Raw genomic sequence first — 144,179 nt, 5'->3', positions numbered from 1 at the left:
TCCCCGTTAAGGACTTAACAGCTCAAACAGCAGCTAGAGCCTTCCAGCAGCACTTCTGCCGTCCACACGGGTACCCGGACCAAGTGCTGACGGACCAGGGACCTGCCTTTGAAGCGGAGGTCTTCCAGGAATTCTGCAATCTGTATGGCTGCCGGAAGATAAGGACGACACCCTATCATCCGCAAACTAATGGACTTTGTGAGAAATTGAACCAGGTGGTAATGGATCTTCTGAAAACGTTGCCCCTGGAAGAACGCAGTCTGTGGCCTGAGAAGCTGCCCGACCTGGTGGACCTATACAACTACATCCCTGTAGGTTCCACCAACTGTACCCCGGCTTACCTAATGAGGGCAAGGCCTGGTAAGCTACCTTTTGACCTGGAGATGGGAGTCCTGACACCCGAGGACACTTCACCGGAAGCAGACTGGGACACAGAGAGGCAGCAGCAGTACCGGAAAGTACAGGAGAGCGTGGAGCGAAGTCTCTGTCTCGCTAGGGAAAGACAAGAGAAAACTTACAACCAGTATGCTCCCGCTGTTCCCCTGGTACCCGGAGAGCAGGTCTTGAAGAGGAAGAGACGGCTCCACAAGTTGGACGACCAGTGGGAGAAGGACCCGTACACCGTACTGCCCTCAAGCCACGACAACCCAAAGGTCTGTACCATCAGTAAAGACGGAGGGGAAACCACAGCCATTGTATCCCGGGATCACCTGAAGAAGTGTCCCGAACAGCTACGGAACCCAGAAGGAGAGCAAGAAGACCCTCGACCCGTAGAGGAAAGGGAAGATATGGTTAGTACTGTGCTCGGAGACTTCCCTCGGTCCTGGACTCAAGTCAATGGTGCAGTTGTGGTACCCGTCCTCACGTTCCTCCAACCAGCATCCCAAGTGCCTACGGAGCAACAGGTGGAGCTGGAAGAGCAGCCGGTCCAGGAGGCAGCAGACTCCACACAAGCAGAACAGGAGGATCAACCCTCTGCTCATAGTGAGCCTGCCGTACCCCTAGTGAGCCAAAGAGCCCGTAGACAGCTGCCCAGTTTACCCTTGACAGCTCCTACACCCTGTAGTTCAGGGCCAGATAGTCAGCTCCGTAGGTCCACTAGGGCCACTAGAGGCCAGTTACCCGCACGTTGGAGGATTTGAAGCGTTTAAATTGTTTTATTTGTGGTCACCTGTCTGTTACTTGTAAATAATTATGTGTTTCTAGTTATTTTTAGGAGTCCTTGGTGGATTTACCGGGAATCCTTGTACAATTGGTTGGAGCGTAACCTAGGAATGGACTAGAGACTGTTAAGGACTCGGGGCAGGACAGACCCCTACCTGGTTACGTCTCCCTGTTTTGGTGAAATGGACACCTTGCTTTTCTTCAAAACTGCACCCGGTTGCGGACACGCCGTAACCATCTTTATGTGTTTTTCTTATTGTATTATTATTGTTTATACCTTGTTATGTTTTTCTAAAAATATGTTTAGTCCCGGAGTACTAAATTTCACTAGGGGGGAATGTGGCACCCCAGTGGTCTGGTTTCCACAGTAACAGCAATGTTATGTCTGAGAGCAGGTGGGAGGTCTCTTGGTCAGGGATCCTATGCATGCCACACCTCCTGCCCAGTCCTGGGAGGGGAAGGACTTCCCCTATATAAACCTAGGGCTGAGGCAGGGTTAGTGTGTAGAGAAGAAGTAGAGACAGAGAAGAGCAGCAGATATAGGAGAAGAACATCAGGAGCTCTGTGGGAGCAGTGCTATAAGGAGTCAGGGGCTGGCAGCTGCAGAGCTCGCCCTGACTGAGAAGCTATCACCGGACCCGGAGTCCGAGGCTGTGGGGACTAATCTTTACCCAGCAGCAGGAACCGCCCGGCAGGGGATTTCAGGTCCTCTGGCCAAGAAACCCGAAGGCACAGTCACACGCGTGGGACCAGCACCGCCGTCGTGGAGCGGACGCAACTAGAAGGCCCCGAGTCACCGGCCATACGGGTGAGCACCACACGGTACACTCAGGGACGTGGGCTACTTATACCCGCCTCTAGCAAGGTAGCCAGAAGAGTACAGTCAGTTTGGGAGGCCTACAACTCCGCCTGGCCAGGGGAGATCCCATCTGCTCAAGGACTGACCAGGCCCCGATCGCTAGCCAGTACTCCGGGAGGGTCTATCTTTATCACCAGTAAAGACCCTGAACTACACCGCATCGTCTCTGAGTGATTCCTGCTACCTCCATCATCCACATCTGCTGCCCTGAGGCCATACCCCTCCCGTTGGGGGTTATACCATCCCCGCTGCACAATCCTTCCACCGGCCTCAGCGGTCTGCCCTGCAGCGGCAGCTCCATAGCTGCATTCAACGGGTGGCGTAGTTGTCCAACATCTACTGCTAATACATCGCCGCTCAGTTTGACTCCCTGGGCACGGACCGGGTCACCGCCACGCGACTACTACCCCCATCTGATCCGGATCCGGGTAAGCTCCCCCGTGCGCGCGATGCCGCGCGAAGCAGCAGGCCCAGGGGTGCGTCATACACATAGAGAACAACCAAAATCTAAATACAGTGCACAGTGCCAATATTTTAAAAATCTATTTAAATGTATACAAAAAGTATGTAAATACACACAATGATGAATAGTATAACCTAATGTAGTCTCTATGCAGTTATAAAAACTGCATGGTGCTAATTAATACCTAAATAAAGTGCTTGAATAATAAATACATTTAGGACAGTGCCCATGAATTACAAATAAAGAGTGACTAACCATGAGCCATGCTGAGGATGCATCTTTGCTGTCCCCCACCACTTATTGAAGTAAGTTTAGGGTCATTGTCCTGCTGAAAAACCCATGATCTAGGAAATAAACCCAACTTTCTGACACTGGGCACTACATTGTGACCCAAAATCCTTTGGTAATCTTCAGATTTCATGATGCCTTGCACACAGTCAAAGCAACTGGTACAAGAGGCAGCAAAACAACCCCAAAACATCTTTGAACCTCCACCATAATTGACTTTAGCTACTGTGTTCTTTTCTTTGTAGGCCTCATTCCATTTTCGGTAAACAGTTGAATAATGTGCTTTACCAAAAAAATTTACTTTTTTCACCTTGGCAGCATTCAGCTTCTTGCACCACGCTCCTAACACTGACTAACAGCCGGCCCTAATACTGAACCAGCTGTCAGTCAGTACAGGGGGCACGCTTACAGACACCGCTCTCTATACATAGAGCAGTGACTGAAATCCTGCTGGCGCTGTCCCTATGACTGAAAGCCAGATGATGCTAGGGGTAAAAAAGTAATTTCCTCTCAGCAGCAGGCCACCCAGTGTCAGAATGCCATTTAGCTGCAGATTATCCCCTATATGCAGGTTAATAGCGTTATTTTACATGACAGATTTCCTTTAAAGGTGTTTACCCCTAATTTAAAAGTGCAGTTACTCTGGACTCACTGCTGTGTCCCCCGCCAGTCACTTAGGGGATCAACATCCAGAGGAGGCATCACATGACTGCTGCAGTCAATTAGCAGCTACCGACTGGCTGCAGCCGTTAGATTCTGTTTGAGCAGGCTTCTTCAGCAGGACAAAATGAAAAGCCTACTGCCAATCTGTGGCCACATGATTCTTACTCCATATATTGATGCACTAAGACTGGTGTATGAAATAGTAGCAAGTATGGAGGAGCAGCGCTGGTTCAGGAGGTAAGTATAGGATTTTTTTTTCTTACCTCACCCTGAGCCCATTGACCAAAAACTTTTAAAGTATGTGACAGAGTCACTGGTGTGACATACGAGGGGAGGTATGTGTCACTCAGGTTGCTCTCCTGTGTGAACTGAAACCTACTAAATTTCTGCCAGCATGTTATATGCTGGGGGTTAACTCTCTTAAAGGGTGTGGTTTTATGGGAATGGCAAAGAGGGTGGGAAGCCATTCCCCCTATCTCCCCTCAGGGTGTGGAGGAGCAAGGTTTAAATGCTCAGTCATTTTTGTTTCCTGGCTGTAGTGTGTGGTCTGGAGAGGGAAGTCTCCAGGCTGTGTTGGGCTGAAGCCAGAGAACAACACCGGAGGACTGGTGTTGCTGAGACTTCACTGTGCTACCAGCAGCGGGCAGAGCCTCGCTGGCTAAAGGACTCTATTATACTTTATCTTTTGTTTTTCTCGTTAACCCCGAGAGGGACTGTTTATTTTTATGGGACGCTGTTGAAGTTTATGCCGCTCAATAAACCCGCAGAAAGTTTACCCGAACTGTGTGTCCTGTGTCTGCCTCTGGAGAGCCGAGCAAGTCGCTTTACGACAAGTAGTACAAACCAACTATTTAAAAAATGAGTTACCGTATTTTGCTAAATACTGAGTAAAATATGTAAATGTAATCATGATGCTGAAGAATATGTTTCCAGTAAAATGTATGAAGGAGAAAAATATAATATCAATACAATAAATGTAGTTTGTTTGTTCAAAACTTTCTATTTGGATGCAGAAAAAAATGTATTTTGTTTCTGGAAAATGAAAGCTAGAAATCACTTGACTCATACTACTTCTAGCGTAATAACTAAGGTACAAACTTGTTCTGACAGAATGGCAAACTGCTACATCGGAACTGTATTGTAACGGGAATGTATGAATCATACTACAGGTTGTTCTGCAATATAACAATAAGGGTCTTATGCTGCCAATTTATAACAAAGGCTTTTATAAAAAAATGTATTCTTATTTGTTGCAATTATGTCCAGAAAAGACTTGAAGCCATATAAGAAAAAGTGTTATGAATTCGGAAAGCTGATTTAGTGTGTTCCCTTCTTGCAATACTACCAATAGATATTGAATTTCAGAAATAGAAATTGTTCACTTTCCAAATAGACACAATCTATTGATTTTCATAGAAGGAAGCCTGATTCATCACCAGGTTGACAATTCTTAAAGCGTGTATCTGAGACACATGTCCATAGGTTGGTCTTGATATTGCCGCTCAGTACTATTCAATCGATTTGCGGTGGATCTGCAGTACCATACACAGCCTGTGAACAAGAGGGGCACTATGGTGTAACATAGACATGGATGAGAAAAATCTATGGACAGGGGAACTTGATATTTACTGCATTCTCTCCCACTTGTTTAATGTAATTGTTGTGGACAGGGGAAGCTCTGTGAACATTATTACCAACCATAGGTAAATGGATGTGATGGGCCCCTATTTTCATGAGCCCTATAGGAGCTTCATGGGCTTCCTCTATGGTATGTATACCTTTGATTTGAGGCTGATTAATCTGACTGCAGTGCTCTTTCATAGGATAGCACAAAAGAAATTAAGAAAAATGGCTGGCGTTTTGATCACTTTTTAATCTTATATGTGTCCATGATAATCTTCCAAAACATTCACAAAGCTAAAATAATAATACTAGTAATAAAAATTTGTATTTATATAGCTTTAACATATTTCACTTAGTACTTTTCATTTCAGAGAATACATGTAAGTACAATCATTACAGATTAACACATTAGTGAGCAATTCAAACAAGAAGAGCTATGGAACCCTGCCGATAGGGAGAAGGTGGTGAGCCCTCAACACTCACCTCATGCTGACACCTGCGGTACCTATTGCCCTAGACGTGTCCTTCCCCCTGTGTGCAGTCACGTGCCTAAGCCCTGACTGACCCTGGGTCTTACCCTTAGATAGTGAGCTAGTACTTCACCACACAAAAAGATAAAGTCTCAGAGTATTCTTAGAAAGTGTCAGGTGCAGAGGATGTAAGTATCCAAGATAGATTAATGATATCTAACAATAACAATGAGTGATGTTATAATCTCCCCATAAAGTGCTGATTGCATATGAGGAAGATATCTTATGTCAAATAGACATTGTCTCTTCACAAAAGTATTTTATTGCACAATACAAAATATATTAACCGCTGAAATGCAATACCCACGTGGCAAACACCGTCAGGAGACCCCTTGACGCGCGTTACGTCTATCTTCTTCAGAAGGGGTGAAGAAGATAGACGAAACACACATCAAGGGGTCTCCTGATGGTGTTTGCCCTTGGGTATTACCATACATGAATATAACAAAATAACAAAAAGCCTAGAATTGGAACAAGAAGGAACAAAAAGCTATCTGCTGGTTATGCAATCCATTACATCTATTCCTACACTTAGAATATGGGTGACTTGTTGTAATAAGTTGAACTGGTAAGGCAAATTCATAGCATGCTTCTCGGCTGAGCACTGCATTTTCTTGGTTTTGCAGTGTGTGTGTCTTTAATAAGTTTCCAGGAAATGTACCTAGAATGTAAATGCTTCTATGTAAAACACTATGTGTGGGGTTTTTTTCTGGTTATTTTTTCCCCTGTGAAATCAATGGAGAAAGAAACTCAGCTTCAAAACATGAAATGGAATTTCTCTTTCATATATATTTTAGTATATTTTAACAATATAACCAAGAATAAAGTCAGATGTACCACTTTAATATTTTGAACAGGTCATGTTTCAATGATCACATAAGAAAGTAATGACATCAACATCGATACTATAGTATAAAAAAAGGAAACAAAAAAAAAACATTGTCTGTGTCACGATATATAATTGACTAAAAGATAGGCTAGCATTTGACAAGCGAGGATGTGCATGTGTTATCCATATGTCTCAGATATTGAAAAATTTACCAAATCGAAAAGAAAAAAGACCTCTTACAAACATAGTACTTTAAACATATACAATATTATAAAAATACATAATATTCATATATGCCATGGTCATGGCCGAAAGTGTTGTCACCCTTGAAATTGTTCCAGTAAATGAAGCATTTCTCCCAGAAAATTATTGCAATTACACACGTTTTGTTATACACATGTTTATTTCCTTTGTGTGTATTGGAACAACACAAAAAAAAAACTGAAAAAAAGCAAATTGGAGATAATTTCACACAAAACCCCCAAAATAGGCTGGATAAAATTGCTGGCACTTTTCCAAAATTGTGGGTAAATAACTTTGTTTCAAGCATGTGATGCCAGTTCAAACTCACCTGTGGCAAGTAACAGGTGTGAGCAATATGAAAATCACACCTGAAACCAGATAAAAAGGGGAGAAATTGACTCAATCTTTGCATTCTATGTCTGTCTCAAGGTTACTGCAATGCACGCGCCCGGACTGACTTGCATGTGCGTGTATATGTAGTGATTCCACTGGACCGTACCGGAGAGAGAATGCCTGGAGGGGCGTAACTAAGTATCCACCCGATCTGACCAAGGTCGCACGACGGCATACGACGCCAGTGCACCAAGGAGGAACCGAGCAGAGGAACCAGGTGCTATTCCAGGTCAGACCCCGGACACGGCTGTTGACCCACACCAGGGAATACAGGAACAGGCAGGTTAGGCTGGCACACAGACGGGTGGATGCTGGCAAGCACGACTGGTATGCAAACAGGGAGGTGCTGACAGGTACGGCCGGTATGCAGGCAGGTGGATGCTGGTAAGCACGACTGGTATGCAGGCAGGGAGGTACTGGCCGGTACGACAGGTTGGAGCACAGAGTGGATAGGTCCCAGTACAGACTAGGACTCAGGAACAGAACCGCAGATGCGGTGGACAAACACAGCAGAGTGAGGCCGCCAGGAGCGGCGAGCAAGAGCAGAGCAAGACGAGGCCGCCTGGAGCGGTGAGCGAGAGTGGAGCAGTACGAGACTGCCGGAGCAGTGAGCAAAAGGTCGGAGCAGGACGAGACTGCCGGAGCAGTGAGCAAAGGGTCAGAGCAGACCGAGACTGCCGGAGCAGTGAGCAAAGGGTTAGAGCAGTGCGAGACTGCCGGAGCAGTGAGCAAAGGGTCAGAGCAGAGCGAGACTGCCAAAGCAGTGAGCAAAGGGTCAGAGCAGAGCGAGACTGCCGGAGCAGTGAGCAAAGGGTCAGAGCAGAGCGAGACTGCCGGAGCAGTGAGCAAAGGGTCAGAGCAGAGCGAGACTGCCGGAGCAGTGAGCAAAGGGTCAGAGCAGAGCGAGACTGCCGGAGCAGTGAGCAAAGGGTCAGAGCAGAGCGAGACTGCCGGAGCAGTGAGCAAAGGGTCAGAGCAGAGCGAGACTCCTGGAGCAGTGAGCAAAGGGTCAGAGCAGAGCGAGACTGCCGAAGCAGTGAGCAAAGGGTCCGAGCAGAGCGAGACTGCCAGAGCAGTGAGCGAAGGGTCAGAGCAGAGGGAGACTGCTGGAGCAGTGAGCAAAGGGTCAGAGCAGAGCGAGACTGCCGGAGCAGTGAGCAAAGGGTCAGAGCAGAGCGAGACTGCCGGAGCAGTGAGCAAAGGGTCAGAGCAGAGCGAGACTGCCGGAGCAGTGAGCAAAGGGTCAGAGCAGAGCGAGACTGCCGGAGCAGTGAGCAAAGGGTCAGAGCAGAGCGAGACTGCCGGAGCAGTGAGCAAGGCAGAGCAGGCAAGAACCACCAGAGCGGTGAACAAGGCAGAGCAGGCAAGAACCGCCGGAGCGGTGAACAAGGCAGAGCAGGCAAGAACCGCCGGAGCGGTGAACAAGGCAGAGCAGGCAGAAACCGCCGGAGCGGCGGGCAAGGCAGGGCAGAGAGGACAGGGCTCTGTTCACACGGAAAAGACAGGAAGGGAAAGGCAGAACCAGATACCCACAGGGTACTTGCAGTGAAGAAGCGAGTGGACCACAAACTCACAAACGGAAGTACAGTGACAACGAGCAGGAGTAGGTACGAGTTCAGACTCTGCAGAAAAAGGGGAGATATGGGCGTAGAGAGAAACGGAAAACAGGCTGGAAGATAGTTAGGGCTGGAACAGACACTGGGAAAAGACACAGACAACAGATCTAGGTATGCGGCCCCTAGAGGGCAGAAGGAACAGGCTAAGAGAGTGTTCACACGGGCCTGGAATTACAGCCTCCAGGAAAGGCAGCTGGCTAGAGTACACAGACAGGACACAGTTCAGACACGGGAACTGATACCGCAAGGCAGGAAACATAGACAGGACCTGGCACATCAGTGACAAGAAGCCAACTGACAGAACAAGATGCTCAGGCAAGGATTCCAGGGAGGAGCTGGGTTAAATACCAGGTGACAGACAGCAATAGGCTGAGGAAGCATCAGGGGTATGTCTGCAGCAGCTACAAGAAACAGGAAGTTCAGCGGGCGTCGCCCTAAGCAGACAGAGCAGAGCAAAGCAGACAATATGGAAAGAAGCCAAAGTGATAGTCTGGACTGGAAATCAAGTGCGCGCTCTTGCACAGTGGGAGATGGACCACTATGCAAGGATGCCGCCAGGTATGTTACAGTTACAAGTCCACCTCCAGAGACCTTGATGTTCCTTTGTCCACAGTGCGCAACATAATCAAGACGTTTACAACCCATGGCACTGTAGCTGGACGTGGATGGCAGAAATAAACTGATGAAAGGTTGCAGCGCAGGATATTGGATAAGCAGCCCCAACCAAGTTCCAAAGAAATTCAAGCTGTCCTGCAGGCTCAGAGTGCATCAGTGTTAACACAAACTATTTGTCGACGTTTGAATGAAAGGAAACACTATGGCAGGAGACACAGAGATATAAAAAAGCTAGACTACAGTTTGCCAAAATGTATGTAAGTAAAGCAAAATCATTCTGGGAAAGCATCTTGGGGACAGATGATACCAAGATAGAGTTTTTGGTAAAGCACATCATTCTACTGTTTACTGAAAATGGAATGAGACCTACAAGGAAAAGAACACAGTACCTACAGTCAAATATGGTGGAGGTTCAAAGATGCTTTGGGATTGTTTTTCTGCCTCTGGCACTGGGTGCCTTGACCGTTTGCAAGGCATCATGAAATGTGAAGATTACCAAAGGATTTTGGGTCACAATGTAGTGCCCAGTGTCAGAAAGCTGAGTTTGCGTCCTAGGACATGAGTCTTCCAGCAGGACAATGAACCTAAACATTCTTCAAGATGCACCCAGAAATGGATGGAGACAAAAACAAAGCGCTGGAGAGTCCTGAAGTGGCCAGCAATGAGTCTGGATCTAAATCCTAATGAACACTTGTAGAGAGATCTTAAAATTGCTGTTGGGAGAAGGCACCCTTCAAATATGAGACCTCGAGCAGTTTGCAAAAGAAGAGTGCTCCAAAATTGCAGTTGAGAGGTGTAGAAAGAAGCTTGTTGATGGTTATAGGAAGCAATTGATTGCAGTTATTTATTCCAAAAGGTGTTGAACCAAATATTCAGTTGAGGGTGCCAACAATTTTGTCCAGCCCATTTTTGGGGTTCTGTGTGAAATTATGTCTAATTTGGCTTTTTTCCCACATGTTTTTTTGTGTTGTTCCAATACTCACAAAAGGAAATAAGCATGTGTATAACAAAACATGTGTAATTGCAATAATTTTCTGGGACAAATACTTCATTTTCTGGAACAAGGGTGTGCAACGCTTTCAGCAATGACTGTAAATAAATGTAATGTACCTTGAATGGAATATGATTGCTTAGACTGTCTGTATGAATGTATAAAGAAAAAAAAAGAAAAATTTCAGCATACCATACATATGCCATAAGGGTCCACTGGTGCACGGAAATCCTTGGTAGCAAATCCAGGGATGAGAAGCAATAAGAAGTAGATTAAAAAAACTCCAGCACCTTCTCCATCAGAAGAGATGTAAAGTTAAAACGTCAAGTTTATTAGTTCCATTAAAAAAGCGCCATATGTAAGGCAGACCTTGCGGGTTTCGAACCAAACAGGGGTTCTTAATCATAGGTTACTTTGCAGTATTGGGCACACTGGTGACTCAGTTAATAGATATTCATACAATTTTTGATTAATGAGTCCCTTTTGCAAGCCTCCTCTTAGGATAAAATCCAATTTTCCTTTTACGTGATTAGTTGGATCTACTGCTAGTTTACTATAGGTTTTTACATCCGATAGCATGGAGTTAATTTCTCTGATGTATAATGCCTTATCAAGGATTACAAGAGAACCACGGTCAGACACATGGCTTTATATTAATGGATCTTATAAATGTGGAGGCACCAAGTGTAACATTTGCAAATTTATGTTTAAGACCCAGACATTGACTGACAGGCAAAATACACTACTCAAAAAAATAAAGGGAACACTTAAACAACACAATGTAACTCCAAGTGAATAACACTTCTGTGAAATCTACCTGTGTAGTTATGAAGCAACACTGATTGTTAATCAATTTCTCCTGCTGTTGTGCAAATGGAACAGACAACTGGTAGAAATTATAGACAATTAGCAAGATACCCCCTATAAAGGAGTGGTTTTGCAGGTGGTGACCACAGACCATTTCTCTGTTCTCATCCTTTTTGGCTGTTGCTTTGGTTACTTTTTCATTTTGCCATTGCTCTCACCCCTAGAGGTACAGTAGCATGAGGCAGTGTCTACAGTACAACCCACAGAAGTTGCTCAGGTAGTGCAGTTCATCCAGGATGGCACATCAGTGCGAGCGGTGGCAAGAAGGGTAGCTGTGTCTGTCAGCACAGTGTCCAGAGCATAGAGCAGATACCAGGATATGTGGAGGGACCCATAGGAGGGCAACAACGCAGCAGTAGGACCGTTACCTCATCCTTTGTGCAAGGAGGTGTTAGAATCTATTTTGTTTTACTATTGGCTATCTTGTTGTGGTTTGCTGGCTTTTAGTCTTCTCCTCTGGTGCTGTGTTTCTTGGTCAGGTGATCTCTGCACTCTTTATTACTCAGCACCTGGCTCCCATTCCCTGCTGGACATCAGTGTTGTTACGCTTGTGCTCTGGCTAAGTAGCCTTGTTTAGTTCTTTGTGCTTTGGACAATTGTTATCCTGGGACTTCTTGTTCCACCAGTTTTGTTCCCTTTAATCTTCGTTTCTGTAACTTTTCTGTTAGGAGATCTCCTGCTTTTGCTCCCAGTCCTAGATCTTTTAGGGACTCCTCTTTCCCCTTCCTACAGGTCTTCGTTTGAGTTCAGTGCAGGAGTTTCGGTGGGGCTATTCATAAGGAATAGGGCACCCACCCCAGCGTAGGGTTAAGCTGAGTCTCAGTGCAGGGACAGCTTTTCCCTCCTATTTCTTAGTTCTAGGTTGCAGAACATAACAGTATGTCCAGCCGCATTTTAAAAATAAAAAAGTTTTTTTTCTCTTCTCCTCTCCTCTTCCTGGATTTTCTTCAGTATTAGTACCATCCAGGAGCTTTCTCAATGCTTGCAAGGGTTGACTTTGGAGGTTGGCGGTCTTCAGCAGTACGTGAGTACCCTGCAGAACTCTATGGAGAACCGAAGGTAGGATTACCTGAGTGTTTCTCAGGGAAACGACAGGATTTTTTTCATTTAAAAATGCTTGTTTGTTGTATTTTCGGCTCAGACCTAGATCTTCTGGGAGTGAACTGCAGCGTGTAGGGATTATTATGTCTCTATTGCGTAAAGAACCTCAAATCTGGGCGTTTTCCTTGTCTCCTGATGATCATTGTTTGAGGTCTGTGGAGACATTTTTTGATGCCATGGGTTTGCTATACGATGATCCTGATCGGGTTACATCAGCTGAGACAGAGCTCAGACGTCTCAAACAGGGTTCTCTTGATTCTGAGAGTTACTGCACCCTGTTCAGACGATGGTCTGCAGAGGTCAGATGGAATGACTCTGCACTCAAGTTTCAGTTTCTGGCAGGCTTGAGTGAAAGGGTTAAAGATTTGTTCATTGCATTCCCTGCACCTGATACTCTGCAAGTTGCCATGCAGCTAGCTATCCGTGTGGACAGAAGGTTGAGGGCTAGACAGAATGAGGAGAAGTTTCCTGTGGGAATTGGATGTTTCGCCCCCAGCAGTTTGCCCTCAGCAATTCGCCCCCAGGTACATTTCGCTCCCGCACATTTCATCCTCAGCATTTGGCCCCCAGGATGTTTTGCCCCCGCACATATCGCCCCCAGTTCGCCCCAGTCCAGGGGCGAAACGTGTGGGGGCGAATCTTCCTGGGGGCGAAATGATAGGGGCGAAATGTGCGGGGGCGAAATGTACCTGGGGGCAAACTGATGGGGGTGAACTGCTGGGGGAAAATTGCTGGGGGCGAACTGCTGGGGGCGAAACTTCCTATAACCATTTCCTGTATTAGATTCTGTTTCTCACGATATTCTTGTTGACACTAGGGAACCTATGCAGGTCGGGGCAATGTCATCCTGTTCCAAGGAGGGGGACAGGAGGTTCTCTGAGGGACTTTTCTTGTATTGCGGTAAGGCTGATCATTTTTTAAAGCAATGTGAGGTTCGCTTAAGGAAAGAAAAAAAAATGGTCAGTAGAAATAACACTCCCGTTTTTGCGTTTTTACGTTCTGCTGGGGTGTTTTTTCCTGGTAATACCACCAGTCAGGGTCGTTTGATTGAGTTTCAGGTTATGGTGGATTGTGGTTCTGCACTTAATTTGATTGATCAACAATTTCTTGAAAAGTATAAGTTTGATTCTGAACCTTTGTAGTCTCCTTTTCCTGTGGTGGCGATTGATAATACTCCCCTGGTGCATGGGAGCATTCTACGAAAGGTCACTGGGTTTCCGCTTACTATGAATATGGAACATCAGGAGCAGATTGACTTATTTGTACTTGCTAAGTTGCCTTCCCCGGTCGTCCTGGGGTTGCCCTGGTTAAACGTGCATAATCCTTTGCTGGACTGGTCGTCTGGTTCCATAAAATCCTGGGGTCAGGGGTGTTATGGTAAGTGTTCTAATGTTCACATTGCGGCTGTTGTGAAGGGGGAGTAACCAGAACCCATTCAGGATTTCTGGAGGGTTTTTTCGGATGTGGAGTCGAAAGCTTTACCACCTCATAGAGATTACGATTGTGCTATTGACTTCGTCCCTGATGCTAAGCTCCCTAAGAGTCGGTTGTTTAATCTGACAATTCCCGAGAGGGAGGCTTTGAAGAAGTACCTTCAGACTAGTTTAGCTGCAGGTCACATAAGACCCTCTAAGTCTCCTGTGGCGGTTGGGTTCTTTTTTGTCAAAAAGAAGGATGGGGGTCTTAGGCCATGTCTGGATTTTCAGGAGATTAATAAGATCACTGTGCGCAATCCTTACCCGTTACCACTTATTCCTGATTTGTTTAACCAATTGACCAGAGCTAAATGGTTTTCTAAGATTGACCTTCAAGGGGCATATAATTTGCTGCGGGTGAAGGACGGAGATGAATGGAAGATAGCTTTTAACACCCCAGAAGCACATTTTGAGTGTCTGGTGATGCCTTTTGGGTTTACTAATGCTCCTGCATTTTTTCAAAATCTCATCAATGACATTCTGAGACCCTTGATCGGTAGGAGTGTTATTGTTTATGTGGATGACATTTTGATTTATTCATCGGATCTTGAGTCTCATTGGCAGAGAGTCCGCGAAGTTCTTCAGATACTGAGAGATAACACACTCTGTGCTAAATTGGAGAAGTGTCAGTTTGCTGTTCAGAAAATTAGTTTTTTGGGTTACTTTGTCTCTTGTGATGGTTTTGAGATGGACCCAGTGAAAGTTCAGGCTGTGCTGGAGTGGCTGAGGCCTGAGGGTTTGAAGTCCATACAGAGGTTTTTGGGGTTTGCCAATTATTACAGGAAATTCATAAAGAATTTCTCTGTCATCGCTAAAGCCATTACTTATCTCACCAAGAAGGGTGCTAATACAGTCCAATGGTCCACTGAGGCTGTTGAAGCTTTTGAATATCTCAACGAGAGGTTCAGCTCTGCTCCTGTTCTTATCCCGACGGATGAGACCAAGCCATTTTTGGTTGAGGTGGATGCTTCATCTATAGGGGTAGGGGCAGTTCTGTCCCAGGAGAGTGAGGCTGCGGTGCATCCCTGTGCTTTCCTTTCCAAAAAATTTTCTGAGACAGAGCTCAACTATGATGTTGGGAATCATGAGTTGTTGGCCATTAAACTCGTGTTCGAGCATTGGCGACATTTTTTGGAGGGGGCTCGACATCCTATACAGGTTTTCACTGATCATAAGAATTTGATATATCTGGACGCAGCTAAACGTTTTAACCTGTCAGGCTAGGTGGGCACTGTTTTTTGACCGGTTCAATTTTTCCGTAACCTTTGTCCCGGGAACAAAGAATGTTAAGGCTGACGCTTTGTCTCGTAGTTTCTCTCCAGCGGTGATTGCTGAGAGGGAGGAGTGTATTTTGCAGAGAGGGGTGGTGTTGGCCGCATTGGATTCTGAGTTGGAGAATAGCATTCTAGGAGCTCAGAGTGCGGCACCAACTAACACTCCGTGTGGTAAATTGTTTGTACCTAGAGCTTTGAGGAGAGCGTTGTTTGTTGAATGTCATGAGTCTCGGATGGCGGGTCACGCAGGGATTTCGGAAACTAGGAAGTCTATCAGTCGGAGTTTCTGGTGGCCAGGGTGGCAAAGGGAAGTCATCAAGTGGGTGCATCAGTGTTCTGTGTGCGCTAGGTCAAAGGCCTCTCACGCTCCGGTTGCAGGGTTGCTATGCCCCTTGGAAGTTCCTAGTTCGCCATGGACGCACCTTGCCATGGATTTTATCACCGATCTGCCTTTATAGGAGGTTTTTTCTGTCATCTGGGTTGTTGTGGACCGGTTTAGTAAAATGTGTCATCTGGTTCCGTTCAACAAGTTACCTTGCGCCAAGACTCTTGCTAAGGCTTTTGTGAAGGAGATTGTCAGGCTCCATGGTGTTCACATTGTTTCCGATAGAGGGCCACAGTTTGTGGCTCGCTTTCGGCGTGCTTTTTGTGACAGATTGAAAATTCATTTGTCATTCTCGTCGGGGTATCATTCAGAGTCCAATGGACAGACTGAAAGGAAGAACCAGGATGTCGAGAAGTTTTTGAGATGTTTTGTGGCAGATAATCAGGAAATGTGGTCAGAATTTCTACCACTTGCGGAGTTTGCCTTTAATAATCATACTTCTTCCTCGGCTGGTTGTTCTCCTTTTTTTTGTTGTACTGGCAGGTATCCATCTTTTGGTCCATTTTCCAAAGTTGGGGCTGCTGTACCAGAGGAGGACAATTTTTCTGGTGATTTGGAGAGGGTTTGGACCAGTGTATGCCTGAACCTTAAAGAGGCTAACGGGAGATCAAAAAGGTATTTGACAAAAAAAGAAAGGAGTCCTTGTTTGCTGTGGGGGATATGGTTTGGTTGTACTCTAGGAATATTCGTTTGAAAATTCCTTCTGAAAAACTGGGGCCTAAATTTGTGGGTCCTTTCAAAGTGGTTCAGATTGTCAACTCGGCAGCGGTGAGGTTGGGCATTCCCTCGTCCTGGAGGATTAATTCTGTGTTTCATGTGTCGTTACTTAAGAAGGCTGACACGCCTGATAAGCAAGCAAAGCCTACTGTTCCTCCTGTTGATGAGGACGGTGAATTTGAGATTTCTCGCATTTTGGATTCCATTTGGCATACAGGAAGATTACAGTATCTTGTGTCCTGGAGAGGATTCGGCCCCGAGGATAATTCCTGGGTGAAGGCCGAGGACATCTCGGCCTTAAGGCTAATTAAGGCTTTTCACAGGAGATTTCCTGGTAAGGCTCGGCCTAGAGGATCCGGAGGATCCTCGTAAAAGGGGAGGTACTTGTTGTGGTTTGCTGGCTTTTAGTCTTTTCCTCTGGTGCTTTGTTTCTTGGTCATGTGATCTCTGCACTCTTTATTACTCAGCACCTGGCTCCCATTCCCTGCTGGACATCAGTGTTGTTACGCTTGTGCTCTGGCTAAGTAGCCTTGTAGTTCTTTGTGCTTTGGACAATTGTTATCCTGGGACTTCTTGTTATACCAGTTTTGTTCCCTTTAATCTTCATTTCTGCAACTAACTTTTCTGTTAGGAGATCTCCTGCTTTTGCTCCCAGTCCTTAGATCTTTTAGGGACCCCTCTTTCCCCTTCCTACAGGTCTTCGTTTGAGCTCAATGCAGGAGTTTCGGTGGGGCTATTCATTAGGAATAGGGCACCCACCCCAGTGTAGGGTTAAGCTGAGTCTCAGTGCAGGGACAGCTTTTCCCTCCTATTCCTTAGTTCTAAGCTGCAGAACATGACAGGAGGAACAGGAGGAACTCTGCCAGAGCCCTGCAAAATGACCTCCAGCAGGCCACAAATGTGCATGTGTCTGCACAAACAGTTAGAAACTGACTCCATGAGGGTGGTATGAGAGCCCAATGTCCACAGATGGAGGTTGTGCTCACAGCCCAACACCATGCAGTGCGCTTGGCATTTGCCACAGAACACCAGGATTGGCAAAGTCGCCACTGGCGCCCTGTGCTTTTCACAGATGAAAGCAGGTTCACACTGAGCACATGTGACAGACGTGACAGAGTCTGGAGACGCTGTGGAGAATGATCTGCTGCCTGCAACATCCTTCAGCGTGACGGGTTTGGCAGTGGGTCAGTAATGGTGTGGTGTGGCATTTCTTTTGAGGGCCGCACAGCCCGCGATGTGCTCGCCAGAGGTAGCCTGACTGCCATTAGGTACCAAGATGAGATCCTCAGACCCCTTGTAAGACCATATGCTGGTGCGGTTGGCCCTGGGTTCCTCCTAATGCAGGACAATGCCAGACCTCATGTGGCTGAAGTGTGTCAGCAGTTCCTGCAAGATGAAGGTGACGCGCCCCTGGGCCTACTTGGTGTAGCGTTGCGCACGCGGGGACTACCCGGAGCCGGGCCTGTTGGGGGTAGTAGTCTCGTGGCGGTGACCCGGTCCGTGCCCAGGGAGTCAAACTGAGTGGCAGAGTTTAGCAGTAGATGGTACGGTGTTCGACTACGCCACCCGTTCAATGCGGCTATGAGGCCGCCGCTGCAGGGCAGACCGCTGAGGCCGGTGGTACGATTGTGCAGCGTAGATGGTATAACCCCCAACGGGAGGGGTATGGCCTCAGGGCAGCCGACGTGGATGATGGGGGTAGCAGGAACCACTCAGAGACGATGCGGTGTAGTTCAGGGTCTTTACTGGTGATAAAGATAGACCCTCCCGGAGTACTGGCTAGCGATCGGGGCCTGGTCAGTCTTTGAGCAGATGGGATTTCCCCTGGCCAGGCGGAGTTGTAGGCCTCCCCAACTAATTGTACTCTTCTGGCTACCTTGCTAGAGGCGGGTAAAAGTAGTCCACGTCCCTGAGTGTACCGTGTGGTGCTCAACCGTATGGCCGGTGACTCGGGGCCTTCTAGTGGCTTCCGCTCCACGACGGCGGTGCTGGTCCCACGCGTGTGACCGTGCCTTCGGGTTTCTTGGCCAGAGGACCTGAAATCCCCTGCCGGTCGGTTTCTGCTGCTGGGTAAGGATTAATCCCCACAGCCTCGGACTCCGGGTCCGGTGGTAACTCTTCAATCAGGGCGAGCTCTACAGCTGCCAGCCCCTGATTCCTTGTAGCACTGCTCCCACTGAGCTCCTGATCTTTCTTTCCTATAGCTGCTCCTCTTCTTAACTCTCCTTCTTAACTCTCTAACCCTGCCTCAGCCCCAGTTTTATATAGGGGAAGTTCTTCCCCTCCCAGGACTGGGCAGGAGGTGTGGCATGCATAGGATTCCTGACCAAGAGACCTCCCACCTGCTCTCAGACATAATATTGCTATTATTGTGGAAACCAGACCCCTGGGGTGCCACATTCCCCCCTAGTAAAATTTAGTACTCCGGGACTAAACATACTTTTGTAAACATAACAAGTAAAAACAGAAACAGTATAATAAAGAAAAACACATTAGGATGGTCACGGCGTGTCCGCAACTGGGTGTAACTTTTGAGGAAAACAAAGGTGTCCATTTCACCAAAACAAGGAGACGTAACCAGGTAGGGGTCTGTCCTGCCCCGAGTCCTTATCAGTCTTTTAGTCCGTCCTGGGTTACGCTCCAACTATATGCAAAAAGGATTCCCGGTAAATCCACCAAAGACTCCTACAAATAACTAGAAACACAAAATTATACACAAGCAACAATAAACAGGTAAACATTAATAAAATAGCTTGAACATTTAGATCCTCCACCGTATGGGCAACTGGCCTCTAGTGACCCTAGTGGACCTACGGAGCTGGCTGACTGGTCATGAGCTACAGGGTATAGGAGCTGTCAAGGGTAAACTGGGCAGCCGTCTACGGACTCTTTGGCTCACTAGGGGTATGGCAGGCTCACTATAAGCAGAGGGTTGATTCTCCTGGTCTGCTTGTGTGGGGTCTTCTGCCTCCTGGACCGGCTGTTCTTCCAGCTCTACCTGTGTCTCCGTAGGCACTTGGGATGCTGGTTGGAGGAACGTGAGGACGGGTACCACAACAGCACCATTGACTTGAGTCCAAGACCGAGGGAAGTCTCCGAGCACAGTACTAATCATATCTTCCCTTTCCTCTACGGGTCGAGGGTCTTCTTGTTCCTCTTCAGGGTTCCGTAGCTGTTCGGGACACTTCTTCAGGTGATCCCGGGATACAATGGCTGTGGTTTCCCCTCCGTCTTTACTGATTGTACAGATCTTTGGGTTGTCGTGGCTTGAGGGCAGTACGGTGTACGGGTCCTTCTCCCACTGGTCGTCCAACTTGTGGAGCCGTCTTTTCCTCTTCAAGACCTGCTCTCCGGGCACCAGGGGAACAGCGGGAGCATACTGGTTGTAAGTTTTCTCTTGTCTTTCCCTAGCCTGACAGAGACTTTGCTCCACGCTCTCCTGTACTTTCCGGTACTGCTGCTGCCTCTCTGTGTCCCAGTCTGCTTCTGGTGAAGTGTCCTCGGGTGTCAGGACTCCCATCTCCAGATCAACAGGAAGCTTACCAGTTCTTGCCCTCATTATGTAAGCCGGGGTACAGTTGGTGGAACCTACAGGGATGTGGTTGTATAGGTCCACCAGGTCGGGCAGCTTTTCAGGCCACAGACTACGTTCTTCCAGGGGCAATGTTTTCAGAAGATCTATCACCACCTGGTTCATTTTCTCACAAAGTCCATTAGTTTGCGGGTGATAGGGTGTTGTTCTAATCTTCCGGCAGCCATACAGGGTGCAGAACTCCTGGAAGACCTCCGCTTCAAAGGCAGGTCCCTGGTCCGTCAGCACCTGCTCCGGGTATCCGTGCGGACGGCAGAAGTGCTGCTGGAAGGCTCTAGCTGCTGTTTGAGCCGTTAAGTCCTTGACGGGGACGACAACCAAGAACCGGGAGTAGTGATCCACGATGGTTAACGCGTAGACGTAGCCACTTCTGCTTGGGGTCAGTTTTACATGATCCAAGGCTACCAGTTCCAACGGCTGTCTGGTGATGATGGACTGCAGGGGAGTCTTCTGGCTGGCACGGTCCCTCCTTCTTAGGTTGCATGGGCCACAGTCTCTGCACCACCTCTTGATGGTTCCTCTCATGCCTACCCAATGGAACCACCCGCGCAGCAGGAACTCCAGCTTCTTCCATCCGAAGTGCCCAGCTCCGTCGTGGTATGCCTCCATCACCATAGCTGCATCTCTTCTTGGCACCACTACTTGCCAGATTAGTTCATGCGTCCGGGAGTTAACCATTCTGCGGCACAACTTCCCCTTGTAAAGGAACAGTCGACTCTTCTCAGCCCACAGTTGCTTGGCTTCCTCCGGAGCGTCTGGGTCAAGGCGTGCATCTGGCCGAGTCAGCATCTCCTTTACCAGTCGGACGGCAGGGTCACTGTCTTGCGTCTCCGCCCAGTTGTAATGAGGTAATGGGTTGAACGTAGCGGATTGCTTACTCCTTACTCGGTGGGAATACTGGATAGTCCCATGACGGTGGAACGCGGGGAGTTCAACTTCTTCCAGTTCCTCTGAATCTTCCCCTACGTCCGGTAGGTTCGGCATCCTGGACAGGGCGTCCGCGTTGGTATTGGAGCGTCCTGCCCGGTATTTGATTGTAAACTCATAGTTGGACAAGCGGGCCATCCATCTCTGCTCTAGGGCACCGAGTCTTGCAGTGTCCAGGTGTGTCAACGGGTTGTTATCCGTGTACACGATGAACCGGGAAGCAGCGAGGTAATGCTTAAAGCGTTCGGTGACTGCCCACACCACTGCCAGGAACTCTAGCTTAAATGAACTGTAATTCTCAGGGTTTCTTTCGGTGGGTCGCAGTTTTCGGCTGGAGTAAGCAATTACCCGTTCCTTCCCCTGCTGGATCTGGGACAGTACGGCTCCTAGCCCGATGTTACTGGCGTCGGTGTAGAGGATAAAGGGCTGGCTATAATCAGGGTACGCCAGGATTTCATCCCCCGTGAGGGCCATCTTCAGCTGGCGGAAGGACTCTTCTTCCAGCTTCTCCCATCTGAAGGGTGGCTTCTGGTTCTTGGCCTTCCTGGACTGGCCTATCAGGAGGTCCTGCATAGGAGCTGCCTTTTTGGTGAAACCGGGAATGAACCTTCGGTAGTAGCCTACCAACCCGAGGAACTGCCTCACTTCCTTTACACTGGAGGGGCTTGGCCATTCCTTAATTGCGGTGATCTTATCAGGGTCGGGAGCCACTCCGTCAGCGCTCACCACGTGTCCCAGGTACTGCACCTTTGGCTTCAGGAGGTGACACTTGGAGGGTTTCACCTTTAGGCCGTAACTTGCCAGAGCTTCGAACACTTCCGCCAGGTGTTTCAGGTGGTCCTCGTAGGTCTTGGAATAGACGATGACATCGTCCAGGTATAACAGGACCGTCTCAAAGTTTCGGTGTCCCAGACAGCATTCCATCAATCGCTGGAAGGTTCCTGGTGCGTTGCAGAGTCCGAACGGCATGCAGGTAAACTCGCTAAGTCCCATCGGGGTGGTGAATGCGGTCTTCTCCCGGTCCGCCTCTGCTACAGGAACCTGCCAGTACCCGCTAGTGAGATCCAAGGTGGAGAAGAAGCTAGCAAATTTTAAAGCAGCCAAAGACTCCTCTATTCTTGGTAAGGGGTACGCATCTTTGTGTGTGATACGGTTAATTTTCCGGTAATCTACACACATTCTCATGGTGTTGTCTTTCTTTTTGACCAAGACTAGTGGAGCTGCCCAGGGGCTACAGCTATCCCTGATTACCCCAGCCTCCTTCATGTCTCTAAGCATCCCCTTGGCGTGTTGGTAGTGTGCAGGGGGTACGGGTCGATACCTCTCTTTTATGGGAGGATGGTCTCCCGTGGGGATGTGGTGTTCTACCCCCTTGACTCGCCCGAAGTCTAACGGGTGTTTACTAAACACTCTCTCGTACTCTCGAACCACCCGGTAGACTCCCTGTTTCTGGTGGGAGGGAGTGGAGTCAGTACCCAAATGTAGTTGCTGACACCAATCCTCCATTATTTTCGTAGAGCCGTTACCTTCCTCCGGGTGAGATGGAGGCAAGGGTTCCACAGACTGTATAGAATTTTGGTTGATAGTATATAATTTGGCTAGCGTAGCATACCGGGGCAGGTATACTTCCCTTTTCCCGATATTTATTATACGAACGGGCACCCTCCCGTGGCATACATCAACTACCCCCCGTGCTGTCAAAATGGTGGGCCTACTGTCTGAGTAGACTGGTTCTACCATGGCCTGGTAATCTCTACCTCTCAGACCAATAGCTGCCCGGCACCAAATCATCATTTCACTTTTCGGGGGCATGGCAATAGGGAAAGGGTCACACATTCTTACGCTACCAATCTCACCACCGGAGAGTTCCACCTGTTGCCATCGCATCAGTGCCCGGATCTCTTTCTGGAGCACTCTCTGCTAGCCGGAGCTGGCGTTCTTGGCAACCTGCTGTAAAATGAAAATCACCTCTGCAAGACAATTTTCAATCACATTAGTTCCTAGAGTTATCTTTGGGTGACTCTCGCGCTTGTCAATGTCTACAATGATCAGTCCCTGTGCTGCCAGTTCGACTCTACCGATTTTAATGGTCATTTCTTTAAATCCGATTTGTGGCACGGGCTGACCATTACTGGCGATGATACTCAAGTCGTCGTCTGGATAGCGGGTTATATCCGAGTCATTCCAGTACTGCTTGAAGAGCACGTACGGGATGGTGGTGACCTGTGACCCGGTGTCCAGTAGGGCACTCATAGGGATGCCATCCAGTACCACAGGCAAAACTGGACGTCCTCCCACATATTTGTCGCGCCAGTTCGATGGGACTGGTGATCTTTTTCCTGGGGGTTGGCCCTCTACCCCAGGTTGTGCCAGTTTAAAGGACAGTACCTTGCCATATGTCCGGGTTGATTGCAGCGGCGGCAGATGGGTTGTCCGTCCTCGTTGTACCGGTCGCTGGGTCTTCCTCTGGCCGGTGGGGTCCTCCTTGGTCGACGCCACGGGATGTCCTCCGGTCCGGATGCCAGCTGGATCTTCCCTGGAGCAGAAACCTGTAAAGACTGCACAGTTCGGGTTAGCGCAGCAACGCTTTTAGCTAGCTCTTGGACCTGATGGTGCAGGTCTGGAGCCGGGTCAGTGTTCAAAGCCTGCGCGTCAGCTCCCACAGGCCCTGCCGACAAGGGCGCCGCCTCCTGATGGTAAGCGGTAGTAGGGCGCCTGTGGGCCACAACGCCAACCGGTGCCGGTTCTCGGAGCACCCGGATAGCTCTGTCCTTGAACTGTGCAAAGTCCAGATGAGGATCCTGTAAGGCCATTGCCCGCAACTGGGTTCGGTGGGCATTGCAATATAGTCCCTCTATAAATTGTTCGGTCAACAGCCTGTCCTCGTTTCCCACGCCGTCAGGGTCGGTCTGCTTAATGGCTCTCAGGGCCTCTTGTAGGTTTAGTGCATAGTCCCTTATATTCTCATGTGCTCGCTGTTTGCACCCGTAGAATCTAAGCTTAATCTCGGCTGAGGTGCGGGTATCAAAGGTGTCCCTCAGCCGGGTTAGTATCCCTGCGACAGTCCTCCTCCCAGGTGGCCAGGACTTTACCTCCCTTTGGGCTGCCCCGGTTAGTTGGGCCACCAGGATGCTCACTTTTTGCTCTTCTGTGAGGGGGTACACCTGGAAGAGGCTATCCAGCTTTTCTTTAAAGTCATTCAGGGTATGTGACTCCCCTGAGTACTGGGGTAGCCAGGCTGCTCCCGGGATATAGGGCATGGTGAAAGGCATGACTGCAGCAGCGGTGGCGCTGGCGGGGGTTGAGGCAGTGAAGCTCTCCTCCGTATCCGACATCTTTCTCCCCCCCTAGTGGACCGTGGCCTACCTTGCGATGATCCTCTTCCGTAGGCCGCGGCTCCGCAGTGGACCGTCAGGGTTGAGGACCTTCCGTCGCGCTCCTGTGACGTCGGCGTCTGCTGGGCTCCTTCCAGGACCTTTACGCAATGTCCGGACGTGAGGCGGGACTTCAGTTCTCGCGCGCTTTCGGAGTCCACGCCCCTCTTCTTCCCGCGCGGCGTCTTCAAGATGGCGTCCAACGGCGGGAAAACTCCACGGATGGCGGGAAGAAGGCAGAAGATAGCGCCGGATGGCGGGAAAACTTCGCGGATGGCGGGAAGAAGGTAGAAGATGGCGCCGGATGGCGGGAATCTTCACCACTGGTAAGTTTGAACAGTCTTTTTCAGGCACGCAGTACCCGGTGGTTGCGGGCACGAAATCCTGCCGACTACGCCAAAAGTTGACGCGCCCCTGGGCCTACTTGGTGTAGCGTTGCGCACGCGGGGACTACCCGGTGCCGGGCCTGTTGGGGGTAGTAGTCTCGTGGCGGTGACCCGGTCCGTGCCCAGGGAGTCAAACTGAGTGGCAGAGTTTAGCAGTAGATGGTACGGTGTTCGACTACGCCACCCGTTGAATGCAGCTATGAGGCCGCCGCTGCAGGGCAGACCGCTGAGGCCGGTGGTACGATTGTGCAGCGTAGATGGTATAACCCCCAACGGAAGGGGTATGGCCTCAGGGCAGCCGACGTGGATGATGGGGGTAGCAGGAACCACTCAGAGACGATGCGGTGTAGTTCAGGGTCTTTACTGGTGATAAAGATAGACCCTCCCGGAGTACTGGCTAGCGATCGGGGCCTGGTCAGTCTTTGAGCAGATGGGATTTCCCCTGGCCAGGCGGAGTTGTAGGCCTCCCCAACTAATTGTACTCTTCTGGCTACCTTGCTAGAGGCGGGTAAAAGTAGCCCACGTCCCTGAGTGTACCGTGTGGTGCTCACCCGTATGGCCGGTGACTCGGGGCCTTCTAGTGGCTTCCGCTCCACGACGGCGGTGCTGGTCCCACGCGTGTGACAGTGCCTTCGGGTTTCTTGGCCAGAGGACCTGAAATCCCCTGCCGGTTGGTTTCTGCTGCTGGGTAAGGATTAATCCCCAATGCCTCGGACTCCGGGTCCGGTGGTAACTCTTCAATCAGGGCGAGCTCTACAGCTGCCAGCCCCTGATTCCTTGTAGCACTGCTCCCACTGAGCTCCTGATCTTTCTTTCCTATAGCTGCTCCTCTTCTTAACTCTCCTTCTTAACTCTCTAACCCTGCCTCAGCCCCAGTTTTATATAGGGGAAGTTCTTCCCCTCCCAGGACTGGGCAGGAGGTGTGGCATGCATAGGATTCCTGACCAAGAGACCTCCCACCTGCTCTCAGACATAATATTGCTATTATTGTGGAAACCAGACCCCTGGGGTGCCACAAAGGCATTGAAGCTATGGACTGGCTCTCCCGTTCCCCAGACCTGAATTCGATTGAGCACATCTGGGACATCATGTCTCGCTCCATCCACCAACGTCACATTGCACCACAGACTGTCCAGGAGTTGGCCGATGCTTTAGTCCAGGTCTGGGAGGAGATCCCACAGGAGACCATCCGCAACCTCATCAGGAGCATGCCCAGGCGTTGTAGGAAGGTCATACAGGCACGTGGAGGCAACACACATTACTGAGCCTCATTTTGACTTGTTTTAAGGACATTATATCATAGTTGGATCAGCCTGTAGTGTGTTTTTCCACTTTAATTTTGGGGGTGACTCCAAATCCAGGCCTCCATTGGTTAATAAATTTGATTTCCATTGATGATTTTTGTGTGATTTTGTTGTCAGCACCTTCAACCTTGTACAGAACAAAGTATTGAATGAGAATATTTCATTCATTCAGATCTAGGATGTGTTATTTGAGTGTTCCCTTTATTTTTTTGAGCATTGTATATAATATCAAGCACTTTATTAATTGCTCTAGTACATATGTCATTTATCAAGCACTGTGCACATCTTACAAAAATTTTTATGTGGGTTACAGTAGCCGCATGCTTAAAATACGCATCACAGAGCATGTTGCTGGAGGACTCCGAATCCTAATGCAGTGAGTCGCTCCATGTCAGGGCTCAGCAAACATTTTGCTTATTCTCACTGCATCTTTCCTCACTTAAGGCCCCGTCACACTTAGCGACGCTGCAACGATCCCGACAACGAGACGAACTGTCAGGGATCGTTTCTGCGTCGCTGTGTGGTCGCTGGTGAGATGTCAAACAGGCAGGCTCACCAACGATCAGGGGAGCAGCGACATCGTGGAAAGAATCTTTCCACGATGTCCTGCTCCTGGTTACGAGCCTCCTGAAGCAGGAGCAGGCTGGTAACTATGGTAAACATCGGGTTACTAGGGGCACACGCGCACCTAGTAACCCGTTGTTTATCATGGTTACCACTTTGCTACAGTGAGCGGGAGGTTACCGCTCACTTTAGCAGGCTCGTAACCATGATAAACAACGGGTTACTAGGTGCGCGTGTGCCCCTAGTAACCCGATGTTTATCATGGTTACCAGCCTGATCACTGCTCCCGCTGGTCACACACAGCGATGTGTGCTGACCAGCGGGAGAGCAACGACCAAAAAATGGTCCAGGACACTTTGCAGCGATCAGCGACCTCACAGCAGGGGCCTGATCGTTGCAAAGTGTCACACATAGCGACATCGCTGGTGAGGTCGCTGTTACGTCACCAAAACCATGACACAGCAGCGATCTCGCTAGCTATCTCGCTATGTGAGACGGGGCTTTAAGGTTATTGTTATAGATAAGGTGCAAATACAAGTAGTGGAGGAGATAGAGGCAAGCTTCTCTTAAGGCCCTGTCACACATAACGAGATCGCTAGCGAGATCGTTGATACGTCACGGGTTTTGTGACGCAACAGCGACATCGCTAGCGATCTCGCTACGTTTGACCGGTAGCAACGATCAGGCCCCTGCTGCGAGATCGTTGATCGTTACAAAGCTCCCTGGACCATTCCTGGGTCGTTGCACTCCCGCTGGGCAGTGTGCATCGCTGTATTTGACACCTAGCCAACGACCTCGTCCAGCGATTCAGAACTGAGACACGTAGGCGTGTATAAATTGGACTATTCCGCGCCCCTCGTCCCCGATTGGTGGTCGCTACGGCGTTCTCATTTCCGGACGCGCATAAAGAAGGCAACAGAATAGCGATTCCGTCCTTTGTTTCTGACCTCGTGCTTTATTGCAGATCCTACCAGAGTTCTCCGGGCTGCTAATATCCGTTCATTGGACTAGTGCTGATTTTTGCGGATCATTGCAGCGTTCTCCAGCTGTGACTCCGCTTTGAACATATCAGACATCTTTAGTAAGGTAGGTATTGTTTGAGGTCTCAGATGCGTTTCCATTTTTATTCTTTTATCACATTTACTAATTATCTGTTATCTTTGCTTTTCAGGGAGGGAGGGCTTGGCTTCTATTTGTATATATATATATGTATGCTTTTGCATGGGCAGATATTTTAGGGGTCTCATGCACATGCACCCACATAGCGCATTTTCTGTCATGCTCACTAACAGAATGGAATATGGTTTTCCATGATATTTTTTATATACAGTTTCAATACTTGTGTTAATTGTTTTGTTGAAAGTGTTCTCATCTTTTCATGTTATGTTTGCAGTTTGCACATCATGGACGACGGGCAGTGTGCTATTGTGGTTGCTGCATTGCTGGTTGAGGAAGCTCGGCGTCAAGATGAGGCACGAGAGCTACAGAGGCGTTCCAAACGAAAGCGTCGCATGTGGACCAGAGAGTGGCTGCAGAAGAGGTCTGAATTGTCCCACATGCAACTTGTAAGAGAGCTTCAGGAGAAGAATCCTCATGATTTCCGCAACTATCTGAGGATGTCAGAGGAATCTTTTAAAGAGTTATTGGAACGAGTTACGCCACGTATTCAACGGAAGGATACAGCGATGCGTGCTGCCATTCCGGCAGATGAAAGATTGGCAGTCACACTGAGATTCCTGGCCACCGGACGCTCACTCCAAGACTTGCATTTTTCTGCAGCCATTTCCAGGCCCATGCTCAGTGTTCTAATCCCGGAGACATGTAATGCAATTTACCACAGTCTACGTAGTTACATACAGTTTCCCAACACGGAGGAGGAATGGAAAAAGATTGCCTCTGATTTTGAGCAGCTGTGGCAGTTACCTAACTGTGGTGGGGCTTTGGACGGGAAACATGTCCGAATCACTCAGCCACCAAATAGCGGATCCTATTTTTATAATTATAAGGGCTATTTCAGCATCATCATGATGGCCCTTGTTAATGCCAATTACGAATTTATAAATGTAGATGTTGGCATGAACGGCAGGGTTTCTGATGGTGGTGTTTTAGAGCACACACTTTTTGGAGAGCGATTGGACAACTGTGACCTACACTTGCCTCCCAACTCAGAGACTACAGGTAACCTTAATTTTGTTTTTGTCGGCGATGAAGCCTTCCCACTTCATCCCAATCTTATTAAACCGTTCCCCCAAAAAAGTCTTACCCAGGAAAGAAGAATTTTCAATTATCGTTTGTCAAGGGCACGTCGTGTTGTCGAAAATGCCTTCGGTATCATGGCCAACCGCTTCAGAGTTTTTCACACGCCAATTAACATGAAGCTTACATCAATAGACTCTGTTGTTTTGGCCTGTTGCACACTTCACAACTTTCTTCGTCGACGTGATGCAATTACGTACTGTCCGCCTGGCTTCGTGGACTCTGTGGACCTAGCCAATGGGGAAGTGGAGCTCGGTGAATGGCGTTCAAACGATCCTGCAATTGCAGGCCTTCAACCAGTGGGATATGGCAGAAACACCCAGGATGCGAAAACCAGCCGCGACAACTACTGCCAGTATTTTAACGGTCCTGGTGCTGTTACTTGGCAACATCAGAACTTATAGTGGGCAACTACTGACAATTATACACTACTTTCAGTTTTGTATTGATTTGTGTAATAAACTGTGTTTAACTTTGCAAAAGATTTGTTTATCATTGTTTCAATAGTAAGGGCCCGTATACACATACGTGTACTCCAGGGGCGGACATAGGAATCATGGGAGCTCATAGCAGAAGTTATAATTGGGACCCCCCCCACAAAAAAAAAAAAAAAAAAAAGAAAATAATTGTTGGGGACACAGAAGAGCAGATCCCACAACCTTCCAGCCTTTCTTCCTTTCTGAACTCCTAAATTACTCTTTCATAGCCCCATAAAAATGTGATGCCAACAAAAGTGTCCCCCTTAACACAGTATGATACCCCGATGGTGACTTCCTCCTTTTTAGCCTCCACATGCACAGTGTAATGACCCTAATGTATCACATGAGCCATGTATGAGGGAGGTGGAGTCGGAGTAATGGAAATTGAGGAGTCGGTTTGGCTTATCGACTCCGCAGCCCTGTATACCAGGATGGGAGAGCACACAGTATAATGCAGCCCCCCATAGGGTAAAAGGCAGCCCAGTCCTCCAGTATTATCAGTACTGACTGATTTACAAAAATATATAAATACATACTTACTACTCCAGAATGGGGGAGACTGCTATGGGGTCCGCTGGCTCACGGGCCCCCTACGGCCACGGGCCCCATAGCAGTTATGTGGCCTGCCACCAATGGTGGTACGCCACTGTTGTACTCGTATGTATACATCCATATACACATCCATATACACATACATATTCAGATACATAAAAATCTACACCCATATCCACACTTATATACAGATAACCAGATATACACACACATACTCACAGACACAGAAGTATGCATACCTACATAAAAATATAGATACATATTTCTACATAAAACCACCTAAACACCAGTATTCCTGTGTGACCGTCACAATAGAGACACTGCTGCGTTCTACAGACGTCGCATTATCAATACAGCGTCTCTAGTCCGACACGCTAATAATTCAAGTCACAATAGGGTTCTCTAATAAACCGCGGGTTTATTGGCGACGTTCATGCGTCGTGGGCGTGGTTACCGACGTTCATGCGTCGTGGGCGGGTCTAACGACGTAGTTGCGGCCTAGCTTATTAAGAGCATTATGGCATCCAGGGTCAGGGCATCTCCTTGGGGTGATGCTGAGGTGTGCTACCTTGTGGAGCACCTGGATGCACTTGATTATGAGTGCCATGTGCACTCTGAGCATCCAGTGCTCCATAAACAGGCGGTGCTGCAGAGGATCGGTCGGGGTCTGGTCCGGAGATTTGGGGTGCAGCGCTCTGCTACACAAATCCGTAAAAAGCTGGCGGACCTGAAATATAGGTCTGCCGACCGAATCGTTAGCATCCGGTCACGGACCCTGCCCCGCCGTGGTGAGTGGTTTTAAAATATGTTAACACAATATATGGCAGCACATTAGTTACAACTGCAATCACCTTAGGTATCTAATGTTATTTGTTTTCCAGCGCCTGCAGCCCCAGAGCCCCCAAGGGAGTCACCTCCAGCCCTGGAGCCCCAGCAGCATTCCTCTGCCAGCTCGCCAGCATCACTCCGTGATATAGGTGCAGCTTCATCTTTCGGTAATGCTTTGACATAAAATACGGTCCATACAACTTGGAAAGTATAGGGCTGTCATGTACTATTAAGTGTTGTGTCTTTCTCTAGCCGGTGGTGCCAGGGGATCCGGGTGGTCCTTAAGCTCATCATCATCCGAGCAACCTGAAAACCGTAAGTGTTAAATACCAAACATGTACCTGATAGGCTGTGTGCCCACGATGCGTTTTTTAAGGTGTTTCTGCAGCGTTTTTGCTGCTGTGGAAACGCATTAAAAGCGCATGGTAGAAGGTCTGCCATGTTCCCCAATGATAATCCGCATGTGCTGTGCACATGCTGCGGAAATTTCCGCTGCACATTATCATTGCGGAAAAAAACGCAGCACTACCAATTATTTTGCATAAGGTGGTTTTTTTGCGCCGCCATTGACTTGCATTATAATGCGCCAATTCCGCAATACTGCATCTGTACTTGCGTAATTAGCGCGTTCTAATGTGCGGATGGTACCCGGGAGTGGTGCATCGTGGGCACATAGCCTTAATTTGATGAATGTACAGAATTATTGGACTTTTAAGTTTAACTATTACCTCCGTAGAAATCCCAACACTACAAGATCTCCTGGCGTCACAACGGAGACTGAGTGAAGAGATCCACCAGCACGGAGTGATGCTGGCAAGATTTGTGGCAGCCCATGACCGTCACGGCAGCCAATAACTTATTTTTTGTTATGTAGTTGATATTATTTGGTTGGTTATATTTTTTATATTTTTATAAAAAAAAATTAGTTTATATCCACTATTGTCTACACTTTGTTACATCTAATCCTATCCTGTGTGATACTGCCTGACGGGTTGTGTATCTAATCCTATCCTGTGTGATACTGCCTGACGGGTTGTGTATCTAATCCTATCCTGTATGATACTGCCTAAAGGGTTGTGTATCTAATCCTATCCTGTGTGATACTGCCTAAAGAGTTGTGTATCTAATCCTATCCTGTGTGATACTGCCTGACAGGTTCGTGTATCTAATCCTATCCTGTGTGATACTGCCTAAAGGGTTGTGTATCTAATCCTATCCTGTGTGATACTGCCTGACGGGTTGTGTATCTAATCCTATCCTGTATGATACTGCCTAAAGGGTTGTGTATCTAATCCTATCCTGTGTGATACTGCCTAAAGAGTTGTGTATCTAATCCTATCCTGTGTGATACTGCCTGACGGGTTGTGTATCTAATCCTATCCTGTGTGATACTGCCTAAAGGGTTGTGTATCTAATCCTATCCTGTGTGATACTGCCTAAAGGGTTGTGTATCTAATCCTATCCTGTGTGATACTGCCTAAAGAGTTGTGTATCTAATCCTATCCTGTGTGATACTGCCTGACGGGTTGTGTATCTAATCCTATCCTGTGTGATACTGCCTAAAGAGTTGTGTATCTAATCCTATCCTGTGTGATACTGCCTGACGGGTTGTGTATCTAATCCTATCCTGTATGATACTGCCTAAAGGGTTGTGTATCTAATCCTATCCTGTGTGATACTGCCTAAAGAGTTGTGTATCTAATCCTATCCTGTGTGATACTGCCTGACGGGTTGTGTATCTAATCCTATCCTGTGTGATACTGCCTAAAGGGTTGTGTATCTAATCCTATCCTGTGTGATACTGCCTAAAGAGTTGTGTATCTAATCCTATCCTGTGTGATACTGCCTGACGTGTTGTGTATCTAATCCTATCCTGTGTGATACTGCCTGACGGGTTGTGTATCTAATCCTATCCTGTGTGATACTGCCTAAAGAGTTGTGTATCTAATCCTATCCTGTGTGATACTGCCTGACGGGTTGTGTATCTAATCCTATCCTGTGTGATACTGCCTAAAGGGTTGTGTATCTAATCCTATCCTGTGTGATACTGCCTGACGGGTTGTGTATCTAATCCTATCCTGTGTGATACTGCCTAAAACAAGCAGTCCAGGGGCAGTAAAGCCCACTCCAAAGTCGGCTTTCACACCCTCCTGCTTATTGATGTTATCAGCTGAAGTTGTGTAGGGGCAGGAAAGCCGTCTGAAGTCGGCTTTAATAGCCGCCTGCAAATTGATGTTATCAGCTGAAGTTGTGTGGGGGCATGAAAGCCGTCTGAAGTCGGCTTTAATAGCTGTCTACTAATTGATGTTATCAGCTGAAGTAGTGTAGGGGCAGGAAAGCCGTCTGAAGTCGGCTTTCATTGCCGCCTACTTATTGATATTATCAGCTGAAGTTGTGTGGGGGCAGGAAAGCCGTCTGAAGTCGGCTTTAATAGCTGTCTACTAATTGATGTTATCAGCTGAAGTAGTGTAGGGGCAGGAAAGCCGTCTGAAGTCGGCTTTCATTGCCGCCTACTTATTGATATTATTAGCTGAAGTTGTGTGGGGGCAGGAAAGCCGTCTGAAGTCGGCTTTCACAGATGCCAGCTAATTGAAGAAAAAGAGAGAAGAGGAAAGAATAGGAACATAGTATGAAAACTATAAGGAAGACCTAACATGTTGATCCAGAGGAAGGCAAAAAAAACCCATGCTCCGTTTTGGGAAAAAAAATTCCTTCCTGACTCCACATACGGCAATCAGACTAGTTCCCTGGATCAACGCCCTATCAAGAATCTAGTATATACAACCTATAATCTGAGTCAGACTCATAGTGCATGGTATGGCAGATCATTGCCATACCGTGCACCATGACTATGACCCCAAAGACTAAAAGAAGGGAAGTAGGAAGAGGAGGGGAAGAAAACCAGCTGTGAAGAAGACCAGAGGACACAGGGAAAAGACAGAAGACAGGTGATAAAGCCTGGAGCCGGAGGAGGAGAAGGGGAGGAGGTGATCACCAGCGGAGAGCAGGGATGGGAATAGACGGTAGAGAATGGAGGGGAGGGAACGGAGATTGGGAAGGGATCGGAGGGCAGGGGTGAGGGGTCCCACCCTCGGGAAGAGGTAAAGCAGAAAATAAGGCAACCAAAAAACATTTTTATTTCAATCAGGGTGAGATCAGAGGGCAGGGGTAAAGTTAAAAAAGAGGACAATAAACCTTGTTTTTATAAACAAACAAAAATATAAACAATTTTAACAATTTAAATAAGTATTAAATTAACAATATTTACAAAATGATAAAAAAAAATTGAAATGAAACATCACTACAGTTCTTCATATCGATTACCTGTATTTGTGTATCCGTGCCTGGGGGAAACAAAAGAATCAGAACACATGGGATACTGTGGGGGGGGGGCAAGGCTTTGTGGACGCCGGATCCTCTGCACTGGTGTGCTGTGAAGTGGGTCCGGCCTATGGGTCCAAGAATGTTGTTGAAAATGGCCAGGGTCAATCAGAGTATGTACAGTAGACGTTTCATTAAGTTCACCGGCTGCCGCTTTATTTAAAGTCTCAAACATGACCCTTTCTGCATGCGCCCTCTGTCGGTCATCCAGCCTCTGTAGTCTCTCGCCAGCATATGTTGCAAAGCTGTCCCGCTTGGCCTGGGTCTGCAGAAGTAGAATCTTGTTCGCCAGAGATACTAGATCTGGCGATGGCGGCAAGCTGGCCTTTCTTTTCCTTGATTTTCTCTGTCGCCGAGGCACAAGGTCTTCACTTGTAGAGGCCATAGGGTCTTCATTCACCGATGCCATAGGTTCCTCATTCCTTGACATAACACTCGCCTCCTCCATACCACGTTCCGTAGCCGAGATGTCGTCATCTTGCCAATGGTGCTGTGGGAACACAAAAATAAAGTTAAGATTTGGTTACAACATCCAGCAGGTATGTTATGACCAGCATGGGTACACGTGCACTAAAAAACAAATATGAGGGGCGGCTAAACTATGGCATGTACATTGAAAGTATAAATGCTATTTACAGGGAAGCAAAGAAGGTACTTACATCTTCAACAGGGGAGTCAGTCCGTATGTCGGGGTCTTCTTCCGGGGTCTGCCGTATCGTACACACCATTCGCCGAGGTAGCTCCTGGTCACGGGTGAAGGCAAGCAAATCATAATACCATAATGTCGGCACATAAACCTCATCTGTGCCGGTACCTGACTTCTTTGATTTCTCCACCCGGTTGAGTTCTTTCTTATATACGGTACGTAGACCCTGGATCTTTCTCTTCACCAGCTCTTCATCCACCTTCTCGTTGGGGCCATGCCTTTTAAAGAGGGAAATTAATTGCTGGTAGGCCTCCCTCTTTTTCTCTCTATTGCAGTAGTCTGTTGATTTTATTTGCCAAAGGCACGGCAGGGAGCGGTAGAGGTCAATCATTTCCCTCACAAACTCTTCACTTTTGAAAGCCATCTGAAAAGGATAGCAATACAGTGAGCATACATGAAACATTTTCAAACAAAGTAAAAAGTACTACACACCATTTGCTGACTAAAAATGGCCTCCAATATATAAGCAAATATATACTTATTGAGTGTGATAAAAATCCACTAAAATAACTTACCGTGGAAACAAAGCAATACAGTGCCTGAAAAACCCAAAAGTCAATGTTCAGTCACAGCTGAAGAAAATCCACAAATGAATGGAATCACAGCAGTAGAACGCAACTAGGATCCAAAAATCAGGACGCTGACAAGGCTTCAACAAATCCCAGATGGACGAAACTTGCCCGGAGAACACTGCTACGATCCGAAAGCAAAGCGCAGATAGGAACAAGGGAGCGGAATTGCCCCAACGTCGCCTTTTTAAAAACCCCCGGCCAATCAGAACGCAGTAGCGTCCACCAATCGAAGATGAGTGGGCGCGGAAAGGTAATTTTATGTACGCCTTTCTGTCACAGTACAGTCCCTCAAAGTGTGTATCGTTGAGTGTGGATCGTTGAAATAGCTGCTGTGTGACAGCGTCCCAGCGACCAACGAGATCGTTAGTTAGATCGCTGGGGCGGCCGAAATCGTTGGCAAGTTATACATGTTTGACGGCTCCCGAACGATCTCTCCAGCGATCTCAAAACTGTGACGTAGTAACGATCTCGCTAGCGATCTCGTTATGTGTGACAGGGCCTTTAGCCAGAGAAGCCTCATGGATTCTTAAACTTAACTCTCGCATTCCCAATGGTCTCGCAATGATCTAATGTACATTTTTTGATACTTTTTTCTAATGGTGTACATAATTTGCTAGCATACCATGCACATAAATTTAATTTATGCATATTACTGAGGAATTATCCTCAGGAGGTTTTTCATTCACTAATGAACTTCCTGTTCTTTGTTGTCTTCACCCTCTTTTCTCTTTTGTTTTCAGTCCATATGTATATATATGTCTTTTAACTACAGCAATGTAACCTATGATTAAGAACCCCTGTTTGGTTCGAAACGCATAAGGTCTGCCTTACATATGCCGCTTTTTTAATATAACTAATAAAATGGACGTTTTAACTTTACATTTCTTGTTATGGATATGGAGAAGGTGCTGGAGTTTTTTTACTCTACTTCTTACTTTCTATATGAATATTGTTTTTTATTTATCTCTTTATTTTTAAATTTTCTAATCCAATATTCCTTATTTCTCTATTAGTTATTTTCCTAATCTGATATACACATGTGATAGAAAGTCAGCTTTTTTGGAATGTGAAGATTCACAAATGTTGGCTTGATCAACTTCTAACCTATGTTTCCAGTGCATGAGTAAGGACTGATGCAATCCAAATTATGTCGGCTAGACCATAAACACTGGCTCCGTGCGGATTTTAATATAGTTTACATAAAGTTGGATTATTTTATAAAAACTCCCTGGATGCTGTACTATCAGTTTTCAGTTTGCTATCACTCTGTATTTAGGCTTCTGTGCAAATATCAGACTCGGCCATCAAGAATGTTGAGCTGTTTTTGTATTTTTCCAGTGCTGACATGTTTTTAGTTTAAAGGTTGTTTTCCTGGGGAGGAAAAGTAATAAAATAATTACATATTTCAATAAACATACCGTTCTCATGTTTCCAGTAAGCTAATTAGATTATTTTACTGTTTTAAGAAATTTTCTTCACTGCCTAAAAAAATCCCAAGTATGGCACGTACAATTTACAATTTTACAAAAATAGTTTAAGATTGAGGCAGATAATTTAGAGAAAATAAAGGAGACTTTTCATAGATACTTTAGAGAAAATGAGAAAATAAAGACTTTTCATGTGACTCATAAACACATACCATGTGTCACCACACTGCAATTAATGAACAAACAAACTCCAATATTGCTGTAAACGTTAAACACACACAGTACTTAGTGTGTTTTCATTAATGAGCGCAAAAGCCATCCAACCACGTCAAGGTGTACCTAAATATGGATGGTCTCTATCACTGATGTCCATGTGCCAAGCCAGGCATCATCTGAATGGGGAGTAAAAATGAAATCAGACATAGATGCTATTAAAACCTTGTTTGGGAAGGATGGGTCGATTTGTATTCTTTGATCAAAAGATGCTAAGTACCTTACATTTTCTAAATTTACAGCAATATTGAAGTTCATGTATTCATTAATTGCAGTGTGCTGATCCATCGTGTATATGTTTGCATATTGGCCATATACATAGCGTATTTGTGCACCTGTACATTAATTTAATACTAAAGGTGTGCCGGCCCTATTTTTTCTTTCTCTTTTTCATGTGACTCATGTTCAAATCAAATGAGCAGATTCTTAAGGTGGACCTAATCCTGTTCAGTGTAGCTACCAGCATGGGGAGCTCTAATAAGCAGGCAGGCAGGATGCTTCATCTTACACTGACTCCCCAGCACACATGCTGCACACTAGTCTGATGCAATCCTTTGTCTGTTCAGTAGAGCACACATATTCACTTGGCCGGCTGGCACTTACACATCTCCCCATCCAGATCAGATTGTGATACAGGAATCTACCTTTGGATGTACTGCCCGGTCATCCCTATCGGACCAGCTGCACTGCTCCAGGACCCAGGTAACACCCATTCTCACCATTTCACCCTCAACATCTATGTGTCTAAATGTCTCAACCTTGTTTTATGTAAAAAATAGTGACTAGCGGCATGTACCTTCTTGTGCTTAGACCATATTTATTACCCTGATTTCATATATAAGTTTCCCTGGCTGCAAATACAATAAGGCGGCAAGTCATGATGTGCGGTGTATAAGCCTTGCTGTCAGCCCTATGTAAACAGCAGCATGCTTACATCCCATGATAGCTCTATTGAATGGATGCTGGATGGAGCTGTCCTTCACTGATTCACTGCAGGGCACCAGGACTTGTGCTGTCACTGGACGCGTCCTTTATAAATTGTGTATTCTATCCCCTGTCATTCGACTAAATATTCTATCCCCTGTCATTCGACTAAATTTCTTGCATTTCCCTCCATTTCCGCCCATTTCCCTCCATTTTAAAGGCTTTCGATAAGCATATATGTAACGCTTATACAATAGGATTATAACAATTGACCTAGAACACAGACTGCCACGTTGTGATGTCTGAGGTTTTAGACATATGATGATGACATACATCATAAAGGGAAATGTCCTCATCCTTTAGCATGGCCTAAACGTACAAGTGACATGGTAATTGATGGAGGGTAATTTGTGACGGTAATGTTTCATTCATTGGAGGTACATAATAAAGCTGCATGTGGCTATGACGAGCGGTGCTCTTTAACAATGTGCTGCTCTCACATGATAACGTGCAGTCACAATGTATTCATTACGGTTGGAGGTGAGACTGACGTCACAAGCACAATGCCATGAATATACACGTCTCCCCAGGCGTTTGTCACATAATTCCCTGCAGACCGCACTCGGTGTCGGTGCAGCAGCATCATGGTAGCAGCTCGGCATTCTGCAGCATTCGTCACTTATCTTCTATTTTCTATCAGTAATAGTTTAAAAGGGGAAATTCCATTTACTAAATGACTGCTAGGAAGTGACGTTTGAGGAAGGCAAGTTTTTATCCACCATAATCCTCTCAGATCACGCAGTATAATCTAAGCTACAGATCTGTAAGCAAAGGAAGAACAGGCAGAAGGAATTGTATTATGTTTAACAATATTCACATGGAAAAAAATGTATGTTAAAAAATGCAACTTTAGCTGTGAAAAAAAAATGGGATTACATCAAAAGTGAGCCACTTTAATGGCATAATTTGTGTTAAAATTTTAGGTTGTTTCTGACATGCTCTACACTTTTAATAAAGGTCTAGACAAAACAGTGTGTGTCTGTCTGTGACTGTGTATGTCTTTGTGTGTGTCTATATGTTTGTGTCTGTCTGTATGTGACTGTGTGTGTGACAGTGTTTGTGTATATGTGTCTGTGTATGTCTGTGTGTGACTGTGTTTGTGTGTCTGTGTTTGTGACTGTGTTTATGTGTGTGTGTGAGACTGTCTGTGTTTGTGTGTGTGACTGTGTTTGTGTGTGTCTATATGTTTGTGTCTGTGTGTGACAGTGTGTGTGTGTCTGTGTGTCTGTGACTGTGTGTGTCTATATATCTGTGTTTGTGTGTGACCGTCTGTGTTTGTGTGCATCTTTGTGTGTGAGTGTGTGTGTGTGTCTGTGTGTGTGTGACTGTGTGTGTCTGTGTATGTGTGACTGTATGTTTCTCTGTGTGTGTGTGACTGTCTGTGTTTGTGTGTATCTGTGTGTTTGTGTGTGTATGACTGTCTGTGTTTGTGTGTGTGACTGTGTTTGTGTGTGTCTATATGTTTGTGTCTGTCTGTGTGTGATGTGTGTGTGTGTCTGCGTTTGTGTGTATGTGACTGTCTGTATTTGTGTGTCTATATGTCTGTGTCTCTGTGTGACTGTGTGTGTGTGTGAGACTGTCTGTGTTTGTGTGTGTGACTGTGTTTGTGTGTGTCTATATGTTTGTGTCTGTCTGCGTGTGACGTGTGTGTGTGTCTGCGTTTGTGTGTGTGTGACTGTCTGTATTTGTGTGTCTATATGTCTGTGTCTGTGTGTGACTGTGTGTGTGTGACTGTCTGTGTTTGTGTGCGTCTTTGTGTGAGTGTTTGCCTGTGTGTGACTGTGTGTGTCTGTGACTGTGTGTGTTTGTGTGTGTGAGTGTCTTTGTTTGTGTGTGTTTATATGTGTGTGTGTTTGTTTTTTTAATTTATGCTAGTTATACAAGTTGTGGTTATTAGAGCTGCACACCTATGTAACTACAAATAGGTAGACCTAACCATATGTATATTACAGTTGAATGAGCCAAATAATGTAGGAATTTGACCATTTGGGATACATTTAAACATAGATAGGACCAACAATGAACAGTGTAATTTTAATGTGCATTGTAACATGATTTGCACTAGTTACTCATAGTTTTAATTTAACAAAAGTTATGTTTTATTTTGGATTGGGTAAAACGGGATTCTTTTGGCCACTGGTTATTGTATTTAAAAAAATGTGTGTATCTGTGTGTGTGTCTATGTCTCAGTGTGTTTTTTTGTGTGTGTATGTATTTATACATAAAAATATATTAATTATAATACAAAAAAATGTTAAATAAAAAATTGATGTCTAGCATAAAATTTATTGGTTTAAATAGTAAACTTAAATTAGGTTAGTGAAAAATATATATTTACATTGTGACTTCTCTTCAAAATGTTGAAATCTCTTTTTTAACATGATTTCAATACTAGCAGAGAGTCAGGGTTGTCCATAAAATAACGTCTGTCTGTGATTTTGGCTTGGTCTGTGAATTTATAATTGGCAGCCCTGTAGAGTTTGTGTTAGTGGGTTTTGGAGCTGCATTTGTATAAGATGCCTAAATGTCCCACTTGCAGAGACCATCACCGAATTTGAGGGTTAACTTGCACAGTAGAGAACAGTGATTATCCTCCACATAGTTCCTGAGAGCACCATCTAACAGTATTATGCTTTTTTTACTATTGATATTTTATATACTTTATATTTTGTGGTAGATTTATAATACGTATAGTATGCTTTGTTGTAAATGTACAATGCATTTTTTTAAATAAAAAGTACATGGACACATTATAGACTATGACCTATGGCTCTTTAAGTATTTTGATGGTCTCGTGATATGCAGAGAAAAACTTCTGTACTACTTGGTCTGATTTGCAGTCTAATCCACTCTAATGGGTCTGCTCTGCAAATGGGCAGCGCACAAATTACATCTATGTCCAACATGAAAATAGTGTCCTACTCTAGTCATGCTTTTAAAGGGTTTTTAAAAGGTTTGTAGGCTCACACCATATTGATGACCTAGGATAGGTCATCGACCTCAGAATGGAGGAGTTTGAAATCCGTCACCCCCACTGATCAGCTGTTACAAGTGAGCCACAGCTTCATTCAGTGTGTAGTAACTGCTGCTAGGTTCTTTTGAATGGGAGGTGTTCTACACTACTGTATACTGCAGCTCCATTCAAAGTGTTTACATCTGGCCGCCATCAGAGCTTGTAATATGGTGGTGGCAGGTGTCACCCCCTCCGATCTATACTGATCTAATATTAATGACAAGCAGGACCACTAGAAGGAAAGAGGACAAAGGCTATTCCTAGTTGTGGCACTGATGTGCCTGCTCTCTGGAGTGCTTCCCTTCTGGTGGCCCTGCAGAGTTCCCTGATGATCCCAGTATTTGGAAAGGGAAGCACATTGGGGAAGATATATGTGATATTTATATTTTTGCTGTCCAGGGTTCCCATTTGTCTGGGAATAGTTCACATCTTGCCTTTCTCTACTGGACTAATACTACTTGATTGCGATTGGCCTGCAATTGTACTGATTTAAGGTTTGATGAACGTCTATTATTATTGTTTGCCTTGCATGTTTTATGCAATAATGATATTGTGATAGCATTGGAAGTAATTTTTTTTGCCAAAATTACTTGCCTGCTGCATATGTACAGTGTGTACGGAAAGTATTCAGACCCCTTTAAATTTTTCACTCTTTGTTTCATTGCAGCCATTTGGTAAATTCTAAAAGGTTCATTTTTTTCTCATTAAAGTACACTCTGCACCCCATCTTGACTGAAAAAAACAGAAATGTAGAATTTTTTGCAAATTTATTAAAAAATAAAAACTGAAAAATCACATTGTCATAAGTATTCAGACCCTTTGCTCAGACACTCATATTTAAGTCACATGCTGTCCATTTTCTTGTGATCCTCCTTGAGATGGTTCTACTCCTTCATTGGAGTCCAGCTGTGTTTAATTAAAATGATAGGACTTGATTTGGAAAGGCACACACCTGTCTATATAAGTCCTCACAGCTCACAGTGCGTGTCAGACCAAATAAGAATCATGAGCTCAAAGGAACTGCCCAAGGAGCTCAGAGACAGAATTGTGGCAAGGCACAGATCTGGCCAAGGTTACAGAAGAATTTCTGCATTACTCAAGGTTCCTAAGAGCACAGTGGCCTCCATAATCCTTAAGTGGAAGAAGTTTGGAACCACCAGAAACTTTGCTAGACCTGGCCGTCCAGCCAAACTGAGCAATCGTGGGAGAAGAGCCTTGGTGAAGGAGGTAAAGAAGAGCCCTAAGATCACTGTGGCTGAGCTCCTGAGATGCAGTATGGAGATGGGAGAAAGTTCCACAAAGTCAACTATCACTGCAGCCCTCCACCAGTCGGGCCTTTATGGCAGAGTGGCCAGATGGAAGCCTCTCCTCAGTGCAAGACATATGAAAGCCCACATAGAGTTTGCTCAAAAGCACATGAAGGACTATGAGAAATAAGATTCTCTGGTCTGATAAGACGAAGATAGAACTTTTTGGTGATAATTCTAAGCAGTATGTGTATAGACAACCAGGCACTGCTCATCACCTGCCCAATACAATCCCAACAGTGAAACATGGTGGTGGCAGCTTCATGCTATGGGGGTGTTTTTCAGCTGCAGGGACAGGACAACTGGTTGCAATTGAAGGAAACATTAATGCGGCCAAGTACAGAGATATCCTGGATGAAAACCTCTTCCAGAGTGCTGTGGACCTCAGACATGGCCGAAGGTTCATCTTCCAACAAGACAATGACCCTAAGCAGACAGCTAAAATAACAAAGGAGTGGCTCCAGAACAACTCTGTGACCATTCTTGACTTGCCCAGCCAGAGCCCTGACCCAAACCCAATTGAGCATCGCTGGAGAGACCTGAAAATGGCTGGCCACCAACGTTCACCATCCAACCTGACGGAACTGGAGAGGATCTGCAAGGAAGAATGGCCGAGGATCCCCAAATCCAGGTGTGAAAAATTTGTTGCATCATTCCCAAGAAGACTCATGGCTGTACTAGCTCAAAAGAGTGTGTTAGGCGTCAGGTGTTTGCTGGATACGAAATGGGTTCAGAACCATCAGTGGATTCTGTGGTCTCCCATTCCAGTCCAGCTGGGGCTGATGCTGCTCAGCATTGTCATCAGCCCCAATGCCTAGCTGGTGCACAAGATGTACAGGTTGTCTCTTGGGTCTTTGTTCCTAGCAACATGAAGCATAGGTTGCAGAGGGAAACAGGGCTGCTACAGCCTAAGTCCAGGATTCACTGCACTGAGCAAGCCCGTGGCATAGTGGACCGTAATTGGTGGTTTGGGAGTCAGCTGAACCAGTGACCTGGCACCGCCTGATTAGTCGCGGGTGACGTCACCAATAATGTGACGGTGGGCAGGGCTTAATCTTTAAATAGCCCGCCCACAAATATGGCGGCGCGCTCTGATCATTGAGCTATGATGGTGTTATTGTGTGGACGCTTGGTCGTTTGGGCTCCACGTGTGCTTTAGCTTCTGTCAGGCAGGTTTAGCGGGGGATAGGCAGCCTTAGATGGAGGGAGGCAGGTAGCTTCATCTGACAGCCTGGTCGCCATACACCCCGAGCAGTCTGCAGACGCCGTATTCCCGGCACCGCCTGTAAGCCACATGGAGAGATACTCCTCAGTCCGGTAGCACACCGGCTGGGAGCACGTATACGCCGGCGTGAATCACACACGCATCCTAGCACCTGCTGCGTAGTCCCTGTGCAAGTAAACAGGGCTATGGATACATTATTTGTCGCACATCTCTCGTGCAGCTAACGGAGATAGTGCGAATCCCTATTCCCGTTCCGGTGTGCAGTAACACGGAAGGGATTGTTATTTCAGTTGGTTGTTTTACCTTCTTACCCGGAAGGTGTTCGGCCGCAGTCCTCCAGGCTGCCTCGCGGACCCCGGGTTCGGTTGCTTTCCATTATTTAATAATGTTGTTTGCAACCGTCCCCTTAACAGGGTGCTTCTACTCAATACTGAGCAAAGGGTCTGAATACTTATGACCATGTGATATTTCAGTTTTTCTTTTTTAATAAATTTGCAAAAATGTCTACATTTCTGTTTTTTTTCAGTCAAGATGGGGTGCAGAGTGTACTTTAATGAGAAAAAAAATGAACTTTTTAGAATTTACCAAATGGCTGCAATGAAACAAAGAGTGAAAAATTTAAAGGGGTCTGAATACTTTCCATATCCACTGTAGATATCAGACTTGTCCAAATTCGGCTTTTTACTGTATTTACTACGCTATGTATTAGTACAACTGGTCATAGCTGTATTTCTGTTATCTCAGATATATTTATTGTGCAAATTACTATCATAACTAACCACCCTATTTCTCTAAACATCCTGTATGGGATTAGAAAAGACTAGGGAAAGGATAGGGAAAGGATAGGGAAAGCAATCAAAGATCAGGGTGTCACTAATGCACACTAACAAGCATGCCATCCTCCTCGGTAGAGACTTTATTAATAATTTATAGTTATGATATGCTTTCATCTGTTTTCTGCACATGTTTGATATCCTGTAAGCATTATTATCCAAGTTATTTTTGATTAGTTCCACAATATTACCTCTAGTCTTTCTAATTTCAGTTCTATTTTTTTATCTATTCGATACATTGGCACCAATTTATTAAGATCTGAGTGCTGGAATCACATGCATCTTAATGAGTCAGGAGCGTTTGACCAGTGGCATGCATCTCTGTGCATCACACCACAAATCTTACTCCACTTTGGGATTGGACTATGATTTCTGGCATATGGTTAACCGCAGCCGGTCATGAATTAGATTAGCTGTGGCACTGCACCCACTTTTCTGCCCACGTCTCACCCAGGCTCTGCCCATTTTGGCGGATCTGGGTAAAACTGGTGTGAAAACGCCAAAACTCACAACATTTTTGCACAACTCAAATCTTTTGTGTCTTCAAAGCAGTTTACAACAGAATTCTGGCATAATTGCTTTGCTGAATTAAGGCCACTGTGTGTTGGTGATGTTTATATCTTTAATGAGTATGTTTAATAAGGCTTGTGTTTTTTAATAGTATAAGGTTTACAGATACATATGTTAGATATAAAACTTTCTAGCCACAAAAACTTACAAAGGAAGTGAGTTCTCTCTGTATGATACCATCTACATGATATTTTAATTCAAGCTTATCTCTGTAAAATGAAAGAAAATTATGTAGCGCCCCGAGGGTTCGGCCGCTACAGGGGTATTGCACCTCTGCCAGAGGTGTGATATTCCTCTCCCGGGTAAGGATGGAGTGTGGACCAGGGCTCGTTTAGCTGCATGCATCACATACACCCCATTTCCGAGGGACAGCTCAACGGTGCTCCCATTAGACAGTAATGCAGGCACGACAGAATCTGTCCCTGGCTGGAGTGTGGAGGGGGGAGGAAAACCCAGTGATGTAGGAGCAGGAGGGGAGGGTTTATGGGCATAGGTAGGAGCCCATTGGTTGCAAGTCACCTGGGCTCATACACAGAGAGGGAGGTATATAAGGTGGGCACCATCTTAGATCAGTGTTCAGTCTGAGAGAGGAAGTGACAGAGCAGGGCCTCTGTGGAGCTCTGCTCCGGAGGCGGGCCTAGCCTGTGGGGCCCAGCCAGCACTGGAGTAGAAGAAGTGAGTTCAGACAGAGAGTTGGAGAAGAGAAGGAGTTCAGCCAGAGAGGGCTGACAGGGAGCTGTGGCTCAATCTGGGCCCAGCTCCACGAGGCAGGCCTGGAGTGGAGGCCAGAACCAGCAGAGAGGACAGATACTGAAAGGAAGGAAGGAACAGAACGCCCAGAGAGGCCCAGAGACACGAGGGCAGAAGGAACCCCAAAGGCCCAGGAGATTGCGGGTGACGGGTGACGGGTTGGCAGAACAGGGTACCGGATCCCAAGTTGGTGGAGGTGACTAATCCTCAGCCAAGGACCGGCGGTCGTGATCATATCTTGGTGCGACCCCTCGCTACACCTACTAGAAAGGCACACCACATAGGGTCAGGGAGGTGAGCATGAAGCCCTCCCAAGAGAAGGCCCGCGGGAGCTGGACAGACGTAGTGTCACTGGTGGGGCACGGCCAGAGAAAGGAATAGAAGGGAGTCCTGTGACACACTCTGGAATTGCCTTGGGGTTGACTGAGCCCCGCATCTGGTGGACGCAGCATGGCTCGGGCAGTCATTGTCGGCGGAGTTACTTGGAATATAAAGAACTGTGAGTAAAGAACTGTGAGTAAAGAACTTGAACTGCAACCCCACGTCTCTGTGCTTCATCGCCGCACCAGCACTACTAGTGCTGGGACGCCCGCACCATCACCCCTACCATCTACTACACTGCCCTGGGGCTGCACTCTTCCCGTGGGGAGTCACACTACCTCAGCTGCACACACCATCAGCCCCAGCGGTCTGCCTTGCAGCGGCGGTTCGCACTGACCGCATTCCACGGGTGGCGTAGTCGGACAATTAACCCAAAGCTTACAAATAGACTGCCACTGGTTTGACCACCCTGAGCCATGGGACCGGGTCGCCGCCACGGAGACTACAACCCCCCAGAAGCCTGGTTCCGGGTCCCCCACGCGGCCCAGGGGGCGAGTCAATTACATTGCACTGTTTTGATGCACTTTCATGGGCAGAAACATTGTGAGTTTTGCTTAACCCACACTACTGACCTATGCTTAGTAGAGGCTGGGCTGCCCCATGTACCTTAGGACCATTCCAACATACTGAGTGCTCCATCTGAGAATGTTACACTATAGATCTTTGAAGAAAAAGGGGAGAGACGCTTGCAATACTCACATCCCTTAATTTCTGTTTTACTGAGTTGACATTCCCCTATATTATGCAAAAGGACCATGTAACTCTCTAGTGTACATTGTATACCAATATCAAAGTAGCCTCACTACTGCAGCCTAGACCCTGATTTATGGAGAATGCTATCAATTATGTTTAGTATACAACATTCTACAAAAAAGTACCACCATCTCAGTAAAGCATTAATAATGGAAAAATGTAAAACCCCTTTAAATAAACACATGTGGACTGGACACCAAATACTTGGATCTAAAACTGAAGCTTAAGAGGCCCCACAAGCAATGGACGATTGTTCAGCCAGCTGATATCTATCGCGACTCCTCCATACACAGGGCTGCTCGCTTTGCTGGATGCTCCTGTGTTCGCTACAAGAGCTGCTGTCAGACTTCCTTGGCGGCAGATTATCCTACCAAGAACAAAAGAATCGGCAGTCTGAAGTTGGATATGTTGAATCCTTATTTCTCCCCCCCATCTTCTGTTGAGGGAAAGTCGGGAGGCCTCCATACACATTAGACCGTCGGCTGAACCCACAGATATTAGTGTTGCCAATTCCATACTAAGGTTATCAAGAAAATCAAATATAATTTATCATATGCATCAAGCTTTTCCCACTGTAAAAATATACACAGCAGTAAACACAAAATTGTTGTTTTTGGCTTCATTCTTCTGTATTGAAAATCGTATCTGGCTACTCTTTCAATCTAGTTACAAAAAACATAGCCTAAAACACAGTGAAGGTGTATGACAACTGTTTTTTCATACTATGGGTGCATACGTTCCATGTATACATCAGCAGATTTCCCAGCATATATGGTAAACGTGCACAATACTGAGTTATGTTCTTATTAGACCTATGCATCTATGGTTATTTTAATGCATACCAGAATTTTACCTTTACAAATCACTGGCTAACATCTTTCTGCTGTGGCCATTTTCATTTTGCTTTTTTTATTCCCATCATCCAAGAACCATTTCTTTTTTATTTTTCCATCTACTTAGCAGTTAGAAAACGTGTTTTATTGCTGGATGAGTTGTATTTTTAATGGCACAATTTAATTTACCATATAATATCCTATTATTATTTATTTACATAGCGCCATTGATTCCATGGTGCTGTACATGAGAAGGGGTTACATACAAAATACAGATATCACTTACAGTAACAAATAAACAATGATAGACTGGTACAGAGGGAAGAGGACCCTGCCCTTGAGAGCTTACATTCTAAAGGATGATGGGGAAGGAGACAGTAGATGGGGGGTTGCAGCAGCTTCGGTGTTGGTGAGGCGCAGATCCGGTGTTGGGAAGGCAGCAGCTTCAGTGGTGTTGAGGAGGCAGCGGGGTCATGGCAGGCTGTAGGCTTTCTTGAAGAGATGGGTTTTCATGTTCCGTTTGAAGGATCCGAGTGTGGTGGATAGTCGGACTTGTTGGGGCACAGAATTCTAGAGGATGGGGGATATTTGGGAGAAGTCTTGTAGGCGATTGGGTGAGGAACGAATAAGTGTGGAGGAGAGAAGGAGGTCTTGGGAGGACCGGAGATTACGTGAGGGAATATATCGGGAGATTAGTTCAGAGATGTACGGAGGAGAAAGGTCATGGATGGCTTGGTAGGTTAGTGTTAGTAGTTTGAACTGGATACGCTGGGCAATTGGGAGCCATTGAAGGGATTTGCAAAGTGGGGTAGCAGAGGAGTAGCGAGGCGAGAGATGAATTAGTCGCGCAGCAGAGTTAAGGATGGACTGTAGGGGTGCGAGAGTGTTATCAGGTAGGCTACAGAGGAGGGTGTTGCAGTAGTCGAGGCTGGAGATGATGAGGGCATGCACAAGCAGTTTAGTAGATTGAGGGTTGAGGAAAAGACGGATTCTGGAAATATTTTTGAGCTGGAGTCAAGGGTTACTCCGAGGCAGCGGATTGCCGGTACAGGGGAAAGTGTGATGTAATTTATTGTGATAGAAAGATCAAGTGGGAAAGATATGCGAGATGGAGGAAAGATGATGAGTTCAGATTTGTCCACATTGAGCTTGAGGAAGCGAGAGGAGAAGAAGGAGGATATGGCTGATAGACACTCTGGGACTCTGGACAGCAGAAAGGTGACGTCTGGGCCAGAGAGGTAGAACTGAGTGTCATCAGCGTATAGGTGGTACTGGAAGCCATGGGAATTTATGAGTTGTCCCAGGCCAAAGGTATAGATGGAGAAGAGTAGGGGTCCTAGGACAGAGCCTTAAGGGACTCCAACAGAGAGAGAGCAGGATGAGGAGGTAGTGTGGGAGTGGGAGACACTAAATATGCGGCTGGAAAGTTATGAGGAGATGCAGGATAGGACAAGGTCTTTGACGCCAAAGGAAGAGAGGATCTGTAGTAGGAGGCAGTGGTCAACTGTGTCAAAGGCAGAGGACAGGTCTAGAAGGAGGAGTATAAAAAATTGTCTGTTAGCTTTGGCTGTAAGTAGGTCATTAGCAATTTTGATCAGGGCAGGTTCAGTGGAATGATGGGGACGGAAACCAAATTGTAGGTTGTTGAAGAGATTTAGATAAGAGATGGGAGGAAAGTTTAGCGTGAACATGTTGCTCAAGGAGTTTGGAAGCAAATGGGAGCAGCAATATGGAGCGATAGTTTGACATAGCGGTCGGGTCGAGGGATGGCTTTTTGAGGATAGGCGTGATTGTGGCATGTTTGAAAGCAGAAGGTAAGGTACCAGAAGTTAGTGATACGTTGAAGAGGTGGGTTAGGGCCGGGATAAGTGTGGTAGCAAGGTTGGGGAAGGAGGTGGAATGGGATGGGGTAGAGTGCACAAGTGGTGAGGTGTGATTTGGAGAGGAGGCAAGTAAGCTCTCCTTCAGTGATGTTGAAGAGAGAGGTTATAGAGTAAGGGCATTGGTCTGGTATACAAAGGGGTGGTGGTGGTTGAACAATAAAGACTTGCCTTGTTTGGTCGATCTTATTTTTGAAGTGTGTGGCAAAATCCTCAGCAGAGATGAGGAGGGTCGGAGGGGGCAGTGGAGGGCGGAAGAGGGAGTGAAAAGTGTTGAATAACTGTTTGGGATTGTAGGATAATGAAGATACAAGCTTGTTTAGCAGAGGTGAGGGCTGATTTGAAAGTGAGAGTTGTTTGTTTGAATACAGTGAAGTCATCTTGTGAATGTGTTTTCTTCCAATGCCGCTCCGCAACCGTGGACGCATACCAAAGCTTTTTAGTGAGGTTATTGGGCCAGGGTTGTCTATTGGTTTGTCGCACTCTGCTATGCACAAGAGGGGCAAATGCATCAATAGCTGATGGCAGAGTGGCATTGTAGAAAGCTGTGGCGCTGTCTGTGTCATGGAGTGAAGATATGGATGTCAGTGGTAGAATCGAATCTGAGAGTGTGTGAGTGTCTAGATGTGCGAGGTTTCTGCGGGGGTGTGCTAATTGTTAGACATGGATGACAGGAGAGGAGGACAGGGATGAGAAAGTGAGTAGATGGTGGTCAGTTAGGGGGAGAGGGGAGGTTGTGAAGTTAGATAGAGAGCAGAGATGAGTGAAGATAAGGTCTAATGTATGTCCGTCTGTATGGGTGGCTGACGAGGACCACTGAGTAAGTCCAAAGGATGAAGTAAGTGACAGAAGTTTGGAAGCTGCTGACTGGTGGGTGTCAATGGGGATATTGAAGTTGCCCATGATGGTGGTGGGAATGTCAGCAGATAGAAAGTGAAGAAGCCAGGTGGAGAATTGATCAATAAATGCAGTGACCGAGCCCGGTTGACGGTATATGACAGCCACTTGGAGGTTGGAGGGAGAGTAGATGCGGACGGAGTAGACTTCAAAAGAATGGAGAATAAGGGAGGGTAGAGATGGGCTTGGGTTAAAGGTGCAGTTGTTAGAAAGGAGAAGACCCACTCCTCCACCATGTCAGGGAGAGAAGTGTGGGTGAAGTGGAGGCCGCCGTAACACAGGGCAGCAGGGGAGGCAGTGTCAGAGGGTGTCAGCCATATTTCAGTAAGGGTTTATAAACAGCAGCCAACATGTCAAATAACCAAAAAAACGGGTTAGAATCCCGAATAACCGGGCTTTACCCAGACAGCCTACTCACAGCATATATAAAACCAAACAGAGACTAGGAGTATAAATGGCTTACAAAAAAGATTGTTTATTAATAGATAAATATACAGTACAAAAATTAATTTTAAATATCATAAATGTAGGAGAAGGGGAAAAAAGTGAAAAGTGCCTAAACCAAGGTCCCCAAAAGTTCACTGTATCCCATCCCAAATGCTGAGGACGTTGCAGCCATCAGAATTTCAAGCCACACTCACCACTGCAGTAGTGGCCCGAATGGATGTGGGAAAACCCCACTTGCCAAGTAGGAAACAGTATGTACTCTCCGCAAAGTGGATGGGAACTCAGGAAAGGGAGGAGCCTCAGGGTAGCAACCATTACTCAGGGCGACCATAGGCTGCAGCTTCCCTCAGGCACACGATAGATTCAGCTGCTAACTAGACACATCTGACAAGAGTCTTCATAAACGGTAGAACAGTAACATTTTATGAGGCACTGCCAGTGCAATGCAAATGTCTCTTTGAGCAACAGGCTCCAGTGATAACAGTACAGTCTCCTTTGTAGCACAGTACAGCACAGTTTTAATGAATACACAACCACAGGCTTTTCCTTCACAAGGACTCAATAGTACACAGCATTCTTTATTCTGCATGGAGATGGAGGAGGGGAAGGGTGTGATGAGGGAGATGATCTCTATGACAGGCTTCCTTCCTGTCCTTATCTTCCTGGCCGATAATACTCCACACTGTTAGCTCAGGGAGTCTAACTGACCTTTGTTTAGCTTCCCTCCTGACCTGAATTCTGTTCCCTTGCCTTCTGTGAGATACAGATCATAATGCCCCCTGGGGCTCTGCTAAAGCACTCCCCTTCTCCTGTGACTGTGTTAATCCCTCTAGTTGCTGGATGCTTCTGGAGCACAACACTTCCTGTCTCCTGTGCTTGTGTTACTTCTAATAGTTACTGCATGCTTTTAAAGCAACAACACTACTTCTGCATGTCACATTCCTTTAGTAATAAAAATGAAAAAAAAATCTTTGTGGGGTGACATGAAAAAAAAGAAACAGCAATTGCTTATTGGATATGTTTGTTTGGCCTACACTGTGCTGTACAAGTGACCTAGTAACTGTATTGTGTTACATTTTATTACTATTATAAACTGAAAGGGGTTCTCCACTATCTTAATTACCCTTTTTTATATAAAGCACTCACCATTGTAAAATATAAAATACATATACTCACCTCCTGCACTGACGCCATTACAGCAATGTTGGCGCGGGGTCTCCTGGGGGTTGATTGACATTGTTAGGCCACATGAACCCTGCAGCCAATTATTATCCTCTATTTGGATGCTGTGCTCTGATTCAGGGGCGGTCATACAGGTGCTTCTCACTAAATTATAATATCATCAAAAAGTTAATTTATTTCAGTTCTTTAATACAAAAAGTGAAACTCATATATTATATAGAGTCATTACAAACAGAGTGATCTATTTCAAGTGTTTATTTCTGTTAATGTTGATCAAAGAAAGAATCAGCTGCAATTCCGTGCTGTAATGTCGGTATACTCTTTTGTATCCTCCCCTGCCCAGGAGCTGTGGTATGATCAGACCATGTTCCTGCACGGTCAGACACAGCCTTTACACAGTACACAGCAGGGGCACATTTATAAGATTATCTCAGCACAGGAACATTTTATTTAAACACATCCAATTGTGGAACTTATTATCATTCCAAGATCTATTGATTAAAATGTACTTTTGTTTGTGGGAAAACCCCTTTAAGTATACAGATGTAATTCTGCTAAAGGTATCCTGAAAGGATACACTTTTGGTCTACATCTGCTACATAGAAGTCTATAGATACTGTAAAGTATTTGGCCTGTTTCACAGAAGACTATCTTAAAATATACGTAATATGAATCTGCAATATGAATAATGAAGAAACAAAATGCATCAATATTTCATTAATATTACATCTGTTGCACTATAGCCAATAGAAAATATTACTAATGAATGCAAATATAGATACAATGCTGATGCAATATTGATGGAATACTAATGAATCCATATTTTAAGTATTATCCAAAGACTTAATTCGCTATATTAAATCTTGAAACCAAATGAAAGTAGTGCATTCTGCATTTTTAAAACATACCAATTAGGAAGAATAACTTAAGAAAACATGAAAGTAAACTAGAAATCAGTGTCGGACTGGGGTGGCAAGGGCCCACCAGTAATATTAACTTGGGGGACAAAGTGTTCAGCTTCATGCAAATATTATATTACCCTCTTTCACAAATTTACTTCTGCTTCTATATAAAAATAAATTAGGTAGTTTGTTGAATGATTGATCAGATGCCGCACATAGTGAATTAATGTATTGGCCAACTACTGCCCATGTTGTGGGTAAGTGACTTATTCTTGCATAGGGGCCCACCGGAGGATTCTCCTGTTCTCATGTGGGCCAGTACGAGCCTGCTAGGAACCCTCCAAAAATGTGCATCTGTAGAGCTAATATGGCAATAATCTGATCTATCATAAACCAGCTTTCTGTCACAGAAACTAAAAATGGAAATTCACCAGTACAAATAGCTATAAGAGAAAATCACAATCAATTACCACACATAAAGATTAAATTTAAGTTTTTATTTTTGTCTGCTGTTTAAAATGTAAAGTTTATAAAGCACATTTATAGAGGTGGGCCAGCAATTGAAAATGTTTTTAAACACTTAGAATGCTTAAAAGAATAATAATGAAAAATAATGCTTATGTTACTGATTCCCCATTGCTCCCGTTACAATAGGTCTCCTGCTTTGCTCTGTCCTTACTGTTTAGTCTGGGCAAGAGTGTGACTGCTGGAGTCAATCACTGGCCTCAGCAGTGGTCAACGCGATGTCTGCAGTGGTCACGTTTGTTAGGACAGAACAGGATCTACATAGATGAGATCTGTAGTTCCTGCTTTGTCCAGACAGACATGTGACCACTGTAAGTCAATCACTAGCAGCAGTGATGACTAGTGATGAGTAGTGTTGAGCATTCCGATACTGAAATATCGGGTATCGACCAATATTCACGGTATCGGAGTTCCGATACTGAGTTCCGATACTTTTAGAATATCGAATAGTTCCCATAATGCCTGCGCTCTGCAGTGTCTCTGAAGGATGACAAGCTGGATGGCAGCGCTCAGCTTACTGTACTTGTCATTTAGTGTTAAAGGATTTATTTAAAAAAAATAATAGTGTTTTCATGCATCGTCTCTTTAAAAAAGCCAGCCGGCAATTCAGCAGCGGCATACACCGGTACCCGACAATTTACAACAGAAAGAATAGAGCATCACACATAGATTAGATAGATAGAAACATGTCAGACACATATATAAGAAGTACAGTGACAGTGTTGATTACTGTACTTGTCATTTAGTGTTAAAGGATTTATTAAAAAAAATAATAGTGTTTTCATGCACAGTCTCTTTAAAAAAGCCGGCTGGCAATTCAGCAGCGATACCCGACAATTTATAACAGAAAGAATAGAGAATCACATATAGATTAGATAGATAGAAACATGTCAGTCACATATATAAGAAGTACAGTGATAGTGCTGATTACTGTACTTGTCATTTAGTGTTAAAATAAAGGATTTATTAAAAAAAAAATTGGCGTGGGGTTCCCTGTAATTTTAGTCTGTAGCGGAGGTTAAGCAGACACCTGGGGCAGATGTTTGAAGCCTGGGAAGGGGGTAATACCCACGGAGCTTCCCAGGCTACTAATATCAGCCCCCAGCTGAATACCTAGCCTTTACTAGCTATTAAAATGGGGGACCCCCCCAAAAAAAATGTCCCCCCTATTGTAATAGCTAGCAAAGGCTAGGCAGACAGCTGGGGGCTGATATTAATAGCCCAGGAAGGGTGCCATGAATATTGGCCCCCTCCCAGGCTAGAAACACCAGCCGTCAGCCGCCCCAGAAATGGCGCATCATGAAATGGCGCTTGAGCAGGAGAATTTTCCCACGCTGTCAGTGACGTGCATGAGGTGAGCTGAATTCATTGGACATTAACTCGGCTCATCTGGATGCCGTCACAGCCAGACACTGAGGAGCGCAAGCATGCCTGCGCTTCTCAGTGTCTGCGACATGGCAAGCTGGATGGCAGCTTTCGGCTGCGATCCAGCCTGTCATTTGAATGTAGCAGAGCTGGAGCCGTCGTGGGAACCATGGCAAGGTAAGGATGAGGTTGCTTTATTATTTTACTTTTATTGCAGGAGATCGTTGGCTTCAGCTGGAATGGGCGTGATGGTAAGTATGGTTTAATTTAGAACAATAAAGAATTGTGTCTTTATTTCAATTAAAGGACTTTATTCTGGGTGTTTGTGTTTTTTTTTTAACTTTGACTATGGGGTTAGTAATGGGGGTGTCTTATAGACGCCTCTCCATTACTAACCTGGGCTTGATGTCAGCTGGCATTATAAGCTGACATCAACCCCAGCCCTATTACCCCACTGCCACCGCTACAGGGCAGTGGGAAGAGCGAGGCTAAGTGCCAGAATTGGCACATCCTATGGATGCGCCATTTTTGGGGCGGCTGACGGCTGGTGTTTCTAGCCTGGGAGGGGGCCAATATTCATGGCACCCTTCCTGGGCTATTAATATCAGCCCCCAGCTGTCTGCCTAGCCTTTGCTAGCTATTAAAATAGGGGGGACCCCACATCATTTTTTGGGGGGTCCCCCATTTTAATAGCTAGTAAAGGCTAGGTATTCAGCTGGGGGCTGATATTAGTAGCCTGGGAAGCTCCGTGGGTATTACCCCCTTCCCAGGCTTCAAACATCTGCCCCAGCCGTCTGCTTAACCTTCGCTACAGACTAAAATTACGGGGAACCCCACGCCAATTTATTTTTTAATAAATCCTTTATTTTAACACTAAATGACAAGTACAGTAATCAACACTATCACTGTACTTATTATATACAGTTATATGAAAAAGTTTGGGCACCCCTATTTATCTTAAGTTTAATGTTTTCTTAAAATTGGTGTTTTTGCAACAGCTATTTCAGTTTGATATATGTAATAACTGTTGGGCACAGTAATGTTTCTGCCTTGAAATGAGGTTTATTGTACTAACAGAAAATGTGCAATCTGCATTCAAACAAAATTTGACAGGTACATAAGTATGGGCACCTCACCAGAAAAGTGACATTAATATTTAGTAGATCCTCCGTTTTCAAAAATAACAGCCTCTAGTCGCTTCCTGTAGCTTTTAATGAGTTCCTGGATCCTGGATGAAGGTATTTTTGACCATTTCTCTTTACAAAACAATTCCAGTTCAGTTAAGTTTGATGGTCGCCGAGCAAGGACAGCCCTCTTCAAATGATCCCACAGATGTTCAATGATATTCAGGTCTGGGGACTGGGATGGCCATTCCAGAACATTGTAATTGTTCCTCTGCATGAATGCCTGAGTAGATTTGGAGCGGTGTTTTGGATCATTGTCTTGCTGAAAGATCCATCCCCTGCGTAACTTCAACTTTATCACTGACTCTTGAACATTATTGTCAAGAATCTGCTGATACTGAGTGGAATCCATGCGTCCCTCAACTTTAACAAGATTCCCGGTACCGGCATTGGCCATACAGCCCCAAAGCATGATGGAACCTCCACCAAATTTTACTGTGGGTAGCAAGTGTTTTTCTTGGAATGCTGTGTTTTTTTGACGCCATGCATAACGCCTTTTTGTATGACCAAACAACTCAATCTTGGTTTCATCAGTCCACAGGACCTTCTTCCAAAAAGAAATTGGCTTCTCCAAATGTGCTTTTGCATACCTCAGCCGACTCTGTTTGTGGCATGCTTGCAGAAACGGCTTCTTTCACATCACTCTCCCATACAGCTTCTCCTTGTGCAAAGTGCATTGTATAGTTGACCGATGCACAGTGACACCATCTGCAGCAAGTTGATGCTGCTGCTCTCTGGAAGTGGTCTGAGGATTGTCCTTGACTGATCTCACCATTCTTCTTCTCTGTCTTTCTGATGTTTTTCTATGCCTGCTTTCCTGGCCTTAACAAGAACTGTCCCTGTGTTCTTCCATTTCCTTACTATGTTCCTCACAGTGGAAACTGACAGGTTAAGTTTCTGAGACAGCTTTTTGTATCCTTCCCCTGAACAACTATGTTGAATAATCTTTGTTTTCAGATCATTTGACAGTTGCTTTGAGGAGCCCATGGTGCCACTCTTCAAAGGAGATTCAAACAGGAGAACAACTTGCAAGTGGCTACATTAAGTAGCTTTTCTCATGATTGCATACACCTGGCTATGAAGTTCAAAGCTCAATGAGGTTACAAAACCAAAAAAAGTGCTTTAGTAAGTCAGTAAAAAGTAGGTAGGAGTATTTAAAACAAGAAAATGATAAGGGTGCCCATACTTATGCACCTGTCAAATTTTGTTTGAATGCAGATTGCACATTTTCTGTTAGTACAATAAACCTCATTTCAAGGCAGAAACATTACTGTGTCCAACAGTTATTACATATATCAAACTGAAATAGCTGTTGCAAAAACACCAATTTTAAGAAAACATTAACCTTAAGATTAATAGGGGTGCCCAAACTTTTTCATATAACTGTATGTGACTGACATTTTTCTATGTATCTAATCTATGTGTGATTCTCAATTCTTTCTATTCTAAATTGTCGGGTACCGCTGCTGAATTGCCGGCCGGCTTTTTTAAAGAGACGGTGCATGAAAACACTGTTATTTTTTTTAATAAATCCATTACACTAAATGACAAGTACAGTAAGCAACACTGTCACTGTACTTCTTATATATGTGACTGACATGTTTCTATCTAATCTGTGTGTGATGTTCTATTCTTTCTTTTCTAAATTGTCGGGTACCGGTGTATGCCGCTGCTGAATTGCCGGCTTTTCATGTAATACATTCTACATTATTCTTAGTTGTTTTCCTTCATGTAGAATTAACCTACAAGGAAAGCAAGGGTTTATTTTTATTCCGATATTTGTGTCCCATTGACTTGCATTGGTTTCCGGTATTGGAATCGGCGATATCTGATATTTTTTGGGTATCGGTCCGATCCAATCCGATCCGATATTTCCCAATATCGGAAGGTATCGCTCAACACTAGTGATGAGCGAACGTGCTCGCCACTACTCGGTACTCGCCCGAGCATCATGGTGATTGACAAGCTCGGCGCTCGCCGAGTATTTCCGGGTTGCTGGGGCGGGAACTCGGGTCCCCTCCCTGCATGTTTGACACTCTTTAGAGAGCCAATGAACATGCAGGGATTTACTGCCATGCACTGTAATGCCGTAGCCATGTTGGTTGTGGGCATTACAGTGATTGGCTGGCCGCACAGCGTCATCAGGTGTATATCAGACCTGGCGCCGCCATGCTCGTCACAGTCACTCCGGATCAGAGAGTGTAGGGAGAGCTGCTGCTGTGTCAGGGAGGGATTTGCTTGTGTATTAGGTAGTGTAGGGAGAAAAACCATACATTACACATATCCATCTTAACAAACAGTCCTTTTGAGGACTAACTAATCCATCTGCAGAGATATCAGGCAGGCAGTGTATATAGGCAGGCAGGCAGTGTATATAGCAGCCTGCAGTGCACATAGCACAAGAGGCTCCATTCCTGTTCTGTCGGCTGCTGCTGTTAGATATTTCTGGAAATAAGCCCAGGTCTCAGGGGCCAGGATAATATTTTTTGTATCTTAATCCTCATTATTTGCTTAAAAAGCAATCCGTTTTTTCTGGGCCATTTGCTTGTTGGCACTGCAGAATACAGCCAGGTCCTTTCCATATTACAGCGCTAAAAATCCATCTATTTAAAACTGTGTTTTCTCCGTCACACAGATTACATATACGTTTTCAGAAAATACTGCCATTTCTGGCCTCTATTAAAAAAAAATTTTCAGTGTGTCAGCAATGTTTTTGACACTGGTTTGCTGTTCAAAACAGTTACCTACAGGCCAGGTAATTAAAACTGTGTTTTCTCCGTCACACGGCTCACATATACGTTGTCAGAAAATACTGCCATTTCTGGCCTCCATTAAAAATTTCTTTCAGTGTGTCAGTGAAGCAATTCGCAGCAGTTTGCTGGTCAAACTACTTACCTACAGGCCAGGTATCTAAAACTCTGTTTTCTCCGTCACACGGATCACATATACTTTTTCAGAAAATACTGCCATTTCTGGCCTCCATTAAAAAAAATTTTCAGTCTGTCAATGAAGCAATTGACATCAGATTGCTGTTCAAAATAGTTACCTACAGGCCAGGTATTTAAAACTGTGTTTTCTCCGTCACACGGCTCACATATACGTTGTCAGAAAATACTGCCATTTCTGGCCTCCATTAACTTTTTTTTTCAGTGTGTCAGCAAAGTATTTGACACTGGTTTGCTGTTCAAAACAGTTACCTACAGGCCAGGTATTTAAAACTATGTTTTCTCCGTCACACGGATTACATATACGTTTTCAGAAAATACTGCCATTTCTGGCCTCCAGTAAAAAAAAATTTCAGTGTGTCAGCAAAGTTTTTGACACTGGTTTGCTGTTCAAAACAGTTACCTACAGGCTAGGTATTGAAAACTGTGTTTTCTCCGTCACACAGATTACATATACGTTTTCAGAAAATACTGCCATTTCTGGCCTCCATTAAAAAAAAATTTCAGTGTGTCAGTGAAGCAATTGACACCAGATTGCTGTTCAAAATAGTTACCTACAGGCCTGGTATTTAAAACTGTGTTTTCTCCGTCACACGGCTCACATATACGTTGTCAAAAAATACTGCCATTTCTGGCCTCCATTAAAAATTTCTTTCAGTGTGTCAGTGAAGCAATTCACAGCAGTTTGCTGGTCAAATTACTTACCTACAGGCCAGGTATTTAAAACTCTGTTTTCTCCGTCACACAGATCACATATAAATTTGCTCCAAACTCAGTCATTTGTAGTGAGCGTGTAAGATACTGTCCTCCATTTAAAATGGGCAAGGCACGTGGCAAGGGATGGGGAACTGGACGTGATGGTAATAGTGCATGCAGAGGCCGAGGATAAGGCCGTGGGCAAGCCAAAATTATGCCACAACAAACACCCACATCTTCTCGCCTAACCTTCCTGTCCCAATTTCTAGGGGCACACCACTATTGAACCCAGAGCAGTGTCAAAAGGTTGTTGGTTGGTTAGTGGAAAATGCTTCCAGTCACTTAGCCACCACCACCACCCTATCTTCCACACGGTGAAGTCTCAGTAGCCGTGAGTCTGGACCGCATATTCCTCACCCTGATCCTCCTTCCTCCCACCATGCCGAGTACCCAGAGACAACTGATCGCACACTTGGACACTCTGAAGAGCTGTTCACTTTTCTATTTATAGATTCGGGCCTCTCGCCCGGTCCACTTGAAGCGGGGCAAGAGGAGATCGCGTGTAGCGATGCCCAAATATTTGAGCAACCACGGTCACACGAAGGCGACGGTGGGAAAGTGTCACAAGAGGTGGATGATGATGAGACACAATTGACAGAAAGTCAGGAGAAGGATCAGGGTGCGGAAGTGGAAGACGAGGTGGTGGATGATATAGTAACTGACCCAACCTGGCAGGAGGACATGCAGAGCGAGGACAGGGGGAGGGAGGCAGAGCACCCCAACAGGCAGGAAGAAGCAGTGTGGTGGCCGCAGACAGAAGGCAGGCAACCGTTCCCCGTAACACCAACACGAAGGAAGTTGCCAGTACAACTGTTAGGTCTTCCCGAGTCTGGTTGTTTTTTAAAGACTCTGCCGATAACCCCAAAAAGGCCATTTGCACCACCTGCCAGGCCAGCATCAGCAGGGGTGGCAAAACAACCAGCCTGACCACCACCAGCATGATCAGGCACATGGCAGCAAAGCACCCGACTTTGTGGGCCGAACCCCAGGGTCCAGGAACAGTGTCTGCAGGTGGCACCATTGCTTCTTCCGCTGTTGTGCATGCAAGCCAATCCCCTGTCCATGGTGCATGCAAAGACGCCTCCTGCCCTGCACCTGTCGTTGCACTCTCTCAAGTAGCAGCATCAGGAAGCACGTCCATGTCCTTGTCCCAGCGCAGCGTTCAGTTGTCCATACCCCAGTCCTTGGAACCCAAGCGCAAATATGCAGCCAACGCCCCACAGGCCACACTACTAAATTCTCACATTTCACCACTGCTTGCGCTCGAAATGTTGCCTTTTAGGCTCGAGGAGACGGAAGCATTCCGCAACCTGATGGCGGCGGCCGTCCTTCTGTACTCGGTTCCCAGCCGCCACTATCTCTCCTGATGTGCCGTCCCCGCATTACACAAGCACATGTCCCAAAACATTAGCCGTGCTCTCAACAACGCAGTTACCGGTAAAGTCCACCTAACCACGGACACGTGGACAAGTGCTTGTGGGCAGGGACGGTACATCTCACTGACGGCACACTGGGTTAACATAGTGGAAGCCGGGACCCAGTCGGTCCTTGGAACGGAACACGTCCTCCCGACGCCAAGGATTGCGGGCCCTTGGTCAATCAGGGTTGCCCCCACGGTCTACAGCTCCTGCACCTCATCCTCCTCAGCCTCCTTCTCCTCTTCAGCCTCCATCTCCGAAATGACCACATCAGTCACAAGCTGGAAGCACTGCAGCACTGCCTCGGCCAAGCGACAACAGGCTGTGCTGAAGCTAATATGGTTAGGTGAAAAACCACACAATGCTGAAGAGTTGTGGACAGCTCTGAAAGAGCAGGCCGATCTGTGGCTCACACCGCTGAACCTACAGCCAGGCATGGTCGTGTGTGACAATGGCCGGAACCTGGTGGCGGCTCTGAGGTGAGGCGAGCTCACAAACGTACCATGCCTGGCCCATGTGCTTAACCTCGTGGTTCAGCGGTTTCTCAATTCCTACCTGGACCTACCGGATCTGCTTGTTAAAGTATGCCGCCTGTGTACCCATTTTAGAAAGTCAGCTACAGCTTCCGCCGCCCTTACTGTGTTTCAGAAGCGTTTCCAGCTTCCGGCTCACAGACTTGTGTGTGATGTCTCCACGCATTGGACCTCTACACTGCAGATGTTGGGAAGGATTTGTGAGCAGAAGAGGGCAGTTGTTGAGTACCAGCATCAACAAGGCCATCTGTATTCAGTTCCAACTCCACACATAAGACCTCAGGAGTGGACATGGATGTCAGACATATGTACCATCCTCCAAAACTTTGAGTACTCCACCAAGATGGTGAGCGGCGATGACGCCATAATTAGCGCCACCATCCCGCTTGTCTTCTGAAACGCTCTCTGCTCACAATCAAAGAGGATGTATTGCAGGCGGAGCACGATGAGATGGAGCAAGGAACCATACAGGGTGATTACACACAGCAAAGCCTCATGTCATCTCAACGTGGATTGGGTGACAATGAGGAAGAGGAGGAGGAGGAGGAAGGACAGGAGCTAGTTTCATGCACTATAGACGGTACTACCTGCACAGCTGTCATACTGTCTGTTCAGCGTGGATGGCCAGAGGACAGAGAGGAGGAGGAGAGCATGGTCAGTCATCCTCTTGGTGAGGACATGGAAGTCTTGCCTGTTAATAGTCTGGCACGCATGGCCCAGTTTATGTTACGCTGTCTTTCCCATGACCCTCGCGTTCTCAAAACTTTGGATGACAGTCATTACTGGTTGGTGACACTTCAAGACCCACGCTACAAGGAGAACTTTATATCTCTTGTTCCTGAGGCGGACAGGTCTACAAAAATGGGGCTGTACCAGAAGACCCTTGTTGTGGAACTATTAAAAAAATTCCCATCTGAAAACGCTGGCGGCAGAGGGCACAGTTCGTTGGACAACCAAGGAGTACAGGCGAGAGAGACACAACTTCAATCCAGCAGAGGCAGGGGAACACTGTCAAAGTTCTGGGAGAGTTTTCTCAGACCCTCCCATCGGACAGGTCCTGAGGCGCGGGATACTCTCACAAGGAGTGCAAAGTTTGGGAAGATGCTGAGGGAGTACCTTGCCGACCGTACCAACGTCCTCCGTGATTCCGCTGTGCCTTATAATTATTGGCTATCCAAGCTGGATATGTGGAATGAACTGGCTCTCTATGCCTTGGAGGTCCTTGCCTGCCCTGCCGCCAGCGTTTTATCAGAGCGGGTTTTTAGTGCCGCTTGTGGAATAATAACTGATAAGCGCATCCGCCTGTCAGCTGAAAATGCTGACAGGCTGACTCTTATAAAAATGAACAAGGGCTGGATTGAGCCAGACTTCTCAACACCACCAAATGATAGCAGCTTAACATAAACTCCAATCTAGTGTCTTTTCTTGGGAGGTGTATTCCCATGCACCTTTTCACACCCACACATGGGTATATGCTTCCTGATTTTGGCTATTTGCCCTTGTCCTCCTACTTCTCCTCATCCTCCACCACCATATCACCAGGGTGACCGTGGTCCGTGATGCAACACCCGCCTAATTTTTTTAAAGGGTGTTTATGATGTGCGTAAAAAAAATTTTTTATACAGTATGTTCATGTATACCCCCCAGGGGTAAATGTTTGTCAGCACATACAATTAGTGCATGGGCATTAAAAGTATAGGAGGCCCGCTCCTTTCTAATGGGAACATTTTTTTATGAGGCCCTCCTCCACGTCTCTTCCAAGGGGCATTGAAGTGCCTTCAAATATTTTTGGCAGCCCTTGCATTCACTGCATAGGCCAACACTATGGGAGACTCTCTCCTTTCTAATGGGAATTTGTTGTTACTGTTGCCCTGCTCTGTGTGTCTTTAAATTTTTAGTGAGGTTTTTCCTAAAATTGGTCAGCTGTTGGACTCACTGCATACCCTATAACTGTATAGCAGACTCTCTCCTTTCTAATGGGAACATGTCGTACCTTGTTACTGTGGCCCTGCTCCATGTGTCTTTAAATTCTTAGTGGGGTTTTTCCTAAAATTGTCAGCCGTTGGACTCACTGCATACCCTATAACTGTATAGCAGACTCTCTCCTTTCTAATGGGAACATGTCGTACCTTGTTACTGTGGCCCTGCTCTGTGTGTCTTTAAATTCTTAGTGGGGTTTTTCCTAAAATTGTCAGCCGTTGGACTCACTGCATACCCTATAACTGTATAGCAGACTCTCTCCTTTCTAATGGGAACATGTCGTACTTGTTACTGTGGCCCTGCTCCATGTGTCTTTAAATTCTTAGTGGGTTTTTCCTAAAATTGTCAGCCGTAGGACTCACTGCATACCCTATAACTGTATAGCAGACTCTCTCCTTTCTAATGGGAACATGTCGTGCTTGTTACTGTGGCCCTGCTCTGTGTGTCTTTAAATTCTTAGTGGGGTTTTTCCTAAAATTGTCAGCCATTGGACTCACTGCATACCCTATAACTGTATAGCAGACTCTCTCCTATCTAATGGGAATGACTCGCCCCCTGGGCCATGGGGCACTCGGAACCGGGCAATAGGGAGACGATGGGGGCAGTAGTGGCGACCCGGTCCCGTGGCTCAGGGTGGTCAGACCAGTGGCAGTCTTTTAGATGTTTTAAGAGATGTCCGACTACGCCACCCGTGGATTGCGGTTATTAGGAACCGCCGCTGCATGGCAGACCGCTGGGGCTGATGATGTATGCAGCTGGGATGGTGTGACTCCCCATGGGAAGAGTGCGACCCCAGGGCAGTGTAGTGGATGGTGGGAGTGATGGTGGTGAGAGTCCCAGTACCGGTAGTGCCGGAGGAGCGAAAAAGCACACAGACAACGTACTGCAGTCCAGGGTCTTTACTCACGGTTAATATCCAAGTCACTTCAGCTGGCAATGACTGCCCGAACCGTGCTGCGTCCACCAGGTGAGGGGCTCGGTCAACTCCCAGGCAGCTCAGGAGTATGGCTCACGACCCCCTTCAATCCTTCCTCTGGCCTGCCTCACCAGTGACCCACTTTTGTCCTGCTACCGCGGACTTGTGCGGTTAAACGTGGGCCCCATCCTCCGCTGTCCTATATGGTGCCTTCCTAGCAGGTTTGATGAGGTGTCGCACCAATGAATGATCACGACGTCCGGTCTTTGGCTGAGGGTAGTTTCTCCTCCACCAACTTGGGATCCGGCACCCTTAATCTGCCTGACCCTTCACCCTGTATTCTCGTGGGTTCTTAGAGTCCCTTCTACCTTCTTGTTCCTGAGCCCTTCTGTTTCTCTGTCTCTCCTCCTTCTTTCCTGTTCCTTCTTCTCCTCCCTTCTCGTGGAGCTGGGCTGAGGTGACACCACAGCTCCCCTTCACCTCCTCCTCGGCCTCTCACTAGGCCCTCCTGGAGTAGAGCTCCTACAGAGCCTCTACACCCTGTCTTCTCCTCTCTGGACAGAACCCAGATCTAAGATGGTGCCCACCTTTTATACCTCCCCCTAGCCATGAGCCCAGGTGACCAGCAACCAATGGGCTCCTACCTACGCTCAGGAACCAACCCCTATCTGCCCCTACAGCACTGGGTATTCCACCCCCCTCCCCACTCCAGACAGGGACATAGTCGGTCGTGCCTGCACTTCTGTCTAGTGGGAGCACCGTTGAGCTGTCCCTCGGAAATGGGGTGTGTGTGCTGTATGCAGCTAACTGAGCCCTGGTTCATACTCCATCCTTACCCGGGAGTGGAATATCACACCTCTGGCAGAGGTGCAATACCCCTGTAGCGGCCGAACCCTCGGGGCGCTACAGGAACATGTTGTACTTGTTACTGTGGCCCTGCTCCATGTGTCTTTAAATTCTTAGTGGGTTTTTTCCTAAAATTGACAGCCGTTGGACTCACTGCATACCCTATAACTGTATAGCAGACTCTCTCCTTTCTAATGGGAACATGTCGTACCTTGTTACTGTGGCCCTGCTCTGTGTGTCTTTAAATTCTTAGTGGGGTTTTTCCTAAAATTATCAGCCGTTGGACTCACTGCAGATCCTATAATTGTATAGCAAACCCTCTCCTTTCTAATGGGAACATGTCGTACCTTGTTATTGTGGCCCTGCTCCATGTGTCTTTAGATTCTTAGTGGGGTTTTTCCCAAAATTTGGCAGCCCTTGCAGTCACAGCATGGGCATTACCACTATGGGAAACCCGCTCCTTTATAATGGGAACATTTTTTTTACTGTGACCCTCCTCTATGTCTCTTCAAAGGGGTATTGGGTTGCGTCCAAATTTTTGACAGCCTTGCAGTGACTGCATATGCAATAACAGTATAGGAGACCCACTTGTTAATAATAGGAACAACAAAGCATAGCCGGCTGAGGGCTCTCTAACAATAGCTAGGGCTGACTGCTGGCCTTTTAAGAATAGTAAGGGCCATCTGATGTCCCTATAAAAATAGGCTTTATGACTTTCAGAGTCCCTCCATCATAAATAAAACAGGATGTGTCTGATGATGTCACACACCACATTGCCACATAAGGTTGTAAAATGTTAGAATGACATTTCCCGGTGAATGCATTTGTCTTAAAAAAAAACGTAAAAAAAACAAAACAATAGGATCTTTCTTTAGTATAAAAAACAGCGTCACCAATTTAACCTCAATGTAATCACATTGTTCAGCTCATGCACCTCCTCCATCTCCGAAATGACCACATCAGTCACAAGCTGATAGCACTGCAGCACTGCTTTGGCCAAGCGGCAACAGGCTGTGCTGAAGATAACATGCTTAATGCTTAATTGACAAACCGCCCAGCGCTGCAGAGTTGTTGAAAGCTGTAACACAGCAGCCTGATCTGTGGTTCTCACCACTGAACATACAGCTAGGCATGGTCGTGTGTGACAATGGGCGGAACCTGGTGACTGAGAAATGACAGCCGGGGTAGATACGGTTTCCCTCTATGCCAGTCCTTTCACCGAGTTAAAGAATATGGCTGTGGTGAAATACAACTCCCACTGAGAAGCTGTTTCAGATTGAAAAACATTGTGCCCACCAGTGGATTTGATTCTGAGGGCTAACCTTTCTCCCCCGCTCAAGAGCCCCATAGCAGCTGCAAAGTTAGCGCTGTCATGAACTCTCCTGAGGTAGAAGCCAAGGCACACCAGAGGATTCTCTGGTGGGACCGTCCAACCCTGCCAAGAAGCAGTCCTGGCTAAGAAAAGTGTGTGGAAAAGTTCCCGGACACTCTATGGCTGCTTTTTTACTGAGGAGGAAACACATGCAAACACGGAGACAACATACAAAGTCCTTGCAGATGTTGTCCTTGCTGGGATTTGAACCCAGAATCCCAGCGCTGCAAGTCTTCAGTGCTAACCACTGATCCAATGTGCTGCCATTCACCCTCTAATATCTAACAGGTTGGAGAAACTTGCACCTACTGCCACTCTATCTTCAGCTCCTTTGTGAGAAAATGTATTTGGGCAGTCACTCTGTCTACCAAATAAAATTCCTGAGAAGGAAATTGGGGATGGCTTCACTACTGGTACTGGGGGCAGTGCTAATATCATGGCGTCGTACCATAGTTTGCTGGAAATATTCTAGCCTGGTAGGAGGCAAGCAAATTCCCACAGAAAAGTACCAGCAGTAATGTTCAGGGACCCGTGCTTGTAGAAGACGGAGATAACACCGGGAGAAATAGTGACGGCTGGGGACCGCGTATGGACACGAGGCATGAGGCATGTGGTTGTGAAAAGCTTCCGCCTCCACGAGCCTAAAAGGCCACATTTCAAGTGAAAGCAGCTTTACAGGACTTCCTGTGAGAAATGACATGCAGGCTAGATAGACTTTCCCTCTATGCCAGTCCTTTCACTGAGATAAATACAACTGTCAGCAAAAAAAGTTGTGGACTGGCTCTGTACTGTCCCTGGTCACATTCACCTGTCCACGTGTTTGTGGTTAGGAGGTCCTTCCCAGTAAGTGCACTGAGGATGGTAATGTTGTGGGACCCGTGCTTGTGGAAGGCGGAGGCGATACCGGGAAATATAGTGGCGGCTGGGGACCGAGTATGGACACCCGGCTGCCGCCGGCATGAGGTTGTGAAAAGCTTCCGCCTCCACGAGTCTAAAAGGCCACATTTCAAGTGCAATCAGCTGTCAAAAATTTGGCAGTATAGTATTCCAGCCTGTGGGTGGGTGGGTGGCTGGCTGCCTGCATACTTGCGCTTGCATTCCAAGGAATGGTGACTCGCCCCCAGGGCCATGGGGCACTCGGAGCCGGGCAATAGGGAGACGATGGGGGTAGTAGTGGCAACCCGGTCCGTGGCTCAGGGTGGTCAGACTAGTGGCAGTCCTTTATAAGTTTTAAGTAATGTCCGACTACGCCACCCGTGGATTGCGGTCAGTGCTAACTGCCGCTGCAGTGCAGACCTCTGGGGCAGATGTAAATGTGCAGCTCCGAATAGTACAACTCCCCACGGGAAGAGTAGGGCCCCAGGGCAGTGTATGATGGATGATGGAGGGGATGATTCCAACCGCGTTAGCCAGGAAACGGAGGCCTCTTAAACAGTTCAGTGTCTTTATTAGAACAGGTAAAACGACCCAGAAACAGGCCCGGCTAGGAGGGGGCCTGGATGTCTGAGAGCAAGTGGGAAGCTGGCCCTGGTCAAGGTGAGGGTGTCGGCCTACCGTGCTCTCTGTGCTCCTTCTGGCTATTTCCCTTCTGGTAATGTAACAGCCCATGTTCCTGAGCTCACCGTGTCCTCTCGCCCGTATGGCTTGCAACTCGGGTCCCTTGCTACTCCCGGCCTGGTACGGCTCTGCTGGTCCCTTCTGCAGTGGCGGAGCCTCCGGGCTTCTTAGGCCAAGGAACTTACAGTCCCCTGCGGACTGGTTATCTGCTGTAGGATGTGGAATCCTCACAGCCTCAGACACCAAAGTCTGGTAGATTAGTCTGTTTATCTGCAAGGACAGACTCACTTCGCCTTTTGTCCCAGACTAGTGGCTCTCCTACTGCCACACGTCCTCTTAGGCTGCAACACAACTGTCTGTCCCTGCTCGGGGACACCTCTCAATCCAGAGACAGGTTGTCCAGTTCTGTCTAACCCTTCCCCCAGCTCCAGCTTTTATAGGGGCAGCCTGCTCCCCCTACTGGCCTGTAACAGGAGGTATTGCATGCTAATGGTCCTTGACTAGAGAACCTCCCCCTTGCTCTCAGACACAGCTTTATTATACATCTGTGGCATCCAGGCTAGGGTGACACAATGGCGTAGAGACAACTGAACGCTGCAGTGGGACAAGGACGTGGACGGTGGTTTTTGCAAGTCTGCAACGACAGGTTCATGGCGGGAGAGATCTTCGCATGCGCCAAGGATCACTTATGACGGGCACACTTTTAGGCAGTGACCTGGGAGATGCTTCCAGAGGTCTTCCCCATGCTGTTCCCATGACTTTTCAGCACTGTATGCATGTGTCTGATGATCTGTCACACACCACATGGCCAGATAAGGTTGTAAAATGTTAAAATGAAATTTCCTGGTGAATGCATTTGTCTTGGTTGAAAGCAATGCAAAAGTGCAAAAACGTATCAAAAACGCTACGTGTGAACATAGCCCAAGGTGTGGAGGAGTATTTTTGTTTTTGGTTATTTATTTTGCCTTATATGCAAGTCATTACCCTGGAAAGGATGTTCCTTAACATATTTCCCAGGAAAATCCATTTTGTTTTCATTTTTGTACGTTTTATTGTGAGTCCGTAAAAGTAGTGTAATACTCTGACAACGTTGTTGACAGCAGTGATCTGGGAGTCAGAGATACTTCCAGGGGTCTTCCCCATGCTGTCCCCATGTCATTTGAGCACTGTTCCCATCGATTTGGGCAATTTTTAGGCCCTCTGCAGACCACCGAGGGGAGCCGCCTGAAAAATGCTCGAGTTTCCCATAGACTTACATTGGGCTCGTTGCTCAGGTCGAGCACCGAGTATTCCAATTTACTCGACCCGAGCAACGAGTACCCGAGCATTTTAGTGCTCGCTCATCACTAGTGATGACATGTTGGTTAACTCTGTGGTCTGTGCCTGGCTGCAGCAGTTACATACTCTTTCAAAAAGAAAAAGAAGTATGGAGATCAGTGGGGAGTCCAGCATTAAAAAGAGTAGTGACAAGTGATTGGTAAGAGGAGTATTATTTATTTTATTTTTTAAAAAAACATAGCTGAAAAAATGGGCTGGCACACCTGTTGGTATAAGTACAATGTGTAGGTGACCATTCCCACTGTGGCCATTAACAAACAAAACCTAGGATAAAAACAATGAGCAAATACCCTGAAGGGTACTTAACTGACACTATTTTGATCAAAAAAGCATAAAAGCCATTCCACAGCAACAAGGTGTACCCAAGCAGGATAGTCCACAATTTGCTATGTGCCAGGAGTCATCAAAATATATGGGGGCAGAGCAGGACTTACTGCAGGGTATTTGCTTATTGTTTTTATTCTAGGTTGTGTTTGTTAATGGCCAAAGTGTGAATGTGCAGCTACACATTGCACTTACCAACAGGTGTGACGTCCCATTTTTTCAGTTTTGTTTTAGGTCTGTGTACTTTCTACATATAGAGGCATGCCCCCCACACACATACTTTTGGGCTGTGCATCTTGTCTATTTAGCTGTCCACAAGCAGGTGTTAAACAGTCAGTCGCAGGTCCTGCTCTGCCCTCATCTTTTTGGAGGCCTGCTAGAACATAGGAAGGTGCCATACTAGAGTTAGAGACCATCCTGATTGGGTACACCTTGTCGCAGTGGGATGTTTTTTATGGGTTTTTTTTATCAAAGTAGTGTCAACTAAGTACCCTATGTTATTTACATATACTATTACAATTCATTTACTTACTTTATGGTATTGTTTTTGTCCTATTTTTGTAAAGTATTGGGCATTTAGAAATCCAATATGATCCCGCTTATACACTAAAGCTACGGTTGGGAGATTTTCATGATATTCAACCAATTTTGCCAAGATTGTCATGTTTCAAAGACTAATCTTTTACTAGAATAATACTATAATAAATCTAAAAGGTATTAAAAGCAAGTTTTCCACACACAATAAGTACATTTATTATTCAATTGGCTATAGAATGTGGTTATGTGTCTGAAATAAAAAAAATTAGATTGTGACCCGCAAACGTGTTGATACAAATGGTGGCAATTTAGACAGAGCTGCAAAAAGTGTTGGTGATATTAAACAATGGAAAATAAATACATCAACATATAATTTTTTTTCTCTTAAAGGTTCGCCACCAAGGATACCCAAAGAAAAATATATATTGAGTAAAAGATAGCAACTGGAAAGAAGGGTTTAAAATGCCGTTCAAAAATGGCTTGGAATTGACGGAATTGCAGAATATGAACACACCGGAGGATGACAACATTAGTAATGATTCCAATGAGCTCATTGAAGCAGATGGCAATCGTATCAGCAGGTTAGTCATTTTCCTTATTATAATGTATGGCTAACTGATTACAAGGTGTATTTCCGTATTACGAGTGAACAGATCCTGGCTATATGATATCTCACTTTGAGTGTTGTATCCCCATTACTGAATTTGTCTAACAAAGTTGTAGGATATAGAATATACTGCCTATACAGGCAGTGAGCTTAGATTTAGGCTGTGTGCCCACAATGCGTTTTTTAAGCGTTTCCGCAGCGGCAAAAACGCTGCAGAAACGCTTAAAAAACGCATGGTAAAAGGCCTGCCATGTTCCCCAATGATAATCCGCATGTGCTGTGCACATTCTGCAGAAATTTCCGCTGCAGATTATCATTGCGGAAAAAAACGCAGCACTACCAATTATTTTGCGGAAGCGCTGCATTTTCGCCGCCATTGACTTGCATTGGAACGCATGGATTATGCATCACTGCATCTGTACATGCGGAATCCATACGTTTCAATGTGCGGATGGTACCCAGGTCTGGAGCAGAGGAAACTCTCCTCCGGACCCGGGTACCATAGAACCTGTAAAAAAATGAATAAAATAAAAAATAAATATTATATTTACCTTCTGATGGCCCCCGGTGTGCTTGTCTTCGCTTGCCGGCAGATCGCGGTGGACTGAAGGACCTGTGCTGACGTCATTTAGTCATGTGACGGCAGGTCCTTCAGTGTACCGCGAGCTGCCGGCAGCGAGGACAGAGCGAATAAAGACTGCGGGGGCCATCAGAAGGTAAGTATAGATTTATTTTTTAATTTTTTTACCATTCTTTACGGTCACACTATATAAATCCATGCCGGTTGCATGGATTTATATAGTGTGACCAAGTTGTCAAGCACTTTCCAAGTGATGCTAAAATCGCTTGGAATGCGCTTGTCAACCCGCATGCGGAAATGCATGTGAAGAACGCTTCACATCCGCTTGTCCCTGGCAGGAAAACGCATGTACAATCCGCATGTACAATCCGCATGCATTTTTTCTGCCAGGAAGATGCAGAAACGCTCAGGAAAAAATCCTGAGCATTTCTGCATCGTGGGCACATAGCCTTAGAAAGAAAAAATTATCTCCCGAGTTTTTTTTAGTTTTTTTTTTTTTTACTAGTCCTTATTAAACGATAAAGTCAAAGTCAGTTTCATTATAAAAATAGTCTATAAGAGCTGTTCACATAAACATTTCTCTTGTATATGTGATTTCTGTTAAATTGTGTGGATTTTAAGCAGATTCCAACGTGTTTTCTATAAAGAAAATCTCAAACATTACTTATTATATACACAACATCTGTTGAGGGCCAGGCAGACTTAATGGGAATTGTAAATAATAGTATAAAATCTATACATTCAATGGTAGTTAAAGTGGACCTGTCATGTAAAGAAAAGCTATTTACCTGCAGATATAAGGTTAATCTGCAGGTAAATAGCGTTAAAATTCTGCCTGGCTGCCTTAATAGAGCAGTGACTATTGGGAGCAAATGAACTTTTATCCTCCCTGTAGACGCTCGCTTCCAGTCATTGGGGCAGTGCAGGGGGCTGATACAGTCACCGCTCATTACACGGTGAGAGCAGCTGTAATCACTGCCTGCCACTTTGAGTGACACCCTCCTGTTCAGTGTATGTGTGTGACGCGCCCCCTGGGCCAGTGTTGTTTGGGGGATACCCGGAGCCGGATCAGATGGGGGGGGGTTGTAGTCTCCGAGTGGCGGTGACCCGGTCCGTGCCCAGGGTGTCAAGCTCAGTGTGTGGCAGTCCTACAGATGTTGCTGGATGTTCTTTTATGTCGACTACGCCACCCGTTGAATTGCGGTCAATACGGCCGCCGCTGCAGCAGGGTCCGCTGAGGCTGGTGATGTGTGTGCAGCTCAGGTAGTATAACCCCCAACGGGAGGGGTATAGCCTCAGGGGGTCAGGTGTAGAGGATGGTGGTTGTGGAGGTGCAGTGAGGATGGTAATGAGACTCAGAGTCGGGCTGTGCAGTTCAGGGTTTTTACTTACTGCTGTTGTTCTGGTCACTCCGGCCTTGAGTGACCGCCCGAGCCGTGCTGCGTCCACCAGGTCCTGGACTCGGCCAACCCCCAGGTGATTCTGGAGCGTGGTCCTGAGCTCCCTTTCTGACTTGTCCTTCTCTCTGGCCTTCCCCACCAGGGATCCACCTATGTCCGGCTCCCTCGGGCCTCTTGTTGGTAAACCCTTGTCTCTGGGTTCCCTGACCCTATTCTTGGTTTGCCTTCCGGGTGGATTTAGTGGGTGGTCGTGGCAGATCTTGCCCACGACCTCCGGTCTCTGGCTAAGGATTAGGGCCCTCCACCAGCTTGGGATCCGGTACCCTTGTGCCAACTCTTCACCCTCTGATCTAATCTTGGGTTCTTGGAGTTCTCTCTTCTCCCACTCTGGGTCCTTCTTTCTCCTCTCTCTCTCTGGGCCTTGGAGCTGCTCTCCTCCTCTGCTCTCTTCCTCTGACTCACTCTACCAAAGACTGACAGACTGACTGACCAAACCTCTACAAAAGACCCTGATCTAAGATGGTTCCCACCTTATATACTCCCTCTATGTGTGAGCTCAGGTGACCAGCACCCAATGAGCTCCTAGCTTTACCCAGACTGCTCCCCCTATCTGCCCCTACACTACTGGGATGTTCCACCCCCCTCCCACTCCAGCCAGGGACAGACACTGTCGTACCTGCACATTTCTCTAGTGGGAGTACCATTGGTCTGTCCCCCGGAAATGGGATGTGTGTAGTGCATGCAGCCTACTGAGCTCAGTTCCACACTCCATCCTTACCCGGGAGTGGAATATCACACCTCTGGCTGAGGTGCAATACCCCTGTAGCAGCCGAATCCTCAGGGTGCTACATTCCCCCCTGGTAAATCACAGCACGTCCTCGGGCTGTTAAAGATAAAAACATCCAAAACATACAATTATTTTTTCATAAACATCAACATATAAACATATAAAACATCATATATATATCTGCATAAAACTTTTCATATAAAACTTTTCATAAATAACATTCTTGCTTCTGGTTCCTCCGGTCACGGTGCAACTTGTGACCGGGTAAAGTGCGACAGTCTTTTCTTGAAAAACTCGGCTTTCCTATAAAACCAGTAGGGGGCGCTTTAGGAAGCGCAACTATATACAAAGGGGATAGTGGCCGCTCTCAGTCCTCGGCCAGGTATTAGGAAATAGGGTCACACGGGTAACAGTTCACACTTTTGTCCCAACGGGGAACATATTTTAAATAAGTAACAGTTCTTGGTACCCCGACGGGCAACTTTATACAGTCTCTCTCTACCGTACTTCAACGACGGCGTCCTCCTGCTCTTTCTTGTTGGTTGGTTTCAGTTTCAGACCCGTCCGGGTCCTCTTGCTCCTCCTCACACCGCAGCTCCTCCTCCGTCAGGCGATGCACATGGAGGGCGTAGGGTCCTTTGGCACACTTGTGCCGGGTGAAGGTGACCTCATCACCCAGGTAAAGGTCACGACCTCTGTGTCCCTCCGGCAGATGGCTTTCTACGTCTCTGCGGGTGACAAAGACGTCGCCGGGGGTATGATGGTCTCTTATGAAGCCCCACCCATGCTGCAGGTTGAATTTAATCACAGTCCCGGTGGTACAGGGACCATGAGCTGCACGGGGGTTCCTCCTGGTCCGGCTCTTCTGCTCCGCGCTTCTTATCTGCATCTGCTGTTCCCGGACCCGCCTCTCTCTCCGCTCCCTCTCGAAGACCTCGAGCTGCTGCCGACAGCACTCTGCACGCTCCGCTGCGGCCGCCCGAGTCTCCTGGGTGAACCCCATGAGGTCTTCTCCAGTGGGGTCCCACTCAAACTGTACCTCCTCTAGCGGGGTCGAGGTCCTCTTTACAGGCTTCGGAGCCGGAATCAGGGGCTCGCACATGGGCCTTGCTCTCTGGAGTTCCAGCTGAATGTACTCCTGGGGCCATACAAAGGGCTGCCCATCCGGGCACGTATGCTGGGCAAATAGATTTTCACCCAGGTGCGGCACTCTAGATGTTGAGGGCGCGTTGATGGTAGCGGCGCCCGGGTTGACCAGGCCTTGCGACCAGGCTTGGGGCACCCTAAAAGCAAAGGGCACCGTAAGAACGGTGGCGCCCGTGGTTACTCGGCCCTGCGACCAGGCTGGTGGCTCCGCGGAGGTAGGGGGCGCTGTTGGAATGGCGTCGCCCGGGTGTACTAGGCCTTGCGACCAGGCCGATGGTATTTCCTGCTTGGCCACGCTCGAGGTCGAGGCGTGTGACGTCACAGGGGTCGCGGCCGCGGTTTCCGGTTGAGGCCTAGTCTGCGGCGGTGACGATGCAGCGACGGGCACGGCAGGGGGAATTTCGGGCTCTGCGACGGGGAGCTGGGGCAGGTACACGGTTTCCCGGCTCGGGGTAGAGACGTCCCCTTTACCTGCCTCCATTCGTTCAGCTCCCTTCTCGGCGCCGTCTCCGGCCTTCACTCCTCCTGCACCATCCTCAGAGGCGGTCTGTCTCCTCGTCTCGGGTGGCGTGCTCCGCTGACGGGTTCCGGTCTGCTGGGCCATCTCTCGGCTCCACTCCGCCAACGTCTCTCGCTGCACCCGGGCCATCCTCCGTGCGAGGCCCTCCAGCGCAGTCTGTGCACACTCCCGGTCTCGGGGGAGCTGTGCCAGGACCTCCACTAGGCCTAGTGGGGTTGTGGCTTGTAGCAGGCTCCTGACCACTGGGTCGGTGCTGCCTGACTCTCCCTCCATCTCCGGGTAGGCTTTCTCTGGACTCCTCTCCAGACTTCTTGTCTCCGGGTGCGCTCTCTCCAGACTGCTCCAGGCGACACCCATCTTTGCTCTCTTGTTCTGTCTCCGCCCACATTGAGGGTGGTCCCGGGGCAACTTCAGTTCCAGGGGCAGTTCTCTCACGCTGATGGACACTTCCAGCATCACAGTCTCTGTTGGTGGGGGCGGTTTCCGCTTTTGGCGCCATTCTTCGACCTGGCCCATGATGGGAGGTGGCCTCTTGCCACCCTCTGGCACGCCCATAATGGCGTCCGCTCTTCCAAGGCGGGAAATCTTTGGAAATGGCGGGAAAAAGCTGCAAATGGCGGACAACCGGCGGGAAACGACCTGTGATGGGGTCCGTTGGCGGGGACCCTCCGGAACCGGCGGGAGACTTCTTTTTAAGGTAACGGTGAACTTCTCTTCAGGCACGCAGTACCCGGTTGTTGCAGGCACGTGATCCTGCCGACTACGCCAAAGTTGACGCGCCCCCTGGGCCAGTGTTGTTTGGGGGATACCCGGAGCCGGATCAGATGGGGGTTGTAGTCTCTGAGTGGCGGTGACCCGGTCCGTGCCCAGGGTGTCAAGCTCAGTGTGTGGCAGTCCTACAGATGTTGCTGGATGTTCTTTTATGTCGACTACGCCACCCGTTGAATTGCGGTCAATACGGCCGCCGCTGCAGCAGGGTCCGCTGAGGCTGGTGATGTGTGTGCAGCTCAGGTAGTATAACCCCCAACGGGAGGGGTATAGCCTCAGGGGGTCAGGTGTAGAGGATGGTGGTTGTGGAGGTGCAGTGAGGATGGTAATGAGACTCAGAGTCGGGCTGTGCAGTTCAGGGTTTTTACTTACTGCTGTTGTTCTGGTCACTCCGGCCTTGAGTGACCGCCCGAGCCGTGCTGCGTCCACCAGGTCCTGGACTCGGCCAACCCCCAGGTGATTCTGGAGCGTGGTCCTGAGCTCCCTTTCTGACTTGTCCTTCTCTCTGGCCTTCCCCACCAGGGATCCACCTATGTCCGGCTCCCTCGGGCCTCTTGTTGGTAAACCCTTGTCTCTGGGTTCCCTGACCCTATTCTTGGTTTGCCTTCCGGGTGGATTTAGTGGGTGGTCGTGGCAGATCTTGCCCACGACCTCCGGTCTCTGGCTAAGGATTAGGGCCCTCCACCAGCTTGGGATCCGGTACCCTTGTGCCAACTCTTCACCCTCTGATCTAATCTTGGGTTCTTGGAGTTCTCTCTTCTCCCCCTCTGGGTCCTTCTTTCTCCTCTCTCTCTCTGGGCCTTGGAGCTGCTCTCCTCCTCTGCTCTCTTCCTCTGACTCACTCTACCAAAGACTGACAGACTGACTGACCAAACCTCTACAAAAGACCCTGATCTAAGATGGTTCCCACCTTATATACTCCCTCTATGTGTGAGCTCAGGTGACCAGCACCCAATGAGCTCCTAGCTTTACCCAGACTGCTCCCCCTATCTGCCCCTACACTACTGGGATGTTCCACCCCCCTCCCACTCCAGCCAGGGACAGACACTGTCGTACCTGCACATTTCTCTAGTGGGAGTACCATTGGTCTGTCCCCCGGAAATGGGATGTGTGTAGTGCATGCAGCCTACTGAGCTCAGTTCCACACTCCATCCTTACCCGGGAGTGGAATATCACACCTCTGGCTGAGGTGCAATACCCCTGTAGCAGCCGAATCCTCAGGGTGCTACATGTGCACTGTGTGTGTGCAGTGCAGCCTGTCAATCAAAGTGCCAGGCAGTCATTACAGCTGCGCTCACAGCATAGTGAGCAGTGACTGTCACAGCCCCCTATACCACCCTGATTACTGGAAGCGAGCAGCTGCTGGGAGAATATGAATTCATGTCCTCCCTGCAGCCACTGCTGCAACATTAATGGATTTTAATTGTATGTATCATGCAGATTTATCATATATCTGTAGTTATATAATGTTTTTGAACATAACAGGTTCCCTTTAACATTAATATTCTGTAGATGGCATAGGGGTAGTTTATGAAGGCAGGTGTTCCTTTAAGGAAAAAAGAAGTAGTTGAGAACATTTCATAAATCAGACAACCTAAAAGCGGTGGCGATAAAAAAACTATTTTGTTCTATACAAAAACACCAGATAATGCCGCAATTGAATTTATACATGACTTAGCATAACTCTTTATTTTTTCTGTGTACCATTGGAGGTGAAGGATCTGGTGCCATAAGGGTCCGATAGTCCCGCTGTCTCATAACATTAAAGAACAAAAGTATTATAAATGTCAAGTAGTAGGTGATAGGCTCTATTACAGATTTTACATTGGAGCCCCGGATATTTAAATTACCCTGTGCAAGTGTCTCTTTTTTTCTTTTTTAGGAAATCTAGGATATAAGACTATAGTTTTAGAAAGCTTTAAGGCTCAGTCTTTGAGGTTTAAAGAGTAACTGTCATTTTAATTATGTGATAAATTTTCATAAATCAATAGGACACATGAAAATAACCAACTTTGTAATTTGTCTTATCAGAGAAATCTGCATCTTTCTGCTCCTGGACTGATCTTCCATTTTTAAGATTTACAATTCTCAGATACAGGGAAAATATATATTTTTGTACTGTGTTAGCCGGTAGATAGCCTGATGAAGACACCGGAGTAGTCTCGAAAGCTTGCAACTTGTTACCATCTTTTCAGTTAGCCATTAAAAGGTATCAACCACTGAGGACTCTCAAATCTAAATATTTTTCAATTCTCAGATAAAACCTGTGGTAAATACAGATATTCTCCTTTCTGAGATAGGAGATTACAATTGGTGCTCATAAAGTTCTATGGCGAACTATAACTGATTTCAAGAGAACTTGCAGCAGAATGTTGGTGTCTGCCTTTAGTTCCTCCTCCTCCCTCTCCATAGAATTTTAAAAGCACCAGCTGCCATCTCCTACCTTAGGAATGTGAAATTGAACACAGATTTTAATTAAGAGTCAAATATCAATAAAGGAAAAGAAAGAAGATAAGGTATATTACAAAGTTTATTACTTTAATGTGTCCTTTTGATTTCTGAAATAAAAATTGAAATGACAGTTACTCTTTAAAGACAGCTTTATTACGCTATCATTTTGTACAGAAACCTGATCATCGCAGTCTGAAGAAATCTAGCTATTTATCACAGCAGTATCTGCTCAGCATAATACTTAGTAATAATTTATGGGTTCAAAACCACCTATTAGACACCTCTTACAATAGCGCTCTTGGCTTTTTAGGTCAGATGTGCTGATTTTAGAAAATGTAAGATTATGCATGTGGTTAATGGGTCTGGGCTGATAGACACAGCAATGTCAGTAAAAAAGTTCCTATTCCTGAAGACCAAACATTTCATTAATAAATGCATTACTGTCTACAATAACAGGAGCTATATAAATGGATATGAGACTTGTAGTGGGATAAGGAACAGGTAGAAAGGAAATATACTGTACATAACCTATGCCCTCATTGTGATACCCCAGAAGATGTACAGAAGGTTAATTAATGGCTGGCTTCTTATGCTGGTCACTAGGTAAGAAGATTTCTTTATCTGATCCCGGTCATCCTGCTGTGCAGGATTTGTCAGCGCCGGTTTTCAGCTGTGACAGTACAGTGCATAGTAGACACATGCGATATACAGATCAGTGTCTACCATTCTGCCTGGTGCCTTTCATTGGGAATTTTAGAGACAACTATTTTGGGTGTAATTTCTTAAAATAATCATTTATCGGAACTACAGTATCCGTGTATGAAGAACAGATTATGAAAAGATGTTGAAGTGTTCATATAAAAAACCCACACACATAAGATGGCTGTCGGCCTGAGATGGTTCAGTCAATCGTTTGCCCAGCGGCCATCTCTCCCATACACAGGGTTGTGCTGTCTGAGTTCTCTAGAGAGAAGTCACCAGACATGTCTTATCTTTGGGAGAACAAAAGAATTGGCAGTCTAAAATTGGACATGTCGGATCCTTATCTCTCTCGACAAGCAATTTTCCAGGGCTTCCATACCCATTACACTGATGGCAGAACCCATCATTTTCAATGCCAATGGCTGACAGTAGCCTAATGTGTATTGTAGGCAAACATTAGACTTCCATGGCCCAGTTGTGACTGCTGTACATGTACAACTCATTTCAGTACAAATGTATGGAGTGGGCTCAAACAAATAGGATGCTGGCTGTGTAATACAGATGGCATCTGCCTGTAACAGTGGTGATCAGAGCTAAGCACTGATTGCTGCTGTTAACCCCTATATTGTCCCTGTCAGTCTCTAACATGTGTGGTTCAGGGGATACGCTCTAGGGGGCTCATCGTCCACCCAGGAAAGCGATTGCATGTGCCGATAGGTTGCTATGCTGAAGGCCTCCATGCTTTGTTTGCTGGTAGTCCTGTTCATAGGAAATCATGATTTTAGCTACCGTATATACTGCAATACAATTGTACTACGGTATATACAGCAGAATAAATGATCAGCTGATCACAGGTTCAAGTACAGCAAGATAGCTAAAAAAAGTAATAAAAAAAACTTTAAATCATCCCCTTTTCCCGCTTTAAAAATGAAGAAATTAAAATTAATGTTGGAATTTATGTCTCTATATAAGTGAGTAAAATAAATAAATAAATTGGCCCACAATAAATCAAGCTCCATATGGCTATTATGACATACTGTAAGAATAAAAAACTTTTGGCTTTTTGAAGGAAGGAAGGAAAAAAATGAAAATAAAAAAAAACAACTAAATTTGCCAGCCATGTTGGAATGGAGTTAAATTAAACTCAGAGCTACAGTACATGTAGGAGAAAACAGCACATAACATATGCAACACAGGCAAACTAGATAACAATTCAAATACATCCACTGTTTCTAGTAGCTCTCTTATCTTAACGTCTTCATTTCTGATATATGAAATACGGGACTATCCATCCAATAATGAGTATATAACTAATATCACTCAGAGGTAAATGTGCAAAGGAAACAGAGAGCAGCTGAGCCCAAAGAGGGGATAGAGAGCAGCACAGCACATAGTGAAAGACAGAATAGTATATAGCCCAAGGAGAGGACAGAGAGCAGTACAGCCCACATGGAAAGACAGAGCAGCATAGCCCAAAGAGAGGACAGAGAGCAGTATAGCCCACATGGGAAGACAGAGCGGCATAGCCCAAAGAGAGGACAGAGAGCAGAACAGCCCACATGGGAAGACAGAGCGGCATAGCCCAAAGAGAGGACAGAGAGCAGTATAGCCCACATGGGAAGACAGAGCAGCATAGCCCAAAGAGAGGACAGAGAGCAGTACAGCCCACATTGGAAGACAGAGCAGCATAGCCCAAAGAGAGGACAGAGAGCAGTATAGCCCACATGGGAAGACAGAGCAGCATAGCCCAAAGAGAGGACAGAGAGCAGTACAGCCCACATGGGAAGACAGAGCAGCATAGCCCAAAGAGAGGACAGAGAGCAGTACAGCCCACATGGGAAGACAGAGCAGCATAGCCCAAAGAGAGGACTGAGAGCAGCACAGCCCACATGGGAAGACAGAGCAGCAAAGTCCAAAGACATGACAGAGAGCAGTACAGCCCACATGGAATGACAGAGCAGCATAGCCCAAAGAGAGGACAGAGAGCAGTATAGCCCACATGGGAAGACAGAGCGGCATAGCCCAAAGAGAGGACAGAGAGCAGTACAGCCCACATGGGAAGACAGAGCAGCATAGCCCAAAGAGAGGACTGAGAGCAGCACAGCCCACATGGGAAGACAGAGCAGCATAGCCCAAAGAGAGGACAGAGAGCAGTACAGCCCACATGGGAAGACAGAGCAGCATAGCCCAAAGAGAGGACAGAGAGCAGTACAGCCCACATGGGAAGACAGAGCAGCATAGCCCAAAGAGAGGACAGAGAGCAGTACAGCCCACATGGGAAGACTGAGCAGCAAAGCCCAAAGCGAGGACAGAGAGCAGTACAGCCCACATGGGAAGACAGAGCAGCATAGCCCAAAGAGAGGACAGAGAGCAGTACAGCCCACATGGGAAGACAGAGCAGCATAGCCCAAAGAGAGGACAGAGAGCAGTACAGCCCACATGGGAAGACAGAGCAGCATAGCCCAAAGAGAGGACAGAGAGCAGTACAGCCCACATGGGAAGACTGAGCAGCAAAGCCCAAAGAGAGGACAGAGAGCAGAACAGCACACATGGGAAGACTGAGCAGCAAAGCCCAAAGAGAGGACAGAGAGCAGTACAGCCCACATGGGAAGACTGAGCAGCAAAGCCCAAAGAGAGGACAGAGAGCAGAACAGCACACATGGGAAGACTGAGCAGCAAAGCCCAAAGAGAGGACAGAGAGCAGTACAGCCCACATGAGAAGACAGAGCAGCATAGCCCAAAGAGAGGACAGAGAGCAGAACATCCCAGTGGGAAGACAGAGTAGCTAAGCCCAAAGACAGGACAGAGAGCAGCACAGCCCACATGGGAAGACTGAGCAGCATAGCCCAAAGAGAGGACAGAGAGCAGTACAGCCCACATGGGAAGACTGAGCAGCAAAGCCCAAAGAGAGGACAGAGAGCAGAACAGCCCAGTGGGAAGACAGAGTAGCAAAGCCCAAAGACAGGACAGGGAGCAGCACAGCCCACATGAAATGACAGAGCAGCATAGCCCAAAGACAGGACAGAGAGCAGTACAGCCCACATGAAATGACAGAGCAGCATAGCCCAAAGAGAGGACAGAGAGCAACACAGCCCACATGGAAAGACAGAGCAAAGCCAAAGAAAGGGTAGACAGCAGCACAGCTCACAGGAGAATACAAAGCAGCGTAGCCCAAAGAGAGGATAGAGAGCAGTACAGCCCACATAGGAAGAAGACAGAGCAGCATAGCCCAAAGAAAGGATAGAGAGCTGCACAGCTCACAGGAGAATACAGAGCAGCATAGCAAAAGAGAGGATATAGAGCAGCACAGCCCACATGAGAAGACAGAGCAGCATAGTCCAAAGAGAGGACAGAGAGCAGCACAGCCCAGTGGGAAGACAGAGAAAAGTCCAAAGAAAGGGTAGACAGCAGCACAACTCACAGGAGAATACAAAGCAGCATAGCCCAAAGAGAGGACAGAGAGCAGTACAGCCCACAAGGGAAGACAGAGCAGCATAGCCCAAAGAGAGGATAGAGAGCAACACAGCCCGGTGGGAAGACAGAGCAGCAAAGTCCAAAGACATGACAGAGAGCAGTACAGCCCACATGAAATGACAGAGCAGCATAGCCCAAAGACCGGACAGAGAGCAGTACAGCCCACATGAAATGACAGAGCAGCATAGCCCAAAGAGAGGACAGAGAGCAGCACAGCCCAGTGGGAAGACAGAACAGCGAAGCCCAAAGAGAGGATAGAGAGCAGCACAGCCCGGTGGGAAGACAGAGCAGCAAAGTCCAAAGACATGACAGGGAGCAGCACAGCCCACATGAAATGACAGAGCAGCATAGCCCAAAGACCGGACAGAGAGCAGTACAGCCCACATGAAATGACAGAGCAGCATAGCCCAAAGAGAGGACAGAGAGCAGTACAGCCCACAAGGGAAGACAGAGCAGCGAAGCCCAAAGAAAGGATGGAGAGCAGCACAGCTCACAGGAGAATACAAAGCAGCATAGTCCAAAGAGAGGACAGAGAGCAGTACAGCCCACAAGGGAAGACAGAGCAGCATAGCCCAAAGAAAGGACAGAGAGCATCACACCTCACAGGAAAAGAGAGAGCGGCATAACCCAAAGAGAGGACAGAGCAGCACAGCCCAGTGGGAAGACAGAGCAGCAAAGCCCAAAGAAAGGGTAGAGAGCAGCACAGCTCACAGGAGAATACAGAGCAGCATAGCAAAAGAGAAGATATAGAGCAGCACAGCCCACATGAGAAGACAGAGCAGCATAGCCCAAAGAGAGGACAGAGAGCATCACACCTCACAGGAAAAGAGAGAGCAGCATAGCCCAAAGAGAGGAGAGAGCAGCACACCTCTCATGAAAAGACAGAGCAATATAGCCCAAAGAGAGGATAGAGAGCAGAACACCTTACAGGAAAAGACAGAGCTATATAGTCCAAAATTACAATAGAGGGCAGCACAGTCCACATAGGAAGACAGAGCAGCAGTACCCAAAGAGAGGACAGAGATCAGCACAGCCCAGTGGGAAGACAAAGCAGCAGAGCCCAAAGAAAGGGTAGAGAGCAGCACAACTCTCAGGAAAAGAGAGAGCAGCATAGCCAAAGAGAGGACAGAGAGCCGCACGCCTCACCTGAAAAGACAGAGCAATATAGCCCAAAGAGAGGATAGAGAGCAGCACACCTTACAGGAAAGGACAGAGCAGTATAGTGTGACATGCAGAAGTAGTGCTGTTGCTTTAAAAGCATTCAGCAACTATTAGAAGTAACACAAGCACATGAGACAGGAAGTGTTGTGCTCTAGAAGCATCCAGCAACTAGAGGGGTTAACACAGTCACAGGAGAAGGGGAGTGTCTGGCTGAAGCGAAAGAAGAGGAAGGTGGTGTGTGAGTTCTGTATCTCACAGAAGCGCCCCTGCAAGTGAAAAGGATTCAAGTCAGGAGTGAAGCTAAGCACAGGTCAGGTAGAGTTCCTGAACTAACAGTGCAGAGTATTGTCAGGCAGAAAGATAAGGACTGGAAGAAATGGTGTCACAGGGATCATCTCCCTCAGCAAACCCTCCCCCTCTCCTCCATCTCACTGTGCTGTAAGAATGCTGTGTTAATTAATGTGCCTTTGCATTAGAACTGTGCTGTCCTGTACTACTGGGAAGACTGTGAACTGCTGTGCTGCTAAGGAAACTGTATTATTTGCTCATAAGACTTAACTTGCACTGGCTGTGTGGCTTCTTATTAAATTCTACTGTTCTACCATTTATGAGGACTCTTGTCAAGTGTGTCTGGTCAGCAAGTGAAACAACCTACATGTCTGTACCTGAGGGTCAACACCACTGTGTGCCTGAGAGAAGCTGCAGCACATGGTCTATGGTCACCCTGAGTAACAGTTCCCCCAGGATTCCAAAGAATTATTGTAACCTGTCTCCCCCTATCTGAACCTAGTGGCAGCGTGTAACAATAGTCCAAAGTGAGGATAGAGGGAACACACCTCACAGGAAAAGACAGAGCAGTATAGTCTAAAATGAGAATAGAGGGCAGCACAGTCCACATGGGAAGACAGAGCAGCAGAGCCCAAAGAGAGGACAGAGAGCAGCCCAGCCCAGTGGGAAGACAAAGCAGCAGAGCCCAAAGAAAGGATAGAGAACAGCACAACTCACAGCAGAATACCGAGCTGCATAGCCCAAAGAGAGGATAGAGGGCACCACAGCCCACATGGGAAGATAAAGCATTATAGCCCAAAAAGAGAATGGAGAGCAGCCCTGCCCATAGGGATAGACAGAGCAGCATAGCCCATAGAAAGGACAGAAAGCAGCACTGTCCACAGGGGGAACAGAGAGCAGCAAATCACATGGGTAAGAGTAACACAGCACAAACAGGGGATAAAGAACAGCACAGCCCATAGGCGGTGACTAGGAGCTGCATAATGGGGGGGGAGGGGCAGAGCAAAGGCTTGCAGTAGTTGAGGGCAAAGCAATAATAGGAGCACTCAGAGACAGAAAAGCAACAAGCACACAGCTGGAGACTTTCATCACTGTATAATTACAGTGCGTTGTGAAAGTAGAACTTTTCTACCTTTTGCCACATTTCTGGCTTCAAAAATAAAGATCTAAAATTCTAATTTTTGGGGGAAGAATCAACAACAAGTGGGACACAATCGTGAAGTGGAACGAAATTTATTGGATATTTTAAACTTTTTTAACCAATTAAAAACTGAAAAGTGGGGCGTGCAATATTATTCGGCCCCTTTACTTTCAGTGCAGCAAACTCACTCCAGAAGTTCCTTGAGGATCTCTGAATGACCCAATGTTGTCCTAAATGACTGGTAATGTTAAATAGAATCCACCTGTGTGTAATCAAGTCTCTGTATAAATGCACCTGCTCTGTGATAGTCTCAGGGTTTTCAAGTGCAGAGAGCATCATGAAGACCAACGAACACACCAGGCAGGTCCGAGATACTGTTGTGGCGAAGTTTAAAGATGGATTTGGATACAAAAAAATGTCCCAAATTTTAAACATCTCAAGGAGCACTATGCAAGCGATCATATTGAAATGGAAGGAGTATCAGACCACTGCAAATCTACCAAGACCCGGCCGTCCCTCTAAACTTTCATCTCGAACAAGGAGAAGACTGATCAGAGATGCAGCCAAAAGGCCCATGATCACTCTGGATGAACTGCAGAGATCTACAGCTGAGGTGGGAGAGTCTGTCCATAGGACAACAATCAGTCGTACACTGGCCTTTATGGAAGAGCGGCAAGAAGAAAGCCATTTCTCAAAGATATCCATAAAAAGTCTCGTTTGAAGTTTGCCACAACAAGCCACCTGGGAGACACACCAAACATGTGGAATAAGGTGCTCTGGTCAGATGAAACCAAAATCGAACTTTTTGGCCACAATGCAAAACGATATGTTTGGCGTAAAAGCAACACAGCTCATCACCCTCAAAACACCATCCCCACTGTCAAACATGGTGGTGGCAGCATCATGGTTTGGGCCTGCTTTTCTTCAGCAGGGACAGAGAAGATGGTTAAAATTGAGACTGGGACGGAGATTTATCTTCCAACAAGATAATGATCCCAAACATAAAGCAAAATCTACAATGGAATGGTTCAAAAATAAACGTATCCAGGTGTTAGAATGGCCAAGTCAAAGTCCAGACTTGAATCCAATCGAGAATCTGTGGAAAGAGCTGAAAACTGCTGTTCACAAACGCCCTCCATCCAACCTCAATGAGCTCGAGCTGTTTTGCAAGGAAGAATGGGAAAGAATTTCAGCCTCTCGATGTGCAAAACTGATAGAGACATACCCCAAGCGACTTGCAGCTGTAATCGCAGCAAAAGGTGGCGCTACAAAGTATTAACTCAAGGGGGCCGAATAATATTGCACGCCCCACTTTTCAGTTTTTAATTTGTTAAAAAAGTTTAAAATATCCAATAAATTTTGTTCCACTTCACGATTGTGTCCCACTTGCTGTTGGTTCTTCCCCAAAAAATTAGAATTTTATATTTTTATGTTTGAAGCCAAAAATGTAGCAAAAGGTAGAAAAGTTCAAGGGGGCCAAATACTTTCACAATGCACTGTAGTTCAGAAGGCAGCAGAGCTTGCACTTACTGCCAGGAAAATCATATACTGTAGTATTAGTGCTACTGTTCTCAATGCACACAGGAGGTATGGTGATACAATGACGCCAAAGCAGGGAAGCCTGCCCCCTTCGCAAGCTCCCTTGCACTAGTGTCCATGCATAAGCTTGTCACCGTTCAGTCAGTACTAGTACAGAATAAACTTTATCCTGCAGGACTGAATGAACTACCTCCTTCCTGCATTTTACCCAGCACCCATCTGCAATTGACCTGTTCTATACAATGCTCAGAGTTTGTGAGTGTGAAATATAATAGTAATCCATTTATATGTGTTCTGCGTGGGCTTTACTTCACTTCCAGTCTGGATACCCCCCTGCTGTAACAGTTCTTCAGCACGAAACAGTTAAGTTCTATAATAAAAGAGATCGCTCAATGTCTTTCACTTTCTCTACAGTAAATTTATTGCGGATCGTGAAAGCAGAAGAAGTCTTACTAATAGTCACCTGGAAAAGAAGAAGTCCTGCGATGATTATGTAAGTGGCCTTGTTCTTTTCTAGTTGCTAATGGATATTCTTGATACAACATTCTGAATATTGTAATCCACATATGACACTACACATACATATAAAAAAGCGATAATTAATGCTGGTAACTGTAACTTAAATGAAAAGTAAGGAAATATTTGTAATATTCTTCCTTGAGAAACTCAAATCTTTATATGTGTAGTAATTGTGGGACATTTATTTGTATAACCCTGTGTTGTGCTGTTTATCGGATATCCTTTTAGTAAATGAATGAAAATTTTAAAGGTTTTGTCTGGGACTTTAACACTGATGGGCTATTCTTAGAATACAGTAGGTAATTAATGTCTGATCGGTGGGGGGGGGGGTGCGACAGCAGTTCCCTCGCCAATTAGCTGTTCCCGGAATAGTGGCCACAACCGGGTACTAATTTGAATAGGTTGTGGATGTGCAGTACCTGGCCTTGGCCACTATAGAGTCGACGGAGCTGTGCAGCTCCATAACTGAGCAGTTCAGGCCCTGAACAGCTGATCCTAAGGATAGGCCATCAATGTTAAAGTCCTGAACTATTACTTTAACAACTGGATGTTACCACTTTCCTTGTCATTATGTCTCGATTCCTCCTATTAGTGTGTCTGGATGCAGTGAATGACAGTTCTGCCATCCAATCTATGACAGGGGTGTGCTGAGCTGTCAGTATGGTGATTGACAGCTCAGCCGTCCAATTGGATGCTGAGATGTGTTGAGCTGTCAGTGTCTTGAGTGACAGTTTAGCAGTCCAATCAGGACCAGGGTGTGCTGGGGCTTCATTCATGTGTCTCCTGTTCAGAGTAATTACCTGGCTATTTAGCCATCTCTCTGCCTTAGATTGCTGCCAATTGTAGCTTTGCTCAAGGGTAGTGATGAGTGAGCGTGCTCACCAATCGATCATGCATCGGGGTGCTCGGGTACACATCGAGTATTGCGGGTGCTGGAGCACCATGCTCAAGTCCCTGTCATGAGTGTGTCAAATGTAGCAGACAGTCACTCTGGATGTGGCTGCAGAAGGTCATTGCTTTTGGCATTGCAGACACCTTCTTAATCCTTCTGACTTTTGGACCCCGCGGCAACCTTCCCCACTTCTCTGATTGACACACCCTGGTCTGGGAGTTTATAAACTCTGTCTGTTTCAGGGAGTCACCGTTGATATTCTCATTTTCCCTTGTGAAGGCTTGGAGCAATAGCAGTCGACTAGCTTCCTCTCTGGTGCACTTGGAGGACGTTTGGTGTTATCTCTGGTGTCTGCTCAAGATAAGTTTTCCCCCCTTTGTTTGTCTCCCTTGTTGTCTTTAGTTTATAGTGAGGACTGACCAGTGCTCACCCCCTCCCTATCTAGGGCCTAGGTCTGGGGATATACAGGGATTAGGTTTCCTGTTCGGTGATAGGTGTGGAATCTATATAAGGACGGTAGGACCGGTAAGGTGATATTAGATCTGCCTAGGGGTATCCACTCCACCTTTCCTTTCCCTAGCGTTTGGGCTACCCTCCCCTCATTCCTTCGTGTTGCACTTAGTCTTTCCCACACTGTGCGTGACAGTCCCTGCTCCGCATGTTTCACGGCTGTTAGACAGCCAGTAAACATGCAAGCATTGCCTACCATACACGGTAATTCCGGAGCCAACATGTTTATGGCATTACAGTTTATGGCAGGTAAACCCTGCATGCGAGGCAGGGACTCCAGCACCCGCGATACTCGATGCCTACCCGAGCATTCTGATGCACGATCGAGTAGCGAGCATGCTCGCTCATCAGTACTCAAGAGGTGTGTGTTTGCTTTGTGCTCCTAGTCTTGTATTCTGATCTTTGCTGCTCAACCTTGGATTTGCATTGACCATCCATTTGCCTAGCCCTTTTGTAGTGATCTACTGCCTTCTTGGATTTCTGACCTCGTACTGTTATCTGAATATGCCGTTTGTCTCACCCCTCTGTCTATTATGTACTCTCCTGGCTTTTCACCTCAGACTTCTTGACGACCCAGCCACACGGCTTGTGTATACAGTTAATTCCAGAGACATTTTTGTTTTCTACAGAGTCCAGGCACAACGTCCGTTGGAATGTCGGTCTTTAACTTGAGCAATGCTATTATGGGGAGTGGGATTCTTGGCTTGGCTTTTGCTTTGGCAAACACCGGGATTGTACTGTTTGTGTAAGTGCCCATAATTTATAGATATACATTTTGTGTAATATAAGAAATCAAATTTTATTCATTCTTCCAAATAAACAACAGTGACAGTTTGTTTTTGTATTGAGTTCCTTTATATGGCAGTGGTAAAATGGTATTCCAAACTCTTTTAATTTGGAAAAGGTCCTGTCATTAGTTAAAGGGCATTTATCAGGTCCGATAACGTTATTAACCTACAGCTATAGGGTTAATCTGCAGGTTAATAGCGTTATGGCTTTCGGTCATGCAGGTGTGCAAAGTCGGCTGTCAGTCACTGTCGAGACATGCTTACAGCCGCCACTCTCAGTGCTTTGAGTGGTGACTGTAATTTATCTGGGCAGGCCTGCATGACTGAAAGCTGGCGGCTCCCAAGACGAATAAGATTAATTTTCTCCTAGGTGCTGCAATTTCAGTACAGTACCTTCATAATGCTATTAACCAGAAGATTAACCCTATATCTGCAGGTTAATAATGTTATCGGACCTGTCAGGTTCCCTTTAAAGGGAACCTGTCACATTATTTTTAGCAACTAAGCTGTCCCCAGTGTGTTGCTAGTGATGCAATGTTCATAACTAACATGTTTCTTTAAATCAAAATGGCGCCATAATCATCTCCAAAAATCACTTTGTATAGTTATGTTATACCTTCTCTTTCAGTCATAGGGGTGGCGCTTAATTTTCTTTTCATTCAGGGGATCGTCATATTGTCGACGCCCATGCACTCTGATTGATGTTCTGGGTTGCGCCTACGTTACGGAATCTGCTCTAAAATCCCACGCATGCGCAGTGTCGAGCAACTCCGCGCACTTGCGCAGTGACGAGCGGCTCCCCGCGCATGCGCACTGAATCTGGATGTACATACCCAGCTTCATTGTATGCGCATGCTTTTGGGCCGCTGCGAGTCACTGGCTCTGTGACCGCGGGGAGCCGCTCGTCACTGTGTAAGATTAATACGGCACCGTTTTGATTGAAAACAATGTGCTAGTGATGCACATTGCATCACTAACTACACACTGGGGACAGTTTAGTTGCTAAAAAATATGTGACAGGTTCCCTTCAAACTGGTTCTTGTAGATGGCTGACAAGAAAATGTGATAAGACTGTTTCATCAGCATCATGTGCATCTGCTTAATTTTGGTGCAATTTACAATGCCGTAGCAGCAGTTTCTGCAGTTTCCAGCTTTCAAACAGTAATTACCGAATTTGAAGTGCAAGGCCACGGCCCCACTATCAGTATTTGGTCAGTATTCGGTCAGTATTTTTTCTCAGGAGTGGGAGCCAATACCAGGAGAGGAACAATCAGAGAAAAGGTATAATAGAAACAAGTGCACCAATTCTGCATTTATCACCCCCTCCTGGTTTTGGCTCCCACTCATGAGAAAAAATACTGACCGAATACTGACCAAATACTGATAGTGGAGCCGTGGCCTTAGGCACAAAAAATCAAATAATTAATTCTGATTCCTGCACTGCTGGTACAAAAAGTGAAAGGTAGTTTCATACTAGCAAACTTCAAGAATAAATCAATTATACTCCATATTTTGCATAAATGTACAAAACTGTTTTGGAATATAATTTGTGTATCAGGTTTGGTTTATGGAAAAAGTATAGGGCTTTCTGTAGGAGCAGTGGTTGTAATATGGATTGTAGTTACAAATATGGGCTGGGTAGAGATCTGATTAATTATATTATGTTTAATGAAAAGGAAGACACATAGATATACAATGGGGACGGAAAGTATTCAGACCCCTTTAAAATTTTTACTTTTTGTTTCATTGCAGCCATTTGGTAAATTCTAAAAAGTTCATTTTTTTTCTCATTTAAGTATACTCTGCACCCCATCTTGACTGAAAAACAGAAATGTAGAAATTTTGCAAATTTATTAAAAAAGGAAAAACTGAAATATCATATGGTCATAAGAATTCAGACCCTTTGCTCAGTATTGAGTAGAAGCACCCTTTTGAGCTAGTACAGCCATGTGTCTTCTTGGGAATGATGCAACAAGTTTTTCACACCTGGATTTGGGGATCCTAGGCCATTCTTCCTTGCAAATCCTCTCCAGTTCCATCAGGTTGGATGGTGAACGTTGGTGGATAGCCAATTTCAGGTCTCTCCAGAGATGCTCAATTGGGTTTAGGTCAGGGCTCTGGCTGGGCAAGTCAAGAATGGTCACAGAGTTGTTCTGAAGCCACTCCTTTGTTATTTTAGCTGTGTGCTTAGGGTCACTGTCTTGTTGGAAGGTGAACCTTCGGCCAAGTCTGAGTTCCAGAGCACTCTGGAAGAGGTTTTCATCCAGGATACCTTTGTACTTGGCAGCATTCATGTTTTATTCAATTGCAACCAGTCATCCTGTCCCTGCAGCTGAAAACCACCCCCATAGCATGATGCTGCCACCACCATGTTTCACTGTTGGGATTGTATTGGGCAGGTGATGAGCAGTGCCTGTTTTTCTCCACATAGACCGCTTAGAATTATCACCAAAAAGTTCTATCTTCATCTCATCAGACCAGAGAATCTTATTTCTCATAGTCTCGGAGTCCTTCATGTGTTTTTGAGCAAACTCTCTGCGGGCTTTCATATGTCTTGCACTGAGGAGAGGCTTCAGTCGGGCCACTCTGCCATAAAGGCCCAACTGGTGGAAGGCTGCAGTGATAGTTGACTTTGTGGAACTTTCTCCCATCCCCCTACTGCATCTCTGGAGGTTAGCCACCGTGATCTTGGGGTTCTTTTTTACCTCTCTCACCAAGGCTCTTCTCCCACGATTGCTCAGTTTGGCTGGATGGCCAGGTCTAGGAAGACTTCTGGTGGTCCCAAACTTATTCCATTTAAGGATTTTGGAGGCCACTGTGCTCTTAGGAACCTTGAGTAATACAGAAATTCTTTTATAACCTTTGCCAGATCTGTGGCTTGCCACAATTCTGTCTCTGAGCTCCTTGGGCAGTTCCTTTGAGCTCATGATTCTCATTTGGTCTGACATGCACTGTGAGCTGTGAGGTCTTATATAGACAGGTGTGTGCCTTTCCAAATCAAGTCCTATCAGTTTAATTAAATACAGCTGGACTCCAATGAAGGACTAGAACCATCTCAAGGAGGATCACAAGGAAATGGACAGCATGTGACTTAAATATGAGTGTCTGGGCAAAGGGTCTGAATACTTATGACCATGTGATATTTCAGTTTTTCTTTTTTAATAAATTTGCAAAAATTTCTACATTTCGTTTTTTTTCAGTCAAGATGGGTTGCAGAGTGTACTTTAATGAGAAAAAAATGAACTTTTTGGAATTTACCAAATGGCTGCAATGAAACAAAGAGTGAAAAATGTATTTACAGTGTATGAAATATCATGCTTTCTCACAAGTAAAATAGTCCAAACAAGCAGAAACTCCAGACAAAACTTAAAAGTTTATTCACACATCAGTATTGGGAGCCAACATCATCATCAAATACTATTGTTGCATATTATGGAAGCACTAGAAAATTAGACCCTATTGGTCACCTAGAAGTAAAACAATAGAGAACAGTGATAATGTATACAAAATGGTATTAAAAGACTGAGGGTCCAATTCATCAAAGCTTTTACACCAGTATTCAAGCGTGAAAAGCTTTAAAAAGCCACAACATTTACGTGCAACTCGAGCCTGCACTAAACTTTTGCAACCTTTGGCATTCTGACGCCATTTTTGCACAGTTCCAACAAAGTGTGCAGAGCTGAGGCAGGATGGCGGCATGGCGACCACCGCTGATCAAATTCATGACAAGTGGTGAAGTTCACTGCACTACAAATGTTACTCCAGCAGGGACTGGAGTAGGATTTGTGGCGAGGAGCACATAGATGCACACGTTGCTTGTCCTACACTCCTTATTCATTAAGAGGCATGTGCCTCTTAATGGGAAGGAGTTTCTGCATCTTACTCCAGGATGCCCTCTCAGAGTAGAACACACAGGTCTTGATGAATTGTGTCCACAGTTCCAACACATTTCTATTTGGTTGTCATATACCAAAGTTTATGTAACATACAGACACGAAAAAATTATATTTGTTAATATTGGGAAAGGACTGCATAATACAACAAAGACATAACCATGATAGCTGATAATACTAATGATTTAAGTATACTTGCACATATATGGATACACAAAGAGGGGGATTCATTAAGTCTGGCGTAGCACACACCAATCCTAATGAAGAGCTCACTGGAGTAAACTGACTTGATTCATTAAGCGGCACGCGGCACTTCATGAATCAGGCATGTCTGGTACCCAGTGTGTGGCGCATCCAGAAATTCTGGAGTAAGTTATGCCATTTTTGAGGTATAACTCATGCTAAATTTGTTGGGGCGAGGGGGAGTGTGACCTGCTCCGTCCCACCAACTCTACACCCATATTGGCCTAGCTAAGTGGAACTTGTAAATGCCAAAAGACACAATGTGTTTGCGCAACTACTATGTTATGTCAAATTTCGGCATAAGCAATTTAATGAATCACCCCCAAAGTGTCACAGAAACATCCAATAGTTGATTGTCCCTAGATAAATAGTGTATATTGATTCACTGGTGACCCATTCCATGGTGCACCAGGACTGGTTTATCATGGCTTTTGGCTTCAAGGATCTTAGTAAGGAATTATTTCACAAGTTTCTACTATATTCAATTAATTAATTTTCATATAGGTCCCCTTGCTTCTGTAATGTCTCACACATGGTCTTTTTTCCTCCTTAGGATATCCTTAGGGTGCAATGATTAAGGTTCCTCAGTGGTATTGCCTTTATTAGGGCTCATCACCCGCTGTAGGCAGTGTAATATGTAGTAGTAGTAGTAACAATAATTCATTTTACATAGATATTTTCTAGGACTTATAGAATATATGTGCTGGTATTTTACAGAGAATGCAGGTATAGGCTGTATAATGAGATGGTTTTGTTACATCGGTTACTTTTCCATTGCCAAATAAAGCGCACATTTGTAATCTACACAATATTACAGCTGTAACATAAGTGATAGGCTTCTGTGGTGAGCGAAGATCAGTTCAGCAGAACTCTAAGACGTCTAAGACAGCAATATGATGTGACCTAATGCACCTGTATTATAGTTATCTGATGGTGGCCTTATAGTGTAATAATGTTAGATTCTCAAAATACAGTTTAGTTAAAGGGGTTGTTTGGCGAAAATAAGTTATCATCTATCCTCACTTAGATGATAACTTACTGATCGGCAGAAGGCTGAATTTTTATCCCTATTGGGTACTTTTATCTCCATTACGAAATGGAGTGGCAGGTTGGATAATCAACTGCTGCTCCATTCATGCTCTATGGGACTGCTGGAAAAAGCCAGGGGCAGCACTCGAAAGTTTTACAGGGAATAAATGGGGCGGTGGATGAGCATGCACACCGCCGCTACATCCTAAAAAAGTGCTCTGTTGTGCCGATCGGCGTGGCCTCTAATGGGGAAACCCAGAAGGATTAATAAATTATCACTATCCTTTATGGTTCTATAGCATGCAAGACTTCATACTCTGCTAGTAGGCTCTGTGCACAAAGCTTTGCCATGTGCATGAGTCTTAAGTCAGCTGTGGTGCAGATCCCAAGCTGTCTTAGGTCTTCTCAGGGAACATTCAGCACATAGAGGTTTCCATGACCTCTGCTGTTTTCTTGTTAGCTTTTCTGGCAATATGACGAAAACAGTCACATAGTGTTTGTTGGGGCAGTACAATCGTCATCGTTTGGCCTTGCCACTCAGGTTAACACTTGCATAAACATTATCGAATGAGTATTAGGTGTTTTATACACTTTCTAACAAGGGAACTTAAAAAATATATATATATATATACACTATATATAAATACATATATATATATATATATATATATATATATATATATATATATATATATGTAAAAAGGGACATGGGTAAGTAGAGTTATAAAATGTGCCAACGTTGTCCAAAATAATTGTTTATAGAACTGTCAGCCATGAGATACTGAAAGGAACAGAAAGTAAATATCCGCCAATAGTTATTTTGTACAAATCTCAAAAATAGAAGACACAGATAAATGCAACTTTGAGGAGGGGAGATGGTGCCATGTATAGATATGTGCCAGTATAGAGAAAATAACCAGCTGCTCCATCCACCCATCCACTGAATGCACAGATTCAGGCTCCATGGTAATGGCAATCCAAATGCAATCCAAGAGATGGCAGGCGATCCAGCACTTCGGTAAAAACAAATTTTAATTTTATTTGGAATTCTAAAACATATCCAACATGGCAAGAGACAGAGGAAAAAACATCCCACAAAAGTCTCTTATGGTTGACGCGTTTCGAAGTAACACTTAAGAAACGTTTCTTCGAAACGCGTCAACAATAACAGTTTTTCGTGAGACTTTTTTCCTCTGTCTCTAAGGCTTTAGGAACACATGTATATGTGGAGTAAATGAATGAACTTGGATAGTATTTTCTTACCTTTGTAGTCTTCTAAGTTGACAATGTTCAGAAACCTGAATCATTATTGCGAAAACAACGAGTACGTTCATGTTTTTTTCTGTACTAACATTCCAGGACTCTTTGTGTACATTTCCCGAATACGTCCTTGACATTGTGTATCACTATGCTTCCCCTTACAGTAATCTGCTTTGTATAATGGCATGTTTTGTCCACTGACAAAGAGCTACTAAGGAAAAAACACAGACAAGGAAGGTGGGGGCACTTTAAAAAGTCGTCCTGCTCCACTTCCATATTTGAATAATGCAAGTGATTAATGTCACTATCAGTTGTGGAAAGAAGCTCATGAAATATGCTATGAGTACTATTATATCACTAGGTTTTAAAGTTCAACAATCAGCAAAGCTATTACTTGCATTACTAATAAAGGAAAACATGGTTGGGAGAATTCCTCTATTATTTATCTACTTGTGCCTGTAGAAAGCATTTTGTTCTTTTGTATTACGATGCCAATATGCTTCAAAAATTACAAATATATTTTTAACTTCAGATACATCTAATAATACATCATAACGACAAATTAAAAATATAGTCATTGAAAGTAGTATACAAGTTAAAGGGCTATACCAGTATATCATTTAAAAATGTAATGATCAGTAGATGTAAGAACCTGCTTGCTTCCTGGATGCTCATAATTGTTTCTTATGACATATTTAAAGACAATCTGTCACCATGAAAATGCAGTCTAATCTGCTGGCATAATGATACAGAGCAGGGGGAGCAGGGTAGATTCATATATAGTTTTCTGAGAAAATATTCATTATAACTTGTGTTTTTATCATTTAATAATTTTCGGTCCAGTGGGTGGTCCTATCAGTGACTGACAGCTTTCTACGTATAACAGTGCATACAAATATAGCTGTCAGTCACTGAGAGGACCACCCACTGGACTAAAAACCCCAGAAAGAGCAGAGGTTTAAATGATTTAAACACAGGTAATACTGAATTGTTTATATCAGAATTATATATCAATAGACTCTGTTCCCTCTGCTCTATAATATAGTGCCTGCAAAGTGGGCTGCATTTTCATGGTGACGGGTTCCTTTTAAAAGACACATCATAAAATTATATTATTGGAACCCTTCTTTAATAGGGCCCAGCATGGTCTTTAAAAACAAAAAATAAATATATACTGTTTATAAATGTATGTATTCTCATGTAACCAAAACATTGCACATAAACACAAGGCTCAATAAAGGTACAACTGTTTCTATTAATTTGAATTCTAAAGTGCTGCTACTTTCATAATATATAATATACACTGCTCAAAAAAATAAAGGGAACACTTAAACAACACAATGTAACTCCAAGTCAATAACACTTCTGTGAAATCTACCTGTCCAGTTATGAAGCAACACAGATTGTGAATCAATTTCTCCTCCTGTTGTGCAAATGGAACAGACAACTAGTAGAAATGATAGGCAATTAGCAAGATACCCCTATAAAGGAGTGGTTCTGCAGGTGGTGACCACAGACCATTTCTCTGTTCTCATCCTTTTTGGCTGTTGTTTTGGTCACTTTTTCATTTTGCCATTGCTCTCACCCCTAGAGGTACAGTAGCATGAGGCAGTGTCTACAGTACAACCCACAGATGTTGCTCAGGTAGTGCAGCTCATCCAGGATGGCACATCAGTGCGAGCTGTGGCAAGAAGGGTAGCTGTGCCTGTCAGCACAGTGTCCAGAGCATGGAGTAGATACCAGGAGATGTGGAGGGAGCCATAGGAGGGCAACAACCCAGCAGCAGGACCGTTATCTCCTCCTTTGTGCAAGGAGGAACAGGAGGAGCACTGTTGGAGCCCTGAAAAATGACCTTCAGCAGGCCACAAATGTGCATGTGTCTGCACAAACGGTTAGAAACCGACTCCATGAGGGTGGTATGAGGGCCCGACGTCCACAGATGGGGTTGTGCTCACAGCCCAACACCGTGCAGGATGCTTGGCATTTGTCACAGAACACCAGGATTGGCAAAGTCGCCACTGGTGCCCTGTGCTCTTCACAGATGAAAGCAGGTTCACACTGAGCACATGTGACAGATGTGACAGAGTCTAGAGACGCCGTGGAGAGCGATCTGCTGCCTGCAACATCCTTCAGCATGACCGGTTTGGCAGTTGATCAGTAATGGTGTGGGGTGGCATTTCTTTGGAGGGCTGCACAGCCCTCCATGTGCCCGCCAGTGGTGGCCTGACTGCCATTAGGTACTGAGATGAGATCCTCAGACCCCTTGTGAGACCATATGCTGGTGCGGTTGGCCCTGGGTTCCTCCTAATGCAGGACAATGTCAGAGCTCATGTGGCTGGAGTGTGTCAGCAGTTCCTCCAAGATGAAGGCATTGAAGCTATGGACTGGCCCGCCCGTTCCCCAGACCTGAATCCGATTGAGCACATCTGGGACATCATGTCTCACTCCATCCACCAACGTCACGTTGCACCACAGACTGTCCAGGAGTTGGCGGATGCTTTAGTCCAGGTCTGGGAGGAGATCCCACAGGAGACCATCCGCAACTTCATCAGGAGCATGCCCAGGCACTGTAGGGAGGTCATACAGGCACGTGGAGGCAACACACAATACTGAGCCTCATTTTGACTTGTTTTAAGGACATGACATCAAAGTTGGATCAGCCTGTGTGTTTTTCCACTTTAATTTTGCTGGTGACTCCAAATCCAGGCGTCCATTGGTTAATAAATTTTATTTCCATTGATGATTTTTGTGTGATTTTGTTGTCAGCACATTCAACTTTGTACAGAACAAAGTATTCAATGACAATATTTCATTCACTCAGATCTAGGATGTGTTGTTATTTGAGTGTTCCCTTTATTTTTTTGAGCAGTGTATGTAGTCATATACTGATTCCTCCATTGCTCCCTTAACTACTGCAGCAATTCAGTGGCTGTAGGGGTAACCAACTGATTCCCCGCCACTTTGCTAAAGCAGTACACAAGCCTCTGCTGGTCTCCTCACTTCATCTTCTAACACACACATGTCAAACTCTGGCACCTGGGCCAAATTTGGCCCTCAAGGTGATTATATTTGGCCCGCAATGCCATATGTAGAACTATGTGGGGCCATTATTCTGTATGCAGGACTATGTGGGGCCCATTATACTGTATGGAGGACTATGTGGGGTCATTATTCTGTATGGAGGACTATGTGGGGCCATTATTCTGTATGCAGGACTATGTGGGGCCCATTATACTGTATGGAGGACTATGTGGGGTCATTGTTCTGTATGGAGGACTATGTAGGGCCATTATTCTGTATGGAGGACTATGTGGGGCCAATTATACTGTATGGAGGACTATGTGGGGCCATTATTCTGTATGGAGAACTACAGTACAGACCAAAAGTTTGGACACACCTTCTCATTTAAAGATTTTTCTGTATTTTCATGACTTTGAAAATTGTACATTCACACTGAAGGCATCAAAACTATGAATTAACACATGTGGAATTATATACTTAACAAAACAGTGTGAAACAACTGAAAATATGTCTTATATTCTAGGTTCTTCAAAGTAGCCACCTTTTGCTTTGATGACTGCTTTGCACACTCTCGGCATTTTCTTGATGAGCTTCAAGAGGTAGTCACCGGAAGTGGTTTTCACTTCACAGGTGTGCCCTGTCAGGTTTAATAAGTGGGATTTCTTGCCTTATAAATGGGGTTGGGACCATCAGTTGCCTTCAGTGTGAATGTACAATTTTCATAGTCATGAAAATACAAAAAAATCTTTAAATGAGAAGGTGTGTCCAAACTTTTGGTCTGTACTGTATATGTGGCCCTGTCACGCAAGGTGTGGGAAAGACTTAGTGTAACACAGAGGGAAGAGGGAAAGGGAGCCCAGACTCTAGGGAAAGGGGGAAGTGGAAACCTCTTAGTCTTGTCTAGTGGTATCCTGTATCAACTATTGACCCTCTATTGGCTCTTCACCAATCGTCGCACGTGTACCTCGCCCTGTCTTTCCCTGGCGTAAAACTCAGGCTAGGGAAAGGAGGAGATGTGCACTAGACAATCCCCACTGAACACTACAACAAGGGAGGACAAATAGGGGAAATGGCTTAGCTTTAGACGACTCCAGACAAATATGCACACGACCTCAAGCACCAGAGAGGAAGCAGTACTGCGCATGCTAAAGCCTTCACAAGGAGTAAATGAATATCGCCGGCACCTCTGATACACATCAGGTATTTATACACCCAGACCAGGGAGTTAATTAGCTAGAGGAAGGTAGCCGCTGGGTCCTAGAGACAGCCTCTAAGAAGATGTCTGTAATGCCAAACGTAGAGATCTCTTGCAACCAACTGCAGGGCAACTGTCTGTAACTTCTGACACACCCGTGACAGTGTAACACGGGTACTTTAGATGCAGTGACACAGAAACACAGAGCAGCCAATACGGGGTTAATAAACAGGGGAGGTTTATGATAACAGGGTCAACCTCTACGCAGGGAGTAACAGGGGAAAATATGGGGGAAAAACAAGGGAAGTAGCAGGTAAAAGTCTATTACTGACAGTTCACAGTTTAACTAGATGTAGCAGAGTCGAACCGGTTGTAATCGACAGTTTTTTAACTTAGCTGACTCTTGCTCCTCACAAGGCAGTTGCCAGCTGAATCCGGTGTTGATTTTTTCAGGCATCCCCGCCCAACCAATGCTCCATCTTCTGGCGGCAGCGGGCGGTCTCCGATTTTACCCGCTGAGCCCCTAGTCCATAACACGGCACCTCACGTGCTCGGCTCCACGGACTCTGCGTCTCTTCTCCCTCTAGTCGGCTTGACTCCTCCCGTCCACTGCACTTGGATCTTGCTCTAAGTACTGTAGCCAGGAGCCTGGACCCTCTCACACAGCTCTGCTGAGCAGGACCCAGCTCCGCTTTTCCGCGCAAACGTCCTCGTCTCTTCCTTTCTCTAGCCACGCCACCAGTTCCCCGGTCACCTGACCTCCCAGCTCTCACTCTGGACACACCCCCAGCTTCCCAGTCACCTGACTCATGTGCTCGCAGTCTGTCTTCCCCCTGCAATCAGAGGCACGGCCCCGGCAGTTCCAGATCCCTTGCTCTGAAAGTACTTACACCCCGGTCTTCCCCCTTACAACAGGCCCATTATACTGTGTGGAGAGTTGCATTGGGATCACAGTTGTAGCATCATACTGTGTTGGGTGCCACCATACTTTATCAGGGAAGTTGAGGGGGTAGGGGCACAGTAGGGTCATCATACAATACCTGTGGAGGGTACTGTGGAAGAATTTACTGCGGGGGTATCATACTGTGTTTGGCGGGCACTTTTGCTGGCATCATACTTTATGGGTGCTATGCAAGGGCAATCTAGGAACTTCAATAGGAGGAGAATTACTCTGTAAGCCTGCAAAGTTCTGAGATATACACCTCTGTGACCCCACCGAATATTAACGTTTTTTTTTAATAACTATCAAGGTTAGCCCTCGACTTTGTCCAAGTTTTTAAGTTTGGTCCTCTGTGTATTTGAGTTTGATATCCCTGTTCTTACAGGATTGACTGCTGATGAAAATCAGTGGCACGTTTTATTTCTGGGTGACATGTTGGTCACTGCTGTGTCCACTGATAAGAAACAGCAGTCAAGTGCCATCCATGCCAGAAGAGGTGGCAAGTAGTTCACAAGGGAACACAGGCAATGCTACATAGACACAATGGGGGATTGAGTAAGTATGGTGGCTAAATACAAATAGCAGGAATAAAAAAACTATATACAGGGTAATCCCAAATATTAAAAAGCTATCTACAAACACAGGAAGCATAAACTCACTAAAAGTAACAAAATGTATTCATGATTCATCAAAAGACAGGATTAAAGACATCCAATAAAATATTGAATGTAGCACAGAAATGAAAGTCTGCAGCACTAAGGTACTAACCAAGATAAAACCACAAGTCAACAATATACATATATACAGTTGAAACCAGAAGTTTACATACACTATATAAAAACAGGCGTGTCTGTAATTAACTCAGATATTGTAAAAAAAAACTATCAAAAGCTTCCAAACACATGACATCATCATATGGGCAGTCAAGAATTGTTAAAAGGCATAGTAATCTTAGTGCAAGTAAAATTTTGACTTTGCAGTAAGTAATAAAAATGCCTTAAAACATTTTCTCTCATTATTCTGGCATTTGCCAATTATTAAAAATTATGGTAATCCTAATTGACCTAAAACGAGAAAGGTTTATTCTGATTTCATGTCAGATATTGAGAAAAACATGCATATGTGTCTTTTTATATAGTGTATGCAAACTTCTGGTTTCAACTGTACATAAGGCCAAGTGGACAAACAACTTAAGAGACAATTCAATAAAGTATTTAAATATACACAAAAAGTGGCATAGATAGTAATCAGTAATGGTGAATAAGGAAACCCAAGCGAAACTAGACCAGCCCCAAAGTGCATTTCACATTAGCTTCCAAAGGATATTTTACATTAAACCAGCCAAGCTAATGTGAAATGTGCATTGGAACTGGTCTGTTTCCACATGGGCTTCCTTATTCACCCTTACCGTTTATCATCTATGCTACTGTTGGGGTATATTTAGTTCCTTTATTGAATTGTCTCCTAAGTTGTTTGGCCTTATACAGTGGGTACGGAAAGTATTCAGACCCCTTTCAATTTTTCAGTCTTTGTTTCATTGCAGCCATTTGGTAAATTCTATAAAGTTCATTTTTTTCTCATTAAAGTACACTCTGCACCCCATCTTGACTGAAAAAAAAACAGAAATGTAGAAATTTTTGCAAATATATTAAAAAAGAAAAACTGAAATATCACATAGAAAAACCCTGTGGACTAAAAAATGAAAGAAATTAGTATACAAAAAAAAATATATATATACATTTTATAGATATTAGTTTATGTATACATACCTATGTCTGATAAAAGCCCACGAATGAAAGATCTTCATTAATGCCAATAGGGAGTGAAATCTTGAAGTTCAAAAATGCATCTGGATTCTTTCTGTAAAAGGGAGGAGCTAGACACCCACTAAAGACAGTAAATGAAACTTTTTAAAGACCAAATACCTGCAATCCCTGACATTTACCACCCTGATGGTTGTAGACAATGTGAGGCGAATGTGGTCAGTCCTTTGTTCTTGAGATGATCCCGGGCCCCGAGATTGATGGTACAAATATGTTTCTGAAGATGTTTACGCAGTTAATAAATCTTACGACATGGACATTTTAATTGATGTATGACCTTACTGGACCAACAGTTAAATGTATTGATGAAGCTGGAATTGTGTCCTGGAGGTGGGATGCTGATTTTTTTTTACTTAGGTGGCATTAAGGGACAAACATTGCAATTGCCACAAGGGAAAGAACTCCTGAGGTGAATCCCAGTACCAGTGGCCCTTTTGAGAGAACCTGTCAAGCAATTCAACCCCCAAACCACATGCAGCATGAATCGCAGCCTGATGGCAAGACTGCAGATGGGTATATCTTTCTCTGAAACACCAGAGAAAATATGCTTAGAAGATCTAGCTGGTGACAATAGCCGGAAATTTCACTAGTCCAGCTCCATCCAAACTCAGGTTCTCCTAGCGCTGCTACAGGTAGTTGACAGGGCTCTCCGATGTGTGTGCATAGGGAAACACTTGTCAATCTCCTACAGCAGTGCTAGGAAGAGTCAGCCGGTGGTGTAGCCAGACTACTTTAGTCGACAACTAAGGTCTCTGGTCAGACCTTAAAAGGAACTGGAATGCCGGAGCTATTCAGAGAATGGACATTGTGCTGCTAGACTGCAATTCATGTTGTCCATAGCTTGAACAATGTGAATCACCTAACAGGTTCCCTTTAAACACACAATTCCTGGAGTCTCTTGATGCCTAGACTTTACTAATGCCAAATACAAAGTGATTCTGGTGGTTAGAGAAAACCCAAGCTAAACAGAATCTCCAATAGAAGTGATTTTGTTTCCCAGAATTTAAGAACTACAGAATTGTGTATTACATGGTGATATCATATAGTGCAGGAGTTAAAGAATACCAGTATCACGAATGTTAAGCATATTTACTACACAAAATGGGCATATTTATACATACATATAAATCTGGAACGTTTAAAGGAAATTAAATAAAACAATAAAAAATAGATACATTTAAAGAGGAGCTGTCAGCCCTCCTGATGTATCTGTTTTTGTAATACTTGTTCTCCTTATAAAAAGCGCCACTCCAACGTTGTTGTTTTTCAGCACTGAAGTGGTGCTACTAAGTTCCCTGCCCCATCTTATACTCACCCTCCGGATTCTTCACCTTTTTTCAGCTCCGATCCCATGGTGCCATCTTGTGACCACAGCTTTTGACTGGCCAGAAGTCAGAAGTTACATCACAAGCTCTCAATTCAAGTCTATGAGAGCCAGAACGAGGCTCTCATAAAGTTGTATTGAGTTGTGACCTCCGGCTCGCTTCAGCAAACACTGGAGCGATCCAGCAGATCACAAACTGCTGGAGACCGATGGGAGCGGTGGTAAAAGAAGGTGAAGACAGTGGAGGATAAGTATCAGACTAGGTCCAGGGACCTTACATTAGAAGCAACACTCCAGCGCTACAATAAAAAAAACACAGCAGTGGTGCTTTAAATAGCAATTCTGGGGCATCTTTTAATAGAACCTTCCATTGCATGGTCCCCTGATATTATGTAAGATGCAGAAGTAGTGCTGTAGCTTCAAAAGCATCCAGCAACTGTTACAAATAACACAAGCACAGGAGACAGGAAGTGTTGTGCTTCAGAAGCATCCAGCAACTACAGGGGTTAACACAGTCACAGGAGACAGGGAGTGTTTTAGCAGAGCCCCAGGGGGATTGTGAGAAACTTGTTATTGTAGTCTGGCTGAAGCCAAAGAGAAAGGTGATGTGTTATCTGGATCTGACAGAAGGCAACTGAACAGGATTCAGATCAGGAGAGAAACTAAACACAGGTCAGATAAACTCCCTGAACTAACAGTGCAGAGTATTATCGAGCGGGAAGATAAGGACTGGAAGCAATTGTGTTACAGGGATCATCTCCCTCATTAAACCCACCCCCCTCCATCTCCATGCAGGATAAAGAATGCTGTGTATTATTGTGTCCTTGTGAAGGAAAAACCTGTGGTTGTGTATGCATAGAAGTGTGCTGTTAAGAGATCTAATCTATGCTGAATTATGCTACTGAAGGGACTGTAATACTGTTCCTTGTGAAGAAACTACTTTATTGCTACTGGAGCCGGTTGCTCAAGAAACTCAGACTGTACTGTAATGAAGATTGTTGCTGTAATATTCCTGAATTGCACTGGCTGTGCTTCAGATTCAATTCCACTGTTAAACTGTTGAAAAAGACTCTTGTCAGATGTGTCTGGTCGGCAAGTGAGTTCATAGTGTGCCTGAGAGAAGCTACAGCCTATGGTCGCCCTGAGTGACGGTTCCCACAGAATTCCAAAGAATTCATGAAACCCATCTCTTCCTATCTGAACCTAGCGGCGTGTGTGTAACAATTACTCTTAGGACTCGCTCACATGAGGGTAAAACATGACTGAGTGCTATCTGATGTTTTATCGGATAGGACTCAGCCCTATGTTGTACTATGAGGCAGGGCAGATCTGCGTTTGTTTTTCTTTTTTTTCGGCAGGAGCAAAAAATTGCAGGGGTGGCTCTTCAAACTACCAGAGCACGTGCATCCATTCAAGTCTATGGGTGTGTGTGAAACTTCGGACTGTCATCCGAGTGCAGCCCGGTTTACACAGACAATAAAGAAGATGAAGAAGTTAAGTTCTTCTTCTTCTCCGCACCTGTAATGCAATTCTCTCAAGTGAGAGAATCAGATCACAGTAAACTGACACTGTGTTCAAACTCTGACAGAGTTTCAGTCGTCGTCATTACCATAATCGAGCCGATTCTCTCACATGAGAGGATCAACGTTCGTGTGACCACGGCCTTATACATGTACTGTAGAAGCAAACAAGGTGCTGCCATTTACTCTTCAATGTCTAACATTTAGGGCTGATAAATTGGCTTATATCTCCATTATAACACAATAATTCATGTTATACATGTACATGGATATTGTAAAAAACAACTTTTATGTGCCGTTTGGTAAATGCTATTAAGTTAGGGCTAGTCCATCAAGGTATCACTTCCGTGACTAATTCTGTTTCATATCCGGTAATCATGATTGATATCCTCTATTCTGGGGTCGAATTGACCCCAGGCACTGGCATTGTCTACTGCCTGGCTGCTGTCTATATACAACTGTACTGCTCAACGCTGCTCCCGAGGTTGTACAGCCCAGGAGATTAGTGCACATTGACTGAAGCTTTCCTCTGCTGCTGGATGCAGCTCTTTCTGTGTGCTGAATGTAACACTGTGCCAATCCGCTGTGCACTTATCACAGACAGCAGCAGAAGAAAGCTTTAGTCAGAGTCTCAGGAAGGCAACACCTCACCAGACTCGTCCTGCCTCATTAGCATATACCGAAAAGGCGCATAAGTTGTTTTTAGCCGTATAGAAGCATATGTGTTTGACAGCGTGCTCTGTAATGCAGGTATAAGCCAACTGAACCTAATAGTGACGGTCTGGCAGGTTTGCTCAACCTGACAGGTTCCCTTTAAACATAAAAGTAAAATTTATTACATTCAGTTCCTTGGTCAAATATACTCTAAAGCTTGTAAAATTGTGTGTGATCTATTCTAAGTAATTCTTCATTATTGACTGAAAAACCACAGACGTGAGTTACCAGAACTGTTACGAAAAAAACTGCCAGTTTCACAAGTCTTGTGTTTCCTTTTAATAGTTTCCTCTGAACATACTCTCTTCTATAAAAGATTGTTGAGACAATAGGCTGTTAAAGGGATCCTGTCAGGTCTGATAATGCGATTATGCTGCTGGTATAGGGCTAATCTGCAGGTTAATAGCATTATGAATCTATCTGGGTGCAGTACTGAAAGGGTGGCACCCTGGCGAAAATGAACTCTCTTTCTCCAGTGAGCTGCCGGCTTTCAGTCATGCAGGCATGCCCGGAGCAATTATAGTCCATGCTCAAGCACTGAGAGTGACAGCTATTAGCATGCCCCTGCACTGACTGAAAGCTCGCCAGACAGCCCTACCCAATATGGATGGAACATTATTTCTTCTTATTTCTACTACAAAACTAGTAGGTGGGGACAGCCTGGTGGACAAAGTTGTCACTGTAATCATTAGAAGAAACCTGGTCAACTGGTCTTTTAAATATTTTAACAATATTTTAACATAGTTACCTAAAAAAATACTACGATGTTAGCTTGATACATTAAAGGTGCATTTACACTGCACAATTACCATGAACGATCGCTTTCACGATATGCGTAGTCTAAACTGCCTGCCGATCACCCGACGAACGAGCGAAATGTTCATTCATAAGATAAAATGATCTGTTGGTTTTCACAAAAGATCATCATTCTCAACAGCACACAGTTCTATTGGATTTGTGCTGCCAAGAACAATTGTGGCCTATTCACCCAGAAAGGTCTATTATAGATCAGCTATTAACCAATCACTGATGGGCAAACGTGTTGCTGGTCGGTGGTTGTATAACGGTGCGCATCAAGCAATGTAAAGAAAGCTTTATATAGATACAAAATTGAACAAAAATGTGCAAAAGAAGGAAAACCAATTAGTGTATATTTTTTACATGCAAGTTTTTATTAAACATCCTCACATTTGGTCTAAAAATTAGGGTATAAACTAATTTGACACCATTTTTTTTATTTGACCATGCTGATGAAAAAAAATCCAAGTAATGCCAATGATGCAGTGAGTATTTTTAATTATACCATTTGGAAAGCTGAGCTGACTATCCTAGCATCGCCACTTTATACGTGAAATATGTCATGATCTCTGACTGTACGCTAACTGAAAATTCTGTGTTTTCCCCCTTACTTTTTAGAGTGCTGCTAATTTCAGTGACTTTGTTGTCTATCTATTCTATTAACCTCCTACTGAAATGTTCCCAGGAAACAGGTAATTTTTTAATTATTTATTTTGTACTGTTAAGCATGCTCATTGCACTGATAAATTAAAAAAAATGGCAGTTTAGATATAAAAAAAAACTTTCTTGCATATGAAACAGAAAATAGATTAAAAGGAAAAAAATACACAAAATTCAGCAACAGAAAACCATTTCCTGTGTATACTTTGTGGTCTGTGCTAATGGGAGATTATTAATGCTAAATAGCAATTATTCATGTAACCAGGCTGTATGGTGTATGAGAAGCTCGGGGAGCAAGTATATGGCACTCCAGGAAGATTTCTGGTCTTCGGATCAACTACACTTCAGAACACAGGAGGTAAGTGCTTAAATAACTGCATAAAAAAGTCCACTAAATTTGTTTTGGAACAGTAGTGGTTGGAGCGATCTGTAAGAAGAGCCAGATTATTTTCTTTTTCCGGTAGATTATTTATCTTTTTAGTTGTTTAAATTATTCAATTATTTGATATATTGGTTTTCACACATAAAAAATGCACCAGATATTGTAAATAGGAAGTCCTAGAATTTGTGAGGCCATATGAAAGGTGGAGAATTAGTCTGCATACGTGAACATTTGGTCCAAATTGGGTCTTCTTGCGTTTGTGAAAATTAACTCCTTGGTTATTTATAGTGGGATATTTCTTCAGAGCGGAAAAGGGACCAGCATAGTCTGAATCTCTAAGAAGTTCCTAACACCAGTGTGAAAATGCTTTTTTCTAACACCAGAAAATCATGATCCTGGAATGGGAACTTTGCCATTTCAGAGCTATCAGTACAGCGAATCATTATTTTAAATGGTTAAAATACTAAATTGTGATTGAATCCTTTCTGGTTTTCTGTCTTACAGCAATGCTGAGTTATCTTTTTATAGTCAAAAATGAATTACCAAATGTTATTAAATTCCTGATTGGAATGGAAGATACATCATCGTAAGTGGAAAGTTGGCTTTTATGTATTGTTTAATGTAGCCTTTACTTGATATTTTTGGTTAGATGAGTATGTCTATAAATGTTGAATGTTTAAAGAGTTATTCTGGTAATAAGGAATTATTGTCAATCCACAGGACATTTGGCTCCTTCGTACACTAAGGCTGTGCAACAATGCACAGTAGACATATGGTTCATTCTTACAATAAGGCAGTGTTTCCCAAACTCCAGTCCTCACGGCCCACCACAGGTCATGTCTTCAGGATTTCCTTAGTATTGCACAGGTGAGAGAATTCCTGATGCCTTGATGATACTTTCGCCACCTGTGTACTACTAAGGAAATCATGAAAACATGACCCGTGGGGGGCAGTGGGGACTGGAGTTTGGGAAACACTGCACTAAGGCAATACAACAAATGTACACATGTCATATCGCTCCTTGCTCAAACACAGCACCATATATTTTTATATAGCCAAGTACAACACTCTAGTAATACCCCTTTAAGGGCTCATGCAAGTGGCAGAGAACATTACATAAAGGCACTACAACAATGCATGGGGGGCAAATGGCTCTTTAGTACACTAAGGCAATAAACAATGCACAGTGAACATATGACTCTTTATTACACTAAGGTAATATACAATGCACAGGAGACAAATGACTCCATAGTACACTATGGCAATACAATAATATAGGCTGGTCATATGGCTCCTTGCTCGAACATAGCACCATATTTTCTATATAGCCAAGTACAACACCACAGGAATAACCGTTTAATCCCATTATGACATTTGCAAACAGCAGTAAATGTACAGTAAGACGGGACAGAGCAAGTACGATCATCAGCTGGTGACAGCGATACATCATGGCTAACACCCTGTAATAATGCCCACGATCGGTGCTTGCACTGATCGCAGGCATTTAACCACTTTGATGTCGCTGTCAATAGCGACAGTGGCATCGACCAGCTTACAGCGGGAGAGAGCTCCCTCTCTGTTCCGATCTGTACAATGCGATTGCAATCACGTTGTGCCGAAGGTCTCCATGGTGACCCCAGAACAAATGATGGCTGCGGGTTACGCAGGTACAGTGGCCTGTAAGGTCCTGCCGAAAGCAGGACCTGACATGACTCTTGCCTGTGTTTGATTGACAGATCTAATGCCCGGCAATGCAAAAGCATTACAGAGATTTAGATCTGCCATCAGAGCAGGAAAAGTTAATGTATATACTGCGACTAAGTAAAAAAAATTATAAAAAGTAAAATAAAGTTTCTAAAAATGTGAAAAAAATAAAAGTGAAAGTACAAAAAAATAGAACAACGTTTTGAAAGTGAAAATGCAGTTTTTCACAAAAAAAAAATGAAGGAAAAATAGTTCATATATTTGGTATTGTCGCATCTGGAATGAAACAATCTATAAAAATATCATATTACTTAACCCGTTTGGTGAACACTGTACAAAAAATAAATAAAAAGCACGACAAAAATATAGCTTTTCCATCATACTGAAACTAAACATAGAATAAAAAGTGATCAAAAAATCACATACAAACAAAATTGGTATAAATAAAAATGTCATCTTGTCCCAGAAAAAAAAGCCTTTATATAGCTCCATCGACAAAAAAGTTACAGCTATCAGAGTATAACGATGGAAAAACAAATAATTGTTTGTAAAAAATAAATTGTAGTGTGCAAAAGATGCAAAACATAAAAAAACTATGTAAATCTGATTTCACTGTGATCATAATGATATGAAGAATAAGTTTGCCTGATCACTTTTACTGTGAGGTGAATGGCGTGAAAAAAAAAAACATTTATAAATTTCTGGTTTTAATTCACTCTGCCACCCATAAATAACTTTATTTTTATTTAAAAAAATGTTTTTTAGTCCAAATGGTACTAATAAAAGTGTCAACTCATCCCACAAAAGACAAGCCCCCACACAGCTCATTCAGAGGAAAAATAAAAAAGTTATAGCTCTCAGAATATGCAATAAAAAATGCTTTTTTTTGTAAATCAGAATTTTAGCAATATCAAATTATAAAAATACTTCATAACCCTGGCGTCACTGTAATTGTACTAGCCCGAAGAATAAAGTTGTCTAATCAAGTTTACCACGCAGTGAACAGTGTAAAATGTCGCAAAAAAAATTATGTACAATTCCTGAATTGCTTATTTGTTTATTCTGTTTCTCAAAAATTGTAATAAAAATCAAATAAAAAATGTTATGTACCTCCAAATGGCACCAATAAAAACTTCATCCCATTCTCCAAAAAACAAGCACCTACTCAGATCTGTCGAGGGAAGAACACACTTAAAGAGCTTCTCCAGATCTAATCATTGATTTTCTATCTTCTAAATAGTTCTTCAGTATGAGATCGGTGGGGTCAAACATTAGCACACCCACCTATCAGCTGAAAACTGCTCCGGCAGCGGCCATTCCTAAGCGATGTACAGGCGGAATAATGCAGCCCTGCACATTGCTTAGTAGAAGAGTCCTGAGCTTTATTTCCCATTGAAGTGAATGTATTGCAGTATTCAGGCAGCGGCCACCAAGCAATGTACGGGGTTGCTATATATAGTTCGTACATAGTTTAGGCTAGGTGCACACTGTGTACGTGCAGCTAGCCAACAGTATACGTCTGGAAACTTTTCCAAACATATCCTCTAATATCACCTTGGACAACCATTCACCAGACACAGGCTAAAAGTGTGATCTTTCAGCCTCTGTCTAGCCAGCATGCGCCTGTGTTACTATATAGGAAAGCACAGCAAATTGAACTTTCCAATATAGTGGGACACTGCAAAGAGATGTATACCATGTATCCTTATAGTGGATCCCTTTGGTGGACGGATGCTTCAGTATCCATTTGACAGTGCACACTGATTGTCGCATACCTCCCAAGTGTATGCACTTAACAGTGTCGACAAGCGCAGTGTGGACCTAGCCTTAGTTCAGGCCACTGCCGGAGCAGCTTCAGCTGATCGTAAGATTGTCGGACCCCCACCAATCTTATATTGAGAGGAGTCATCAATTGTTAGGTCCTTGAAACCCTTTTAACAATCTATGCAACACATGTCTCCAAATGCACAGGCCAGGCACTATGTATTGGGCACTAAAATGGCAGATTGGCCAATTTCACTCAATATCTATTGTGCACTAATCTCTGGAGAACGCCAGTGTGGTCAAAATAGTCAGTACACTCCTAGATGATTACCCTGAGTGTAACTTGCTAAATTTTGGGGATTTCTGCTGTTTTGAAAGCTTAGGGGCTTTGCAAATGGTGCCCACAACATGCTCCAGGAATCTCTGCACCCTAAAAGCCAAATGGCACTCCCACTCTTCTGAGCCCTGCCGTACGCCCAAACAAAAGTGTATTCCAACCGATAGGGTATTGCTGGATTTGAAGGATATTGCTTTAAAAAAGTTTGGGTCCATTTCACCCTGTTATTCTTTGTGAAAATTAAAAATTTGATGCTAAAACAACATTTTCATGTTAAAAAAAACCCTTATTTTTCATTTTCACATCCCAATGCTATAAAATTCTGTGAAGCACCTGTAGGTTTAATATGCTCACCACACCCCTAGATGAATTTCTTGAAGGGTGTGGTTTCCAAAATGGGGTCATTTGTGGGGGGTTACTACTTTTCTGGCAGTAAAAGGGCTCTACAAATGCGGCATGGTGCTTGCAAAGCATACAAGCAAAGACTGCTTCCCAAAATGGCACACCTTTCTTTTGGAGCTCTCCCGTGTGCTCAAATAGTTGTTTTCCCCAACATATGGGGCATTTGCGTATTCAAGACAAATTGCACAACAAATTGGGTGGTCCACTTGTTACCCTTATGAAAATGAAAATTTGGGTCTAAAGCAACATTTTTGGGGAAAAAAATAAAAATTTTAGTTTTCACAGCCCAATGTTTTAAAATTCCGTGAAATACCTATGGGTTCAAGATGCACACTACACCTCAAGATAAATTCCTTGAGGGGTGTAGTTTCCAAAATGGGTCACTTGTGGCACATCAGGGGCTTTGCAAATGCAACATGGTGTCCTTTATCCATTCCTGCCAATTTTGCTCACCAAAAGTCAAATGGTGCTCCTTCTCTTCCGAGCCCTGCCATGCGTCCAGACAGTAGTTTTCCCACCACATGTGGGGTACCTGTGTACTCAGGAGAAATTGCACAACAAATTGTGTGGTCCATGTTCTCCTGCTACCTTTATAAAAATGAAAAATTTGGAGCTAAAGAAATTTTTTTGTGGGAAAAATGTATTTTTTCATTTTCACGGCTCAATGTTATAAAATTCTGTGAAGCACCTGCAAGTTCAAGGTGCTCATCACACCTCTAGGTAAATTCATTGAGGGGTATAGTTTCCAAAATGGGGTCACTTGCGCGGGTTTTCCACTGTTTACGCACATTAGGGGCTCTGCAAACGTGACATGGTGTCTGCTATCTATTCCAGCCATTTTTGTGCTCCAGAAGTCAAATGGCGCTCCTTCCCTTCTGAGCCATGCCGTGCACCCAAACAGTAGTTTTGCCCCACATATGGGGAAAAATTGCACAACAAATTGTATGGTCCATTTTCTCATGTTACTCTTGTGTAAATGAAAGACACTTCTAACAAAAATCAATAAATAAATAAAGTAGACATGTGGGAAACATGTTATTTTTTTTATCTATTTTGTATGATATAACTATATGGTTTAAGAGCATAAAAATTAAAAGTTTGAAAATTGCGAAATTTTCTGTCAAATTTTGGTTATTTTCATCCATAAACACAAATCATATCCACCAAAATTTACCACAAACATGAAGTACAATAGGTCATAAAAAAATAATCTCAGAATCACTGGGATACATTAAAGCATTCCAAAGTTATTAGATCATAAAGTGACACTGGTCAGAATTGTAAAATTTGGCCTAGTCAGGAAGGTGAAAACAGTCTTCGGGGTGGAGGGGTTAAGGGTTCATTCATGTGGCAGAAAAAATTGCATAAAGGCACTACAACAATGCATGGGGGACATATGGCTCCTTAATACACTAAGGCAATACAACTAGCACGAGAGACATATGGCTCCTTAGTACAGAACTGCATGGTCTTCATACGCAGCTTTAGAGGCTCTGTCAGAGTTTGTGTGTACAGAGGCATTTTCTCTATAAACAGAGTACTTCTGTACTTACTTCTGGTAGAGCATGTCATGAAATCCAAAGGAAAAAAAATATGTATGCCTAAATATCAAATCAAAAGCACATGGAGGTAAATTAGATGCCGAATTGACGGCGCACTTTTGTCCTCCATGTGAATAGAGAGGCATGCACTTGCTGAAACAGCACCATTTATTTTCTATACAGCAAGTACAGAGCTACCAGAACACCCTTCTAAGGACCCATGCACATGGCGGAGTACATTATTTTTATTTATTTATTTATTTTACTAACCATAAAAAGCCATTAATTCCACAGCTCTTTACAGTCATACATTACATAATGACATAATGGCGCTACAAAAATGCACAGGGGACATAATATCTGTAATTGGATACCAACATTCTCCTGTCTGTGAGTCTGGACATTCTCCTGTCTGTGAGTCTGGACATTCTCCTGTCTGTGAGTCTGGACATTCTCCTGTCTGTGAGTCTGGACATTCTCCTGTCTGTGAGTCTGGACATTCTCCTGTCTGTGAGTCTGGATATTCTCCTGTCTGTGAGTCTGGACATTTTCCTCTCTGTGAGTCTGGACATTCTCCTGTCTGTGAGTCTGGACATTCTCCTGTCTGTGAGTCTGGACATTCTCCTGTCTGTGAGTCTGGACATTCTCCTGCCTGTGAGTCTGGATATTCTCCTGTCTGTGAGTCTGGACATTCTCCTGTCTGTGAGTCTGGACATTCTCCTGTCTGTGAGTCTGGATATTCTCCTGTCTGTGAGTCTGGATATTCTCCTGTCTGTGAGTCTGGATATTCTCCTGTCTGTGAGTCTGGACATTCTCCTGTCTGTGAGTCTGGACATTATCCTGTCTGTGAGTCTGGACATTCTCCTGTCTGTGAGTCTGGACATTCTCCTGTCTGTGAGTCTGGACATTCTCCTGTCTGTGAGTCTGGACATTCTCCTCTCTGTGAGTCTGGACATTCTCCTGTCTGTGAGTCTGGACATTCTCCTGTCTGTGAGTCTGGACATTCTCCTGTCTGTGAGTCTGGACATTCTCCTGTCTGTGAGTCTGGACATTCTCCTGTCTGTGAGTCTGGACATTCTCCTGTCTGTGAGTCTGGACATTCTCCTCTCTGTGAGTCTGGACATTCTCCTGTCTGTGAGTCTGGACATTCTCCTGTCTGTGAGTCTGGACATTCTCCTGTCTGTGAGTCTGGACATTCTCCTGTCTGTGAATCTGGACATTCTCCTGTCTGTGAGTCTGGACATTCTCCTGTCTGTGAGTCTGTACATTCTCCTATCTGTGAGTCTGGACATTCTCCTGTCTGTGAGTTTGGACATTCTCCTGTCTGTGAGTCTGGATATTCTCCTGTCTGTGAGTCTGGATATTCTCCTGTCTGTGAGTCTGGATATTCTCCTGTCTGTGAGTCTGGACATTCTCCTGTCTGTGAGTCTGGACATTATCCTGTCTGTGAGTCTGGACATTCTCCTGTCTGTGAGTCTGGACATTCTCCTGTCTGTGAGTCTGGACATTCTCCTGTCTGTGAGTCTGGACATTCTCCTCTCTGTGAGTCTGGACATTCTCCTGTCTGTGAGTCTGGACATTCTCCTGTCTGTGAGTCTGGACATTCTCCTGTCTGTGAGTCTGGACATTCTCCTGTCTGTGAGTCTGGACATTCTCCTGTCTGTGAGTCTGGACATTCTCCTGTCTGTGAGTCTGGACATTCTCCTCTCTGTGAGTCTGGACATTCTCCTGTCTGTGAGTCTGGACATTCTCCTGTCTGTGAGTCTGGACATTCTCCTGTCTGTGAGTCTGGACATTCTCCTGTCTGTGAATCTGGACATTCTCCTGTCTGTGAGTCTGGACATTCTCCTGTCTGTGAGTCTGTACATTCTCCTATCTGTGAGTCTGGACATTCTCCTGTCTGTGAGTTTGGACATTCTCCTATCTGTGAGTCTGGACATTCTCCTGTCTGTGAGTCTGGACATTCTCCTGTCTGTGAGTCTGGATATTCTCCTGTCTGTGAGTCTGGACATTCTCCTCTCTGTGAGTCTGGACATTCTCCTATCTGTGAGTCTGGACATTCTCCTGTCTGTGAGTCTGGACATTCTCCTGTCTGTGAGTCTGGACATTCTCCTGTCTGTGAGTCTGGACATTCTCCTGTCTGTGAGTCTGGACATTCTCCTGTCTGTGAGTCTGGACATTCTTCTGTCTGGACAGATTCTAACTCCAATTCTTAACCCAATTTAAAATTTTTCCATTCTAAATAAGGCTCCATGTTACCGTTATCCAGCCATGTAGGAGGCAGATATGCTTAGTGGTTTACATTAGAATTTCTCCATGCGTTTCATGCAAAAATATTCATTCGAGAAATTACATTTTACAATAAATAACATTTTCTGGGAATTTACTGTAAATTAAAATCAATATTTCTTGCATTTTCAACTCATGATCAGTCAGACTCATCATTTATTCCTTTTTGCTTTACAGGCCATGGTATTTGGATGGACGATTTCTACTTGTTGTTGTAACTATTGGAATTATACTTCCATTGTGTCTTCTCAAGAATTTAGGTAAGATAGAGTCTGCCTATCCCAAATTACATAATTTGCCAAGTTAGATATATTTTATATAGCCATAAATATATTTGTTATGAGGTAGGATAGAGATAATAAAATACATGGAATTCCAATTTCTGTAATTTAGAAATATTATAAGAAAAATTGATTATATCTAAAATACTGCCATGTATAGTATATGTATCTATTCAAATTCAGTGACTGCCATCTGCTGGTGGAGAGCATTATTGCTGCTTCTTGCTAAATGAACATTCATACAGATCAGCAGCGAAAGAAAACAATATAAAGAATATCCTCACATAACTATAAGCGCTTTATAACAGCTTTAGACTTAAACATTATATTTAATCCAAACAGGATACCTTGGCTATACCAGTGGGTTTTCCTTGACCTGTATGTTTTTTTTCCTTGTGGTGGTAAGTTCAGAAATATTTTCATTTACATTTCAACATGGTGTTTTATTTATACAGTTATTTTATGATAGCCCTTTTTTATTTTATTTTAATTTTTTATGTTCTGCTTTTTAATCTTCCAGGTGGTCTACAACAAATTTAAAATTCCATGTACTATAAGTAATAATGGAACCTCGCACACTCCTTACAATACATCAGTAGAGGAACAGTGTACACCAAAGTTTTTCACATTTAATTCTAAGGTAATATTCTTTTAATTTAAAATTATTTTATTACAGATTCTCATAATCTGTAAAGTGTAATAATCTGACCCTTGTTTTTGTATCAGAGAAATGCCATGTGATGTTTAAAGGGAATCTGTCAGCATGGTTTTGTTATGTAATTTGAAGACAGCATGCTGTAGGGTTTAAAACACAGATTTCAGGGATGCCCCTCTTATCTAGCTTTGAGGTATTGTTTACCTGTAATGATTGTTTTAGCACCACTAGCTTATCATTGCACACAGCAGTGCTTGCCTGGTTAGCCCGACTCCGCCTCTTCCTGTGATAAGCTGCTCAGGGTCTATAGACAATGTACATGGAGAGCCTGGTGTGGGCAGGCCTAGTTTCCTCAGCTCTGCTTCATTGCTAATTCTAAAATCTCTGATTGTGTCAGATCGGCTGCACCCAGTAAGCTAAGTGATACATCATTGGATTCAGATTATTTTTGCCTACATCAAACTTCTGTCAGTTGAGGTAGCAAAAACCTGCTGACAGATTCCCTTTAACAAGACTATAATTATTTTGGGAAACACATCTCATAAAAAAAATCGAAAGTAATACTGATAGATTTTTACTTTAAACAGGTTGTCCCTTCTAGCACATTATAGCATATAAATATGATGGCATTGTGACCCTTTGTCACGCCATTGGGAATGGAGAGGTCGACAGCTCTGCCTATTCACTCATAAGCAAATTTCCCACCAATGCCTATCCCTCCTGTGAATATGCCCCAGATGTCTGCGAGAGATGGAACAACCCTTTAACATTTAATTTCTGGCTTATTTTTAGATTCACCTCTTTTACAAGCTATTTAGATTTGATGCTCAGTAATCAATTGCTACCCTTCCACTATAAGACAAATTATAGTCATGTCAGAGTTGAATCAGCAAAGCAAGAAGTAATGCTTTAAAAAAAAGCTTAGACCTCCTTCACGCACTTTCATTCAGCATCTTGAAAAATTACATGCATTTTTAGGAGTTTTTGGTGGCGTTGTTAAACTGCCCTGAGGGATCACCAACTTGGCATTCTTCACAACTTCCATAAACATGAGTAATATAAAGGAGTAATGCCATGCACAGGGGCGTAACTATAACAGGTGCCGGTGTTGCAGCCCCACCTGGAGCCAAGGAGTGCCAAAGGATCCCTTTAGCCCATTTGAGAAAACTAATATTAAAAACCCATGATAGTTGAGGGATCTGTTGGAGATTTTCGCCTTGGGGCACACAATTTTCAAGTTACGCCACTCGCCGTGCACATATGCAGCCACTTCTCATATGTATGGCTCTAAGAGAATGAGGTAGGTTATGGTACCTAGAGAAGGGATGGTCACATCTATCAAGTTTTTTGCTCTGGGACCTCCACATTCATTGGTATTTCTCTCTTTTTTATTGCAAATGTTTATGACATTTGCAATGGTTAATTGTGAGCAGAGGCTTTTACTAGATTTAATGATGTGACCTAATTATGTGTGTCTCTTCTTTTCATCTACAGACTGCTTATGCACTGCCAACACTTGCATTTGCATTCGTGTGTCATCCGTCAGTCCTACCCATATACAGCGAGCTCAGAGAGTAAGAAAAAATGTATATGTATTAACACAACTGTCAGGTTAAGAATAATGCACATTACTATACTTCAGATCCAGTTTAGAGATTTGGAGTATATACAGATTTACATGCTGTGATTTGTCATATATCTTTTTTATGTTTTCACACATTAGAGAAAAGTCAGCCAGATCTGTCGAATCCAGCAGGACTGAACGTCAATCTAATGTGTATGAGGCTCTCCCAACTCTCCATGGACTGCAGATGTTGGGGAAAAAAGGCTTAGGGATTTGGATATTAATGTCCTATCCTCAGTTCTCACAAAAGATAAGCTTCTGCCAAAAAAGAAACAACATGCACAATTGGTCAAGCCAAGCATGTATGTTTATGGCAAAAATCGTTAATCTGGCAGCTATCTAAAGAGTATAGAAATGTTTAAGGTGGCCATAGACCTTGGATAGCTGTCAGCTTAATGCTTGATTAGCCGACAGTCTTCCCAGCCCATCTGCAGAAGTGCACATTCTGCCAAGACTGTATGTATTATAAATAGAAAGAGAAAGGAGTAAGCTGCTACCAGACACCTCTGGAGGTTTATCTTCCTTGAGAACAAAGGATTGGGCATACGGAAATCCAACATGCCTGATGCTTCTTTCCCTGACTTCTGCCATCAGAGAAAATTCAGGAAAACCAAACCTTATACCATCAGAAGGATAGCTAGTCCTGCTAAAATCATTAGATTTCTCTGACACTCATCTAATGTCACCACCATTGGAGTGGTCTTATCATTTTATTATTTGGCTCTCATCACAATTTTTCATTTCTACAGACTTGTTTTCATTATTGCATTTCATGTCCAGGTAAAAAGACATCTGAAAAACCTATGTATTTCATGATGTCATTGTCATATGTGTTGATCTGGGCTTCTTTCAAGTGTAATAATAAAACTTTGTTTCATTATCTTTTTTATTATCTCTCCTATTCAATTCATAGGGATACTATAGCACAGCGAGATAAATGTATGTTAACGCTCTTTTACTTCTAGCAGGAATGGATGACATGTCAATTAATTGGAATAATGCATTGAAATATATGTATAACTGTATAAACATTATATTTGCCTTTCAGTCTCCATGCCTGTCAACGCCTTCCACAAGCCTTATAAAAGTCTTTATGTATCCTGCTCTACCCTACACATCCATCCCCAAGTTTTAGAGAAGTCTTCTTCTGTCCCGCTCTACCTCACACATCCATCCACAAGTCTTAGAGAAGTCTTCATCTGTCCCGCTCTACCCCCCGCATCCATCCACAAGTCTTAGAGAAGTCTTCATCTGTTCCTCTCTACCCCCCCCCCGCATCCATCCACAAGTCTTAGAGAAGTTTTCATCTGTCCCACTCTACCCCACACATCCATCCACAAGTCTTAGAGAAGCCTTCATCTGTCCCACTCTAGCCCACACATCCATCCACAAGTCTTACAGAAGTCTTCATCTGTCCAGCTCTACCCTACGCATCCATCCACAAGTCTTACAAAAGTCTTCATCTATCCCGCTCTACCCCACGCATCCATCCACAAGTCTTAGAGAAGCCTTCATCTGTCCCGCTCTACCCCACACATCCATCCAAAAGTCTTAGAGAAGTCTTTGTGGTGCCCCTAAGGGTTCAGTCGCCACAGAGGTACTGCACCTCACCCAGAGGTGTGGTATCTCCTTCTCTCAGGTAAGGAGGGAGTGCTGCCTGGAACCCCAACACCAACATTCAACACTACACAACTCCAGGCCGGCTGGAAGGGCAAGATGCAATGTGTTTCCTCCTGAGCTCTGTCCCTGTCTGGAGTGGGGGGAACCAAAGGTAGGGGGAACCAGTAGTGGGTGTGGGTGGAGGAAGTAGAGTAGGGGAGCACCATCATAGGAGGTATATAAAGGGAAGCCATCTTAGGGTGGCAGGTCAGTAAGAGGAGTGAGTGAGGACAGTCAGTCAGGGAGCAGAGTCTTGTTAGGAGCTCTGCCCAACAAGTTGGGGCCTAGTGATAGAGGCCCAGGAGGGGAGCAGAGGAGGAAGACTCCGTTCTATAGAACCCATGGGGTACGGCGAGTGCAGGACGGCACCCGTACGCCCCGAATCTGCCAGGTGTCAGAAGGATCAGGCCGCAAGAAGGGGACTGACCCCTGGACCAGCCGTGTTACTCCAGGTCTCGGCTGGAAAAACCGGAGACTTCTGACTTTTATAGTGCAGTTGCCACAGCCTCATCCTAGCCACTGTGAGGGTCAAGTAGGTCCGGGAACTCCAGGTTGCCCAGAGAGACTTCAGAACACCCAAGCGGAACTGTGTATGGGGAAGCGCAGGGCAGGAGGGAAAAGACCCAGCGTGAGAAGTCGGTCTAGTGAGGAACATAAGAAAGCGGGGTTCCGTCAAGCACTCCTGACACATCTGAGGAAGAGCTGAACCCCCGTTCTGGTAGACGCAGCGCGACGTGGGAGGCTGGCACCCGCGCAGTATACCTGTGGAACTTACAGGAGAACTGTGAGTAAAAACTCGGGTGACTGCACTGCATCCCATCACCCCCCGGAGGTCTGCAGCAGCTCTGGTAATCCTTACCAGGTACCGCAGGTGGCGTCACAAACTATTTACTTTATTTTTATTTCTATCCAAGTTCCAATCCCCTTTTTCAAGAGTGACCCCAGGGTACGGGCCCGTGAGCCGACCACCGCGACATCCCCAAACCAGGCAAAAGCCCGGGTACCGAGTCGTCCCCATCCCCTGGGCGCATCATCTTCATCTGTCCCACTCTACCCCACACATCCATCCACAAGTCTTAGAGAAGTCTTCATCTGTCACAGTCCATCATACACATCCATCCATCCGTTTTATAAAAGTCTTCATCTGTCCCATTCCATCCCACACATCCATCTACAAGTTTTATAGAATTATTCTATTGTCCTGCTCCACTCCACACATGTATGCTAAATGTTATAGAAGTCTTCATCTGTCCTGCTCAATCCCACACATCACTCCCTTAGATTTCTACATCCACTACTCTCACAAAGGCCAGTTCCACAGTTCTAACATTCATGGTCTGAGTACGGACCTCAGTGTCTGAACCAACATCAGGATTCAGCAGGTAATTATGAGGCTGTTGAATTTGGATCAAGAGACCCGAGCCCGATTTAAGGTTCATACTGTGAAACCAGCCTAACAAAGATACGCAGCTGTCTAATGTGAATGGGGCAGCCCAACAATTCCCTGACATGTGGCTTGGCGGAAAGAAGAATTATGCATGTTGGATTTAAACCTGGGCATCTTTACACATCTAGGAAATAAACAAATGCTAGAGGGGTCTGGCACAAGTCAATTAAAAGTGTATATGGTGCAGCTGAAACTATTTTATAACATCTCTATCTCATGAAATTGAACAAAAATTTCTAATTTTTACTGCAAATATTTCAACGAATAGATATTAAATATTGTTGTTATCTTTTTGTTTTCTAGTCGCTCACAGAAAAAAATGCAGCTGGTATCAAAAATTTCCTTCTTCGCTATGTTTCTTATGTATCTTCTTACTGCCATATTTGGCTATCTGACTTTTTATGGTGAGTTGTGATTGCATTTGCTGTAATTAGCTTGTTTGATATCAAATGCTTTAATTCTGTAGATGGAATATTACGGGAAGCATCCTATATTGCATGGTATGCTGTGATAAGTCGATTTTACTCAGTGACAATTGAAGGTGTTTATACATTACATCACTTACAACTAAATTACTCCATCGAAATGTTCATACACGAGCTGTAGGAGACAAATACAAAATTTATTTTCTGTAAAGTAGTTAAAACTTATATACATTTCTCTTTATGTTTTGAATTAGAAAAAGTATGCAATGTTCCCAATGCATGGAAATAAAAACTAGTATAAATATTTTATGCTTAACTCATGTTTTTGAACACACTGCTATTATTTTGAACACTACTGTACATGCTTGGCTCAGACAAGCACACATATGTTTTAAATGGGGAGAATGTGTACGTCACTTTTTGTGAGATGTTCAGCACAATGCTGTTTTATTAAGAAACTATAGCCCTGATTCATTACGACTGGAGTTGTATTAATGAACGTGGCCGCTGGAGTAAGATGCTCCTAATTCATTAAGAGGCGCCAGCCACTTAAAGAATTATGTGCACCTTTCAAGTGCCGTGCACCATGGCAGAAATATACTCCATTCCGCGAATAAAGTAGCATACCTTTTCATGAACTAGACCTCCACCTATTTTGGCAGAGCTGGCCAAGATTAGCGTGACTCGTAAAAGTTTTGCACAGCTTTCATGTTGTGTAAAAGTTTTGCAACATTGAAGGTGTTTTCCACCAGAAAACTGGTAAAACATCTTCATGAATAGGGGCCTAAGTTATGATTGTGTGTAATTTCAATTGTCTCTATTTTTATCCTCATGATATATTTGTAATTTCTATCTCATTATTTTATGTAACATCACTGATATTTTTTAAAATTTCATTTCTTCAGATAAGGTCGAGTCTGAACTTCTCGGGACATATAACGATAAAAAGGACATTCTCTTATTGACTGTACGCCTGGCAGTTATAATTGCAGTTATACTTACTGTACCAGTATTATTTTTCACTGTAAGTGCATATTATCATTCTTATGTAACATCATTTTGACACCATTTGTTAAAGCATCACTCCAGCTTTTTTTTTTTATTGGAGTGGTGCCACTAATCTAAGTGCCCTGCACTTAGTCTCATGCTTACTAGCCGCCCTCTTCCGTTATCAGCTTTGCTCCGGCCGGTCTCCAGCAGACCTGCCAGAACGAGGCTGTCATAGACTTAAATTGAGAACTTGAGACCGTTACCTATGGCTTCCAGTCAGTCAGAAGTTGTCGGCGTGGGACCGGAACAGCAGCGCGGTAAGAGCTTAAGACGGCGGCTGGTAAGTATAATACTAGGTTCAGGAAAGTTAGATTAGTATCACCACTCCAGCAGTGAAAAAAAAACACTGGAATTATGCTGTATACATAAAATTCGATTTTATAAATATGACTTGTATTCATTTTTCTAAAAGCTTATTCTCATCTAAAGAGGACTTGTCAACAGAACTAAAGTGAGCAGTTTTTGCTCATATTTTATTTGTACTGCTCCCCTGAGTACTCCATTTTTCATATATGGATATATACGGTTCCAGAGTTATAGACCTTTTTGTTTTGAGCTAATTTTATGGTCTTTACCAAATGGATGTTGCTTACGTTATTCTCTGGGGTCATGCTTTGCATTATTACCATGTGTGCAATGAACTCTTGGTAAAGACGATAAAAAGTAGCATAAAAGGGTCCATATCTCTGTACCGTAAGGTAGATTTAAAAAACAAACAAAAACAGACTACCCAGCGCAGCAGTGGGAATAAAATAACAGCAAAACTGGCCATTTTTAACCTGTTGACAGGTTCTCCTTTAGGAATGTCTACATAATTTTCCATTTATATCAGATATATCTAAGTTCCACCTTTTAAATCCATATCTACCTGGAAAACTGTGGACTTCCCACCTAACAAGCTTGGTGAACTAACCAAGTGGAGAGGTGAACTTGCACTTGCACCTATCTCTAGAACTAATTCGGTGCCAACACATGTAGACCTATGAATTTATAAACAAACTCTTCATTTGTATATATTTACCTCCATTACTTATTTTAATTATATTTGAGCAGCACCGCTTCTAAAGATTTTTCCTATTTTTTTCACTTTTTTTGCTATCTCTAGAACTGAAATCCATGACCACTGCCTTGCAGCTGCTTTGAATTGAGAGGTGCTTAGCTGTTTTCAGATGTGCCATAGGAGTGAATAGACATGTTGGGCCGTTTCTCCTTTCGCAGTCGGGAATAGAGGACGTGCAGATCTCCACATCTATTAGACATTTATGGTATCCTGTGTATATACCATAAATGTCTAAGAAAGGAATCACTTTAACAGTTGAACTAAATTCTTTTTTTCATAGCTAAGATGAACTTTTATAGATAATCTTAGGCTATGTGCACACGGCACCTTTTACAAATGGATTCTAACGGTAATTTGCTCTAAAAAGTGTCACAACAAATAAACATATTGCACATCAATGTCAAAACGAAATTGCTGTGCACATGTTTCGTCTTAGGTCACTTCTTTTGCCCGCTTCAGGGTTCAAAAACCTTGAAGTGGTTAAAAGAAGTAACATGTTCATTCTTCCGGTGGCTTCATTTGGAAGCTACCCGCTCCCTATAGTAGAAAGTATAGAATAAAGATGCCTTTGGCAGAGTCACAGCAAAAATCACCAAGAATACACTAAAGAAGTTCCTTCAGGAAAACGCCGATGGTCATTTCTGCCTTGGAAAACTTGGCAATTCCTTAGGCTTTTTAAAGACACCATGCGCACATACCCTTAGAAGAAATTTTGGACTTTATGATGAACTTACTTAAGGTGATATTCATCTTTAAATTATTATCTTCTTTTTTCAAAGGTTCGCTCCTCATTGTTTGAACTGGCACGGAAGACAAAATATAAATTCTGGCAGCATTTACTAGTGACAGTAATCCTTCTAATTTTAATTGACCTACTTGTTATATTTATACCAGCAATGAAAGACATTTTTGGAGCCATAGGTAAAGTATTTCAGTTCATGTTCTTGTGTGGATAATATAGTAAGTGATAGAAAATCGCTAAGATAAGATACAACTTCCTGATCAGAAAGGGTCAGGGCCCCACCAATCATTAAAATGGAGGGGCACTATGGTAAAAAAACAAAACTGTTGGTATCCTTCTGGTGAAGTATTTATTTTCATTTTTTTCTAGGGGTACCATCATTTTTTTGTCGGGGCCATTTACATTATTTTATTTTTTTATATTTTTTTGTTGAACCAAAATTCAAAAGCAATGTGTGATTTTCATTAGTTTATATTCAATATTAGTTATTTCAGTGACCATTGTGGGTGTTTTGTACTTTTTCAGAAGGGTACAAACTATTTTTTCCAAGTGTGTATCTATTGTTATGTACAGGACTTGGGTGGATGGGGCATCCTACAGAGGCATTCACTGTAATAAGGCAGGTGGAGTCATTTTGTGCTCTGTCTGGCCTATTTTTCGACAGTGTCTACCTTGTTAAAGCGGGCCAAAAGTGCAGTCGACCAAGCTTTTGTTGCCTGCCTCAAGAAGGTGGTCACTGCGGAAATGAAAGCCAGACTGAGAATAAAGTAGCTCTGTCTGCCTCATTAAAGTCAATTGCCCCATTGATGGATCCACCAGAATCCCATTTTCCAGGGCTTCAGAGAGAAGCCCTGATATAGCCGCTGACTTGCATCAATTTTTCCTGGAGAGTTTCTGTGGCTCATAAAGGGTGGCCCAGAATCCACAGGAAAAGCAGAGAAGATTCTGTTCTTTAATTTTTATCAATCTTGGGGTCTAAGAGGTCTTGCCTTCTTTCATGCAGTTATACGTGAAAATCTATAAAATATATTCACCCACTTTTAGGTGCTCACCTACATGACATGCAGTGATAATAGGCATTTTAATATACTTCACAGGTGCAACATCTGCTAATATGCTGATATTTATTCTTCCTTCAATATTATACTTGAAAATTACTCATGGTAATGATACTTTGTCCAAAGAGAGATTTTGGGTAAGTTTATTGATACCTTTAATGATACTCAGTAATGAAAGTTGGAAATGCCTGAAAAGTAAGCTCGAAATTATACTAAAGCCATGTACATAATTTGTTTTTGTGATGTTGTACAGTATGACGCCAGATTCCACATGGTAAAAAAAGTGGTCAGTTTAATACCATCTTAATGCATCTTCTTGGTATTCATTCTCATGTCCATTACTAGACTCGCTGCACTGCTAACCTTGCAAAAATGCAGGCATGTGTAACCTGTGAGCAATTTGGAAAGGGCCTGTCAAAAGTGCATGGGTTACTGCATTTCTAATTCTTTTTGTCACTTCCAATCAAGCAATGGATTTATTCACTTTAATTGGTTTATTTACCCACTTAAAAAAAGTTAAACTTTTTCTACATTGCATATATATATATACAACCTTCAAGTGGAGGTCCCAGCACAGACATTTTTGCCATATCGATGGAGCATGCCAAAAGGTCTGATAGATGCGAGTCCTGTACCTATGTAGAGAACTGTGGTCCATTTAACCCTAATCTGCTTGGTAAGCTAGTCAAATGGAGCATTTACACAGCTCTCTCTTCTATTTTGTACAAAACTGCAAAATACTTCTGTTTGTGATAGTTTGGCAGCTCTAAATAGGGCTTCCACAGTACGGTTTGCGTCATCCACTTTATCTGTCAAGTACAATATGAAACCCCGCCTTCAACCTTCAACCATTGTACAAGGATCTGGACTTATACGGGGCCCCCTGGTTTGGGTCCAAGGAGTGGCTGCTGGCTGGAGAAGCAGGCTGGCAGAGAAGAGTCATAAACCAAACCAGCCTGCATAGGACTTGCATCTATGGAACATCCGTAGATACACTAGAAATGTCTGTGTTGAAATTATCTTTTAAATGCAATATTCTGATCATTTGTCAAAATGATCCCTAAAATGAAGTTAAAAATTGATGGTCACGTCAGAAGCAGCCAGAAGATGTCAGCTATTATTTTGCATTATATGCAGTTAGTTTTGATTCAACCTAATTCCCATCAGCTTGAATGTATAAATCACCTAATATCATCCACACCGGCCTTGTACATATGGTGTATATTTGGTGCAGTCTGGAAGAGCGGAATAGTGGAAGTCTTTCCTTTAGGGATTCACTCTTCATTTTATAAAAAAAACACACATGGAAAAAGTGCACCAATATCAAAACCAGATTAGAAATGTATTTTTTAGACTGGGTTTTGTGTCACATTTTCCACCCTGTTATGACATTCATGACAATAAAGTTATCCTGTATGGGACCTGTAAGGCTCAAATGTCCATTTGAAATGTGTCCTCTTGTCTAGATTCTGTTTTTCAGCAGGTTAGAAAAGGAGAGCTTTTTACATAATTACGGGTAATTAAAAAGGGATTTTTTTTGGTTTTTACAAAATAAATTTTTGTCAGCTTTATAGAATTTTTTTTTATTAATAATGTCTCAACAGAATGTAAGACTATTTTTGACTTGCCGGTTTCAGATCCAGAACTGGAGGGTATGTATGAGTTATACATACTACTGGCTAGTGGTCATGGCCTCGCTCCATACACTTGTATTGAGCGAGGCCACACCCTGTCTAGTGTGCGTGGCCGACTAGAGGGCGCGGCCTCATACATACCCTCCGATCCCAGCTCAGAAATTAGTGAATCCACACATTGCACAGTGTGTGCTAGGGTGGGGGATTCATAAGTCTGCAGTCACACAGAGTGACTGCAGACTTATCGTTTTGGACCGGACAACCCCTTTAACCATCTGTGCCTTCTGATGACACATGCAGGCAGGACTATTGCCGAAGGCAAATACAGGTTGAAAAGTTGATTATCTGTCTTGGATTTTTTTCAGTTATTGCCTGATATCTCACTTTTAATATATGGCTCTACCATCTAAAATGAAAACTATCGCAGATCAGTCAAACAACAAGGCAGTAATAAAATAGCTGTCTAAAATCTCGAATGTATTGTTAGCTTAGGTGCTCATACATATTAAACTAAAGTTGAAGCTTTCAACTTTAAAGAACATTGATCAGGTGAAATTCAACAGACAAACATTTTAGCTGGACTACGATATACTGTTATCGTCTTACAAAAGGTCAGCCACATTTGAATATTTCATCTAATAGTTGTTCTGAAGAAAGTTTTTTCATCCATGAACTCATCCAGAAAGATAATTTGTCATTTACCCGAGGTCACTAAAAATGTATGACCTGGATGGACAACTGAAACAACCAATATGGACTAAAATGAAATGTAATGAAATTGTCAGCCTACTACTATGTAATGTGCACAGCCATCTTAGGGGCACAGTAAACAATAAATAGCTGTCTGCCAAATGAATGTTCGGCCAATTATTCAGTAGGCGATTATCTCTCTCTTCTCCTTCATAAACTAGAGTGCTTGATCTGCCAAGCGTTCTTGTATACTCTATGAGAGAACTTCTGCCAAACTCCTTTGGAGGCGGCTAATATCACTGAGAACAAAAGGTTTGGCAGTCCAAAATCAGACAAGCCAGTGCCTAATCTCTCCTGACATAATCTGTTGGGAAGAGTGGGGAGGCCGCATACACATTAGACTGTCGGCCAACGTACGTCTAATGTATTCTGGGTAATAAATCAAAGATCAGCACTCTATTGTTTGAGTTGTGCTCGTCAAGATCCAAACAATAAACTTCAATAAAGTCTCGGCACTGACGTTGTGGAAAATTTGTCTTTTATTCAGCAAGTAAATAGGATGCATTTCAGCCCATCCCAAGCCTGGAATGGGCTGAAACGTGTCCTATTTGTGGAATAAAAGACAAGTTTACCGTCACATGATTGCCATGACTTTACTGAAGTCAATATATCCTGGGGACCTTAAGTCTTTTTGTTCTCAATGCCTCTATTAAGGATTTTCAGATTAGTACTAGCTATTTTACTTAAACTATAATGCACAATATAGCATTACAAGGTCCCACAAGCCCCAGTACAAGTTGACTGGAAGACAGTCTGACTGGTACATAGATCTTGTATTATATCATGCAGCACAACAACACTCCTGTCCATATGGATTTACATACTATTAGGAATTAACGATTAATTGTGATTACGGTATATTCTTTTTACATGCAAGTTCAGTACAATGTTTGAACTGTCATAAAATTATTTTTTTACTCTAAGCTGCATGCTCAAATGCATATGTGTAATGAGGCATGGTAGAGCATATGTTTTCTGCCTGTTGGAAATGGCTAATAATGTTATAAACACTGCACAAGCATTTTGCGCTTTTTTTTTTTCATTATGTATTATCTGTTGTAGGTTATATATGATGAGCATTAGACATCAGCAAAATAACAGATACGGTCGCTTCATACATCACAACTGATTTAGTGAAGATGTCTAGCAAGGTTTACCTATTTTCTTTATTTAATACAGCATTTTATTGCTTTTTTCTTCACAGGCATGTGCTTTCTTTGTACTTGGCTTGTTGTTCTCCGGCGTAAGCATTCCACTTGTCATATACGACTGGGTTCATCCATGAAATCCATAAGATGGAAGCTGATCTTGCCTACAAGGTGTCCGCTAACCACTACCACCACATTGTTTTAAAGGCACATAAAGGCAATCGTTTAGGAGGACAATTCTTACTATACCTCATTGGATTTCCCTACTCCATGTCTTTCAGTGTCACAATTATGTTTCTCAATGAAATATTACACTTTGTAGAATACTACTTCTTCAACTTATGTTTAGATGAGTTCCATAAATTGCCTCAATGTTTTCACCAATTGTGTTAAAACACATAAATTACATAAGAAACCAACATAACGTTCACCTCAACTTTACCCATTGAATATTTATCAATTATTGGCCTCAACTTTGGGACCATCTTTAAGGCTAATGGATTGCCATTGGCCATAGAAGTGTACAGTTTAAATTTATCTGGAATTATTTTTCAAATGGAATTAGCACGTAGATGGTAACTATTATATTAGGCGGCTTGGTTCAAGTCCACTTATCCTCACTTTTGCTATTACTGAAGATTAATGTGCTATTGGTCCTGTAATGGCATAGTCCAAAAATTCTACTCAGTAAGTAACAATAAAGAAATAAAACCTTTTAACCAGGATATACTGACAGATTCAAATTCTAAATATGTAGTTAAATAGTTAACTGAAAAAGGCATAACGTTTGACTGCCAATAGACCTAATTGCTTAAAATAGAAAAATCTAAAACTCAATTGCCCCTAACTATGGCTAATTTTTCCAGTATATAAAAATGGGCCAATTGACTTATTCCTTTGTAAGACTTTGTTAGTTGAAGTAATGAGTCATCAACTGATATATTCTAAATACTCTTTTTAGTGCACTTGCACTTACTCCTGCTTATATTTTTCCAAATGTTCCATTGTCCATAATGACTAGTCAGACGTTGTCTGCTTTCGACAATTCTTTTATGTATTCCCTGTCAATCTATTACCCACAGCAAATACAAGGTACAAAAACGTAACTACAAAAGATCAGCTACAAAAAGGCATCTCTTCCTCTGACTTGCCCCTCTATTATGTACAGTCCAGTGAGCAAAATATAATGTTTCATTTTGTTGCAGGTGAAATGAACAATTGTGAGCTGGTTTAACTGGAGATAAAAGCTGCCCCCCTTACATTGTCAAAAGTTGTGTCCATCTTATACCATGTTAGGTCTCAGTTGTGAAGACAAATTTTTTGTTGATGATTTTCTAATGGCTTGCTCTTTTCATTGATTGCCATATTAAAATAGTAATGCATTAATAGCAGTCATGGCTGATTTTCAGCTACATTTTTAAATGCATATCCCTTTCAGAATTTAAGAAGGTGTCGCACTATATATGGTGCAATGACATTGGTAAAGTTAGTTCATACTGGTATCTACTAATTGTGTGAGCTGTTTCATGGGCCTGCAATTGGTGGCATTAAAGTTCCAGCATGTATTATGCTAATGAAAACCTGAGTCTATGGAATAGCACTTTTCCATCGGCATAGACATGTTATTTATGAACCCTATTATGATTTCTCTAACAACACCATATGTGCATTAAGATGTACCCATTAACAGCTCTGTTGTTTTTTAATTCTAATGCCTTAGAATTAAAAGATGTTTCTAGTAACCGATAACTTAATATATTCGGGTTTTATCCTATATTAGTATTTTTAGATCATTTCAGTAGTTCTTTATTGATTCGGTTACCATCAAGATCTTTATTTGCTTGTGTCCAGGGACTCGGCCTACTTGCATACAATAATGATGTATCAATTGTTAGGCAGTTAATAGTTTGCTAAAAACCTAAATAGATAATAGTTAAAGATATAAACAAACCAATATCTATACACATTTAGTCTTAAAGGGGATTGCCAATTTATTTTAGCAGATGTGTTAGGGGCATCATTTTGTGGCACTTAGTATTATATAAGTATGACAGGTTCTCCTTTTTCTCTTGTTAGTGTAAGCTTTCCTCACAGACTTCACAGCTCTCCATAAAATGGCCGCTGGTGGAGGCGCATGTGACCATAGTTGTCCATCAGCCACCTCCAATAGAAAACCAGCTTTCCCATGTCTGTTCTTCAATTGGAGGAGGATTATGGCCTGATCTGGTCACATGCTCCTCCATCAGCTTCCATATTGTGAGGAAAGCTGCATTGACAAGACAAAAGAGGAGACCCTGTAATTCATATATATTAGTAGTAAGTGCCACAAGTGTCTTAAACTCATTCGTTAAAATATAGATAAACTGGACAATTCCTTTAAAAACCTCTAAACTACTGACTATGGTAAATTCTACTAAACTCTTCTGGTAATTTCTAAATGTTAGAAACAGCCAAAGACAATCCAGTATATACATTTGATTTTGCCACCTATTTGTGTGGAAATTAAATTGTTTTATATACATTTTCATTTTTCAATTTATAAAATATAAACATAAAATATAATTAACATAAATGTGAAATGTAAAATAATTTTTTTTTTCTTGAAAAATTATAATTGTTATGAATGAAGCAAAGAAAACTAATGGTACAAAAGAAAAAAGATAGAAATACACATAACTGTATGTGGCCGGGTAAAAGATTGATAGGGAACACGTTATCCAAATTGGATCTACTTCCATTTGTAGAAAAATATACAGGTGAAATATGGACATTATATGGATTAATATAAATTTGTCCATAGATTGCACTCCAATGTTACTAAATTTAGCTACCATGGTTAAGGAGAACATATGCAGAAAGAAATTGTCTCTTCCCAATGTTTTAATAGACACACAAAGTAAATATTGTTCGGTATCATTAACATATTATTTCATTTATTTCTTGACTTTAAAAATGCTGTGGATATGTTGACCAATATTTTTGTGGTATTAAGGATGGAGTATATGCTGCAGATTTTTTCGATTCTGATATTCTGCTATTTGTACAATGCTGCTATGTTGTGTAGTATCTGAATGTTGAAAAGTCCTCATCCTTGGCTTCATTGTTCTTACCAAGGAACATTCACAAAGCACAGTAGTTAGTACTAGTCCTTTTCTACGTGTATGTTATTTAAATATATTTATTAAGAAATGAATGAAGAACTAAACATGAGCACAGGTTTGGGATTCAAGTGTGTACTAATCTTAGTAGTATAGTGGGCATATGTGTGTGATAATTAAGCAGTCTGGTGCAAGATATCTTCAAATTCCCATATCAATAAATATTAGGAAATTCAGTCATTTTACATTAAGAACAGGGCAAATAATTTAATAGTCCAGGTCTCTTTACAATGCTTATATGGGAATAGAGTTGAGCAAAATGACACGGAGGACCTTGTTCCAAAGGTCACACTGAAAGTCTGTAGTCACCAGACCAGAGTTCTGCAAAGTCCGTGGTCACTGAACCAGAACTCTACGAACACTCTCCTAACTGCGCCCAGGCGCCTCTACTTACTAGTAGACCAAGCAAGACCGAAGAGGTGTCGGGGAATGACAGTATGTAGGAGGAGGTTCACAGGGCTCTGGACTATTGACATGACCGCCGGACAAGAGTCCTCCAAATCTTTATTATGCTCAACTCTATGTTTGCGCAAAAATCTACCCTAAGTATCATTTTGCCTTTAAGCTGAGCTGCATTTCAACACTGAAAATATTGAGATGTCACACAAAAGGCATAGGTCTGGAATGGTCCCAAACCCTAATAATGAGCTTTCCCAGGAAAGTCTGACATCAGGAATAGATAAATGTTTGGAGGTCTCACCACCCCATTATCATCACTGCTTCCAGGATTATCAGCACTGCAGTGCCTTCATTCTCAGGAATCGTGGAGAAGCTAGAGGTCAGACCCATAGTGATCATTAAATGTTGGCATGCCCTAGTGATATGCCATCAGTTACTCAAAAGGGGGCACCCTTTCAAAGGAAAACTATCACCAACTATCTTTGCAATTGATGTCCAAATAACATCACAATGTGACATTCTGGAGATTGGAAAACCGATTGACACATACATATATCTCACCTATTTCTAAAAAGTCAAGGGCTGTGCTCACTTATTATGGCCCCCATTATGCCACTTTGGGTTGCATTTAGTGAGAGCAACCCAGTAAAAACTTCCGGTTAATAGGGCATTATACCATAGAGATGTCCTACTATAAAGTGACAGATTCCCTTAAAAAATTCTGAAATACTATTAACAATTATTATTAACTTGGTACCAGCTTGTAGTAAAATATAGCATAAGATCATAGTGGGCTGTAGAAATGGATTACTCCAATTTTGCCCTTATATCACTGCAATTTTTTGTATCTTGGTGTATTCTAATATAATATATTTATGGTACTGTTATCATTATTCCTGTCTGTGAACAAGTTTTGCACTAGGGTATATATTGAGCCACTGCTTAAAATGGCTCCCTGGTACTTGCCTCTAGTTTTCAATAGACTTAGGGAAATACACTTTATTTATACAGAATACAAAATGTATTTTACATGTTTATGAAGTTTTGAAGTTTTAAAATCTAAGTTTAGTACGTATCCTCCCATGTGTAATGAAAAACATACAAGCTAGCAGCTTGAAAGAGGATATATCATAATTTACTGAGTTATAATGATGAAACAAATATCCAGGGATCCGCCTTAGTATATGGGTGGCAGTTACTTTATAATTTCCCTTTTTTTCTGTTGGTTTGGTAGGCTGGCAGGGGAAGAGAGAAAGCATCCACCCAAACCAATGTTAAAGGGAACCTGTCACCACATTTTTCCCCTATGAGGTAAGGCCAATACCTTTCAGCCCTGATATACAGCATTCTAATATGCTGTATATATGCCCCCAATCTGGCCTGCAAGACAAGAAAAGACCTTCTATTATACTCACCTTTGGGGCTTTCGGGTCCGATGGGCATCATTATCTTGGTCCAGTGCCTTATCTTCTTCTTGCGATGCCGTCCTCGATCTTGCTTCATGTGGATAACGTGTCCTACATCATCCATACAGTCTCCCCGGCATCGCGTTCTTGCACAGGCGTACTGTCGAGGGCAGAGCAAATTACTGCAGTGCGCATGTCCAGGAAAAGGCCAAAGAGGCTACAGCACATGCATACCGTAGTACTTTACTCTGCCCTAGTCAGGGCATAGAAGTACACCTGCGCAGGAGTGCAATGCCGGGGACACTGTGGATGATGTAGGAAGCGTCATCCACACTAAGCAAGAAGGAGGACGGCATTGCAAGAAGAGAGGAGGCACCGGACCAAGACCAGCAACGCCCATCGGACCCATAGGTGAGTATTATGAAAGGTATTTTTCTTGTCTTGCAGGCCAGATTGGGGGTTTATATACAGCATATTAGAATGCTGTATATGACAGCTTACAGGTACTGGTCTTATTTCGTATGAAAAAACCTGGTGACAGGTTCTCTTTAAAGCAAGGTATGTATTTCAGACTGACACAGATTCTTCATAGGCACTCTAGATAAAGTGGAGTCACAGATCACAACTCAACCCTAATGGAGACATTACAAATTATCCAAACAACAAGCACTGACTAAATAAAGAGGAGGGAAGCATGAGCCTTACAAATATGAATTATAAGCACACATCTGGACAAACACTTTATAAATTTTAGAAAAAAATTGAGAATTTTCTTACTATAGACCCTTTTCCTGAATGTTATAAAAAGGCTTTGTTCAAATCTACATCAGAAACCTTAGGAGAACTCAGCAAACCTCATTATAAGTCAATGGGGTTCAACCGGAGCCGGCACAGTGTTGTTGCTTGAGTTATAAACAGAAGGCACAATGAAGATATGAATACAACTTAATGTGGTTCTTATGAATTCTCATACTGCCACCTTAAATATTTTTAATAAAATCAACACTTAAAAGGAAAAAAAAGGCAAATGTGATGATCAATTCTCTATCAGTTCATGTAAGATAAATCCATGATGTACAACATAGGGTGCAAGCATAATATAGATGCTTGGACTATGTAAGCAGATGCATTCCAGGATAGAATTTTGTGTTTATTGTATCGTGATGCCCAAAAATTGTAACTCTATGCATAAGTCATTCTGTTATTAATGTGTTTATATGTACATATGCTGTAAATAGATAATATGCTATATATTTTTGCAATGGTTTCTTTTTAGTTGTCAAGTTAGAATTACCATTTTAGGTATTTTCGTAGATGTAGTTAATGACGTAGTTGGAATTCATAGTAAAACAAAATGAAAAATAAAATTTGTACTTAAAATAGATGTTAAGAAAAACACTGCACAATGTGTAATCTTAAGTAAACGAACAATACCTACTGGCCTACCTGAGGTAGCAATAAACCGCTTATCAACAGCTGCTATACATGTATGGCACAGCAAGTGGGTAGTTGCTGCAATGCAACTGACCTGTATGGTACAGTGATGCCGTGAGTTTACCGTCAACATATTGTGTCAACTGTAACTAACAGCTGAAGCCTGGTTGCAATTGCAATCCAAGCTAACGTAGGTTCTGGCCACTAAACACCATAGATGTCAAGGTCAATGGCAATGCAAAGGGACCCGCTCTGTCAACTTTATACCCCTTGGATAACTTTGCAGGGTATTGATGGTTGTTATGGCATTTAGGACCTCATAATGACCCTTACGGATATAATTGTACTACTTATTTTACATTGACATTTACACTGCAGTACAACCCACCCTCACTCCCAGTGATACTACAACAAAATGTTACAAAAGTTAACTGAAATAAGAAAAAACTAAAAAATATAAAAAGAAAATTGCAAAAAAAAACAACCCAACATTTTTATCATATAAAAGATTTAGAGGGGTTGTCCACTACTGAACAACCTATTTTAATGCCCTAAGTGTGCTAAATAAAATAAGAGAAAAGTGCCACCCCTGCACTCGAAACACTGTAGCCCCAGCAAACTTATGCTGTTAAGTCACATGAGCTCTGCTCTATATCAGCAGCCGCTGATCCGTAGCAACCTGGGTCAGAAGTCGCTGATTGTTTGTGTCTAGTGAGTACTGCTGCCCATCAGTGGCCACAGGTAGACTGCAGCGCTCTCCTGAGATAAACATGTCACAAGATCACCAGGGGATACAGCAATCAAAGTGAATGAGCGGCATTGGTCGGAGAGGTATATATGACTTTTTTCTTACTTTATTTAGCATATTGGTTGCATTATTTAAAAACTTTTCAGTAAAAAAAAAAGAAAGAACTAAAACAAACAAAAACAAGGAAGAGAGTCTTCTCAAAGTTTTTCCTCTAAATTGGGCTACTTTTTTAACCATCGGAAACAGCTATCAACTGTAATGAGATTTCTTCCACTCAAGATCACAACGTATAACAGATACCCCATAAACAAGTTTCAGTTAAAAATGTCCAGAATGGATATCCCATTTTCGACTTATACTTGAGAAAATATTTTCATAGCAGGGCTTAGACTAAAAATCTAAAATAACATGCCTCAAAATATTATGCTATTAAATTATATTTTTACCTAACAGACTACAATTAATGATTGTATTGTACTTGTGGGGTTGTATTCTTAAAATAAAAATTATGGCAACCCTAGAACTGCCATGACAGTAAGATGTTTTCTTATCAAAACTGTGATATTGATCAGTATTGATGTTAGTCGTCTCATGTGGGCTCTGTATTTTCTACCTATTTACTCATATGGTAAAGAAGAAAATTTGGGGGTTATTTCATTACAGAAAGAACATGAAGTTTGGCATCAAGTTTTGGACTTTTCCCCAAAATTTTAAAAAGGAAAAATACATTTATTGAAAAATGTATTGAAAGTGGTTTTTCGGTTTCAGAACACCCCTTTTCTGTAGTTGCAGTTTGTTTTAAAAAAGAAAACCAAGTTTTATTCACAATTCCCGGGTTCAGTGCCCAATTATGCTCCCAATATCTGTTATTGTTTGCAGCACTAAAGTTACACATGAACAGTGGCACAGCTAGTAACTGAGATCATGGGCTCTGCCCAAGTTGATGACAAGAGCCACTTAGTAATTGGCTGCAGCGTTGTCGTGATATCAGTGCTGCCGACAATAACAGACACAAGGAACAGCAGAGAAGACTCAGCCATAAACCCTGGGAGAATGAATAAAGCAGAATTGTTTTTTTAAAAACAAACTTTAGTCGAGGAGAGGGGATTTCCAAAGCCAGAAAGCCCCTTTAAAGGGAACCTGACAGATTCCCGATGCTCTCCAACCCACCAACATTTGTAGATGTATTGTTAAATTCCCTGCCTAACAAGCCCTTCATACCCTAAGTCACCTAAACGCATGGTTAAAAAAAGTATTTAGAAACTCTCTTTTTTTATGCAAAAGAACCTTTTGACTAGTCGATGGGGCATTGTTTTCCTCAGACTAGTCGTCCTCTCTACATGTTGTCACGCCCCTGTTGGAATAATAACATGATTTGCAAGAGCCGGCATCATTGCCCAATCTCTGCAAATCTCGCACATGCACGCGGCTTTCTTCAGTGGTCCTTACAGATAGCTCCACTTGTTCCTACTGATCTTTGGCTCTTCAGTGTACGTGAGCCATCTTCTGGACATCAGGTCATGACCAGTGCGACTATGAAGTCAGGAAGCGCTCACCCAGCTTCAGAGGCGCAATGACGTGGCTGAAGAAAGCCGTGCGCATGCACAAGATTTGCAGAGAGCTGGCGATGATGCCGACTCTTACAAATCATGTTATCATTCCAACAGGTGCGTGATAACATGCAAAGAGGGATGACTAGTCTGGGGAAACTAACGCTCCATCCACTAATCAAAAGGTTCATTTGCATAAGAAAAGCAGAGTTTCTAAATACTTTTTTAAACACCTGTTTAGGTGACTGAGGGCATAAAGGGCTTGTTAGGCAGGGAATTTAGCAATACATACTCAAATGCTGGTGGGTTGGAGGGCATGGGGGACCTGTCAGGTTCCCTTTAAGGTGTAATTTCATATGTTTTTTTTTTAAATATTTCAATAATTCCAGTTCCTGTGCCATTGTAATTAGACCAAGTTTTCTTTTTGGTCCTGTTTTGACATGAGTTTTATAGGTAAAGTGTCAGCAGAAAATATTATATTGTTCAAATCAGGTTTTCATGTTAAATGTATTTTTTAATAAACTTTGATAATATTTTTGTTGTTTTTTCCTTCAAATTTTCATATCACTACCTATATAAAAAAAATGAAGTCTTGCAATTTTCACACTTTCACATCTGTTGTACTTCCTGTTCAGAACAGATGACTTTATCATCACATAAAGGAGTACAATGAAAGGTGACAGCTCTATTTACAGTAGATAAGGAAACATTCACAATTCACAATAGGTGATGTTACAGCTCCCTCCTTCTCCTCCCTTCACAATTACCTTGGCTCAGATTAGAGCATACCCAGTTTAAACTTCTGTACAAATAGGGTCTGAGTCAGTCCATTGTTGCGAATGTCGATGTGTAGAACAGGAGGCAGAGGTCTAATATTACGCCTGGTCGCCAGAGTGAAAATTGCAATTTTTTTTAATAGTTACATGAAAAATAAAAACAAATACTAGCAACATTTTTTTAAGAAATACATTTAACCCAAAAACCTGATATAGGCTGAGTTCACACGATGCGTTTTTCATGCGTTTCTGCGGCGTTTTTGCAGTTGCGTAAACGCCGCGGAAACGCATGAAAAACGCATGGTAGAAGGGCAGCAATGTTCCCCAATGGAAATCCGCATGTGCTGTGCCCATGATGCGGATTTTTCCGCAGCGTAAACGCTGCGGTCAAAAATCCGCAGCATGTCAATTAATTTTGCGGAAACGCTGCTCTTTTGCCGCCATTGACTTGCATTAGACCGCATGGAATCCGCATCACTGTATATGTTGATGCGCTTTTCATGCGGTCTAATGTGCGGATGGTACCCGGGTGTGGATGAGAGAACTCTCATCCAGACCCAGGTACCATTAAAAAAAAAAGAATAAAATAAAAAATATATATATTCTCACCTTCTGACGGCCCGCGCTGCGTCCTGCCGGCTTCCCGGGCACTTCGCGGTTGAATGAAGAAGGACCTTCGCTGACGTCAGAGTCATGTGACGGGTCACGTGACGCTGACGTCGGAAGGTCCTAAAGTCTTCACTGCCGGCAGCCGGGACCGATGAAGCAGGACACCGGGGGCCATCAGAGGGTAAAGTATAGATTTATTTTTTATTTTTTGACATTCACACACTATATAAATCCATGCCGGTTGCATGGATTTATATAGTGTGACCAAGTTGTCAAGCACTTTCCAAGTGATGCTAAAATCGCTTGGGAAGCGCTTGTCAACCCGCATGCGGAAATGAAAGTGAAGACCGCTTCATTTCCGCATGTCCCTGGCAGGAAACCGCATGTACAATCCGCATGCGTTTTTTCCTGCCAGAGAGATGCAGAAACGCTCAGGAAAAAATCCTGAGCATTTCTGCATCGTGTGCACATACCCATAATCAACAGATTATTTTCTGATGACACATTCCCTCTAAGATGAGAAAATATAACTTGAATGTTATTTCTAAAATTCGACGTAACCTTTGTTATTCTAGATATCACAACTTGAATATAAATTGTTTCATTGGTGCACATTTGATAGACTCTGTATTAGTTATCTGATGTAAACATTAAATGTGATGCTTCTAAAACTGACACATACTGATGTTTTTAATAAAGATAATGAACTAGTTCTTAAGTGTTTTATTTCATTTTCATTGCATTTATGCATTTTTTTTGTTCAAATGAATGCAGAATAATTAAGGTAAATAAACATTGGGCAGATATGCTGCAAATTTTCCTTATGGATTTGCGTGTATAAAATCTACAGCGGAATACAATAGCAGCCTATGTGGATGAGATTGTAGAAAATCTCATGTACACATTGAAAACTTTCTACTGGAAAGTCACATTTTTAGGCCTCAATCACACATCCATGTTTAAACGCATATGTGAAAAAATGGTGGCAATGTCGTCAGTGTTTTGGATTAGTGTTTGGCCCATGTGTCCGTTTTTACCATCAGTGTGTCATTAATGTTTTTCACGGATGGATAAAAAGATAAATAAATTAGAAAGCTTCTCCTATCCTTTGCAATGTTAAATACGGAGGCACATGGATGACACATGGATGTCATCCATGTACTGTACGTGTTTTTCGCGGATCCATAGACTTCTATTTACACTTTTCATCTGTGATACCAGAAAGAAACGGACATGTCGCCATGAAGCAACACGAACATATGAATAGCACTATAGATTATAATGGGTACCTGCTATAGCTGTGAAAAACACTGATACAATGAGTACATGAAACACAGACGTTTGAATGAGGCTATACTGTGAATTTCCCTCCATTATTTGCAATGCAAGAGTGAATTTACCAGCAAATACATGATAAAACCCTCTGTAAGCTGCATAAGCGAGTGGTGATGCTATAGTACAGAATGTAACACTTTGCAACACTCTTGCTGAAATTGATCAGTTTTCTTTTATTTTACAACAGCACATGATACTTTGAACATTTTTGGTCTTGCGATCCACATCAGACTATCAGATCGCCAAGCTTGCAGAATGTAGAATTAGACAGCACAGTGTATGGTAATCTAATTGCAAACAGTAAATTGAGAACTTACAGTGAAGGAAATAATTATTTGATCCCTTGCTGTTTTTGTAAGTTTGCCCACTGACAAAGACATGAACAGTCTGTAATTTTAAGGGTAGGTTAATTTTAACATTGAGAGATAGAATATCCAAAAAAAAAATCACGAAGATCACATTGTATAAATTAGATACATTTATTTGCATTTTGAAGTGAGAAATAAGTATCTGATTCCTCTGGCAAACAACACTTAATACTTGGTGGCAAAACCCTTGTTGGCAAGCACAGCAGCCAGACGTTTTTTGTAGTTGATGATGAGGTTTGCGCACATGTCAGGAGGAATGTTAGTCCACTCCTCTTTGCAGATCAACTCTAAATCATTCAGATTTTGAGGCTGTCTCTTGCCAACTCGGAGCTTCAACTCCCACCAAAAGTTTTCTATGGGATTAAGGTCTGAGGACTGGCTAGGCCACTCCATGACCTTACTGTGCTTCTTTTTGAGCCACTCCTTTGTTGCCTTGGCTCTATGTTTTGGGTCATTGTCTTGCTGGAAGACGCAGCCACGACCCATCTTCAATGCTCTTACTGAGGGAAGGATATTGGTGGTCAAAATCTTGCGATACATGACCCCATCCATCTTCCCTTCAGTACGGTGCAGTCATCATGTCCCCTTTGCAGAAAAGCTCCCCCAAAGTGTGATAGTGTGATGTTTCACGCACCATGCTTCACGGTTGGGACGATGTTCTTAGGGTTGTACTCATCCTTCTTCTTCCTCCAAACACGGCGAGTTGAGTTAATGCCAAAGAGCTCAATTTTTGTCTCATCTGACCACAGCACCTTCTCCCAATAACTCACAGAATCATCCAGGTGTTTATTGGCAAACTTCAGACGGGCCTGCACATGTGCCTTCTTGAGCAGGGGGACCTTGCGGGCACTGCAGGATTTTAAGCCTTTAAAGCGTAATGTGTTACCAATGGTTTTCTTGGTGACTGTGGTCCCAGCTGCCTTTAGATCATTAACAAGTTCCCCCCATGTAGTTTTAGGCTTATCTCTCAACTTCCCCATGATCCAGGATACTCCACAAGGTGAGATTTTGCATAGTGCCTCAGATCGATGTCGATTGACAGTCATTTTGTATTTCTTACATTTTCTTACTATTGCACCAACAGTTGTCTGCCTTCTCACCCAACGTCTTACTTATGGTTTTGTAGCCCATTCCAGCTTTGTGCAGGTCTATGATCTTGTCCCTGACATCCTTAGAAAGCTCTTTGGTCTTGCCCATGTTGTAGAGGTTAGAATCTGACTGATTAATTGAGTCTGTGGACAGGAGTCTTTTATACAGTTGATTTTTTTTATCTTTTTTTGGATATTCTATCTCTCAATGTTAAAATTAACCTACCCTTAAAATTATAGACTGTTCATGTCTTTGTCAGTGGGCAAACTTACAAAAACAGCAAGGGATCAAATAATTATTTCCTTCACTGTACCTGTTGCAACTCAACTCTCTTCTGTCAACTGAAGATCCCTAGTTCTATCTTCTACTGTATGGTGCATGACCGCTTAGCCCACTGACTGGCTGCACTGGTCATGTGTTGGTACTACAAGCTGGTAGCTTGTTTTCAAAGATCAATTTAGGATTGAGCTAGATCAGTGAGAAACTAACTCCTTAGTCACAAGCCAACTTTGCCCTTCATGACCAAGCCCCATTTTTAAATTCTGATGTTTCAATTTATGTGTTAAAAAGCTTGGAATCATTGTACGTATCAGGGCGCAGTCAGATGGCCATATAAAATGGTAAAATGGATGACGATCGCAACTCAATGCTCGGATTGGCTGGTGGCTCTCCTGAGCCGAGCATGATAGCTGCATTAAAATACATGCTGACACGCTTGGGTAAGGAGAGCTGACGGCCAGTCCAAGCGTTGTGATGTGATCGTCGTCCATGTTATACGGCCGTCTGACTGCGCCCTCATAGGGATTCTGTGATTGTTTTTTGTTGCACATTGTACTTTGTTAGTGGTAAATTTAGGTTGATACAATTTGCATTTATTTATGAAAATATCTGAAATTGAATGAAAATGTAAAAAAAATTGCAGTTTTCACAGTTTTAATTTTTCTAGACCTAAGCCAGATTGTAATTGCACACAAAAAAGTCAAAAAATAACGTTTCACATAGGTCTACTTTTGTTAGAATATTTTAAGGTTTAAAAATTTAGCAGGAAATATTAATGTTTTCTAGGAAACTTATGTGAAGCCCAGCTGTGCTTGGTATCACAAATCCTAGAAGGGTGTATTGAAGGATTCCTCCACAAGAGGCCCCCATAACCATTCACACATCTCCACCTTCCACCTCAGACCACTAGAGGGAGCCCGTTAGGGAGATATAAAAGGGAAGGTGGAGCCAGGCAGCAGTTAGTCTGTTGATGAGTTCCTGCAGAGCGAGACACAGAAGCAGGTCAGTCTGCAGTGGAGCTCAGTGACTCAGCAATTCCTCTGAGAGTTCAGTTGGTGCAAGCCTGAATACAGAGTGGAGTCCAGACTCGGTTGTAGCTCAGTGAGGTGAGCT

General features: G+C 44.0%; 2 protein-coding genes across 2 annotated transcripts; one reads left to right on the top strand and one right to left on the bottom strand.

The window, feature by feature from the left end:
• Positions 1-33,331: 33,331 nt before the first annotated feature.
• Positions 33,332-34,960, bottom strand: LOC141165058 (uncharacterized). The gene is made up of 2 exons (XM_073650703.1): positions 34,399-34,960; positions 33,332-34,229 (listed from the first exon to the last, which is right to left on the bottom strand). The coding sequence occupies exons 1-2, from the start codon at positions 34,846-34,848 to the stop codon at positions 33,660-33,662; spliced, it is 1,020 nt and encodes a 339-aa protein (XP_073506804.1). The 5' UTR covers positions 34,849-34,960; the 3' UTR covers positions 33,332-33,659.
• Positions 34,961-37,151: 2,191 nt separating this feature from the next.
• Positions 37,152-138,259, top strand: SLC38A1 (solute carrier family 38 member 1). Its single transcript, XM_073651846.1, has 16 exons — positions 37,152-37,419; positions 70,661-70,851; positions 87,249-87,327; positions 89,385-89,500; positions 107,922-107,995; positions 108,229-108,321; positions 108,850-108,931; positions 116,560-116,642; positions 117,006-117,064; positions 117,184-117,303; positions 118,813-118,892; positions 122,352-122,452; positions 123,379-123,497; positions 125,363-125,504; positions 126,423-126,520; positions 129,972-138,259. The coding sequence occupies exons 2-16, from the start codon at positions 70,733-70,735 to the stop codon at positions 130,050-130,052; spliced, it is 1,446 nt and encodes a 481-aa protein (XP_073507947.1). The 5' UTR covers positions 37,152-37,419; positions 70,661-70,732; the 3' UTR covers positions 130,053-138,259.
• The last annotated feature ends 5,920 nt before the right edge of the window (positions 138,260-144,179 follow it).

Source organism: Phyllobates terribilis, unplaced genomic scaffold (genome assembly GCF_046119375.1).
Source record: "Phyllobates terribilis strain yellow unplaced genomic scaffold, ASM4611937v1 Scaffold_11__3_contigs__length_659146591, whole genome shotgun sequence".
Lineage (NCBI taxonomy): Eukaryota > Metazoa > Chordata > Amphibia > Anura > Dendrobatidae > Phyllobates > Phyllobates terribilis.
This window is presented reverse-complemented; position numbering and strand designations above follow the sequence as displayed.

Coding starts and splice junctions, on each gene's coding strand:
- LOC141165058 (XM_073650703.1), bottom strand. CDS start 34,848: ATGTTTCATGTATGCTCACTGTATTGCTATCCTTTTCAGATGGCTTTC. Junction 34,230..34,398: donor CTGACTCCCCTGTTGAAGAT/GTAAGTACCTTC, acceptor GTGTTCCCACAG/CACCATTGGCAAGATGACGA.
- SLC38A1 (XM_073651846.1), top strand. CDS start 70,733: ATGCCGTTCAAAAATGGCTTGGAATTGACGGAATTGCAGAATATGAAC. Junction 117,065..117,183: donor TGTTTTTTTTCCTTGTGGTG/GTAAGTTCAGAA, acceptor TTAATCTTCCAG/GTGGTCTACAACAAATTTAA. Junction 126,521..129,971: donor TGTCCAAAGAGAGATTTTGG/GTAAGTTTATTG, acceptor TTTTCTTCACAG/GCATGTGCTTTCTTTGTACT.